This window comes from Rattus norvegicus, chromosome 1 (assembly GCF_021556685.1).
Source record: "Rattus norvegicus strain SHRSP/BbbUtx chromosome 1, alternate assembly SHRSP_T2T, whole genome shotgun sequence".
Lineage (NCBI taxonomy): Eukaryota > Metazoa > Chordata > Mammalia > Rodentia > Muridae > Rattus > Rattus norvegicus.
Window position 1 is genome coordinate 231,549,930 of NC_141534.1, and position 144,179 is coordinate 231,694,108.

The following is a 144,179-nucleotide window of genomic DNA, read 5'->3' on the forward strand; positions in this document are numbered from 1 at the left end:
TTGATCCCCACACAAAGAATCTCCAAACAACCATCAGGTCCTTTGGACTTTCTCACTCACAGGACCCACAGTTTCCTTGGGGTCTGTTTCTTTTTGATGATACAACTTATTTGACTTGCTTTTAAATGAAGCTACTCTCCATTACTTTGTAAATCTGTGTGATTCCTTATTTCCACGTCTTTGACTAAGAGTCCCAGAGCATAAAAACACCTGAGCCTGGTCACTATAACCTGGAACCGATCCTGGAGAGGTGCTTCAGCCTAAAAGGTCCTTTCCCACATTTCAACACATCGCCTGCTGCCTTCTTAACTACGAACTCCGCTGCTGTAGAGTCTCTTCCTTGCTTTCCTTTCTGTCTTTGCCATCTAAGAATGTGCAGCTTTGCATAGTAATTCTGCTCCTAAGGTTTACCTTAATAGAACCATGAACTATTTGGGGCATCAAACTTTTTAAATTGATTTTTAAATCTTACTCTGTGTGTGTGTGTGAGAGAGAGAGAGACAGAGACAGAGACAGAGACAGACAGATAGACAGACAGAGACAGAGGGAAGGAGGGGGAGGGAGGAAAAGGGAGGAGAGAGAGAGAGAGAGAGAGAGAGAGAGAGAGAGAGAGAGAGAGAGAGAACAAGCTCAGGAGTGGAGGTAACAGTTACTCCCAGCCTCTGGGAGTCTGTACCCACCAGGGAATTGACATCAAGTCATCAGGTGCTTGTACCCATCCATCACCAAGCCATCATCCCAGCCTATGCATTGGACTTTTCTTAGCTTGGCAGCATATTTGTGAGATTCCTCTGTATTGTAGCATATGGCTCTATAAGCTGTGCTCATTGCTACATTGAAACCGAACTACAGAATCACAACACAGTTCATTCCTATTTTCCCACCAATGAGCATTTTGCTTATTCTTGAGTCTATTTTGAATGCAGTTATAAGGTTTACTGAACCTGGAAAGAATCTTTATTATTTAAAACAGATTATCTTTATTTTTAGCAGATATGCCAAATCGCTTTCCAAATTGGTTAAGCCAGTTTCCATTCCCACTAGCAGTGTACAGGGGCAGGACAGGGGGTAGGGGGGCAGCACCCTATGCCCTTGGCAACTCTAGCATCTCGGTGCATATTTAATTTCACATTCTCTTCGAAATTTTAATGTTCATTTCTCTGGTGAGTAATAACGGTAAGGTTTTATCACATTTGTCTATTAATTTAACATTTCTTGGCTTTGTTTTCAGTTTGGTGTGTGTGTGTGTGTGTGTGTGTGTGTGTGTGTGTGTGTGTGTGTGTGTTGCTGTGGGGTCTTTTTTTTTTATCTGAATGGGTATTTTGCCTGCATACAAGCGTTTCTGTACACCATGTACAAGCTAGATGCCTTCAGAAGCCAATACTGTGTCCCCTGAAACTGGAATTATAAACAAAAACAGATGTTAACTCGTATGTAGGCACTGGGAATCAAATCTGGGCCCTGTGGAGGAGCAAAAGGAGCTCTTAGCCACTTAGCCAGCACTCCAACATACCCTGTTTGTCTCTCTGTAGCTGGCGCGTCTATTTACCTATTTTCCCTATTGGGTATTACTTTTTTTTAATTGACTTTCATGAGTTCTTCCATATCCTAGGTAAGAGCCATTTGTTGACTGTACAGGTAGCTATGGAGTGTTTACTTCAAACGCCTTCAAATCTGTGGCTTACTGTTTTGCTATTTCATTTTTAATGTTCTTAACTTTATTATAGCCAAATCCAGTCTTTAATTTTAAGAATACTCTTTGTTTGTTTGTTGTTTGTTTGTTTGTTTGTTGTTTGTTGTTTGTTTGTTTGTAGGACAGCATCATGCTTGTAACCTGGTTGGGCCTTGAATTCATGATCTTCCTGCCTCGTCCTTCAAAATGTTGGGATTACTGGTGTGAGCCAACATACCTGGCTAAGATCAGTGCGTCTTGATACTCAGCATACTAAAAATATAACAATAATTGATTTTTATAAAATCAGTTTCTATACAGAAATCATGAACCCTTTTTACATTATTTTCATATAAAGAGTCTATAATCTATTTAGACTTTATATTTTTATTTACAGTATGGATTGAATTATATCATATTCCTTTGTTTTCTTTTGGCAATATTTAAGCTTCTGGTCTGATTCTTTGACCTTCCATTTTTGTAAAATATGTACCTTCCTATCTTGCCCCCTCCTACCTGACTGTAATCTCCCCAGGTCTATCAGCTGGAATGGAAACACCATTGAAGCTGCAAGGCCTCACACTTTGCTCTTAATCACCAATTCCTCCACGTTTAGCAACTGGGTATGATAAAAGTTGATAGTCAACGAACAAAGTTGCATTATTATGACTAATCAAGTTGTTTATGGTAAAATCAAAGTGCTAACAGTTACCGTCTCTTGGAACAATTCTGATCATATGATTCTTGTGTCAAATATAATACATAGACATTGAGGTTAAGTAGAGTCTCCTCTTACAGTTTACAGTTTAATAAAAAAATATGTTTTAAATTATTTTGTGCTGAAAAGATGACATTCTTGTGAGGCATTTTGATTACCCAGGGTTTCTGATCATTTTATTTTAACATTACTAAGATAAGGTTAAAAATAGGCTTTTGAACCATATTCTTGTATCTGACTATCCGATATATGCTTCATATTTTCATTACAATAATTCTTCTGTGAGTCAGCCAAACTCTGCTCTAAACTGAACATATGTCATTCTGGGTCTACACCGTGGTCATCCTGACTCCTCATACCTAGTACTACTTCTTGTCTACCTGAGAAGACCCAGACAGCTGCAAACTTAAGGAACATAGCCCACAAATGTCTGCTTTCATTTGTGGTATCACTGTCAAGTTGGAGAAATTTTCCAAACTATACTTTTCATTGTGGTGATTTTCTAGAAAAATCCCAAAGAATCCGCTGAAGTACTTGTGATCAAGAGTCACTGTGGAGAATGTGAAAGTAGGAGAGGCACTGGCTGGAAGAAAAAGGGATTTGTCAGGAGTGGGAGGGGATGGGACCTGGGGCTAGGGGTAAAATGATCAAAAATTATATATACGTTTATAAAAGTGTCAAAGAATACAAAAAGATAAATTTAAAAGAAGGGGTAAAGGATTCCCAATGGAGAAAACAGGCCAACAGACTCAATGGCTACAAGAACATTGGTTAAAATGGCCAGAGGATGGAGAGCAAAGTGGCATCTAAAGCCACCTGGATACAGACCCTCTTTGTCCCGCTGTGGAGGCCATTACCATCACTACCATCCCAGCACTGATGAGTGACAGTAAGTACAGATTGTGCCAAACCCGGAAGTGCTCCCCAAGGCTCCATTACAGAAACAAAAATGGCTGCCTATACGGCTTATTTTAGTCTCTTATTTCCAACCCCTTGAGGTATGACATGAAGTTCTCAACTTAAATCACACCATTTCTCTCTGGTAACAGAGGTCGCCAGGGTCATACAAACACTCCTGTCCAGCATGACATTCTGAGGTTAGAGAGTTACTGGTTGCCCAAAGACTTCTTTAGGGACAAGATCAGTTCTTCATTACCCAACTCAATGTCTTCTTCCTTTTGGGCCTATTCTTCTATTTTGTTAACACACATCTTCAAGTGTGGGGCATTGATGTAAACCGCCATTTTAAGCCTTTGGTTTTCTGAGGTTTCACAAAGGATCTCTGCTGCTTTATCTTACTGGACTTGGACTCCTAAATTTCCTTTGAATTTGAAGATCTTGGCCTCATTTCAGCTGGACAGATGTTATTCCTTTAACAAGTCTATTTCCATAGTAGTATGGACATTTTCTCTTTCTAGAAGGCTTCAGAACATCTTAGATTGATATGCCAGCTCTAAGCCCAAAGCTCCTCTGAGAGTTTTCAGGGCCCATAGGTGACTTCTGTTCTTGTGCTTCCCAACTCTCATATTCTAGAGGTTTTATCTCTCCTCTTCCTCTGTGCTCTATTGATAAACCAAAAACACGTTTTCTCTCTAGCTCTCTCCTCTTAACCATCTAGAATTCTCTCATCCTTATGAGATCTCTCTCTCCCTCCCTCTCCCTCTCTCTCTCTCTCTCTCTCTCTCTCTCTCTCTCACGTATGTAAATGCATACGTGTGTGCACATGCACACACACACACACACACATACACAGTCTCTTCTGACTCTCACTCACTCTCACTCTAGTACTGAGAGTTTAATCTAAAACAAGCCAAGTAAACACTCTTGTCACTGAGCTACACTCTTGGCCTTTTTACTTTTATTTTCACTATTTTTTTTTCAGACTGGCCTTCTACTTACTCTATAGCCCAGGAACACTTGAATTTGTGATCTCCCTGCCTCAGCTTCGTAAGTAGCTTAGATTACAAGTATATGCTATCAGACTTGGGTAATTTAAGAATTTAAGGCTATTTAAAGAATAGGCATCCATACCCTTACATTTATCTATCAACAGCTCTATCAGTAGCAGGAGAACAGCAATAGTGTTAAGGTGCTTGCTGCCAAGGCTGTCAACCTGAGTTCAATCCCTGAGACACACATGCTGGAAGGAGAGAATGGACCACTGAAATTTGTTTCTGGCCTCCATATATATATATGATGGTACATGCATATGAATGAATGAATGAATGAATGAATGAATGAATGAATGAATGAAGTGAAACCTCTTCCCAGGTACCAGACAGTAGCTCTGGTAAAGAGATGACTTTCACAATAAAGACCTGTTTTTGATGCCTGGTTCTGCCCTTGTCTTCAGACTTTGTGGAGTTGATATAAACTTCTCTGAATCTTAAGTTGCCCAACTCTACACAGAATGATGGTGCATGCATCTCACTGTGCTGCAAGGCTGCCAGGAAGGAGCAGCCATAGAAAACCACAAAATAAACAGAAAACAAAGCTTGTTCTCCAAGAGAGGCTTTATTCAGAAATCAACAGAATTGCTGAGTGGTGGTGGACTCACCTTTAGCCTCTGCGCTCAGGAGGCAGAGGCAGGTGGATCTCTGTGAGTTCAAGATCAGCCTGGTCTACAGAGTGAGTCACAGGATATCCAGATGCACACAGAGAAACCCTGCCTCAAAATGAACAAATGAAAGAAGGAAGGGAGAGAGAGAGAGAGAGACAGAGACAGAGACAGAGAGACAGAGACAGATACAGAGAAACAGAGACAGAGAGAGACAGAGAGAGAGACAGAGAGACAGAGAGAGACAGAGAGACAGAGAGAGAAACAATCTGGAACTGTGGAAATACACCTCTCTGGTTACTTCTCTTTCCCTAAACTAGACCTAAAAAACTATTTAGAAACAAATCTCTAAGTTTCCCATGGTTTCTGCCAAATAAATAAATTAGTAAATACTCATTAAGTGGCAAGGCCATTCAAAACACTTTCGAGATTGTTTAAACTCAAACACACCATTACTTGATAACCAGAAAGATTTTTCTTTTCAAGGAATTCATGTATGTACATCCATTTTCAAGGTAAAATATTGAGTCTCCCAAGTGACATGGACCAGAGGTAAAATAAGAAACAGTACATGAGTTGGAGCTTGGAAAATAAATACGATTTCAGTTGTTTAAGGTAAGTGGAAGGACATTCTGAGAGAAGGGAACTGTTAACCTCAGAAGTTAGAGACGTTTACTAGTAATCCTTTCTCGTAGTGATTGTGAAAGTCTTTGGCAGCTTGAATAACAGGTTCTATGAATGTGGGCGTTATCACAGTATGGAAGCTGTCTTACAACAGGCACTTGACTTTGACCCATGTAGAATGGGGAGTGAGGGGTAAGGGCTTGAAAGTTTCCATTGTTAAAACTGTCATAGTTATTCTCTACCAACTCCTTCTACTCTGGCTTCATCTGATTCCACACCGTTCTGTGGTGGCAATGTTATCATTCTTTGCTGCTAAGATAACCTTTACACTAGATCTGGAGTCTGTGGCTTCTGATCCCAAATCTGGGATTCTTCAAACTGATTTCTAGTGCCACAGGAAAGTGTGTATAAAAGACCATGAAGTAAGTAGACCTCGAATTCAGTGTTGAGGCTCGTAAAGAGAACTTCTGAGACAGAATATAGTTAGGGGGTGGTATTTAGAAAACGATACAACTGAACCTCGCTGATCCCAGCCCACAGCTCCCTGCTCCCAAACCACATGGGAGAGAGAGCTCACCGCCAAGATAGGTGGGAACTCCTGAGACTGCAGGGCAGGAAAGACCACCAGTACTGCCCACCCTTGCCCACATCCCTGGCCCAAGAGGAAACCATATAGGACCTCTGGGAACAGGGACATAGGGGCACTCAACACTGCAATCCAGACACCACCAGATCCGAAGGGACCTGGTCAAACAGCTCCCTGCACTCAAATCCTGTGGGAGGAACAGCTAGACTTTCAAAGGGGCAGACACACTTGGGAAGGCAGAGGAGACTACACTCTGCCCACATTTCTGACTGTAGAGGAAAAAGACTAACGCCATCTGGGCCCCCTGTGCACAAGGTCTCTAGTGAAGGCTGGGCAGGCCCTTCTGGTCGCTGCCTTCACAGAGAGCTGAAACCCAGATCTGAGAAGCGACTCCAGGCCTGAGACCAGAGGTGAGACCAACTTTTCTGCTCCAAGTGACCTGCCTGGTGGACTCAGGGCACATGCCCACAAGAACACCTGAACACAAGTAGACAGGAATGACTACACGCCTGAAAGCAGAACACATTGTTTCCATAACTGACTGAAAGAGAACAGGAAAACAGGTCTACAGCACTCCTGATACAGAAGCCTATATGACGGTCTAACCACTGTCAGAAATAGCAGAACAAGGTAACAACAGAGACAATGTGATAGTGAGAGGCAAGCGCAGGAACCCAAGCAACAGAAACCAAGATTACATGTCATCATCAGAGCCCAATTCTCCCACCAAAGCAAACACTGAATATCCAAACACACCAGAAAAGCAAGTTCTAGATTTAAAATCACATTTGATCATGATGATGGAGGACTTCAAGAAAGACATGAAGAACTCCCTTAGAGAAATGCAGGAAACCACAAATAAACAAACAGAAGCATATAGAGAGGAAATGAAAAATTCCCTGAAAGAATTACAGGAAAACAAAATCAAACAGGTGAAGGAATTAATAATGGAAATAGAAGCAATAAAGGAAGCACAAAAGGAGACAACCCTGGATACAGAAAACCAAAGAAGAGACAAGGAGCCATAGATACAAGCATCACCAAAAGAATGCAAGAGATAGAAGAAAGAATCTCAGGAGCAGAAGATTCCATAGAAATCATCGATACAACTGTCAAAGATAATGTAAAACAGAAAAAGATACTGGCCCAAAACATACAGGAAATCAAGGACACAATGAGAAGATCAAGCCTGAGGATAATAGGTATAGAAGAGAGTGAAGATTCCCAACTCAAAGGACCAGTAAATATCTTTAACAAAATCAGAGAAGAAAACTTCCCTAACCTAAAGAAAGAGATGTCTATAAACATACAAGAAGCCTACAGAACTCCAAATAGATTGGACCAGAAAAGAAACTCCTCCCATCACAAAATAGTCAAAACACCAAATGCACAAAACAAAGAAAGAATGTTAAAAGCAGTAAGGGAAAAAGGTCAAGTAACATATAAAGGCAGACCTATCAGAATTACACCAGACTTCTCAGCAGAGACTATGAAAGCCAGAAGATCCTGGACAGATGTCATACAGACCATAAGAGAACACAAATGCCAGTCCAGGTTACTGTATCTAGCAAAAGTTTCAATTAACATAGATGGAAAAACCAATATATTCCACGACAAAACCAAGTTTACACAATATCAACAACAAAAAAGAGAAGACAAGCACAAACAGAATCTCACATCCAAACACGAATATAACAGGAAGCAACAATCACCATTGCTTAATATCTCTCAACATCAATGGACTCAATTCCCCAATAAAAAGACACAGATTAACTAACTGGATATGCAATGAGGACCCAACATTTTGCTGCCTGCAGGAAACACATCTCAGAGACAAAGACAGACACTACCTCAGAGTAAAAGGCTGGAAAACAACTTTGCAAGCAAATGGTCTGAAGAAGCAAGCTGGAATAGCCATTCTAATATTGAATAAAATCATTTTTCAACAAAAAGTCATTAAAAAAGATAAGGAAGAACACTTCATATTCGTCAAAGGAAATATCCACCAAGATGAACTCTCAATCCTAAATATCTATGCTCCAAATACAAGGGCACCTACATACATAAAAGAAACCTTACTAAAGCTCAAAACACACATTGCACCTCACACAATAATAGTAGGAGATTTCAACACCCCACTCTCATCAATGGTAACAGAAAATAAACAGAGACATAGACAGACTAAGAGAAGTCATGAACCAAATGGATTTAACAGATATTCATAAAACAAAAGGATATACCTTCTTCTCACCGCCTCATGGTACTTTCTCCAAAATTGGCAATATAATCAGTCATAAAATAGGTCTCAATAGACACAGAAAGATAGAAATAATCCCATGAGTCCTATCAGACCACCACGGGCTAAAGCTGATCTTCAATAACAATAGGAAAGAATGCCGACATATACATGGAAGTTGAATAATGCTCTACTCAATGATAACCTGGTCAAGGAAGAAATAAGGAAAGAGATTAAAGACTTCTTAGAATTTAATGAAAATGAAGGTACAACATACCCAAACTTATAGAACACAATGAAAGCTGTGCTAAGAGGAAAACTCATAGCTCTGAGTGCCTGCAGAAAGAAACAGGAGACAGCATATATCAGCAGCTTAACAGCACACCTAAAAGCTCTAGAACAAAAAGAAGCAAACACGGCCAGGGGGAGTAGAAGGCAGGAAATAATCAAGCTCAGAGCTGAAATCAACCAAGTGGAAACAAAAATGACTATACAAAGAATCAACAGAACCAAAAGCTGGTTCTTTCAGAAAATCAACAAGATAGATAAAACCTTAGCCAGACTAACCAAAGGACACAGAGAGTGTGTCCAAATTAACAAAATCAGAAATGAAAAGGGAGACATAACAACAGAGCCAGAGGAAATTCAAAAAATCATCAGATCCTACTACAAAACCCTATATTCAACAAAACTTGAAAATCTGGAGGAAATGGACAATTTCCTAGACAGATACCAGGTACTAAAGTTAAATCAGGAACAAATAAACCATTTAAACAACCCCATAGCTCCTAAAGAAATAGAAGCAGTCATTAAAAGTCTCCCAACCAAAAAGAGCCCAGGTCCAGATGGTTTCAGTGCAGAATTCTATCAGACCTTCATAGAAGACCTCATACCATTAATATCCCAACTATTCCATGAAATTGAAACAGATGGAGTGCTACCGAATTCCTTCTATGAAGCCGCAATTACTCTTATACCTAAACCACACAAAGACCCAACAAAGAAAGAGAACTTCAGACAAATTTCCCTTATGAACATTGACACAAAAATACTCAATAAAATTCTGGCAAACTGAATCCAAGAGCACATCAAAACCATCATCCATCATGATCAAGTAGGCTTCATTCCAGGGATGCAGGGATGGTTTAATATACGTAATCCACTATATAAACAAACTGAAAGAACAAAACCACATGATCATTTCATTAGATGCTGAGAAAGCATTTGACAAACTTCAACACCCCTTCATGATAAAAGTCCTGGAAAGAACAGAAATTCAAAGCCCATACCTAAAGATAGTAAAAGCCATAAACAGCAAACCAGTAGCTAACATTAAACTAAATGGAGAGAAACTTGAAGCAATCCCACTAAAATCAGGGACTAGACAAGGCTACCCACTCTCTCCCTACTTATTCAGTATAGTTCTCGAAGTCCTAGCAAGAGCAATCAAACAACAAAAGGAGATCAAAGGGATACAGATTGTAAAGAAGAAATCAAAATATCACTATTTGCAGATGATATGATTGTATACTTAAGTGATCCCAAAAGTTCCACCAGAGAACTACTAAACCTGATAAACACCTTCAGCAAAGTGGCTGGGTATAAAATTAACTCAAATAAATCAGTAACCTTCCTCTACACAAAAGAGAAACAGGCCAAGAAAGAAATTAGGGAAACAACACCCTTCATAATAGTCCCAAATAATATAAAGTATCTCGGTGTGACTTTAACCAAGCAAGTAAAAGATCTGTACAATAAGAACTTCAAGACTCTGAAGAAAGAAATTGAAGAAGACCTCAGAAGATGGAAAGGTCTCCCATGCTCATGGATTGGCAGGATTAATATAGTAATCTGTATAGTAATCCAGTATAGTATACTGGAGGTCCGCATGTAGAAGAATGTAGATCGATCCATGCTTATCACCCTGTACAAAGCTTAAGTTCAAGTGGATCAAGAACCTCCACATCAAGCCAGATACACTCAAAGTAATAGAAGAAAAATTGGGAAAGAATCTCAAACACATGGGCACTGGAGAAAATTTCCTGAACAAAACACCAATGGCTTATGCTCTAAGATCAAGAATTGACAAATGGGAACTCATAAAACTGCAAAGCTTATGTAAGGCAAAGGACACTGTTGTTAGGACAAAATGGCAACCAACAGATTGGGAAAAGATCTTTACCAATCCTACAACTGACAGAGGGCTTATATCCAAACTATACAAAGAACTCACAAAGTTAGACTGCAGGGAGACAAATAACCCTATTAAAAATGGGGTTCAGAGTTAAGCAAAGAATTCATAGCTGAGGAATGCCGAATGGCTGAGAAACACCTAAAGAAATGTTCAACATCTTTAGTCATAAGGAAAATGCAAATCAAACCACCCTGAGATTTCACCTCACACCAGTGAGAATGGCTAAGATCAAAAACTCAGGTGACAGCAAATGCTAGCGAAGATGTGGAGAAAGAGGAACACTCCTCCATTGTTGGTGGGATTGCAGACTGGTACAACCATTCTGGAAATCAGTCTGGAGGTTCCTCAGAAAATTGGACATTGAACTACCTGAGGACCCCGCCATACCTCTCTTGGGCATATACCCAAAAGATGCTCCAACATATAACAAAGACACATGCTCCACTATGTTCATAGCAGCTTTATTTATAATAGCCCGAAGCTGGAAGGAACCCAGATGCCCTTCAACAGAGGAATGGATACAGAAAATGTGGTCCATCTACACAATGGAATATTACTCAGCTATCAAAAACAACGACTTTATGAAATTCATAGGCAAATGGATGGTACTGGATAATATCATCCTGAGTGAGGTAACCCAATCACAGAAAAACACACATGGTATGCACTCATTGATAAGTGGCTATTAGCCCAAATGCTTGAATTACCCTAGATGCACAGAACACATGAAACTCAAGAAGGATGGCCAAAATGCAGATGCTTCACTCCTTCTTTAAAAGCGGAACAAGAATACCCTTGGGAGGGAATAGGGAGGCAAAGTTTAGGACAAAGGCAGAAGGAATGCCCATTCATAGCCTGCCCCACATGTGGTCCATACATATACAGCCATCAAACTAGATAAGATGGATGAAGCAAAGAAGTACAGCTGACAGGAACCGGACATATATCTCCTGAGAGACACAGCCAGAATACAGCAAATACATAGGCGAATGCCAGCAGCAAACCACTGAACTGAGAATGGGACCCCCGTTGAAGGAATCAGAGAAAGGACTGAAAGAGCTTGAAGGGGCTCGAGACCCCATATGGACAACAATGCCAAGCAACCAGAGCTTCCAGGGACTAAGCCACTACCTAAAGACTATACATGGACTGACCCTGGTTTCTGACCTCATAGGTAGCAATGAATAGCCTAGTAAGAGCACCAGTGGAAGGGGAAGCCCTGGGTCCTGCTAAGACTGAACCCCCAGTGAACGTGATTGTTGTGGGGAGGGCGGCAATGGGGGGAGGATGGGGAGGGGAACACCAATAAAGAAGGGGAGGGGGAGGGGATAGGGGGATGTTAGCCTGGAAACCGGGAAAGGGAATAACAACCGAAATGTAAATAAGAAATACCCAAGTTAATAAAGATGGAGAGAAAAAAAAAAGAAAATGATACAAAAAAATACTTAGACTTGTCTCCTATCCATAAGGTGGGAATAATGGAACTGTACAATCTCACATTTTTTTTGAAGTCTGTCCTGAAGTTCTTAGCATGGAGCCAGGCATCCACCAATTCCAATGTGCCCAATACTGTCATTTCCTTCACCTGGGCAAGGACATGCATTCAGTCTGTCCAAAAAGTCATGAAGACAAATAAAAATAGAAGGCAAGAGCAGCGAGTACCTTAATCCTCACAATTGTGTTGAATTTTATTAATGCTTCCAATAGCTGGCTCATACCACTGCAATAGAATTAAAGTAGGCACTTCTCCCAACACAATGACGTTTTTGTCTAGATGGCAACTGTCAAATCCCCCAAAGACAGGTGAGCCATGCGAAAACTGAGCACAGAGTTCACTCACAACTGCTCGCTCTCTCTCTAACAGCCAAGAGTGGGCAACTGTGAAGAAGCTGAACAATTCTTCATTGTTGAAATCTTAACTGTGAAGAAGCCAAACACTTCTTCATTGTTGAAATCCTAACTGTGAAGAAGCCAAACAATTTTTTATTGCTGAAGTCTTGGGTACTGCTGTTTGTCTAAAAAATTCCCTGTTAATGATGATGATTATACAAATGAAAATGTCTTTAGATATTAAAAGCTTTAATATATAAAACATTTAAGTATGGTAAGAAAGACCTGAATTTGTTTTAAGCTATCTAACAGTACAATGTAAAGCAAGTGGGATAAAAATTTTCTGGCATTAAATTACTCTGAAAGGCTAACATGGTTAAAACGCTAAACAATGCCTCTCTTTCAATGTTACTCTTCTGTTCTGTATTGGATCGGACTGAGCCCTTGGAGACTCCAGATCTTCTCCTTCATTCAGTTCAGATAGTTCCCAGTTATTGAAAAGAGATGATAGAAACGTGAAGAGTGACTTCTGTAAGAAACTCCATGAAATTCTGGAAATTGCTTATTTTCTAATGTTCAGCACAGGGAACCCTGTCTTTACAAGGCATCTTATGTACACACCCAAGCTATTAAAGTCATCAGAGACAAAATGAAAAGAGTACTGGAACAAATGGAGATCTGACCATCCATGTGCTATGCCACCAGTCATTTGCTGAGCATGGAGCAAAGCTATTGACCTGAAAGTGTCTAACCTCATGTAGAATTTACTAATGATCCTCAGAAATTCAGCCCATAAAACCAAGTCAGTGCTTCTAGAGCTTCTACTTGCTCACTTCATTTATTCATCCATCCACCCACCTACCCATCCACTCACCCACCCATCCATCCACCCACCCACCTACTCATCCATCCACCCACCCACCCACCCATCCACCCATCCATCCATCCATCTATCCATCCATCCATCCATCCATCCATCCATCCATCCATCCATCCACCCACCCATCCATATGTTCTCTCCATGGCTATTCACTGACTATTTACAACACGCCAAGGACTGTTCTAACTGTTGTTGTAAAAATATAAAAATAAAAATGTATTGTGGTCTTTTGCCCTACTAGGTCTGCACCGCGGTGCCCCAAGATATCTGCTAGGTATCTTGGCAGAAACACAGCCTAGCCGCACACTTTCCTACACACAAATCCTCACATAAAAGAACACACAACACAATAATCTTAGATCCAATTGGTAAGATATAATTGCCCACTTAAACATACAAAGCCCGGTACTATCTGTCCCTTGAGAACATTAATAACAACCTGTAAATACACAGAGCAGAATCTTAACATCACCTGCCATTGCTTCTCCCCTCTCTCCGTCTTCTCTTCTCTCTCCCCTAGTCTCCTCCTCTTCCTTCAAACTTCTCTCCCACCCATCCTTCCTTCTCCTCCAATGACAGGCCTCCTTCTATCCTGTACCTGCCCCTCACCTGTACTTTACAAATTCAATGGAGAGGTGGTTCTGGTGAAGTCACCTGAGTCCTGAGTACTAGTGACTAGTCACCTGAGTACTGAGTGACTAGGCTACTGTCCTTGGGGCAGTGGAATTAGCATCAAAATACAGTAACTTCAGGGCAAACCACAACACTAACCTTGAGAAATAAGTCAACAAAAATGACTAATTTTCTGCTTTCATGGAGCATACGTGATCACAGCATCTGGTGTGGTTTGGGGGGGAGTAAACAAAGCTATGTATATCTGATAAAATAAATGGATTTTGAAAAGGCAAAATAGTGTAAGAGAATAGGGCAAGACATATAAGTGTGAGGGGGTACTCTGTGTTCATATGCATACAGTCTTGCATGAGGGTCCAGGGAGGGTCTTCTCATATAGGGGATCTTTATAAAGGAATAAACAATCAGGCATGGTTGTGCATGTTTTTAATGGCAGCACTCTAGAGGCAGAGGTAGGTGGTTCTCTGTGAGTTGGAGGCCAGTCTGGTCTACAGAGTGAGTTCCAGGACAGCCAGGGTTAGACAGAGAAACCCTGTCTCAGAAAACCAAAGAGAAAGGTGAGAGAGACAGAGACACACTGAAAAACAGAGACAGAGAAAGAGAAAGAAACAGACAGAAATAAAAGAGACAGAGAGACAAAGAGTAAAGGACCGGTGAAAAATGGTTCCACAAGGGGACCTCTTTCCACCAAGCCTGCCTACCTGAGTTCAATCTCTGGGTAACAGAGACAAGAGGATCATGGACACTTGAGGGCCAGCCAATGTAGCAAATTGGTGAGCTCCAGGTTCAGTGAGAGACTCTGTCTCAAAAATAAGATCGACGGGTCCTAGAGCTGGCTAATAAATTAAGACCATATACTGCTTTTCCAGAGGACCTGAGTTCATTTTACAACACCAAGGTGGTTCATAACCACCTGTGGCTCAAGCTCTAGGCAATCTCCTACCTCTAGATTCCCAGACCACTCACAAGTGCACAAACCCTTACAAGGACACATGCATGTACATAACTTTAAAATACTAAAATTAAATCATCTTTAAAGTAAAGTTAAGTTATAGAAGATACCTAATCTCCAGCCTCCACATGCATCTTAACCCATACCCACATACAAACACCACACACACACACACACACACACACACACACACCACACACCACACACACACACACACACACACACACACACACACACCACACACCCCTTACACACACAAAGATGACAGTGATTATTCAGGATGAGAGTTGTTCCAGCAGAAGAAACAGTAAGTGTAATGTCTGTAAAACAAGAGAGTACACAGGATTTTTGTGGGAAAGAAGCCTGAGTAGCAGGAGCTCATTGAGCAGGGATGGAGTGTGAATTCAAAACATTCTCTAAGAAAGACACAAGTCATGCTTGGCCTTGCTCTCTGGAGTCCAGTAACCGATGATGCAGATTTTTCTATCTTAGTGTGTTCATATTACTGTTAACACAGTCAGTCGAATAAGTTATACAGGAAAGGGGCTCATTTGAGCTCACAATCTGGAATAAAACTGAAGGCGCACATCTGGTGGAACCCCCAGGCAGAATAGGGTATGACCTACAGACAGATAGGGCATGAATAAAAAACCTAGTCAAGCTGGCTTCTAGAACAGACTCTTTCTCAAGATAACCCATTAACCTAAAATAATCCATTAGGTCATTAACCTGCTAATCAGTCCGTTATATTATTCATGAAACTAGAGCTCTAACAACCTCTTAAAGGCCCCACCTGATTCTACCTACTAATATTTCATAGTGGAGAATAAATGTCAACATAGACTACTTTGTTTGTTTGGATCCTGGGAGTTAAAGGCAAGACACACCCAGGCATCAACATGCTTTTTTGTTTTTAAACAAGTCTTACTGTGTAGCCTGAAAAACACAGAGATCTGCCTACAACTGCCTTCCAAGATCAAAGAAATGTGGGATCAAAGGGCTACTGACCCAATAACAAGATGTTTGAAGAATGCAAATTATATTAAAATAATAGCAATCTTAATACATATGTGATGAACAGAATCAGAAATTTCATTACCTCCCCCCCCCCTTCACTTCTCTGTGTAACCACCTGGCTGTCCTGAAACTCTGAGATCTGCCTGCCTCTGCCTCTGCCTCTGCCTCTCTGCCTCTGCCCTCCTCCCTTTAGGCAAGAAAATTGTATCAAAAATTCACCGAAATTACTTTTGTTGGTTTATATTTGTACTTGTTTCAGTTTGGTTGCTTTCTTGAGAAAAGTTCTCATACAGCCCAGGATGGCCCCATCATATAACTGAGGATGACTTTGAATTTCTGATTCTGCTGCCTACAGCTTCCAAGTTTTGGGGTTATGAGAGCATGACACTGTGCCCAGTTTACAACACATTTACTTTTTTAGTGCTTCTATCCAAAAGTTGGAGATGAGAAGCTGATGGTTTATTTGTCTGATATAGTTCAGAACATCCCCATCTCTTATGGAAAGTACCACCTCCCTCTCTTAGTGTCCCCTGTGAAAGAACAAATTGTCCATGGTGTTTACAGAGCTATATCCCCCACCACAGCCTCAGAGTCATTTCTGATGTTCTCTCTGCTTAGATTACACTGTGGCACGTTCCCAGGAAAATGATGCCTAGAGAAGGACAGATGCCATTAATATCTCAGATCCCCTGGCACGTAAAGCAGGGATTATTTTAAATCAAAAATGAGAGGAAATATTGCAGAATCAGTGGCTTTACATTGCACCCGTAGAGAGGTAAGAGGGACAGTAAGAGGGAGAGGGACACACACACACACACACACAGAGAGAGAGAGAGAGAGAGAGAGAGAGAGAGAGAGAGAGAGAGAGAGGGAGAGAGAGGGAGAGAGACATGAGACATGGTCTAACTCTGGCCTTGAGCTCATAATCTTCTTGGTCTAGCCTCCAGAGTGCTGAGTCACCAAACCTGGCATAATCATAATCGTCTGTCTTTTGATGATACGCTGTCTTTGTTGACATATGGTTATTCTCTTTCTCTCCTACACATACACACACACACACACACACACTCACACACACACACACACACACAACATACTTAGTTTGCTTTGAACATTGATAATGAAACAGCTTAGAGTGTTGGCTTCATCTAAAACAACTAAAAACAGCATTTACTAGATATATTCTGGACAGGACATTAGATTTAACTATTTGACATTTAAGACCAAAGGAACCAAGCAACCATGATGGCACACACCCTTCATCCCAGCACTTGGGAGGCAGAGGCAGCTGGGTCTCTGTGAGTTGAGCCCAGCCTGATTTACAGAGTTGAGTTCCAGACTATACAGGACTGCATAGTGACCATTGAGATCCTATCTCAGAAAGAAAAATAAAGAAATAGTATCTTTTGTGGTTTTGGAGTCTGTGATTAAGTCTTGTCTGTTAGTCTTTCTGTCATTGTGACAAAATGCCTGAGACACACAACTTCAAAGGACAAAAGGTTTCATTTGGCTCATGACATCAGAGGTTTCTGTCTACAAACACTTTTTCTTGGTGCCTTGGGCAGTTAAGACACAACACTAGAGCAGAGAGTACATGATGTAGGAAACTGTTCGTGTCATGATGACTGGGAAGTAGAGAAAAGGGGAAAGGCAGAGGAAGGAAGAAGGAGAAAGAATCCAAAGTTCAGTGGCCTCTTCAATGGCACATCCCAGTAAAATAAATTCCTTCCAGGAGAATACCATCACTTAATGGATCTACCACCTAACTACCGCAGAATGGCAAATGAGCCTTTGGTATAAGAACCTTGTGGGATTACCTTAGATCTTCCTGAGAAGTAGAGTGCTCATCACCTACTAGTATAGACTTTTATAAAGTATGGAACAGTTCTTTAAAAAGCAAACAAACTAAAAGCAGATTCTTACCCTGTACCCCTGGCTAGCTTGTACCTCACTATGTAAAATGGCCTTAAAATCAAAGAGATGCCTCTGCCTCTGCCTCTGCCTCTGCCTCTGCCTCTGCCTCTGCCTCTGCCTCTGCCTCTGCCTCTGCCTCTGCCTCTGCCTCTGCCTCTGCCTCTGCCTCTGCCTCTGCCTCTGCCTCTGCCTCTGCCTCTGCCTCTGCCTCTGTGGAATGCTAGGATTAAAGGTTTATACCACCATATCCAGCCCATAGTTGGCAGCTTTATGAATTAGTTTACTCATTGATGCAATAAAATTCCTAACAAAAGACATTTACAGGAAGGAAGGGTTTATTTCAGATCATGATATGAGGGTGCTACCCATCATGGTGGCAGAAGCTTGAGACAGTTGGTCATATTGTATCTGCTCATGGAGGAGAGAGAGGGGCCTATTTAGGCTCGCCTCACTGTCGTTTTTGCTCATGCCTGGGACCCCAGCCTTTGAATGGTACCACTCATATTCCGGGTGAGCCGTCTACATCATTTAAGCCAGGCTAGAAAGTTTCTCACAGCCATGTTCAGGGGCTTGCCTCCCTGGTGACACTAGATTCTGACAAGCTAACAGTTCATATTAAGTATCATCACAACTGGGAACATCAGGACCTTAATGGCCCTGCTCTGCCTCCTCTTAACAGTGAAGGAGGCTTGCACAGTCTCTCCATGGAGAGACTCATTCTTTCAAACAAAAAGAAAGAAAGGAAGAAAGAAAGAAAGGAAGGAAGGAAGAAAGAAAGGAAGGAATGAATAAAAGGAAAAACAAACAACAACAACAACACACACACACACACACACACACACACACAAACAAAAACAGTGACAGATCAAGGCCTCACAATACAGGCCTTTGAGGTGCATTGTGCTGTAGTACTATACTATTGTTTTCCCGCCAAGTTCATAATAGCCTCTGGTAATTTCCACATTATCAAAATGGGATTAGTAATTATGCCTCCATCTTAATACTCCTATGAGAATCTAAATAATACATGTAAACTGCTGACAACGGAGTCTGAAAAATATGTTTACCAAATGTTACCCGTTGGTATTACAGTTCTTAGAATATGATAGGAGAGAAATGATGGACGACTTGCCTAGCTTGGGAATCTTGGAATAGCTTGTTTGTATTGTCTTTACAACTGTTGAAAAGGGGAGAAAAGAAGGAAGAAGAGAAAGGAGAGTAGTGTGGATTTAAATGTATGCTCAATTGTGACCGTGATTTTTTCTTATCTTTCTTGAAATAATATTTTTATTAATTCATTGAGAATTTCATACAATGCATTTATATCATATTTATCTCCCAAACACTCCACATATCCACTTTCTACATTCTCAACTATCTGCCCAACTCTGAGTTTTCTTCTTTCCACTCCTTATCTTCTAACCCCCCAGGTTCCCCACTCTTGCACCATTAAGTAGAGTTTGTGCAACCCAACTACTCTTAGGAGTGTGGCTGACCTACCAGAGGTCACATCAATAAAGAGATCTGACTCTTCTCTTCTCAGCAGCCATCAAATATCAACAGATCCACAGCTAGAGATGGCATTTAGTGCCCACCTCCCGACTCCGTGCTGTGATTTGTCTGGCTTGAGCTTTCGCAGTCTTATGCATGCTGTCAAAATCACTGTAAGTTTATATGTGCAACTTCCCTGTTGTGTCTGGAAAACTTTTTCCTCAAAGTCATCCTTTACCTCTGGCTCTTTTGATCTTCCCTGAGGTGTGTGATATGTACCCTTTAGAGCTGAGCAGTGCCACGTTCTCTGTGGGCTAACCAGTCAGGACTCATCCATTGCAAGAGCAGCTTCTTCTATATGAGAAGATATAGAGTCTATATAGAGACTAGGACCTATCTAGCAGTATGTGTTTGTAAACATTAGGATTAACAGTTCTAGGAATGGCTACCATTTCATGGAGTAGATCTCGGATACAATCAGAAAGCTGTTTACTATCATAACACTCATGCTACTATTACACAGTGGGCACATCGTGTTGGGCTCGTCATCATTGTAGCTTGCAAGCTTCAGAGCGTGAATCTTACCTTCCAGTGCTGTGAAAGTTCGTTAGTCAGGATGAAGCTTCCAAATGAACACCTACCTGATTTCTCCATGTTCTGTGAGTCCAGTATGACACATTTTCAGCAATAGGATCTTACTTTCTAGTTCCCTACTGTTTGAACAGGATTTTACTGTGGAGTCCAGGCTGGCCTTAAACTTACAGTTCTTAAGTAACAAGGATTATCATATTACAACTCTAGGGAGATAGGAAGAATTCTAATGAATGCTGGAAACCTTGCTGAGTTAAAATTCATTCGGGACTGAAATCTTGTTACCTTCACTGGTTTAGGAATTGGGCTTTGACTGTACTAAAAGAACTCAAAGCTTGGAGACCTGCTGACCATGGCTTGATGTCACTCTTAGATACCAACTTTAGATAGCCTAGTTACCTCCCTCCTCCCATTCTGCTCCAAGGAAAGAGAACACCCATTTATAATTGTTCTAAACCTTGTATAGTTGCACCATTACATTGATTTTTCACCTTAAGATTAATTTGTAGTTGGGGTAGTAACATATGCCTTTAATTCCAGCACGTAGGGGGCAGAGACAGGAAGATCTCTATGTGTTTGAAGCCAGCCTGGTCTAGAGAGGGAGTTCCACGCTGGCCAAGGTTGCAAAGAAAGACCCTAAATTACTGTAAATATCTTCTTTTATCTTCTTTTAGATAGTAAATGAACTAAAACATTTAATCATTTAAATAAACAGTTAGTAGCTATGAAATCATGTGGGGTGTGTGTGTGTGTGTGTGTGTGTGTATGTGTGTGTGTGTGTATTATATGTGTGTGTATTATAAATTCATCTGGTTGACTCTCTTTTCTCTTGCTAGAATCCATTATTTCATCAATGTTCTTCTCCTGAAGCCTGATCAGTAACGGAAACTGTATGGATCTTAAGAATCTGAGAAGATCAACGTACAAAATGGAAAGATGTATTTTGGCATATAGTTTCAGGCCATGGATGTGTGGCTCCATTGCTTTGGGGGCTTGCGGTAATGGTGTACATGGTAGTAGGGGAATATATTGTTCACCTCATAATGGACAGAAAACAGACGCAAGGGACAAAGAATCTCCCATTTAAGGGCACACAGCTGTTAACAATCTTCCACCAACTAGTCACCAATCCTGGAACATATGAGCATTTGTGGAGCATTCCACATGAAAACTATGATCTTTGACCTCCAGAAGTTTGAACCAATATGAAGCAGGGGTTTGATTTGGAATTGTACATATAGTAGACAAGCCATCTTCCACTCAGATAGCCTCTCTCATTCTCCTTTAAAGTTACTTGGCCCTCGGGTGTTTTGTTTTAGCAGCACAAAGTATGCTAACATTCTATTTCTCCACTCAGTGATTGCTTCTAAGTTTTGACAATAACGAACAAAGCTACTCTAAACATCTGTGTGCAGGTTTTGTGCTGACACATCTGCATTCCCTTTTGGCAGACAGCAAGGAGTGTGTCTGCTGAATTATAGAAGTATGTATAATTGTGGGGAGGACTGGGCATCAAACTGTCTTCCAAACTCACTTCATTGCACTTTCAAGGAACAAGACTTTGTCACATTCTTACTAGTGTTTCATGTCCGTCATCTTCTGGCCCGTCCAGTGGGTTTTGAGTAGTGTTTGATGGGAATTACTGCTCTGTTTGTTTAGAGACAGGTTTTACCTGACAGCCCAGGTTAGCCTGGAACTTCTGAACCTCCTGTGTCTGTCTCTCAAGTGCTAGACTGGGAGGCGAGCTTGCCACACCATCACGCCATGTTTAAATTTTTATGTTCCTCAGGACTGATTATATTTAACATCTTTTGGCACATTTTTTCCGTCTGAACATCTTCTTTGGTGAAGCTAATTTTTATTTATTTCTCCCTTTCAATTTGATTTTTCACTTTACTTTTACCAACCTCTTCATGGGTATATATATATATATATATATATATATCTGGGTGTAATGACCCTACCTACACACGCACACACTCCTCCACCTGCATGGTTTTTGGCACTGAAAGAATGAAGAATAACAGACACATATACAGAAAAGCTGGACTGGGTGGGCTATGCACTCTGATGGAGACACACCCGCAGCCAAGAAACTCAGCAAGTTTATTATTAAATACACCAGGAAGTAGGGTTAGCTAATCTTGGTACGAGGTTTTATATGGGAATAATCTCAGGCAGTAAGCATTTTGGAGGAGGAAGCTGTGGTCTATACAGGTAACTGTCTACACAGCAGCCAGTGTAAAGCTTTGCCATTTTCCTGATCCTGACCTGGAGAAGGTTTTATGATTCCCATAGGTCGAAGGCATTGCATCCTTGGCATGGCCATCCTCATGTCAATAACACACATTTGCTCAGAATTCATCCAAGGCCCCCAACACACACACTGGATTTTCCTTACATTTTTGTGTGTATGTTGCACATTATGGTAGTTTGAATAGGTATGGTCTCCATAGACTCACATGTTTGAATGCTCGGCCTATAAGAAACAGCACTATTAGGGGGTGTGACCTTGTTGAAGTAGGCGTGGCCTTGTTGGAATGGGTGTGGCCTTGTTGGAGGAAGTATGTCACTGTGGGGTGCAGGCTACTCCCAGTGTTGCGCACAGTCTCCTTCTGCTGCCTATAGATCAAGGTGTAGAACTATCAGTCCCTCCAGCACCAGTCTTTCTACACACTGCCATGCTTCCCGCCATGATAGTAATGGACTAAACCTTTGAATCTGTAAGCCAGCCACAATTAAGTATGTTTCTTTATAAGAGTTGCCTTGGTCATAGGGTCACTTCACAGCAATAAAACCACGACTAACACACATTTAGAGATAGCTGTGCTTTTGTAAATTACAATACAGAAAGAACTTAAATCAGACATGTATCAACAAGTAAAAGTTCAGGAATTTGAAGGCTCTGACTTCTTCTTGCCCACTCAACAGAAGCCCACCTTATCCTGTCTCTCCTCCTTGGCCGGACTTCTACCTGAATCCTTCTCCTTCTTAAAGGTGTCTGCCCATGTTTCTGTAATTCCTTCCTGTTGCTCAGTAGCTAGGGACTTAGGACAGTTATTCACCGAGCAAGCTGTGTATCATCTTAGGTACTGGATCTGAGTCACCAGCCTGGTCTGTGACTACCTTGCTGGCTGACTCCACCCATGACCCCAGGTTGTTTCTGTGAAATTCTTAGCTAAGTGCTAGCATTGGAAACAAACATAACAGTCTACATCTGACTTGTTTGGTCACAGAGATTTCTTAGAGTTCTTAAGACCAAAAAGTCTTGCTTCTTAAAGGGTGACATGGTGGCAAATTACATGTACATATGAAACCATCCATTTCCCTTGAATTCATTTATTTTTAAGCTCTTTGTTGTTGTTTAGTTTTTTACTTTTTTTCTTCTTTTTTTTGTTTTTGAGACAGCATCTGTCTATTTACCTGTGGCTGGAGCTCTCTCTGTGTACCAGGCTAGTCTTGAACTCACAAAGATCCACCCCCCTTTGCCTCCCAAGTGCTTGCATTAAAAGATTTGAATGCAATTTTTGATTTACACACACAATAAAGACTCTTGGTCTTTTAGTCTTAAAAGTTATTTTTATATTGATCATATCTTTTTTATTTTAAGATTTATTTATTTATTATAAATAAGTACACCGTAGTTATCTTCAGACGCATCAGATCTCATTACAGATGGTTGTGGACCACCATGTGGTTGCTGAGTTTTGAACTCAGGATCTCTGGAAGAGCATTCAGTGCTTTTAACCACTGAGCCATCTCTCCACCCCCTGATCATATCTTAAATGTGCCAAAATTTCTCCGACTGGGCAAAAGGTCATCGTGCTACTTATTGTTTTTTAAAAAAATAAATGTTGTAATTATATATGTACAGAAAACTTAGCAATGTACATTTAACCCAGCAGGTTCTTTAGCCTTTGCTTTTTCCAGCTTGGAAATACGAGCCACAAACTTAGGACTCAGGACGTTGCCTCTCCAGTAATGACATATCTCATCATATCTGCCCTTGTAATTAGTCCAAATAGCTTCCACCTGCTTAGCCAGAGTACCCTTGTCTTCCTAGCTCACCTTTGTGAAGCCAACAGTGGTGCACGTCTTCCTGTGGACCAGGCGTCCCAGCCTGACCTTTCCCTTGATAATGCAATCGGGGACCCTCATCTTTCAATACAGGGCAGATAGGAAAACCATCAACTCAGTGGGGTCTATGTTATGGGCGATCACCACCAGCTGCACTTTCTTGTTCTCCACTGAGGTGGTGACTGTGTTGAGCCCTGCTGGGAGGACAGGCGGTCTCTCAGTTGGGACGTCCCCTTTGCTAGCAGCCATCTTCTCAGCACCGGCCAGCAGCCTTTGCTTCTTCTCCTGCTTTGTCTCTGGCCTGTACTTGTGGGCAAGCTTAAGCAACTGAGTCGCTGTTTGCCTGTCCAGGGCCTGGGTGAACTGGTTAATGGCAGGAGGTACTTTGAGCCGCTTATAGAGTATGGATGGCTCTTTGCCACTGCAGCCTGAGGTAGAGGGGCCATTTGATGAAGCGCCCATGAGATCTGTTTTGGGCTGAATGTCTTGCCCAATGATGCAGTTCTTGGACTTTTTTCTCAAACTACTAGCAAAATACTCATAGACATAAAAATGATCACACGGCCTACACAATAATCGATACGTGTCTTATTACCATTTTTTCTTTTGGGAAAAAAATCAGTCCGTCACTGATCCAGCTAAGACAAAATACAATCCATTACTGAGTGTGTGTGTGTGTATATTCACATGTGAAGGTCGTTGTCAGTTCTCTGCTTCTGCCCACAGGGATTAAACTCAGGTCTTCCGGTACTTTAGCTGCTTAACCATGTCTCCAGTATCATAGTCATTAATTATTACAGAAACAAACATTGTATAGAGCCTTTACATTGCATTTTTAACTGATTCGTCCAAAATATAACTTGATAATCCTTTTGGTTGACAATTTCAAAAACGACTTTTAAATACTGAATTGGTTTGGCCTAATCTTTGAAATGTAGGGAGGACTGAAAATCAAGGAACACGATGCAAATATCAAATCAGATCCAAAGGATATCAAAATCCAGCAATGGCCTTGATGACGTGCCTCCCTTCTTGTTCTCCCTTAGGGAGTACAGAGAGACAAAGACGAGCTATCTATGGCAGGATAACAACACCAGAAGCAACCCAGCCATTTTAATTCTACCTTCATCACATGATAACTATTCTTGGTTGTCAACTTGACTGTATGTACAATGAATTATAATCCAGAAATGGAGGGCACACCTATGAGAGATTTTTTTTTTTTTTTTGCTTGATTTGAAGTGGATGAATCTGATTCACTTCCCACCGCTGAGGTAGGAAGACACACATCTTTGATCCAAATCTTGAGGCAGGAAGACACAATGTCTTTAATTCTGATCTTGAGGAGGGAAGACAGACCTTGAATTTGGGCCACACCTCCTGCTGGAATCCTATGTCAGGACATGGAAGAAGAAAGATTTTGTTCTTTTCTTGCTTGTTCTTGCCTTGCAGGCAAATCCATTCCTTCACTGGCATTAGAGCCTACTGGTTTGGGATTCCAGCATCTACTGAAGACCACTTGAGATATCCAGCCTCTTGGACTGAACAACTACTGGATTCTTAGTCTTTCCGTTAATCACCCTCTGTTGTTAGATTAGTTAGACCATAACGTGTAAGTGATTCTAATAAGTCATATATATGTATACATATGTATATATAGTATATTACACATTACACATATAATGTATTATGTAAGTATATAGCATATAATTATATTCTATATAATTAATACATAGGATAAAGTATTATAAATACATAACAATTATATTATATACATATATACATATATGTTATATATGATATATAATTATATACTATATTATATATTATAATAATCAATATGATATAAATAAGTTTTTATATATGTATATATATGTGTGTGTGTGTATGTATACAATATTCATTCTGCAAGTTCTGCTACTATAGAGAACCCTGACTAATATTGCAAAATAATCCCAGGTCTTTATATTATAAACTAGACCAATAACTTACATTCCTACTTTTAAGAGGCGTTTCCACTTTAAGAAGTTTAATTATATTTGGCTTTCTATTATGGTCATTCTCGCTTCTGGCCCATTCTCTAATTTACAACTTAAGTGACCCTAAAATGACGATACTAGCTTATTCTTATACAAACAGTGGCAAGGGACTCAGCCAGGCTCCTCTTGAGGGTGGGGTGTCTGGAACTCGGACTTGAGTTTTTCAGCTCTATATGATTAGTATATGCATCCATACCATATGGTACTTTACTTTCAAAATATTTGCCAACTCATAGCTAAACATTTATATGATATTATCTTTTTTGCCTGCATAAAGTGTAAGATCCATGAAAAGTGGGTAACATGTTTTCCCCACCAATGTGTATTTCAACATCTGTTTCAGCTGGTGCCTATCTGCATGTGGGGGACATAGGTAGGAGGAAACAGCTTGCTCACAATCACATTCAAAAGCCAGAGCATTTCTTAGACTTTCGATGTCTTGACTAGAGCCAAACTGTGGGTTTAGATGCAGAAAAGAATTTTAGGGCCAGCCAAGTTTATGAAGCTGAGTTGGGGGAAAAAACTTAATATAGGTTTGAGCATGAGGGTTAACAGAAAGAAAGAGGTTAAGAAAGACACTAAGAAAATAAATACCTGAGAGCACAGAGTGGGTGTCCCAAAGAAGAGTGTGCCCCCACCCTTGACCCCTCAGGAAGAGTCACAGCTCATTATCCTGGACAACACTCATGATAGGATTGTGATAGGACTTGAAGTTACTATCACGAAAGGGTTGCTAAGATACATGAAGGACATTACTGAGTGATCATCTTTACTGTAAGGAAAAGCTTAGAGTCTTGTTTGAGAGTCCCAAATGTGTAGGAAAGCAATGAGGCCCTACATAAGTCATGTACACTTAAGACGTAATCCTGGTTCACAGTTAATTTTACATATAACATGTACAGAAGGAATATAACCTTGATGTCATCAGCCTTACAGCAAATGTTAGTTGTACTGGACTTCCTATTTCTTGGTTGGTAGAGGCTGCAACTGACTCTGGGATGAGGCAATCCCTTTTTTCCATATCCCCATAATTCCTGCCTGTCTTTCTGTCTTTCCTTTTCTTTCTGCTGTCTTTCCCTTTCTTTTCTTTCTTTCTTCCTTCCTTCCTTCTTTCCTTCCTCCCTCCCTCTCTCTTTCTTTTCTCCTTCCTTCCTTCCTTCCTTCCTTTCTTTCTTTCCTTCTTTCTTTCCTCCTTTCTTTCTTTCTTTCTTTCTTTCTTTCTTTCTTTCTTTCTTTCTTTCTTTCTTTTCTTCCTTTCTTTCTCCTTCCTTTTTTTCTTTCCCCAAGACAGTGTTTCTTTGTGTAGCCCTGGCTGTCCTGGAACTCACTCTGTAGACCAGGCTGGCTTAGAACTCAGAGATCCACTTGCTTCTGCCTCTCCTGTGCTGTGATTAAAGGCCTACACAATCTTGCCTAGATTGACATTGCCATGTCTTTCTTGCCTTAATTTCCCTGTAGTCTCTTAGTGTGCAGAAGTCTGAAAAATCTTTCTTTTATGACTCTCTGCACCGAACAGGGACAAGATTGGATGTTGGAGATTGGTTCTAATGCTTTGATTCAGTGGGAATCTGTGTGTCCAAACACTAAAGGTCCTTGTCCCCAATTGGTTTTTGATTGATCAATAAAGATGCCAGCGGCCAATGGGTGAGAAAAGGAAGGCGGGGCTGGACTCTTAGGTTTGGCAGGCTAGGAAGCAGGGGAAGGAGTTGTAGGATTCCCTTGATGAGGTGGGAGACTGAAGAGATTTAGAGCTGTGGAGGGAAGATCATCAGAAATGTAAGAGAAAAGGGAAAGCAGTCCCCAGAAGGGCTACCTAGAAGCATCATGGGCAGGAAAGATCAATGGGCCTCACAGAAAGTAACAAGGTAGCAAAGTTAAAGATAGACTTAGAAAGTATTGAGCCAGGAGTACTGAAGGGAAAAGTATGCTAGCAGCAGGAGGATTAGAACTGCCCCGCCTTTGAGTAGCCAAGGCATTTCAAAAGTAAGCTGATGTGTGTGTGTGCCTGTGTGTGTTTTTCATTCAAAGATCGAAAGAGTTCCTGGGCAGGGGTGACTAAAAGGGTGCTTCCCACAGGGAGCACAAAGCAACACAGTCAAAGCTCATCTCTACAATTAGCACCCAAAAGGCCCTTATAAAGCACCGGTAACTATACTATAGTTATAATGGCAGCAAGTCATTAAAATTTATGGTGGGGCCTGGTGAGATTGTTCAGTAAGTAAAGGTTCTTGCCTGCTGACCACTGCACGCTGGACAACGTGAGCTCAATCTCCAGAACAAAGGAGAAAACTGATTTCACTCACTGTGTTCAGACCCTCACACAGAGTAGTTAAGAGCTTTCAGGTCTCACTGTGCAGCTGTTTTATGATAACGTTTGAGCATAGGAACGAGGCCCTACAGAGTATACATACTGATGGTTACATAATATTATGTACAATATAAAAGAATGTGGAGTGGATTAAATTTAAGGAAATTAGCATGAAGTTATAATCTCTGAGTGTAGAGTGTATCAGCTCTTCCTAAAAGGAGAACAATAAAATAAACCAGAGCATAAAAGAAATAGAACTCACTTTTGAATTACAGCTGGGGTGGTGTGTCAGTAATATCGTTTGTCCCATCTCCCCCAACTTCCCCCCTTTTTTTTTAACATTAAACTTAGGATGTGTTGGGGGCGGTAGATATGTCAAAGTTCACATAAAGAAGTCAAATCACCACTTTTATGTATTGGGTTCTCTCCTTCCACCATGTTGGTTCATGGGACTGAACTTAGATCGCCTGGCTTGGTAGAAGGCTCCTTTATTATTGAGCTATCTTGCAAGCTCTGAATGCTGCCTTTTAAAGTCTAGTTTAGCTGTTGGCATTCCATTTTGTCTTATTACCAATTATGTCTAAGAAGACAAATAGGAAGTCAAAAGATTTTTTTTTTTTTACTGTGTAGGTTTTAAATAGTAAGACTCTTCTTAGTTTTGATAGAGTCTGAAATAGTTTGTAGATGCAAAGAAATCCTGTAGTAACAACAGTTATCCAATGGGAGAAGAAATTCCTTTTGTATACTTTCAAAGCGTAAGTGGGGTCTCTGATTAGAGATCAGGCCTGGCTATAACTTGATTGGAGCTGCTGCATGCTGGGAGTTTAGAGATGAAATGGTCATAAATCAGTCACCTTGGGTCTGAGTGACAGGATCCTGTTGCTCCACCCTGCCTAAAGGCACTTGGGATTTAAGAGCTGGTCTTCTGTGCTTAGAATTCGAGGGAAGCTGTAGAGAGGCATGTTGATACCCTCCACAGTAGCAGCATCTGTCTATGATCTCGGAGAGGTCAGTGAAGCATTTTAGGGGTGATTCTTAGAGGATTAGGAATCTTTGGTGCCTGCAGTCCCCTCTATCAGTAGTGCCAACTGTTGCTATGGGCTAAGGTCATGCTGACCATGACTTCCCTTGCAAGCATCGTGGACATTTCCTTCTGTGTTGACCCTTTTCTGTGTGGAATGTACACCGGAGTCCAACCTGTGCTTACCTCGCCTCTCTGATAGAGAGCAGAGGTGACCCACTGGAGCTGTGGAACCCATTCAGAGGTGTCCCACAATCCCTTGGGATCTAGCTGACCTGAAGGTAAGGACCAGATTGCTGGTTTTCCTTTTAGCTCCTATATCCTTATTGGCTTGGGCCTCCAAGTACAGTTATCGAACACCCAGAAGGTCAGTTACACCCTTACTGAAGATCAAATAATGACTGAAAATTTTAGTTATTGTATGACACTTAAAACCTTGACAAATTTTCATCTAATCTTTTAGAACTTCATGTATGTATAAAATCTATTTTGATCTGTATCAACCCCCCCCCCCCCAATGTATTCGCTTCAACTTCTGTGGGATTTTCTTTTTTAAAAATAACTCACCGAGTGCAGTTAAGTATTGCTCACATGTGCGGTGGGTGTGAGGTCATCGATGGGAAAAGGGGTAACCTTCAAGGGGCCATAGTCTCTAACAAACAATTACTCCCCTCCCCCATAGCTGCTCCACCCCATCCAGGCTAGAACTGCAATTGTCTTGATCTTGTGCAGGTCCCTGCAGCTGCTGTGATTTCCTGAATGTACCAGCTGGGAGACCACATTCCACAGCGTTCCTCCCTGTCCTTTGGCTCTTGTATTCCTTCCTGGACCTCTTCCTTAAAGTTCCCTCTATCTTTGAGGCCACGTAACTATCTTGATTTGAATTCTTTTTAAAACAGGGACTCACTATGTCACCCTGGCTGACCTGAGACTACTTTGTAGACAAGGTTGGCCTCCTCTTGATAAAGTGCTGGAATTAAAGGTGTGTTCCACCACACCCTTCTAAAATCCACTTTTATTGAGAACACAGGAAGCTGTAACTGAAACACAGGCAGAACGGGGTTTTGTTTTGAGATCCTTTGTTTTGTTAAGACGTGGTAGCAATCCGAGTGTAGCCCTGGATGGTTTGGAACTCCCCATCCGGCTGTTGCCACCTTGGAGATTTCCCTGTTTCTGCCTCCTGAGTGCTTGGATTAAAACTGTAGTCCACCACAGCATCTTTTTAAACAACAAATTGAAATTAACTTGTTAGAGATTCGAGGCCTATTATATTAAGAACCTAAAACTACTTTTGTTTTTAAAAGAGGTGGACTTTTTGAGTTTCTAAGACAAAGTATGCTTCTTTTTTCTCCTTCAGTACCTAATTTCACTAAAGCACAGAGGTCACTAAACCCCAACAAAAATCACCAGGCTAAACCATCCTTAGAATGAAGGCAACTACACTGGCTGTGAGGCTTTATCCCGGCACAAGAATTAAATTTCTTAGGAACTCCTTTATTTAATAATACAGACTTCAGGCCATCCTATAGATCAAAAACTGAGAAAATGATCGAGGGAACTATGTCTAGACGAGGCCTACTTACTAATTACTTATGTTTTTTGCTTTCTTTTCTAGGCAGCTTTGGCTAGCCCGGAACTTGTTCTGTAGACCAGGCTGGCCTTGAACTCAAGAGATCCATCTGCCTCTGCCGCTGCCTCTGCCTCCTTAGTGCTGGGATCAAAGGTGCGCGTGCCACTGTTAGACTTAGAGCATTTGTTTTTTGTTTGTTTTCCCCTAAATATTGACTTGGGGTTATTGGCCCTATTTAGCCTCCCAGTCTCTTTCTCTTAATCTCTGTGATGTTCCATTTCTTAACATACTCCGCTTGTACCCTTATGAAGTAGAAGCAGGCAGGTCTCTGAGTTCAAGGCCAGCATGGTCTAAAGAGCAAGTTCTGATTGAGTCAGGACCACTCAACGAGATTGTCTTAAAAACAGACAAACCTCTCTCTTTAATTGGCTTATCAGAACAGGTGGTTGAACTCCTAGTGGAGACTGCTGGAGCTGAGATTTCTCTTTCTTTCTTGAAACTCAAGTTACACTGCACACAATTTTATCTGACTCTTCATTTATGTGTCAATATTACCATGTGAACACCACAAATGCAAAAATACATGTAGACAATATACTGATTTTAAATTACTCAGTTTGATATTACTTGTCAATTTTAAGTTACAATATTAACAAGTTTTGGTTTTTTAGCATTAAAGCAATCCTTAATCCAAAATGTCTCAATGTAAATCAAATAGAAGACTCTTGCTTTTGCAGGAATGAAGTCTAACCTGATCCATTACTGATCAGGCTTTTGGCAGATGTGTATGTTAGCATCAACAGCCTGACTTTAAAATGACTTTGTTGTTTACGTTGAACAAGATAAAATATAAAACTCAGTTTTCAAATGGAAGAATAAGGAGAGACAGACAATAAGTTATGTTCTTTTTTTAATTCTCTAAAGTTATTTTTATCCTCATAAGTATGGTTTCCATTAGCCTCTAGTGCTCCAGGCAAGAGCATCCTTCATCACGACTACCTCACCCCGACAAATGGACAGGACATTTTTCTCAGTAAACTGCTGTGGAAAATAAGGGGACCCTAAATGAAAAATAGATGACACTGAAAATGGTTGGTAAATTGTAGCAGTTATTTTTATTATTTACTAGTTTACAGAAATAAATCCCAAAGATCCTATGACCAATGACTCGAACTAAGTTTCAAATACATTACTTGGTCATAGCAATGTAATCCCGAAATAGGTTTTAAAAATACATTATGTACCAGGTAACCCACTTGCTGTGCAGAAAGCTGTTAGATTTGGAGCATCAGGGCAGCACCCCTCCCCCACACTACCCCCACAATATCACAAATACAAAATCTAGACATAAGGTTCCTGTGGCCCAGTCAAGGTCAACTCTAAGGTACCTAGGAGAAGGGCCTAGGGTTCTTAAATAAATACCGGAAGTGAAGGAACCTAAGTGCATAATTGCCGCTAAGGTAGCCCTTATGTATTAAGGTCGGCAGAGACATTTTGTGCCCAGAACCCGCGGGGAGGCCAGCAGGGAGCTTCTTCTGTTCGTGCTCTGGGCAGGTACCCAGCACCTTGCCCTTGCCAGGGGTCCGGCTTGTTTGTCCCCAGGCTCCATCACATCAGGATTGTCCCGGTTCTCCAGCTTCACTGGAATAGTAAATTTCCAAGGGTTTCTATAGGTTGGCCTAACAGTTCAGAACGGCGGCGCGGGGCTGGAGCTAGGGCTGGTGGGCGGTCCTAGCTCAGAGCCAGCAGCGCAGCGCGACCTTGGGCGGCGGCAGGCGGAGCTGCGGCGACACCCGGAACCCTGCCAGCCTCCTCCGGGCCGCACCTTCCCGTCCCGCGGGGAGGGGACCCCAGCGGAGCTGGGGACGAAGCGTGAGAACTGGGTTGGCGGGGGAGGCTGAGGGCGGACAATAGGGTTAAAAATAGAAGCGCTGCCTCCTTGGACCCGCCGCAGCAGCTCCACCCAGGCCCCGGCGGGCCGGAGGGTGACTAGGCTACCGTGACCGCTGCCTCCGGGCTCGCCCGGCCCCCAAGCGCGGCCCCGCCCCCAGCTGGTGCCTGCAGGCCAGGGGCGGGGCCTTGCCCCGCGACGTCATCGCGCTGCAGGCGTGCCGACCGGGTTTTCGCTGACGCACAGGCCCCGCCTCCGCCGCCCTTTCCCTCAGATCCCGAACGCTGGTCAGAGCTAGAGCGTCAGTCGTCCGGATCGTGGAGCTGTGTGCATCTCGTCGTCAGTCGTCCGCTCGCCGCCCGAAGTCGCGCAGCTTCCCTGGCGAACGCGGAAGCCCGAAGAGCGCCGTCCTCGGGCCCTGTCGGCGCTCAGGCCCCTTCGCGCGCCTCCTCGCTCGGCCGGGACGTTGCTGTGGAGGCGTGAGGCGCCGGCGGTCGAGCACCTGGAGCGACGGTAGCCCGCGGCCTGCGGTTCTTCTCCTCCCCCGCCGCCCTCCCACCCGAGCTGCGGCGGGGCTCGGCCGCCTCGGTGCTTCTGCACGAACAAAGGAGGCCCCCGCGGCGCCGGCGCAGCTCCATCTGCGGTCCGATCCACCCGGGCCCGCGGCGGCCGCTAGCCAGCCCTTCCCGGAGGCCTCAGCCCGGCCCACCGCCCGGCGTCGCGCGCCAGCTCGCTAGTGCATCCGGGCCCCGCAGGGTAAGTGGCGCGAGCCGGGACGGCGCGGGGGCGGGAGCACGCCCGATCAGCGAGCACAAAGACCGGCCCGACTCGGCCAGCCGGCCGGCCGGGACAATGCCCGGCGTGCTGCGGCGCAAGGCGCGAGTCGGCCGGCTGGCCGGCTGGCCGACCAGACAATGGCTGAGGCGGCTGCTGCCGCGCCCGGCTCCCTGCACAGCCGAGTTGTTCCGGCGAGGGACTGCCGAGTGCATGACTCAGTGGTTTTTGGAGCAGGCCCTACCCGGCTTCCCGGAGCGCGGCCTGCGCTGCGAGGGGGATGGGGGACCTCTGGATCCCGAACTCGGTCGAAATCGCTGGAACCGGGACTTACGGCTCTTCTCCCGGAGGGATATTTAGCTTTTCCAAGGCGGTTAAGCTTCTCCCTCAAAATCCTTTCCGTGGAAGCAAGTCGAGCGCCTCTCCCTTTGTTTCCTACGTGAACATTTGTGAACTTGACATTTTGCTTGCTTTCCATGCACTCGGTGTAGTTGTATTTTGAAAGAAGGTAGAAGTTATCTGTCGATTGAAGCTGCCTAAGAATATTACCTGAGATAATTAGAAGAAAATAATATATAGGTCAAAGCCTCCATTCTTAAAATAGATGTTTAGTAATCAAGGGAATAGTAAGATGAAAATGAATTTTATCTTCTCATTTTTATTTTTTTGAAGTTGAGATTTTCATCCCTCAACTGCTGAAAATCTTTTCACTTTTACCTTTTAAGTTTGTTTTTAAAGTGCCCCGTCCCAAATGAGGGATTTCTTTTAGTTGTCCCAATTTTTTTTTTTTTTTTTTTTTTTGTTACCTGGGACTGCTATTAAGTATGGAAAGGAGCTTTTAAAGAAAAAAAAAAACTATTCGGCAGAGGTGACAGAGACCTGGAGACTAAGGACTTGCCCAAGGTCAGGCTTAGTGGGGCACATTAGAGCTTAGAATTCGGGTCTGACCTCGAGGTTAGGAAGTGATTTTTTTAACCACATTTTTAACCGTCATGTGCATCTGAAACAGCTATGAAATACTTTAAAAGAAAAACTCATTCATTTCAGATTTTGAGTTGGGAAGTTGTCTTTTTTAGTCTAGTAATGTTTGTTTTAAGCTATGAGCTAAGAAAAACCGTGAACTTTACGTAAAGAAAACAAACATTCTAGCTGTGCCTAAAGGGTTTATGGATGGATACTAAGTTTCTAACAACTTGTCCCCGTCCCCCCGACCCCCGAATATAAGGGAAATACAGTATATCTAAACTTAACAAACACCCTATAGTTGTCATGAAATGTAAGGAGTGTTTGTGAGACCCTGTGCTTTCTCCACTGTGCCTACACTCTCCCTCCTTCCACTTTTAATAACCACATTTTACTTTATGATTTATTCCGCTTGGGTATTGTGGATTGAAGGTGAGACTGTTCTCTGATCCTGCATTAGGAAAACCTGGAGGCCTTAATTGCATTTTGTTTTGTTATGTGACATATATGAATGCTGCATGGTTAGTTCTTGGGGTTGTGTAGGAGTTGGCAGGCTCTGAGATATAAATAGAAGCTGATTTCAGAGGCCCCTGTTGACTAGGCTTTATAAGAGAGCCTCCATCCAGCTCAGCTTGTCACATTGCAGCCTTGTGACAGGCTGAAGCGCCCTCCCATGTGATCTAAGCTTCAGAGAAATATTAAAGCAAGCTGTGCACATGTGATGGCATTTAAAATCTGACTTACTAGAAGGAAGAAGTCGATAAAAAAAAGTCTTGATTCTTGGTCTTTCTGTGAACCAGTTAAGGTTTGAGTTGTGTTTTCTTAGGAAGGCTTTGGGTGGGATATTCTTCATTAACATAAGAAAAGTGCTTTCTTATTAACTAAGAGTAGATCTGATCTGTTGACCTTAGAATTTCCCTCATTAGACTTTAAAAGGATGTCAAGTGTCTCTGGAAGTTTGTGTGGTAAATGAGATTAGCATAGTTCTTTAAGCAGGCTGAAAAGGGCCCAACTTTTTGCATAGGGTAAAGGTCAATACATTGCATGGCGAAAATGAAGATATATAAATTTATTATTTCAGTCGTTTTCCTGTGCTTATGTTACACTCAACATTTTAAAACCTCAGCTAAAAGTGTTTACTGCACAAGTAATCTTGAAATATTTACACTGCCCTGCTCTAAAATGAGTCAGCTAAATTCCACTCACTATTTAAAGAGACAGTGTCAACTAAATTACTACTATTGTTCTAAACTGTGGCTTTTAATCACTATGTACTCTTGATTTGCTCAAAATAAGATGCTCTTGTGCTTTTTTTAAAAAAAAAGGGAAGATTGCTGTTCTTCAACTGTTCAAGACCCGGTACTCAAAAGGATTCTGTCCTGGTCACTCACGTTGGTTATTTACTTCTCTTCCTTCATTTTTTGATTTTGGTAAAGAGTTAATAGGTGTATTGTACTGTGTGGTAGTTGGAGAAAAAAATGAGTGACCATAGTTTCTTTTTAACCAAATACCATTAAATTTTTACAAAATTCTTTTCAAAGATAATTTTTCCTAATTTGTATTTGTCTCTTATACAGTGTGACGCTTAGTAAATTTAGCTCATTTTTATGCTAATGTAAACAACTTGGAAAAATCAAGGTATAGTTGCTGTGTTAAGTTTTTTAAAGTTAATAGACAACTAAAAACTTTGGGGGTGACAATTTCACATTTCCGGATACTGAGGTTACAGGTGGCTGTCTCAGTGGAAGTGTTACTTGATGGGGCCCAAGTCCTTCTTTAAGACAGGTTCAGGGTGTGGTTTCTTAAAAGCTGTGGATGGGCCATAAAGCTGGCTCAGCTGTTAAAAAAGGAGTGCCTGATATTGTAAGAGGACCCAGGTTCAGTTCCCAGCACTCACATGGTAGCTCCCAAAGCTGTTAACTGGAGCTCTCTCCAGTTGCAGGGAGTTGAGCACCAGGGATATATGTTCACATACATACATAAAGGCAAATATTTACACCATAAAGTAGTCTTTGCTTAAAAACTGTAGGGCTAAAACAAGGATTCAGCCACACCTTGAACTAAAAAAATACCAAAAAGTGATTAGCTGGATTCTTGTGGGGGTGGGATTTTTTTTCTCCCTGTTTTATGTTTAGCCCATCGAAGTAACCATCATATTTGAATGGTTGACCTGCAATATAAGAGCAGAAAGTAAAAATGATTCAGACAACCTGGATAACTGGCAAGGTGACATTCTTTACTACATTTAACTACGGTTAAAATAGTAACAGATACAATCATACACTTTTGTGTATTTGTATTAGTAGTAGTTTTTCAATGCTGGAACAATTCTTTAACTCGCTGTTTTAAAGTCAGTAAGATATCTGCTTAATTAACACAATTTTGGTTTTTGTTAGTAGCAGATTTGGTGTTTAGGAATAGCAAAGATATAGTAATTGTATTTAAATTTATTTTTGTGACATGCTAATTTCTGAAATTGTTTTTTTGTTTTATAGCACAAAAATATGGCTCAGGAGACTAACCAGACCCCAGGGCCCATGCTGTGTAGTACTGGATGTGGCTTTTATGGGAATCCTAGGACAAATGGAATGTGTTCTGTTTGCTACAAAGAACATCTTCAGAGACAGCAGAATAGTGGCAGAATGAGCCCAATGGGTAAGTTGTTTCCAAGAAAAAAACACTTGAACTGGTGGAGAGAAAATCTAAGAATCAAGAATGTCGAAAAATCAAGGAGAGAATGCCTGACTGACAAGAACTTAACATAAGACAACAGCCCAAGTGCATTGCTACCTCAAGAACAAATGGCTATTCTGCAGACTTCTTATAACATTCTTAGTTTTCTTTTTGGAAGTTTTGTTTTATACATGTGTTTTTTGGGATATGACTCTTTTTTTGTCTGAATGTCAAGTATAGGATTGCAGTGCAGTGAAGGTGCTTAGATCGCTAAATTAAATGCAAGTATTGATACTTACTAAGTCTTTATTAAGTGGGTTTTTGTAGTGCTGATTTGTGTCTTACAGGGTTCTCTTTTTTACATAGGGACAGCTAGTGGTTCCAACAGTCCTACCTCAGACTCTGCGTCTGTACAAAGAGCAGATGCTACTTTAAACAACTGTGAAGGTGCTGCTGGCAGCACATCTGAAAAATCAAGGTAAGAGTGAACATTTCTGAGTTTCCCTAATGGAAAAATCAAGATGTCTTTGCTATACATATAATCAAGGTGCTTGTATCAGGTGGCCTTGGCTTTGCCTACATTGAGCACTGAAGGATTCCATCGTCTATTAACATCTGGCTCTTGGATCGTTGAATAAAGGTGTATATCACTACATACTCCATAAACCCTTCAAGGCCACTGTTAAAAATGTGTTCTTGTTTTCTAAATTGAGGATTAGGGATTGTAAAGAGTAAGACTGCAGTGCCTCACAAGGTGTGTTTCAACACAGCTGCTCCTTTTGTCCTTAAATTCTAGGCACAGTTAAAACACTCTATATATACAATGTGATACTATACAAATAATGCAGCCATGAGTTGATGAGCCATTTATCAAATTACTTTCTTTATTCTTACTCATTTATGTTGAGCAACCAATATCTTTTCCAAATTTAAGTTAATCTGGTGCCATTTGATCATGTTGGAAATAACACAATTTAAAATTGAATTGACAATTTATCTCAAAAAATAGTACCCTTAACATCTTTAAAAATAATTGTTTGCTTGAACTCAAATAGAAATGTGCCTGTGGCTGCCTTGCCTGTAACTCAACAAATGACAGAAATGAGCATTTCAAGAGAGGACAAAATAACCTCCCCGAAAACAGAGGTGTCAGAGCCAGGTATGCTTTTTAAGTTTAATACTAGTTCAGTTCTGAATTTCTGCACTATTGAGAAAGAATTGAGTTGGTGATGGGATTCTCTCCATTGAAGGACCACAGGGAGAGCTAGCTATAAAGTATACGCCAAGTAAATAAATAGCATCAAAAATATAAATTATTTTCACCCTCTTCTGCTCATCCCTTCATTACCCTCACTCTTAAAAACAAATCAAGTATTCTGGAAACTCTGTGGAAAGAACTTACTGACTTTAAATTTCAAGGCCATAGGGAGTTTTATAGTAACTTCAGTCTCAGCCCTGTCGGTGTTGTAAAGAGTAAAGCGAAGGAGCGTGCTGAGTGCTGAGAGTTGTAAGAGTGTGGGGGCCCTCACTACCTGTGTTGTGAGGCTTTAAAGGAGGGGTTTATTGTTTTCATTTCCAGTGGGCAGTAGCTTTGGAGCTATTTTTAGAGCATATCCAGACGGTCCCTATCCCCAATGTTACAAGAAGACTCAATTGTTCTTTGTTCACAAGACTTACTCAAACCAGTTTTGTCTTTTTTTTTTTTTGTTTTTTGTTTTTTGTTTTTGTTTGTTTGTTTTTGGTAGAGAAGAGACAGTGAAGTGGAAAACCCTTGTGGGGGAAATGTTGGGGGATTTTAGTCTGGCTTGGAGACTTATGGATGTGCCAGGGTGTTTTTTTTTGGGGGGGGGGTTGTTTTTTCTTTGTACTATATCGATTTCATAAAGTCAGATTTGGTCATGAAATGGCAGGTGAATCTGTATTTAAAATGAGTTCTACTTTGAAAAAACGGACCAAAATGTTCGGTTTATACACACTAATATTTGGAAATAGATCAGCTAATAATCTAAATTTATATAATAAATTTATTAAATCTGTGATTTTTCTATTTGTTTTTCCTCTTTTTCTATCCTCTTCCCTTGTATGTCTGAACTTACTGTTTTAAGTGTGGGCAGAAAAATGGCTAATGTACAGCTTTCTCAAGTACTCTCATGCTTTAGGAAAAATTATTTTAAGGTTGTCATAGTAGCTTAAGAAAAAATAGGTGGAATATTTTTATTGGCTTCCCACTAGGCTCTTCATCCCACATGTATATTGCTAATGTGTTGAGTTGACATTAAAGCAATCTGCTTCTTGAAACTTGATCATACTACAAGCATTGGAATTAATTATTGGCATGTTGTTTAATTTAGGCAGTGGTTTTAGCATAGTATATGCCTAAATTTTCTGTTCTTAGTATTTGGACTAATCCTAAGGATTTACAGTTAGGTTTAAAATAAGCAGTCACAGTTGAGTTTATAAGCAAATACAGTTAAGCTTAATACAAGGAAAAGTTTGTTTTGGTCTAGTTCGTTTAGAGCTACTAAGGGTGGGGCTTTAATACAGCAGACTACAGTTTTTCATTGTGAGGACAAATCCTATTAGAATTAACAAAAGTTTTGTTTTTAAGTTGCAGGGCAGTGGCTTTTTATGTCTCTTGGTTAGTAAAAAAGTAAGAGGTCTTTAAAAACCTGTTCTGAGGTCAGTTTGGTGGTTACCTGTAATCCCAGCACACTTAAGGATTAGATAGAATGATGGCCTCCAGTTCAAGGACAGCCTGGGCTACAATATAAGACCTTGTGTCAGAACAACAAATCCTATCTCCCTGAAAATTCTTTACTAGTTTAAAATTAATACTTCACAAACATATCCAGTATGTTAGACATTTTTCTTTAAATTTTTAGAAAACAGCTGGCTGCTTATGTGATTTGGGATTTCTTTTTTTTTTCTTTTTTTTTTTTTTTTTTTTTTTTCCGGGGCTGGGGACCGAACCCAGGACCTTGCGCTTCCTAGTCAAGCGCTCTACCACTGAGCCAAATCCCCAACCCCTGATTTGGGATTTCTTAAACTGGTTGTTTACTAGAAATGTATACTAGTATAGTAATTGCCAGGAAATATTCACATTTAAGAGAGGTTGCCTAAACATACGTTCTGTATCTTAGCTGATTCTCTTAAATATTACTCTTTAAGCTTTAAATATCAGCTGGTGATTTCCAGACAGATTTCTAATTTATAACCTTGTCTTTCAGTTGTCACTCAGCCCAGTCCATCAGTTTCTCAGCCCAGTTCTTCTCAAAGTGAAGAAAAAGCTCCTGAGTTGCCCAAACCAAAGAAGAACAGATGTTTTATGTGTAGAAAGAAAGTTGGCCTTACAGGTATTAACACATAATTCATATCTTAAAAGAGTCACTCTAAAAAGAACTATTGATTTTATACATCAAAAAAATAAATATTCTAAGATTTTTCAGAAAGGGTGGGCTAATGGGTTAAGAAGATGGACGTAATTTCCATCCACTTAAGTGTTGGCCTAGTTGTGTAATTATCATTAACCTTGGGCCTTCTGAATTATTTTTCTTATTTGGACTTTTCCTTTTGATTCCTTCCTTTGATACTTAGAGAATAGATAGCTGAGTTAACAGTAGTGAACACCTACTTGGAACCAGGAATTAGATGCTTTAGGTATTTACACAGAATTTTATAGTTGGTCATGAAGTTTTTGACTCGATGTTCCTGTATGGTGGGGTAAGGCTGCATTTTGAATTCAAGTGGTCCTAATTCTAGAACCTACATGAATTCTATCTTATCCTACTGTCAGGAACTGTTTTTCATAAAGCATTGAAAATCAGTTTCTTTTCTATACAGTGACTTGACTGCTTTCCCCTTCCCAGCACCACCACCCCCAATTACTACAAATTGCCAAGTGATTCCTTTTGTCTGTGCAGGGTTTGACTGCCGATGTGGAAATTTGTTTTGTGGACTTCACCGTTACTCTGACAAGCACAACTGTCCTTACGATTACAAAGCAGAAGCTGCAGCAAAAATCAGAAAAGAAAATCCAGTTGTTGTGGCTGAAAAAATCCAGAGAATATAAAATTACTACATGTGAAGAGACTGAAACTTTGTTTTTATTTTAATATATCGTAGGAAAACATTAAAGAGCAGATGCATGGCCATTTTCCTTTGATGTTCTCCAGAGTTTTGCTTTATACTTGTCTGTCATATAATTGATATTTTAGGATGTTTGGGTGTTTGTTACAGGCAGAATTGGATAGATACAGCCCAACAAATGTATATGCCCTCCCCTCAGTAAAATTGGACAAAAATATGCACAGCAAATTGAAATACACATATACTAGGAACAAAATTTAGTTCCATGTGCCAAACTGAATGAAATCTCTGCATGTTTGCAGCATATCTGCCTTTTGGGAATGTAATCAAGGTATAATCTTTGGCTAGTGTTATGTGCCTGTATTTTAAAAAAATGGTACACCAGAAAAGGACTGGCAGTCTACTACCATAGTCAAACTTCACCTTAATTTCGACATGCTTTTGGAAGCAGGAAGAAAGCTACAAAACCAGTATTTGGTGCCATGTGTGAGCCTGGTTAAATTGGTCTTCTAAAAGCTGTCAATTAGGACATTCTGCGAAAGGTAACATCACAACTGGTTCTGAGTAAAACCATCAAGTCAACAGCAGGGTGCCTGAGATAATCTTTGAAGCTTATTGTGCTGGCCTGCACCAGAAGATATCTGCATTCTCATTACTAAAATTGTAGCACAGAACTGCACTAGGATTTGTTTACAAGAAGAAATTAAACTCTACGTTTGGTTTTCACATATAGCAGCTCTGTTAAATAACATGCATCTGAATTTTAAGTTGCAAAGGTATCTGAGCAGTTAGTTTTTCATGTGCATCTTTTGTTGAATGTTTTGGTTCAAGAAAGAATGTTTAAAGCTTTTTAAAGACTTCAGTTCTTAATGTAACTGTACCCTTCTGCATGGAAAATCATAACCAACATGGCTGCAGTAGACTTCTTTAGTGGTATCCAGCACCACTTGCAGAGGGCTGCTTTATCATATTGTATTTGGGTGTAGGACTCTAGTGTTCTTGGGTGTATTGCATGGGCTGCATTATCTACAGCATTGTACAATAACAACTAGAAAAGGCAGTATACTTCACTGATGCTTGTCTGGTAATATCACTTCTGTGTTATAATGGAAGGTTTTTTGTGATGTATGAAACTTGTGTTTTTTATATATAAATGAGTATAGTTAGATTAGTGTTGTGGTAATGCCTGTTTTCATCTGTAAATAGTTAAGTATGTACACAAGGCACTACTTCTGATTTATTGCAGTGTTCAGTCCTAGTTTTTCTTTATTAAAACATTCAGTTTTGCTTCAATTTTATGTACTTTAGTTCTAAGTTAGATTTGCAGATGTGTACAGATAGTTCATATTTATGTATTGCACATAATCATGCTATTCAGCATTGATGCTATATTGTATTATGTAAATAATAAAAGCAGTGTACAGAGGGAAACTTCTTGTTCATTGGGTTTTTAAGCCTTGGACACCTAAACAGAGAAAATAGGAAAGTTTTCATATTCAAATTTATTAGTTAATTTCATATAGCTTTGTACTACAAAGTTATTTTGGCATGGTCATTCTTGAATTCAGTCACGTGAATACCATGAGCTGGTCATGAATCTTTCTCAGGTGTGGCATTATGATAGGCAAATTTCGAAGAGTGAGATGGGCACCATTAATATGAAGCAGTCCTAAAATTTGAGAAAGGAATGAAATTTAAATAATTGTTCATCCCTCTCCCCCTTTTTTTTTTCCTGGTTAAACAACCCTGAATGGAGATGTAGGTGCTTAAACAAAAAACAATTGCTTTATTCCGTATGGGTTTGGATCTAGAGAGGAGAAAATTAATTCAATGCAAGTCTTACACTTAGATAAGAAATAACATTTAAATGCTCCAGACTAAATGAAGTCAAGAATAAAACCATTGCTTATCAGAGATGACTAGAAATAGTGCAACTCCTGCCTATCCACCCTTGAGGATTACTACTTGTAGATGAAGTATAAATGTTTTACAGAAGTCCATGGTTTGAACAGTAGTAGTACCCCTCAGTTTTGGGTATTGCATCCCTTGAGTTGAAAACAAGGCATTTAAAAGGAGAACTTGTTTTTAAAATGACTACTCTTCACAAGTGTCAACAAATGCTTCAGTACTTTGCCATTTTTTTTTGTTTGTTGGACTAAACCAAGTCTCATGCATGTTAAAGGAAGTGCTCTTCTGAAGGCTGTGTGGGAGTCCCTGCTCTCTCAGTTTGTGAAAGCTTCAGTAGCAAGATATTACAATAGTGATAGCATAATCATATTTTGGGACAGAGACTTATGTGGGGGTCTTAACCCTAGTTCATAGTGTAGCCCAAGTTAGCCTGTTACTTGTAATCCTGCCTTAGCTAACTTCCAGGGTGCTGAGATTATAGGAATGAGCTCTTGACTATTCAAATACTCATATACATAGGAACTTTGAAGATTTTGGTTTAGATAATCTGTCAGGAACATCAACCAGGGAGAATGATTTCAGGAAGGAACCAAGGAAGAGTTGAGTTCATAGATGCTTGGACTCGATGTGTGACTCATTCCAGACTGATAAGTGCTGTGCACATTGAAGTTAAGTTACGTTATGTAACTAGGCAAATCTTTGCGTGTAATCTAATGGGCCTCATCTGTTAAGCTTGGACTTCTAACCCAGTGAGTGGTTAGGAGAAGGATGATTTTGTTTTGTAGTGCTAAGGATGAGGTATAGGTTGTCATTGGACAAGTCACTCCTTACCACACTGCCCTGCCTCATTTGTTAGGATGATAATAAATACCTAATTCAGGAATGTCCAGAAAGCACTTAAGGGTTCCTGCCACAATACTTACTATTTAATTTCTCAGGATGAACTTTAGAACTTGAAGGAAACAATGAGTTTGGTTGCAAACCTTAGAGGCTACGATCTATAGTTTTGTTTTTGATTTTGAAACGGTCTTTCTTGCTTTGTAACCCAGGCTGGTCTTGAACTGGTGGTAATCTTGTCAGTCTTGGGACTGCAATGCAAGGATGTGCTACCATGTATGGCAGATGGGTTGATTTTTGAGACTGCCAACTGTAAGTAGCCAGGCTAATCTTCGACGACTCCTGCATCAGCACTCCAAAGTGCTGAGTTACAGATCTGAGCTGTCATGCCTCACTTAAGATCTCCAACTTGCACATAAAGTGATTTGAGGTGTTGTTCTGAGTTAGGTTTTCTTGAAAGATGTCTACATTAAAGTTCCTATTAACCTAAACTGGAAAATGTCTATTAAGATAGCAAAATGCCAAAACTATGTCTGGTTTTGTCTTTATGAATGCTCTTAGGGTTTCAAAATGGCTATATGAATGTATGAAGTTTCAGCTTGTTCCGTACCCACAACATGAAATGTATGCATTTTAGTTCTTGATTTTCTGTAAATACCTGCTTATTCATTTAGTGTTAATGCCATCTGTAGTATCAGGTTGTAGCTCTGGAGAGGGTTGGTTAGCATGGATAACATTGTGTACCTGAGGGCTGGAAAGGTAACTTGGCAACTGAGTGTGCTTGTTGGTGCTCTTCCTTAGGAAGTATTAACACTTCCTAAGGAAGTCTAGCTTCGTGGGCACTGCACATGTTGCTACCAAGCCTATCTAACCTGGGTTTGATCCTGAGGGCCTAGAGAGACTTAACCATTGACTTGTATGCAAGCACTCCCACACAATATAAAAACTAAAACTTGCAGAGTCCTGTTTTATATTCCTCCAGACTACATTTCTGTACAAGTAAAAATGAGTTTCTGTAGAATAAATGTAAATCCATTTTGATCACAACTAAGTGATTCTTTTTTTTTGTTAGTAGAGATGTATTCTTCACAGAAGTTATAGCCATGGCTGTAACTTTCCATGTAAACAAGGCTTTTAATTTTGAGATTGAAGTTGTGAGTGCTGGGATTAAAGGTGTGAGCCACGTGAGATACTTGTTAATACCAAGCTGAAGTAAATTATAGGTTACTTTAAGTAAATTGATACTCTTGAATATTTCTCCTGATTTTTGTTTTCATTTGTCACAGAATTTCCAGATTGTAGCTAGGCATATAGGATTTTGAGCTTCTAATCCCAGCACTCCAGAGTCAGGATTTCAGCAAGTTGAGACCAGCCTGGGTTGTATAACCTAGCCCCTTTAGGATTTGAGGTTATTTGTATCTGGGATGGTGAAATTTTCAAAGTTGAGCCAAGTGTAGGAACTATTAAAAGACTTCACATAAGCAGTCTCCATGTGAGTGACTACGTGTTTCTGTCAGCACTGGCTCAAACACTCATATTTAAATTTCTCAAGTAGCCTGTGTGTAATGCCCATGGCAAACTTAAGTTCACTGGCCTTTATTGCACACTTGTGTTTTCTTGTCCCTCCATCGCTACAGATCGATTCAAACATGCAGGTGATGATAGTGCTTGAGACTTCCTGTTGTGTCACATCTTTCAACTCTTATGAAAGCCCTAGGTTTTGTTTTTATAATTCTGTGTCCACACCTATGAGAAAAGTACTCACCAGAATAGTATTTCTCACCTTGGACTTAGGCATCTATCTAATACAACTACATAGTATGCTAAATGGCTTTGGGGTAATTATTACTGTAAAGCTATTCTGCAGTAAAAACGTATTAAAGGGTGGTTATTCTGCAGATTCATCAGTTGTTAGCTGTTTGTGTCACTCATACAGAGATAAACTAAAATGCATGTTTTTTTAGAGTGCCATTTTTAGTTCTATTTAACATTCAGTCGACATACAGATTAGATTGTGTTGAATATCTAGGGTTACAACAGTTTTAACACTCCTAGATTATATCAGATGAGAAAAAAGGTGTCAGATGATACCTATTTGAAACACGTTCAATGTACACATTGTGTTGTTGGCCTGGCTTTTAAGCATTGGGGTGATATCTTTGAGTCTTTAAATGAGATTAAGGCTTTGTGGTGAATTAAAGAGTAGTGTATTCATTATTACTTAATGAAGAGCTGTAACTAGCAGGCAGTGCACAGTACAACTGGTGTTTCTGCTGTGTAAAACATCAGGACTGGGATTCAATACTAAGAAGATTATACAAGTAAATACTAGACAAAAATTATAAAAGAGGGTTATGCTATTACATTCCTGGAGTGCTAGAACCAGGGTATAAAACAATATTAACAGTAACGTTACCTTTATTTAACCCCCTCGTCAGGCTCTATCTTCCCCTCACATTTTGTTCAAATATTTCCTAAAAGATTTTCTGTGGTTTTAACCAGAATAGTAGTCATTTAAATTTTTACTATTTCAAAGCCATGTTTTTTTTCTTTGTTTTGTTTTGTTTTTTAAATGTGATTCTTTCAACACAATTTATTCAATTTTATTTAACTTCTACCAGGTCTGGATTAGGCTTAGCAAAATGCAGTGTGTTGAAGCGAAAGTTAGAAATGGTGGGAATTCGCTTACCCTAGCTAGGGAACAGGTCAAGTTCAGACTAGAGCACCCAGCACTTGATGCTCTTAAATGCCTTACCTTCTTGGAAGGGATGGTAATGCATGGCCATTCCCACTTGGCCTGGAGATAAAACAGCCTTGAGCTACAGTTACTAAGAGCAGTGGGAGCAAGTTGGTTAGGCTGAGTTCCCACTATCCGACAGGAAACAAAGGCTCTGGTGCATAAGTCTGAGGTAGCCTACATTACATGGCCAGAGTTTTTCTGGCCATCTTCTGGATTAGGGACGATATTTTTAAAAAGATCTCTATTAAAGTATATCAGAAGGGACACTTTATATTTATTATATATTATATATTTATGGTTATTATAGGGCTAATAACCAAAAAAGGAACATTTTTAAATTTACTCAAAATGCTGTTAACTGAGAAGGTTTGTACAATGTTTTAAATTCCTTATACAGGAGCTGCAATAGAAATCTAATGGAAGTATATATGTAATTTTAAACTTCTTGACAACCACATCCTAACAAAATAAAAAGGGTGAAATTAGTTTTTGTGTCTTTTACTTAACCCAGTATATCCAACGCAATATTAGTATCCCAGCATGCGGGAGACCAAAGTAGGCAGACCTCTTGTCTGTTTGAGGCCATCTTGGTCTATATGAGTCCCAGGCCAGGCAGAGCTGCACAGTGAGTTTCTACCTGAAGATAAGTCTGTGACTAGGGAAAGTCACTTCCTCTTTTGTACCTTAGTGCCTTCGTCCATTATATAGATTAAATGATGATGTGGATAATGTTTGAGTAGCAAGCACACTATCAAATGTAGTTAACGTTTTCACCTTCTCTTTCTAAAATTCAAGTGTACTCAGAGGCCAGAAGAGGGTTTTTGGATCCCATGAACCAGAGCCAGGTCTTATGAGTCATCTCATGGGTGCTGGGAGTCAAACTTGGGTCCCTTGGAAGAACTGAGCCATCTCTTCACCATCCCTTTAGCCCCCACCCCACCCCCCCACCTCCCAAATAAAACCCCCAAACCAAAAATATACAGGGTCTTATTGTATAGCCGAGGCTGACTTCAAACTCACTGTCCACCAGCCTCAACCTTGCCAGTGCTGGTATTAAGGCATGCAGTCACCATACCTGACTTTTCACATTACTTTAAACACAGCTAAGAACCTCTGCAAACGGCCTCTTCACGGGTATGATGGGTGAAGTGTAACAATCTTCTACTGAACTAGAATGAAGCGGAGTGAAAATGGAGTTCCACCACTAGGCTTCCTGCTCAGCTTGCTGCTCTCAAGCTGGAGTCTGTAAGTCAGTGAAATTACAACCTACATTTGGTATCTGTTTCTTGTTGCTGAAATTGCATCCTATATTTGGTATATGTTTTGATCAAAAGAAATCTGTGTCTTGAAGACTGTCCTAAAGAATGGCCTTTGGGGGATGAAACTTGAGTACTTTAAGAGGGAATTAGATGTCACACAAGCCAAGGATACCAAGTTCACCTCCTTTTCAGAGACATTAGAAGCCTAGTACCAAGCTGGAGAGAAGGCTCAATGGTTAAGAGCACTGGCTGCTCTTCCAAAGGTCATGAGTTCAATTCCCAGCAACCACATGGTGGCTCACAACCATCTGTAATGGGATCTGGTGTCCTCTTCAGTTGTGTCTGAAGATAACTACAGTGTATATAATAAATAAATTAATCTTAAAAAAGAAAAGAAGCCTAGCACCTTTTCTCTTTGTGTCAGAGGTAACAAGAATGGATGTGTAGATTGACAGAGAACATTCACTGATGAGAAACAAAAATAGCCAGACCTGGTGACACACGTCTTTAATCTCAGCACTCTATCTGGAAGGAGATAGAGACAAATGGGTCTCTGTGAGGTTGAGGGCAGCCTTGTCTACATAGTGAGTTCCAGTCTAGCCAAAGACTATTAATCAGACCCTGTCTCACAAACAACATCAAAAAGTCAGTGTCTTTCTGTTGTTGGGAGATGTTTCCTCTGACTATAACAAAATGCTATTGGAGTATGTCCCGGAACCATGGAAACTAGAGTAGAATAATGCAGTGGGAGCTGGATCTGTGATAATGGGTCAGAAGACCGTCTCCTGGATTTATTACTTCTCATCTTGCAAGTGATCTTAGGATGTGTTTGTTAGCTTACATATAGAAGTACAATACTGACAACAGGACTCCGAGCTGGCATCCATGCTGAGGTGGGACTTTGTAGTGATGCATGTGTTTGCAGGATTACCCACAAACTGTAAATAACCCCACGCCTGTGCTCTGTAAGGAAGCACAGTAAACTCATTGTTCTTACCAAGTTGAACTTTGGTGAAATTATGTTTCAGTTTGCTCGTGATGCCTCTCAGAGTGGTTGGACTTTCATTTGTGTCTCCCCAGAAAAAGGTAATAGCACTTTCCTCTACTCAGTGGCTGTGGTGGCTTGACCGAGAATGGCCCCCATAGGCTCATGTTTGCATGTTTGGTCCCCAGATAGTGGAACTGTTTGGGAAAAATTAAGAAGGGTTGCCTTATTGGAGGAGGTGTGAACTTGTTATGGGGGTGGGGTGTCAATGGGAGTAAACTGTAGCTATCCCAGGCTCTTTCTAACTCCATCTTGCAGATAAGATACAGACACAAAGCTACTGCTCCAGCATGGGCTGTAGCCCCCAATTGAATGCTTTTCTTTATAACTTGCCTTGGTCTTGGCTGTTTCTTCACAGCAGAAGAACAATTACTATGACAGTGACACATACCTGAAATCCAGCACTCAGGAGGTAGAGGCAGGAAGTTTGAACCTTCATGATCTGTATGGCAAGTTCCAAGGGCTACATAGTGAGATCCTGTCTCAAAAAAAGCATTGCTTCCTCCTCTTCCTCCTCCTCCCCCTCCTCCTCCTCCCCCTCCTCCCCCTTCCTCTCCTCCTCCTCTCCCTCTTCCTCCTCCCCCTCCTCCTCCTTCCTCTCCTCCTCCTCTCCCTCTTCCTCCTCCCCCTCCTCCTCCTTCCCCTCCTCCTCCTTCTCCTCCTCCTCTTCCTCCTCCTCCTCCTTCCTCTCCTTCTCCTCCTCATTCTCCTTCCCCTCCTCTTCCTCCTCCTCCTTTTCTTCCTCCTCCTCCTCCTTCCTCTCCTCCTCCTTCTCCTCCTCCTCCTCCTCCTCCTCCTCCTTCCTCTCCTTCTCCTCCTCATTCTCCTTCCCCTCCTCTTCCTCCTCCTCCTTTTCTTCCTCCTCCTCCTCCTCCTTCCTCTCCTCCTCCCTCTCTTCTTCTTCCTCCTCCTCCCCCTTGCCCTTCTCATGATCATTTTGCCTACCCATTTTCCTGATGTCTGTTTCCTATTACTCCTCTCAAACACAAGTCATGGTCTCACTTTGCTTGGCAAGTATTTCTAAGCCAAGAATGTGAGTTTCAAGTATCACCTTACACATTTGTCTTAACCTTTAAAGGTTTTATTGTATTTCTAGCTGAAATTGTATGATGGACAAAATAAACTCACCGTACACTGCTGTTGCCATGGCTGAGGTAGTCAAGAGGTACAGTCCTAATCTAATTGGAACAGAGGTACGTTATCATCATCACCCCTCTTTGGATGGATAATCTCTACTTGAACTTGCATCCCAAACCGCTATTGCAGGAGAGATATCTTAGACTCAGTCTTTGAAGCTTTTCTAATCCTTCTAATCCTTTCTAATCCTTTGATCCAAACACAAACTTGATGAGGACTGTTTAAGTCATGTTGAAGAATGGGAAGGTGGCTTAAATATTTTAATGAACTCATTCTCAAACTGAAATTCACTGATCACTGAAATCAACTGGAGAGTTAAAAATAATCACATATGCATGTGTGACTACTCTTGGGTTTTAATTCATTCCTAGTGTATCAGAAAAAATATATATAATTGAATTTTTTCACTGTTCTATATGATTTTGTCATATGATTTGAAATACGTTTAATGCCTTCAATAAATGAGACTTACACAATAAAAAGAGAGGTCAACTTGGGCACTCCAGAGGCTCACTCAGAGGTTTGTGGTCCTCAGTGGCAGCAGTGTTAAGAAATGCACCAAGAGATGCTTGGATCATGAAGATTCTGACCTCATCATGAATTAAGAAACTGATAGTGGAGGGATTAGGAGGTGGCCGAAATCACAGGAAGTAGGTTCAGGTTAAAAGAAGCAGATCTTGGGCATCATCAAAGGGTATACAACTTTTTTCTGGTCCCCTGATGTCTCTCTTTTTATCACATGAGGTCAGAAGCTTTGCTCGATCATGCTGTCTCTACCACGTTACTCTGCTTTGCCACAGGCCCAGGAACGATGGTGCCAAGTGACCACAGACTGTCAGCCAAAATGAATCTCTCCTCCTTTAAACTTATTTTTTGAGGTATTTTGTTACTATGATAGAAGTTGACAGTGGGTATACATGGTCTCAGGAATACATATAAACTAAAGCACTTCACAAAATGTTGACCTAGGACCAAAGTCATTTTGATCTCAAGTGTAAGTCTTTCTCAATATATAACTCAGACTTTGATCTGGGGGCTCTGAAAAGCAACCACTTAGATCTGTGGATCACGACCCCCAGGGGCCACATATCAGATAACCTAAATATTAGATATTTACATTATAATTCATAATGTATCAAAATTACAGACATGAAGTAGCAATGAAATAATGCTATGGTTGGGAGGTTACCACAACATGGAGAACTGTTAGGGGCACAGCATTAGGAAGGTTGAGAACTTAGATCTGTCATTTCCTGAAGTACAGTGAAATCCAACAAACTCCCAGCTCCATTGAAGTGGGAATTTCTGGTTTCTTTGGAGACTGAGTTGTGTCATGTGATGTTTTTCTGTAAACTTTCCTATAAGAGGTTGTTTTTGCTGAAACAGACATGTGGTCTTTTTCTGGAAGCTGTAGTAGATTAATTTGCCCTACTTGCCCCCTACAGTGGCAGTGTGAGTTCCTTGCTACTGCCCCAATGTTGTGGATTCTCGAATGAAAGACACACACACACACACACACACACACACACAGCCTTATATTTAATATGCCTTAAGCAGCTCAATAGTGGGGCCACTGCCAAACTTCCATGTAGCTGCTACACTCTCCCCTCTGATATTCCTGAATTATTACTTATTAAAACCTATATCACCTTGGCCGCCCCAGCCTGCAGCCCTCTTGAACCACAATCCCTGACTCTTATATGTTGACTTTTTCTCTGTCCTGAACTTCTCAGGCCTGATCTTTCTGCTTCCCCTTCTTCTTCTCAGGTCCCCTTGCCCATGAATCCTAAAGTCCTGCACAGAAGTGGCAAGAAGCTGCCAGAACACCACAAGCCGCATCTTTGGTTCGTTTCTCTCTACTAAGCACAACAAATGACGATCAGCAAAGAGTGACGTGGGGAACCAATGCCCCACAGCCTTGCCAACTCTCTGATGGGTCGTATGTACACACTTTCCAAACATCACATGTTCTCGCAAGCATCAGCTCTAGCAAAACATCACATGTCCTTTTCACAGGCAGCTTCTGTTGTGGATTTGGTTTAACGCCTGTGTTATATTATTTGGGTTCCCAAACTGTGAACTCAGACCAATTCGCAGAGCCTTGTGGTTTCTTCTGGATAGAACTGCCATCGCTGAGTTTTGAGTGGTGTTTGTGAGTAGATCCACTTGCTGCCACTTGCCGATTCATCTGAACTGGACTGCTGAGATCCTGACAACCCAGATTGGATTCACTCCAAAGAACTATTTCTACGCAGGTCCTCCTATGCCCTGTTAACCTTTCTTTTCCACTACCTCGGGTGGATGGTAAGCGAGAGGGGAGGTAAAAACATTTAAGTACACTCATTAAAGTAAGTATGAAAAATAGACCCCAAGGAGTAACCACTCATTTTACCCACGCGTTCCCTGGTGTCCTCTCATTTACCACCCTTAAAGGAAAGCGACATAAAGCTTTTAGTCACCACCTCAACACCAGCACACACACACCTACAGGAAAGGGGCTAAGGAGAGACATTGGGAATAGAGATTCACTGTTTTAGAAGCTGAGAGGGAATCTAGAGCAAGGAGGTCAGACAGTCTCAGCATCCTACTTCTGGATCTCCCTGGCTCAACTGCACATTCCTATTCAAAGCCATTTTAGATCAGCAAGTACCTGTTTAATTGACTATACATATGTAGGATGATGTCATTATGCAGGCGAAGGCAGGTACAAAATAGAACGAGGCCTGTCATTGGACGAGAAGGAAGGATGGGCAGGAGAAAAGTTTTAGGGAAGGGAGGAGACTGGAGAGAGGGGATAACCAGTGGAGAGAACATGGAGGCGGATGTTAAGATTCCTCTCTGCACATTTATAGGTTGTTATAAATATTCTTAAGGGATGGATGTGTACAGGGCTTTGTATGTCTAGATGAGCGAATTATATATTATCAATTGGATCAGAGGTTATTTCGTTGTGTGTTCTTTCATGTGGTGACTTAAGTTTAAGAGAGTGTGGTGGCTAGACACTTTAGCCCGCCACGAAATTGGGATGTGTATGTCTGGCATGGTGGCAACCTACCTTGGGAAGTAGACAGGTAGAGAGACTGTTACCAGGCTCAGAAAGAAGCCATCCGCAGTGTGATATGGGATAGAGCAAAGCAGGTGAGACGCTTTGCTGACTGAGATGAAGATATCTACCAGATATCTTAGGGCACTATGGTGTCGGATCTAATGCAGGGTAAAAGACAGCATTTTTTTTTTATAATTTTACAGCAACATACATACATAATCAAAAGATACAGGACCAGCAAGAAAGCACAACTGGTAAAGATACTTGCCACCACGAATGCCTATCTGAGTTTAATCTCTGGAGCCCACCTGGTATAACAGAATTGTGTAGGGAAGTATGAGAAAAAAAATGATCTGAGGGGTTGGGGATTTAGCTCAGTGGTAGAGCGCTTGCCTAGCAAGCGCAAGGCCCTGGGTTCGGTCCTCAGCTCCGAAAGGAAAAAAAAAAATGATCTGAGGTTATTTTACAGAAATATGCTACGAACACCTTTCATGTTACTCTCTGCTTTTTTAAAAATATTTATTTATTTTATTTATATGGATGTGTGTGTGTGTGTGTGTGTGTGTGTGTGTGTGTGTGTGTGTGTGCGCGCTGCATGAGTTTATGTGCACCGAAAATATGCAGAAACCTAGGGAGACCAGAAGAAGGTGCTAGATCCCTGGGAACTGGGATGTTAGAGGCAGTTGTGACCTGCCATGTGGATGATGTAACAGAGCTCAAGCCTTACAGGAGCAGCTTTGAGCCATGTCTCTGCTAAAGGCTCTACTTTATTACTTTAGAGGGGGAAAGCAACTATGTGCTCCAAATTTGTGAAACAACCTAATAAAATTAATATATAATATCTGCTTAGCTATTGGTTATTTTATTCATAGAATGTTATCAATACATAGGAGATAAAAAACCTAGAGGACTTCAACACTTCATGCAATAGTTTTTTTTCCAAAAGGAAAAGTTCTGATGCCCAAGTATGGTTTCAAGAGCAATAGGCACATGTCTACTCCAGTTCAGAATGAAGTGGGATTGGTTATGACTCATTATTTAACAAACAGCAGATCCAGTAGGACAACTGTAGGGGGACATTTGTGGACTGTGCAGTTGTGGGCACTCTAAGCAAAACAAGAGAAACACGAAGGAGAAGCATTGCTGGCACAAGCAGCAGACTGCGCAGACCACAGAGGAGTCCGGCTTTCAGGAAGACCCTTCGTTTGACATGAATTTTGAAAATGACACAGAATGAAGAGATTAGTGTATCCAGATCAATACAGCCATAAATTCAAGCCAGACAGGTCAGATACACTAGGAAAATGCTTGTTTTATATACCTTTACCTCTGAAAAATGCTTCAATGAATTTCTGAAAAGAAAAAATTTTCATGTTTTAAAAATACATGTATGATATATGCATGCATGTATGTATGTGTGTATACATGTATGTATGTATGTATGTATGCATGTATGTATGTATTTATATTACTATGAGTCAAACTGTGTCCTTACTGGGCACAATATATTTTTTAGCTGACATAAAGTATAATATATATATATATATATATATATATATATATATATATGACCTAATGCGAATTTAATTATCAGGTTAATTAGCACAGCTCTTACCTCAGATGTATTTCTTTATGTTAGGGACATTCTCCTTTCTCAATGACTTTGAAATATGCACTTAACGATTATCAGCCCTGGTTCTTCTTCCTACCTGAGTGCACCCCTGTGTCCACTGACTGTGCTCTTTACATCCCTTTCCAGGCTGGAGACCTGCAGCAAAGCTCTGTGTGCTTTCCAAACCCCAAGGTGAGAAAAGTCGCATTTGCCAAGTGTAGTAATGGGGTTGCCAGGGTAAAGGTCAGACACTAGCTGGGGCAACAATTATCAAACTTCTTAGCAAAAATAAAAATCAAATAGAAATGGAAAAAAATGCTGAACAACCCGGTGCTGATTACAGCTCATTCTTATCCAGGACCCTACTCTCTCAGAACCTTTATTTTTAATATAATAATATTCATTTTTGCTATGAAGTCAACTTAATTTCTTTTTAAAATAGTATGTAGTTCAGATTTCTTTTTTTCTATTTAAATGGATCGATGAGATATTTAAATTTTACTTCTAGTAATACTGTGTTAGAGGTGTGCAGGAATTAGAAAATTTCAGGAATTAACTGGAAGTAGAGATTTCTAATTAGAAATAAGTAATTCTTTTGGCCTGTTTTGAGGGAGAGAGTTATCCTTTTGAAGGCTTATGCACCATGTGTGGAATCATCTAGAAATTCTGGAAGATTCTTATTAGAAAGAAACATTTCAGTCGGTAACCAAGATACACTTTGGCTAGAAATCTAAAATTTGTATCTGATCTTTAGACATTTTAGCTCTCTTTCTTATAAATTATTTAATATGCTTTTTTGAGAAGAGAGAATCCTTATTTTTATTCTTTGTGATGTCTAGAAAATAAATACTTCTGTGGCAGTTCGATTAATGCATTCTATAATAAACATATATCAAGGTATTACATTGTATCTCATAAACATGTATTGCTATTTCCTAATAAAAATAACATCTTCAAAATGCATTTTTAATTAGTTCCCTGGAAGAAACTGTAGGCTGCTCTGCGGTCTACCTGAAAGCAGTTCTGTGACTCAGACCTGGTTTTTCTGCTTCTTGAGTCTGAATATTCCTCACATAGGAAGTGACGGCCGTGATTTAGACAGTGCTGTGGTTCTGTGGCTCTATGGTTCCAGAACTCTCTTCAGTTTGACATAATCCAACTCAAGGGCTGTGCTCACTAAGCCGTCTAATGGGCATCTCCTCTTGTGGCATTGGGGCACTTACTGTCTGTCCTCTGTGATGTCACCATGGGCTGTCTTCCTGGTCGTAGGTGACTTTGTTTAGATTTTCCTGCACCATCCACTAACACGTGTTTCATTTCACCTCAAATTTCAGCACGGCTGAGTTCTGGTTTGAAAATCCATGTATCTGTTTTAAGCATGGCTGCACCCTTGTTTCTAGAAAGAGCACACAAACTCTCTGGCAGATGGGGAGGAAGAGAAAGTTGAACACACATCAGGGAAGTTGAACACACATAGCTCATCACTCTCCTCAAGTTGTCTATGATTTTAAAAATAGATATAGAAATCTACACAGCTCCCAGTCTAGGCTGAAATCCTGTGACCTGTTAAGGCTAAAAACATACTCCTCAAGTGAACGTCCGCTAAGTGATGATATTGGAGTTAGAGCAATCATATTTTATGTTAGGCTTTGAGTCTGTTTGTCCATTAAAGCCACAGGTCATCACACAGATGGTCTTTCTCCTTACAGCTGATTCCCCCGAGTGAAGAGCCTTTTACAACTGTCATTCTCAATATCACCACCTTGTCTACTGTGGCACTTCATGTTTTAAATTCCCCAAAAGGCCCATGTGCTTGAGACTTGATCCTGGACATGTAAAGCCATTAGGGGACCTTTGGGTAAGTAGAACAAAATTGGCATACGCTGGGATATGGTGACCCTGGATTTCTCTTCTTTATCACATCTTGGCCACTGTGAAGGATGCACACCACCAGGACATGCTACCTCACCATTAGCCCCACAACCACGAGCTAATTAACAATGGACTGACACTTCCAATTGTGTCTTTTCACCGGGAAATTGAAACAAACATCTATTCACCCCAGATACTGCACCAATGACAGAACTGCAGTCCCACTGAAGTCCAACTTTGAAAACCTAGGAATTTATTTATATTTACCTATAGAGTATGGGTAAGTTAGGTGTCTACAAAATAGATGTCACCCTCATGGCTGTGTCATGGACTCCCCTCTCAACCCTCCATTCTCCATATATTCTAGCACCTCCCAACCTCATTTGCAGGAAGGAATAATGGCTGGGTTTCCGGATGAGGGTCCTTTGACTTCCTGTCTGCCATTCTATAAGGAAATGTCCACAGCTCCATTGTCATAATCATAGACATAGCTACCTCTGGACTGGTCCACTCGATTACTTGCCAGAGCTACCAAGCCATGGTAACTCAACTCTAAGATGGCAATGGGGTAAGCTTGTTATACCTAGAAGAAAAGAAACTAAAATCAACTTCTCTCCTTTGAGGTTGATTATCTTACGTATAGTAACAGGAAGCTGACCTACTTTCTCCTTGTCTAAAGGGGTCAGCTTGCCTTCCCTGGGTAGATGCTAAATGCTGTTCCTCAAGTTCCTGATTCCACTTTTCTTTCTCCCCAGCAGTGTCTTTTGGGGCTTTCAGATTAATCAGCTTCCATTTCAGAACCCGCTACTCCTCTGTTCCCTTCCCGTCGAGTCATAGGACAAACTCCATGATAGTGTGTTCCTTTCCCAAACATCTCCAGCCTGTGATGTCTTCCCTTCAGCTGCCAGCGAGAGTCCTGTTAACCAGCCAATCTTGAAATTCCTCTGAAGACAGATAAGAAACACATTTGCTCTTGAAACAGCTCCCCGGCACATTTAAATGTACCCATTCTGTTGCTTTCTGTTTGCTCAGAGCCTTGGCTATAGGATGGAGACCGAGTTTCAGTGACAGATGGTGGAGGATAATCTTTCATTTTGTCATAAAGGTAACCCTCTGAGGAGCCTGGAAAAGACTTTCCACTTGGAAAATCTGGCTGAATAAGGCATGTTTGTAACCAGATGGAAAGGGGGGAAAGGCTCTTTTTCTATTTTTCAAGCTAGAGGGCTTGCATGCCTTTACTTTTAGGCGAACCTCACTATGACAATCTGTCCTCTGCACTCAGATTTATTTGTGACACCATCAGTGCCTGTGCATGTTAATTAATGACGATTGCACTGTGCTTGAACCCCAGCAATAAATAAGAAAATGAGGCTATTAAAGATAATCCAATAAACAAACCCATGAAAAGCTGTCTTCTAGTGTCATCCATTGCTATTTTTAAAGAAGGCCCATGACTAAATGAAATACAATGCTGAAATTAATCTTTTTTGAGGTTGATAAATGGAGACTATAAATGTGACTTTAAACATGCCTTTTAAATTTTATGTTGGCTAAGAAATCATAGGTTTATGTGTGGATGAAGTATACATTTTATTTTTCTAACAAGTTCAGCCAAAGTGGGGTATGATTTAATGAGTGGGAGAGCCTTATACTAGGTACTGCAATAAAGAAATTGCATCGGTGAAAACAAAGAAATTCCAACTCTAATCAATAAATGACAGGCTATAAGACAAATTATCAATGAGCTGAATTCAGAATGTTACTAATGATATTACTAGTGATAAGACTGGTATGGTGGACACACATGCCTGTAATTCCACAACTCAGGAAGCTGAGGCAGGAGAATCACTAAAATCAGCAATCAATAAATGGAGCATCATGAAACTGAAAAGTTTCTATAAGGTAAAGGATACCACCATTAACACACAGTGACAGCCCACAGAGTAGGAAAAGATTTTTACTACCACACATCTAATAGAGAGCTAATATCCAAAAATACACAAGGAAGTAAAAAAAAAAACCCTAAGTACCAAGGAAACAATTAAAACTCAATTAAAAATGAGGTACAAATCTAAACAGAATTTTCCAGAGATGAAACAAAGACATATGCAATATCCTTAGTCATCTAGGAGATGCAAATCAAAAGTACTTTGATATTTCCTCTTATACCAGTCAGAATAACTGGACCAATAACACAAATGGTAGTTCTTGTTGATGAGAATGTGAAGTAAGGGAAACGCTCATTCACTGCTGGTGGGACTGTAAACTTGTGCAACCACTGTGGAAAATGGTGTGGCAGTTCCTCAGGAAGATAGGAATTGATCTACCTCAAATCCAGCTCTACCCTTCTTGGGCATATACCCAAAGGACTCTACATCCTATTACACAGACACTTGCTTATCCATGTTCATTCCTGCTCTCCTCATAATAGCCAGAAATTGAAAACAGATGCCAACACATGGATGAATAAAGAAAATGTGGTCTATTTACACAACGGAATATTGGTCAGCCATTAAAAAATAAATTATGAAATTCACAGGTAAATATATAGAACTAGAAAAAAATCATATTTGGGTGAGCTAACCACAAAAGACAAAAATCATACATATTTACTAAAATGTGGATATTAGCTGTTAAATCTTCAATAAACAGGATATAAGCCATATAACCATAGAGGTTAGTTATAGTCTAGGGATGAGGGAAGGATCTCCCTAGAAAGAAAAAACAGAGTAGATAATTATGACTGGATGGGGAAATGGAATGGGGATATCAAATGGGAAGGAGGAAAAAGCAGGGGGGTGGGGAAGGGGTGAAGAAAAGGACAGCTAAAACTAAGTCATTTGAGGGGTGACATGGAAACCAGATATAATAGAAGCTTCTTAACAAATGTACATAATATAAAAGAAATCTAAATGAAATCACCAAATAATGGTAGAGACAAAGTCTCAACTTGATATCTCTTGGCACCTACTGAACTCTCCAGTGCCAGGAATGGGTCATCTAATCAAGTTGGCTAAAGAGGCCCCAAACAACCCAGGCTTCTGTGGAAGCTACTGGGTTCTCTCCACAAATCAATGGCAGTGCCCTATTATTGAAGACAACACCTACATAAGTTATTCAGCAAGGAGAAGTTGAGCTGGTGTCAATGTAGAGCCTTCACCCCCACTGACTAGTGTTCATGGTACTGTAAGGTACGCTGCATGCTACCAGCCTCGAAAGAGAAACACCAACACAGCTACAAACCCTTCAGTCTACAATGGTGAGCTGCCTGCAATGGGCACTGGTACTCCAGTGGCACAAACATCATGGAAGAAACCACTAGCTCTCTGACTGAATTTAAGGACCCCTTCATGAGATAGAATCCATGTTCAACACTGCTCAGGTGGAAGAACCTGAGAGTAGAAAGGCCATGAGTCTAGGGGAGAACCAAACACTGGTGTTCTGTCAAAGGCGCAGAGCAATACAACTCTTAGTAACATGTTCCTGTACTCATAGATCAGTGTCTTGCTCAGCCGTTATCAGAGACACTGCCTCCTGCAGTAGATGGGAGCAAACACAGGGACAACGTGTAGAGAGAACGACTTTGGAACATTCAGTCGTAAATGAGATGTCTCCACCAAAACCCTTCCCTCTGGGCTCACACGCCAAAGAGGCGGAGAGGATGGAAGACCCCAAGGAAAGAAGGCCTTGTAGACACGTCAGGAATGAAGCACACATGAACTCACAGAGACCGTGGGAGCATGCGCAGAGACTGCATGGGCATGTATCAGATGGGGTCCTAAAGCCAAAGGAAAAGTGGACATGGGTCATCATCCCTAACATAGAATTAATTTCCAATTGATCACTACTTGTAATCACTCCAATGGAGTCTCACTGGGATTGCAAGCCACACTTTGGGGCAGTCTCCACTAATGCCCAGCAGTTGATGGCCAACTAAAATTAAATTTAATGGTATTTCTTAAGGCTTTCTTCCTTCTTCCCTTCCTTCTTTTCTGTTGTTTTTGCTGTTTTTAACCTTACAGGTCTTTTGCTTATATAGTATGGTTTCCCGTATTGTGTTCTTATGAGCTTTCTGTGTGTGTACATGTGCACATTTCTGTGTCTCTATGTATTTCTTGTGCTCTTTTCTTGGCTCCTTTCCCTCCGTTTGTGTTGTCCTGTTATGGTTTGCTATTTTTTATTTTATCTAATATTATTTTATCATCATTTTTAGATGCTTGTTTGTTTTCTAATGAAGGAGATTGGAAGGGTGTGGATTTTTGTGGGTGGGGAGGTGGGAAGTATCTGGGGGAGCTGGGAAAGGGCAAATTGTAATCAAAATATATTGTATTTTCAATGAAAATAAGTACAAACTACTGGATTTTCTGCCTCCCGAATCTCCCTTCTACTCTGTAGAGGGTATTTCTCTCCATGTGCTGCTAAGTGGGTTTGTGTTGCCTCATCCCTAATACAAGCCTTTCTTAACCTGTTGAGTCAGTGTGTATATGTTATATACATTTGAATATATATGTATGTATTAGAACGACTTACAGGCTGCAGTCTAGAAAATTCAACAATGGCTGGCTGTGAGCAGGAAGTCCAAGAATCTAGGATCTGCTCAGTACCACAAGACAGGATGCCTTAGTCGGTCTTCAATATGTGCTAGAAGAGTAGGTTCCGGTGCCTGTGAAGGAATGGATTTATTAACAAGATGAGGGCAAGCAGACAGAGAGCAAAGGCTTCTTTCTTCAATACCCTCATGTAGATGTCTAGCAGAAGATATGGCCCATACTAAATGTATGACTGACTGCCTCAAAATGGAAATTAAAATCTGTGTCTTCCAGTCTTAAGATTTAGATCAAAGGTGTCTTCCTGCTGTAAGATTCAGATCAAAAGTGTGCCTGCCTATCTTAAAGGTCCAGACTAAAAGTGGATTGACAAACTTCAAACCAAGCAGAAAATCTCTCACAAGCGTGCCCTCTATTTCTGGATTGTAGTTCATTCCAGATATAGTCAAGTTGACAATCAAGATTAGCCATCATAGAGAATGAGGGTTTTGTTTCCTTTTTACCTCTGGGAAAAATGAAGAGATGCATCAAAGGATAAATATTGACATGTAAGAACTGAGACTGCCCCTCAAATCCCTCAGATCTTGTTGATGAATTTTCAGAGAAAATTATATATGATCTATAACACTGGTCATCTTTCAGATGTGTAGCAGAACTAAGCAGACTAAGCTATGAGAAATCTCCTGAGGAACAGAACCAATAGAATGTAATTATACTGGGATTTGTTGGATTGGCTCGCACAATGGCTTTCTTCAAGCTAGACAGCCAAGAAAACCAGCAGCTGTTTAGTTCAACAAGCTGGTACCTTCAGAAAAAATACATCCAATGACATAGCCATCTGAAAGGTCTCTGAAAAGCTGTCGGTACAAGTTTGCATTCAAACTCTGAAGAATCTTTTCTGATGTCTGAAACCTCCTGTTCCAAAAGAATCAGCATGTATGTGCCTGTGAATTTCCCACTCTGGCCACTTTTTGTTCCCTCTGAGATCCCAAATTATTGAATGTTTCCCATATTCAGGATGGGGCTTCCCCGCAGTTCACTGACTCTCAGGCCAATCATTTCTAGAAACATTCTCCCAGACACAGCCAAAAGTAGGTCTTACCAATTTTCTACATGACTTTCAGTCTAGTCAAGTCACCAAGGTTAACAATGACAAGGAAGAAACAGGTAGATGATGATAACCATGTGGGTACCAGTGATAGTAAATGTTAGTGGGAGAGGCTAAGGTCTGTAGTTATACCTTAACCTTAAAAACATAACCTGGGACTAGAATGTTGGCTTGGCAGTTGTGATGGTTTGCATATGCTTGGCCCAGGGAGTGGCACAATTAGAAGGAGTGGCCTTGTTGGAGGAAATGTGTCACTGTGGGGGTGGACTTGGAGACCTAGCTGCCTGAGGATGCTCAGTCTGTTCCTGGCTTCCTTCAGGTGAAGATGTAGAACTCTCAGCTCCTCCTGCACCATGCCTGCCTGGGTTCTGCCATGCTCCTGCCTTGATGATAATGGACTGAACCTCTGAACCTGTAAGCCAGCCCCAATGAAATGTGGTCCCTTATAAAACTTACATTGGTCATGGTGTCTGTTCACAGCAATAAGACACTAACTAAGACAGCAGTTAAGAGTACTTGTTGCTCGTTCAAATGACCTGAATTGAGTTCTGAGCATCCTTATGGTGGCTCACAACCATCCTTAAATCCATTTCCAGGGGATGCAATGCCCTCTTCTGATATCTATTGGCATCAGTGGTTCATGTAGTTCTCACACATACACAGAGGCAAAACACCCACACATACAATTTTCTTTTTAGATATTTTGAAAAAGAATACATAGACCTGGAACTTCTGAGGAATCTCTGCCTAGCTGCTTGATTTATGGTTCTATGTTGAGTTTATCATTATAGCTGTACAATTAATTAACTGTCCCCCCAGCTTCAAATAATGAAAAAGAGAAGTGTTACCAGAAGTATAGAATACATAATACTATATTCAATAGCCATATATACAAAATTATATACATACATTCTGTATCAAGGGATAGGAAATACTTTTAAATACTTAATAAAATACCAGTGCTAAGGACATGTTGACTATTTTATCCAAAACTGTGATTCTATAACTGCTACTTTCTTTCTTTTCAGTAGATAATTCTTTTAGCTATAATTATTAATGCATATTAATATGCCCATGTTAATAGATTTCACTGTGACCTTTCCACACATTCATCTATCAGGCTGCTTTCTCCTAATGATATCATACATTCTGGTTTCTCAGACTTGGCATGTGGGGGCCATGGGACCTGGAGAATAGAATCGTAGAGAGCATTTGTATTCTTGCTAGTGTGTCATCTTTGAAGCAAAGGACTGACTTCAGAAACAAAGAGGTCACACTAGAATCAGCAGAATAATAATGCCTTCATATCCTCTGGAATTTATTGAGATAATGAATGCTTCTGGAAGACAGTAGGAGTGGAGACAAGAGGGCGATGAAATGACACTGACCACATCTTCTTGGGCTGCGGTTATCAAACAGCCTGGGCCAGAACACAGAGGGGAAAAAATAATCTTAATTTCATTTACGTAAAATTCCTCTTCTCTGAAGCTATTTTCTATTTTGTAAATTAGTTTTAATGGTGGGTTTGCTCATGAGAGAGCTTTGGGCTTTATTATTATTTTTTTTGTATGTGTATATTTTGCTTGTGTGGACGTAGGTGTACCGTGTATGTGCCTGGTACCCTAGAGGACCAGAAGATGGTGGATCTCCTGGAACTGGAGTAATAAATGGTTGTGAGTCACCTGTGGGTGCCGGGAACTGAGCTGAGCCACTCTGCAAGAGTGGCAGTTGCTCTTAATTATTGAGCCACCTCTCCAGGCCCAGACATTCTTATTTTTATTTGTGTTCTTCTTTGAGCCTCTGTATAGTTTCTCAAAATGAAATGACAGTGTCAGTCACATCTAGTAAAAAAGGAAGCTGCCATTAACAAGGAAGGAGAGGCTAGGCTGATGGAAGGGGAGGTGGTGTGTTAAAGTTGTAAGTCCGGGCTTTAAGGCAGGTTTCAGGAGCTAAGGCTCTGGCAAGCCTTGCTTCCCTGGGTCAGTGTCTTTATATCGATGTATCTTGAGAACTCCTAATCTTAAAATCCAGAATCCAAAATGCTTCACCCTCTGGTACAATGACAGAAGTTTAAAAAAAAAAAGATCATACCCTAGACCTCATGTGAATAATACAGTCAGGATGCAGGAATGATGAACACGTAGTGTAAACTCCTGAGCTTGGGATGTAGTTCAGTGGTTAAAGCTCTTGCCTAACTTGCTTGAAGTTCTTCTTTTAGCTCTCAGTACTACAAAAAACCAGAATGGATCAAATTATGGTAAAACCTTGTGTTTTACTATAGAACCATGAACGCATGGTTTTACCAAAGAACACACGAAATGAACTTGATATTTAAATGTGTTCCATACCTAAGGTATCTTCCTATGTTTATGAAATTCCATAGTCCAAAATAATCTGAAGTCATACAGGCCATTCCTCTGAAGCATGTTGGATAGGAAGTATCCAGACTGCATTATCTACAAAGCACATGTATTATTAGTCTCACTTTGCAAAAGCAGAAACTAAGTCTCAATGAGGCTGAGGTGGATTTGCCCAAGTAATCCAATCCCAGGATATTCAAACCTTGAGCTAAGTACTCTCACACTTGTAATTTCCCCAGGGGAACACCAACTGTGAAGCCAGTACTTGGTCCACAGAAACTTCTTCTATGGGAGAGTCTCAATGTCCACTGGATATTTTGTTCTCCATGAATTCCCAGCAGTGGGCTGGAACTTCCAAGGCTAGCATCTTCCTGAGCTGCCTGACATTGTTTCAACTCACTGTTTTCCTACCTGGAAAGTAAAGGCTATGGGTGGTCAGTGCTGCCTGGGGACTTTTAGGAAGCTTGCATCCCTTCAAGCTAATGCGCTTTTCACCTCTTGTAAAACCAAAGAGGGATGGAGGACGGAAGTGTTGAGTAACAACAATAAAAGGGAAGGATTGAAAGCAAGATTCCATGGCTGAAACCCAAGCAGCAGACTCTCCTATCCTTGTTTAACTGAGAATGGGAAGCTGTAATAGGACCAATTCCTTTCAGGGAATTCAGCCCTCTGAAAAAAAAGATTTCAGAAGCCAAAATCTCCTCAGGTTTGTGACCTATGAGGGGGCAGATGAGTAGGAGCCTAGCAGGAATGTGAAGACTAAGAGGAGACAGGTTAGAAGGCTTGGGATCTGTGCTAGTTCTGTCAGTTGTCAGCCAGGGAGTCATCACATGAATTTCCTAAGACTGCTACAAAGGCTTAGTGGATAGAGTATGAACCCTGTACAAAATGAATGCTAACTGAAATTTAGATGCCACTATACTAACTCAACTGGAGGAGAAGGATGTTGGGTAGGGCATGGGCTTCCCAGAATTGCTGATACAAGTTAGCACAAACTGAGTGTTTCGAAGCAATAGGAGTTTAACTTCAGTTCTGTAGGCCAAGATGTTGGCAGTGTCATACTCTGAAGGCTTTGTGGGAGAATTCTTTCTTGCCTGTGAGCTTCTAATATCCATCCCATTCATTGTGGCTGTAGCATTCCAACCTCTGCCTCTTTTTTTTCATTTAACCTTTCCTATGTCTCCTCTTCTATACTGTAGAAAGACATTGTCATTGTATTTAGGGAGCATCTGGGTAATCTTGAGTGATGTCATCTCAAAGTCCTTAATTACACCTGGAAAGAATATTTTTGTTTTGTTCTTTCAAATAAGACCACATCACAAGATCTGGCTATCAGAATAAGGATATATTCTCTTTGTCTCTCTGTCCATTTGCTTACTGTATATTTGTCACAACAGACATGTGACAGTCACAGGACCACTGGTGGGAGTTGCTCCTCTCTTTCCAGGACGTGGGTTCCAAAGACTGAACTCAGGTCATCAGGTTTGACATTGACAGAAAAGCACCTTTACCCACTAAGCCATCTCTCTGGCCCCATGGGCATAATTTAGAGGCTACTGTTCAACCTACTTGACAGGTATTAAAAATGCCTTCTTACAGGGCAGATGCAGTATATGCCTTTAATCCCAGCTCTTGGGAGGCAGAGGCAGGAGAATTTCTGTGAATTAAAGGCCATCTTATCTACCAAGTGAGTTCCAAGACAGCCAGGGCTGTTACACAGAAAAAGCCTATCTCATTGAATATCGATAATAATAATAATAATAATAACAACAACAACAACAATAATAATAATAACTTATTTTAAATGCCTTCTCTTTTAACTATGTTTATATTTTTGTCTTGGTATCTAAACTCTGGCTCAGGAGACATTTATTAAAGCGGTGTGTTAGACTTGGTGCCACAAATCTGAAACAATGAGGGGCATCAGAAAAGTAGATAAGGGCTTAGAGGGTAAGAAGCCACTTGGAACTTGAAGTCGTACCAGACACCCATAGCAGGAGCTTCAGGAGTAAATGTAGAAATATGGGAGAGCACATGGTCCATACGTCAAATTGTTGTTGTTTTTAGACTGGGTGTCTAGTTCACTTGTCCTAGTATATATTCCAACATTAAGACTGTTATGTATAGTTTTTAATGGTTGAAGGAAAAATGTTGAAAGAAAACTTTGACTTCTAAAGATCATGTAAGGGTTGGAGAGATTTCTTGTTAAAGGTTAGGCTCACAACCAAAAATATGAATCATATAAAATTCAGATTTTAGGGTTCATCACAGAGAGTTAAGAATGCATAGCCACATACACTGTTTGAAGACTGTTTATGTTCGTACCAATACAGCATAGCCGAGTTCTTTGAATATGGCTGGAAAGCTTAGTTATTTACAGAAAGCTTGCTGATTCCTAATGTAGAAGAAGCCTGCCAGAAACCATTGGAAGGGGTTGTGCTGCTCCAATTTGCCCACTGGACCCTTGGTAACAGTCCATGCTCTTGGCTTTACCTCTGCTCATCTGCGCTTTCCCTTTCTGAATCTCTCTCTTTAAGCTCTGATGGAGTCATAACCAGTAAGTGTTCCTTAACTTGTGTTACTTGGTCATTTTGGAGAACCCAAAACAAAGAATTGCTCAGGTTTGAAAATTAAGCCTTTCTTCAACATGTGAGTCATAAGATAAGCAGCTAGTCCTTGCACATATCAGAAGCAAACTTCTGTTGGTTTCATAATTACTGCTTCAATTGGTTAGGTTAAGAGGGAGCCATTTGCTGCTCAACTGCTCCTTGGGTTAAATGGCAGTCACTAGAAATGAGCTGTGCACTCCCTTCTGTTAATAAGGGAGCTTGGGGTAGCTGTTGTCACCATGGAGACTATTCCACAAAGGTGAAAATGGCTTCCTGATGGATGGGAGCTGAGATTAGAAAGGCTGGAAGCAGAGTTCTCAAATATTAGTACAGGGAAAAACCGCTAGGGGAGACTTCTAAACTACAGATGATCTGACCTCCCACCCAGCCGCTCTGTGGGACGTGGATGGAAGTATTTCAAAGGAACTAAACTATGATTTATATTCAGGCATATGTAATTTGTTAAATAAGCCAATGAAAAACTATAGTTCATTGTAAGTCTAGGCTCACCACACACACACACACACACACACACACACACACACACACACACACACACTTCAATCTAGTAACTGCTTTTTTAACTCCCTTGGATTATTATAAAGGTTGGCAAATTATAGCCTGAAGGTGACCTGTTGCTTGTGTAGGGGATAGAAATTTATTGGATATAGCGATATTTTTTCATTCATGGCTGCTTTGTGCTGTAGTGTCAGAGCTGAAGAGGTTTACAACAGAGGTGTTCTGGTCATAGGGCTCTGAAATGTTTACTATCTAGCTTTATGCAGAAATATTTTGCTAAGTTGTGACTTAGAGTCTAGAAACATCTTTCTTGGTGCCATCCCCACAAAGAGCGTCCTGGATCCTTTTCCCACTTTGCTTCAAGAGAGAATAATTGTCATCTGCATCAGCAACTAAGGACGGGCACATGGAGGTTTCTGTGACCCTTCTGTCCAGAGAGAACATGATCAAATGCTCTTCTCCTTTATGATTTATATCCTCTCTTCTCATTCCGCCTTAGGAGATGGATTGCAGAAATAAAGGGACGCTAGAGCGAAAAGAGAAAAGTGTTTTGCTTGCAGTGAAGCTCAAAGACAGAAGTCAGAAAGAGACCATTCAGCCTTACACCTCATGCCAGGTATTGGCGGTTCTGCTGGGAACAAGAAATCCACCTGCCACCAGACAGCCATGGTGTATTGTTTACAAGCTTCGTCCTACTGACAGTAATACTAAAATACTGTGACAGTCCTTTCTCATACAAAGAGAATTCTCTCCTCTAGCACTGTCTTATTCTTCTGGAGAGTGTTTCTTTTTCTGTGATATGGGCTAAATTGTGCTCCCCCCAATTTGTATGTTAAATTCCCCAAATCCAGCACTTTGAATGTCAAGGGGAGTCCTCAATCTCATAGCAAAAATAGCTTCCTTGCCCTTTACAGACAGCAGGAGCATGGCTCATGGACTTTCACATGATTTCTGATGACAGCATGGACCATGGACATCCACATGGTCTCTGGCAGAATCACCATTGAGAAAAAGTGACATAGAAGGCTTCTGTGACAACCCCTACCCCTACCCCCTATCTCCCCAAAAGTAACAGCCTAGACAGAAGCCATTGAAGAGAACTCTTAAAAATTGTGATAGCTGAAGTATAGCTCTCCACAATTGATGCCTTCTGACAGGAGTCTCAGTTTTCTTTAAGGGACTGGCCACCAAGAGTTCAACAATGCTCCAGTGAGTATATGGGCAGCACAAATTGGACTTCCTCCTCCTCCTCCTCCTCCACCTCTTCCTCCTCCTCCTCTTCCTCCTTTTCCTCTTCCTCCTCCTCCTTCTTCTCCTTCTCCACCTCCTCTTCCTTCTTCTTCTTCTTCTCCTTTCTTCCTTCCTTTTCTTCTTCCTTTTTTGTTTTCTTTTTTACCTTCTTCTCCTACTCCTCCTCCTTCATTTTTTGTTTTGTTTTTTTTTTTGTTTGTTTTTTGTTTTGTCTATTTTTGACAGGCAGAGGTCATAAGGTTGGAGGAGACAGACTTGGAAGGACTGGGAAGCTAGTGTGATCAGAGTCCATGATGTAAAATTCCCAAATAATCAGCAAAACATCTTATGCTGAAAAATATCACTGTCTTCGTAGACAGAGGTCCTGATTAAGGTACCTAAGTCAAAATAAGCTTATCAAGCCCTAATTCAGTATGACTGCTGCCCTTATAAACCATAAGACATAGTTATATACAGAAAAACCACTGTGTGAAGGCACAGACAAAAGGTGGCTACCTGCAAATCGGGGATAAGGACTACCAGAATAACTAGTCCATGATTCCAGATGTCCAGACATCTATAATAGTAAGTAAGCAAACCTCTGTTTGGGGCACTAGTCTATGCAACATTACTGTGGCAGCCTTAGTTATTACTATATCGTGATATATCAATGCTGTATATGGCACTCATACTATAGTCTAGCTCTTGGGTATGAAGACTCCACGTAGATAGAGCCTTTAAATAAGAGTGGACAAAAAGCATGTTGTCTCTGTGCCAGGTTAATCATCCCCGCTCTCATCATACATTTCACTTTGGCTCTGACAATACTATCTTCATAGAGCTGATTGATATATATCAGACTGTACTATATATGTGTGTATATATAATACATATATATGTAATATATATCATCATCCAAATAGACATATACATATATTTAGAGTCCCAAATAATCAGCAAAACATGTTTAAAATATCACATATATATCTATATCTACATAGATATAGATATATATGAAACTTGCACATTTGTTCTTGTCTTCATCATGTGGGTCTCACGAAGTCAGGCTCTTAGGTTTGCTGGCAAACACCTTCACCCACTGAGCCATCTCACTGGCCCTCTACATACTTTCCTAGCCCTACTGGTGCAACCACTGCACCTCTAGTTTGTCATTTTGCCAGTTTTACTACCTATTTCCCCTCTTGGCTGAGTGAGTGCCCTTTTGTAACTAAATGCAATTGAGAGTTCGGACATACCAGGAGATCAAAGAGTCAAGAGAGGTTTAGGGCCTACAATGAGAGAGATCTAGATCAAGTAAAATGTTATAAATAAATAAATAAATAAATAAATAAATAAATAAACAAACAAACAAACAAACAAATACATAAGAGCCCTAGAATTATTACAAATAGGTATTTCCCAAGCAAGGGAAACAAGGGGCTTTCTTATTGAAGAAGCTCACACTTACTATGACAGACTCATCATCATGTGCAGGTGCAGGCACATTCTTGAGTGTGGGCAACTTGATCTTGTGCCCCTTCGCACATCTCCTGCTTCTTTGTTATGACTTTGGGGTTTTTAATTGTTGTTGTTGGTTGCTTTTTTTTTTTTTGCTTGTTGTTGTTTTGTTGTTTTTGTTTGGTTTGTTTGTTTGAGTTTGGTTTTGATTTTTCAAGACTTGTAGCCCTGGCTGTCCTGGAATTAGCTCTATAGATCAGAGATGTGCCTGCCTCCCACTTCCAGATGCTGGGATTAAAGGTGTGCCACACCTGACTGGCCTGTTTGGTTTTTTTTAAAGGCAGTTTGAAATGTCTCTGAGTGGAGATTTAGCATTGTAAAAAGCAAAGTTCATTTCTAGGTCACTTTATAGGGTGGGGCCAAGGAGACTCAGAAAGTTTAGAGGGCATATAGTTCCATTCCAGGTCACCTTGTATGTTTGTCTCACAGACCTTTTATTGTTAAATAAAAGGCAACTTTAGAGACCAGCTTATCGTCACTTGGGGCTGGCTGCAGCTTTTTCCTTGTTGTCTCTGAAAGCCTCACCTAGTGACAGATTATTTTCTCTAGTCTCAAATGGTGATATGGGACAAAATAGCTCACTCATGACTATAGTTAAGGGTGTTGGTATCAGAGTCAAATTTCTCAACAGCCAGGTGAGGTCCCTTTGCAGGATCTATACAGAGCAAAGAGAAGCTCTTTAAGCACTGGTCTTAGGTTGCTTTTGTATGACTCAGTGCTTGCCCCAGGAAGCACAAGGCAGTAATGACTACAGGTGGTACCTCTGGTGTTAGGCTCTTTGTGGTAACCACATACTGACACCCATAGTTCTACAACTGTAATAGCTGTGGGTAAACCTAGGAAGTCCTGATTATTTAGTCCACAGCAGCAGTTGGCTGTTACTTCTAGTAGAAATGCATACTAGCATTCCTCCATCCTAGAGAGAACTATACGGTCACAGCTCCCAGGCCTGGAAATTAGTGAGACTCTTGGCTTCCTGAAGGCCTAAGAATTGTCAGGAGCTCTTCAAATGACCAGGGCATGTGCTTTCTTTTCTCTGGCTCCTTACAACCTTCTCTTCTTCAGCATCAACATTCTGATATCTCTACTTTTTGTGTGTCTTTTGTTTGGGTATTGGCCATTTACCTGTAACGGAGCAAAGATGTTGGAGGATGGGCAATTTGACATCATCATCATCATCATCATCATCATCATTATTATTAACAGCATTCATTTTACATCCTGCTCACTGCCCCACTCCCAGTCACCCCCTCCCACAATGCTTCTCTCCCCATCCCGGTTGCTGTAAAATTATAAAAAATGGCTAGATCTGGCACTGCAGTGTCCCAAGATATCTGGTAGATATCTTAATCTCAGTCAGCAAAGCCTCTCACCCGCTTTGCTCTATCCCATATCACACTGCCGATGGCCTCTCTTGAGCCTGGCAACAATCTCTTTACTCATCCAGTTCCCAAGGCAGGTTGCCACCATGCCAGAAATATACATCTCAATTCTGTGGCAGCTTAGTGTCCCAGCTGCTACACACTCTCAAACTTAATTCGCCACAAGAAAGAACACACAACACAATAACTTCTGATCCAATTGATAAGATATAATTGCCCACCTAAACATACAAAGCCCTATACATATCCATCCCTTAATAACGTGCATAACAATGTGTGTAAAGGTACAGAGTGGAATCTCGGTGGCTTTGTCTCTTCCATTCCAGTTTCCTTCTCTTCCCTCAAACTTTTTTCCTACCCATCCTTCCTTCTTGTCCAATCACAGGCCTCGTTCTGTCGTGTACCTGCCTTCAGGTATGTATGACATCATCCTGTATATCCCCTCTCCTCCTCTCCTCTGAGCATGTGGGGTCCAAGTTAATACTCTTGATTCACCCTCTATAAGGAGCACGGAATATATGGAAAACAACAGAATACGCTGGTGTCGGTTGATTGCTTCTACCATCTCTAAAGAAAGTAGCGAGGGAAAGAATAAACTCAAACATGAAATTTCCCAGTTCCAGATGCACACAAACATTCTCAGGATCTCTACCTGTGCCCTGGAAGAGAAAAACCTTCCCTGTACCAGCCTCTAAGGGAGATATGACTAAACGTTTACTGACAACAGATCAGGAATCAAGGAGGATAAAGTAGTAATATCGTTGATGACCAACTTGGTGAACCAATGAGTTTTATCAGGGTTATTTATATAACATAAGGGGTTTCACAGAAATGTAAATGACTCAGACAGCTCCATTACCCCAAGTACACCCCAGCATGGTGGAAAGCTCATGAAAGTTGGAAACCTGAAAGTGCTCTGTACAACCTACAGGCAGCCCAACAGGTTAGAGACTGTCCACTCATTCCAGGTAGCTCAAGTGGTCTGAGCTTCTTTCATGGAATTTAGAATCTCTACTTTTTCCAAGCAGTTTGACTAGTCTGAGTCCTTCCTGCTTGTATATGCTTATATATGATAAAAGAGCCTAGTGAATCTGGTCTGTTTCAAGGACTTCCTGAACTCACTGAGTTGTTTATTTCCTGGGTAAATATCTGGTGTCTTAACAAGTTTACCTCTTAGAACATGCTGTTGTGTTTACCTTGCCTTTTAAGATCTTGTGTCTTAATGAGCTTCCCTCCAAAGCGAAAGGTTTTAATTTTGGAGGAAATTGCTCTACAACACAGCTGAAGGGACAATCTTACCAAAAAAGCTGAACCCAAGTCCTTCTCATACAATTGGTTGATTTACAATGAAGGTTAGAGTCCTGGCTTCAAAAGTTATCTGTAGTTATAGAGAGGGCAAGAATTTGAAAGGAATTGGGGTTCTGTAAGTTGGGATGGAGAAAAGAGAGGGCATGGATTTTAAAGGAGCAGGATTCTGTAGCTTGGGATGGAGATGTATCAAAGGTGACTGGGGCTATTGAACCCTTAAATTCTCATAGGTTTATCCTCTCCCTACAAACACATAGGAAACAAGGTCTCCACCATTAGCAGAGGATACATCCACATCCCCAACCTCAGCACTATTGCCTTCTCTACCCTTTCCTGGAAGAATTAATCCTATAGTATCTGTAGAACTACTATTGCTCTTCCCTGAAAAAGATGACACTTGTTGCCCAATGATTTTTGCCACTGTATCTATGATCAGATGAGAGGATCAATAGGCTCCTAGAGATAAGGTATGCAGGAAGTACACTAAACACATAAAGAATTTACTTTAATTTGTCTTAGTTAGGGTTTCCATTGCTGTGAAGAGACACCATGACCAAAGCAACTCTCTTTTTATTTAATTTAATTTAATTTTTATTGGATGTTTTATTTATTAACATTTCAAATGTTTTCCCCTTTCCTGGTTTCCACTTTGGAAACCCCCTATCCCATCCTCCTTCCCCCTGCTTCTATGAGTGTACTCCCTCACCCACCCACCCACCCACTCCTGCCTCCCGGCCCTGGCATTTCCCTACACTGGGGCATTGAGCCTTCCCAGGACCAAGGGCCTCTCCTCCCATTGATGTCCAATAAGGTATCCTCTGCTACATTACAGCTGGAGCCATAGGTCCCTCCATGGATACTCGTTGTGCTGACGGGAGCCTGATATAGCTATCTCCTGAGAGGCTTAGCCAGAGTCTGACACATACAGAGGCAGATGCTCACAGCCAACCATTGGATGGAGCATGTGGTCCCCAGTCAGAGAAAGAACTGAAGGAACTTAAAGGGTTTTCAATCCATAGGAAAAACAATATCAACGAACCAGACCCCTCAAACTCAAAGTTCCAGGGACCAAAGAAACTCTTATAAAGGGCAACATTTAATTGGGGCTGGCTTACAGGTTCAGTAGTCCATTATCATGAAGGTGGGAAGCATGGCAGCTTACAGGCAGCAATGGTGATAGAGGAGTTAAGAGGCCTATATCTTGGTCCAACTGTATCCAGTAGAAGACTGCTTCCAGGCAGCCAGGAGGAAGCTCTCTCAAAGCCCATCCCAAGAGTAACACACTTCCTCCAAGAAGGCCACACCTCCTAATAACAGCACTCCCTGGGCCAAGCATATTCAAACCACTACAGAATTTAATGAGTTTTTCTAGTCCATAAAAGTAGAAGTCCAGGTTGGGTGTTTGGGGATGGATTTTAAGAGGGTGATATTGCTGAAGGGTAGCAAGCATGGCTCTGGCAAGCCTTACCCTTTCTTTCCATTCCCTCTATCCTGCTAAAAACTATTAGATCAAACTCCTAAAGCTAGCCACCAAGGTCTAGTCTCCTTTTTGGCTGTTTCCTCCTCTGAAGGGTGACTACCAAGGTTCAGCATCAAAGTATTAAAGTCCAACAATCCAAAGCCCCCTTTGACATAAATAGCATGCCCAATCAAAAGATATCACCTCATCCTAGCCCATTCTAACATAGCTCTTCCCCTTTTCTTTTCTTAAAAAGCATGCCTATGTGGTCATTGATTCTGTTCTTCTGCCTGAGTCAGAAAGCAACCATTATCTTTTCTTCCCCACTTAATAAAGGATCTTTCTGTAAAAGAGAGGTCTATGGGTCCAAAAGGGAATCCCTTCTCTGTACAGATCTCATTCAGAGATAATAGTGGGAGACTTATAAAAATAAATAAGTCTGAGTTTATCAAGGTGGACGCACTGAGAAGAAATTCCAACTTTAATGTTGAAGCTTGTGCAGTTTTCTTTTTAAATAAAAAGGTATACATAGTTTATTTAATTGGTTGCCTGAAGTTGGGGACAAAAGATGTCTATTAATGAACTAGAGATGTCTGAGATGCCTTGGTTTAATGTTTGGAGGAATTCAAAAGTGCAGGAAGATTAGAATGTTGTCATGAACTGGCCCTGTAAACCTAATCCTCCACAATGACTAATATCAGGAAAAAGGGGATTTATAGGGGAAACACCAGCATACTCAAAAAGCCCTGTCATTGCCCTGGTCTGTGTGCCAGTCACTACAGTTGGAGATGTGACTGCTCCACTGGATAAGTTAAATGCAGGGGGTCTAGTAGGAAAAGAGAGTAACAAGAATCAAGTGGCAGAACTGCGAAACCAACATCAAGGTGAGTGTGCTTACTATATTGGGTACCATGGACAAAGCAATGTTTATAATGGTCTGACTCATATAGACCATTGGCTATTTAATCATGATAGTCCCAGGAATGAAACATACAGAATTCTTGATTGTTCTTGATTGATCTATATAAGTAGTAAAATTTCAGAGCAAATGACTAAAAAGCTACTTTAAGTCAGCAAGAGAGACTCATGACCCATTAATCAGTTTTCAGATGAGGCAGTGTGTAGTTCCAGACCTTCTTGAAAGAAGGTTCTGTTGAAAAAGGAACTTACTGCAATACAAAAAAGTTATACAATTAATCATTCTCCCATCTTTTGCTATGAGATTTATGGCCTTTTTTTTTTTTTTTTTTTGTTCTTTTTTTCGGAGCTGGGGACCGAACCCAGGGCCTTGTGCTTCCTAGGTAAGCGCTCTACCACTGAGCTAAATCCCCAGCCCAGAGATTTATGGCCTTTTGTTAGGTTAATTATGCACTGGTATAAAATAATTCTACCTTTGGGGGCCTACAAAACACTGTCTTTGAATTGATATTTATTCCAAGAGACCTGTCGAAATGGAGTTTATCTAAAGTCTAGCTCATAGTGGGCCCAGAGTGGTCCCAGACTAATCCTATGGTTATTTCCCCAGAATTTACACTTAATATAGATATACTTAGAAATTGGCAGAATCCCTACATTGGTTTCTTGAACTGAAGAATGAGGACTATATGGATGGAAAGACCAAATAGAAGCCATTAGGGCTGTCTCTACTGGGAAAGGAGTGAATCGTAAGCAATATCTCATCCCTAAAGGGCTTACAGCAATTACCACCACCATCTTGAAAGATGCATAGGTGCTGGTTTCTATCATATTTCCTTTTAACCCTTTCTCCTTTTTGGCCTGTTTGGAAGATGAACAGATCATGGATAATAAAAGTTGATTATCATAAACTTAGTCAAGAAGTGGCCCCAATTGCAGCTACTGTACTAGATGTGGCTTCTTAGTTGGACAGTTTAACATATTTCCTAGTATCTGGTATGTAGATATTTACTTTGAAGACATAGTTTTCGTACTTGTCCAAAAAAGACCATTGGAGATCATCTGGCAAACCAATAGTACATTTTTACTATTTTATGCCATGGTTATATTGCTTCAACAATCCTGCATCATAACTTAGTTCTCTGGGATCTTGACCATCTACCTCTTCCACAAGGTATCACACTGGTCCGTTGTATTGATTATATTATGCTGTTTGGACCAAAGGAGTTGAAGGGAGCAACCACTCTGAACTTGTTAGTAGAACATACATACATCATAGAATGGGAAAAAACAACAACCATGAAAGTGGCTTTTTCTGAAAAAAATATTTCTTGCCTTCAGAAATATTGCCTGATCTTGTAACTGAGTTAATAAAGTGCTTGGAAGCCATTTAAAACTATAGACTCAATTGGTTTCACTATTGTGTATTCAGCCTGTTTAACTTGCTTTTAAGAGATCAACATAACCAACCTTACTAAGACTTGGACTTCTCATATAATCAACTTTTATAATATAAGCATAACTTTGATCTTAAATCATTTACTCTTTTATGTCTCTGACCCAAAATAATGTATTATCTGTATATGCATGTGTGTGAGTGTGTGTGTGTGTGTGTGTATGTGTGTGTGTGTGCGCACACTCATGAGTGCATGTTCATATGCACGTGCATGAAGGCATGTATCCTTTTATCAACAGACTAATATTTGCTCAAAGCAGCCAATAGGTGAAAATCAACCTTATTGAAAAGAAATCTGCCATAAATGGTGAAAGCAACAAGTATAGGTTAATAACATCTGTTTATGGTTTTGAGTATTATTGTGGGTCAGTAGGTACACTGGCTAATTTTATGTCTACTCACCTCAAGCCTGAGTTATTTTGGAAGAGAGAACATCAATTAAGAAAATGCCTTCATCAGATTGGCCTGTGGGCAAATTTGTAATGCATTTTATTAATTCCTACTCATGTGAGAGGACCCAGCCCATTGTGAATAGTGTCACCTTTGGGCTTGTGGTCCTGAGTACTATAAAAAGGCAAGCCAGTAAGCAGCATCTCTCCATGGAATAGGCATCAACTCCTGCCTCTAGGTGCCTACTTTGAGTTTTTGCCCTAACTTCTCTTGACGATAGACTACAAAGATTAAGTAAAATTAAATAAACCCTTTCCTACCCAAGTTGCCTTGGTCATGGTGGTTTTATCATAGCAATAGAAACCCTAACTAGGACAGTAGACTTCATAAAGTAAATCCTTCCTTTGTTAATTCTGGTAAAAAAAAACATTTGAATAGGAAAAGAAAGTCCTCATTCCTTTCCTGTACTATGTTTTCTGTGCTGTTCAACAAGTATAGAGCAAAACACTTTGTTAGATAGAGAGAAAAGTCATAGATGGGACAGACAGAAAGGAAAGTGTAGAATTCCAATTTTTACTCACTCTTGGTCAAAAATACACCAAGAGAAAGAATATTTTCATTCTTTATGTGATATCTATCTATCTATCTATCTATCTATCTATCTATCTATCTATATCTCAAGGGCCATCTTGCTTTTCTAGGATCCCAATAAAGTAGGACACTCAGAAACATTTCTTCTAAAGTGATAGTCCTAAGTACCTGATTCCTTTCTCCACCAAGAAAGAAGAAAAGAAGAAGAGGAAGAGGAAGGAGGAGGAGAGAGGAGGAGAAGGAAGGAGGAAGGAGGAGAAAAAAGAGGAGGAGGGAAAAGGAGGAAGAAGGAGGAGGGAGGAGGGAGGAGGGGGAGGAGGAGGGAGGAGGAGGAAGAGGATGAGGAGGAGGAGGAGGAGGAGGAGGAGGAGGAGGAGGAGGAGGAGGAGGAGGAGGAGGAGGAGGGAGAAGGAGGCCTAATGGCTAATTTGGATTTTGGAAGCAGTATGTAATCACTAGTTTGTGGCACTATTTCCCATATGCCAAGTACCTTAGAAAGCTGCTAGTTTTGAGTGGCGTCAGAAACAGAAGGAAGAAAGCTGTTCAACAGGTCCCGGCTGCTGTGCATTTGGTTCCTATCATTCAGTAGACACCACGGTGCTTGAGGTATTAGTGGCAAATAGAGTTGCTGTTTGGAGACTTTGGCAGGCCACAGGGCAGGTAATAGTAGAGACCATTGGAATTTTGGAGTCAACCATCATCTTCAGACATCTGTTTTCCCTGTAAGATACATGATCTGCTATCATGTCTTAGTAGAAACTGAACATTTGACAATGGGTATCAGATAAACATCCCACCTGAAGTTCCCATTATGAGCTGGCTATTATCTGACGTATCAAACCATGAATTGGCAGGTGCATTGGCAATGTATATAGGAAGGTGTTATCAAGTAGAAATACTACATGATTGGGCCCAAAGAGGTCCTAATAACATGAGTAAGTTATGTGAAGAAGTTACCTAAGTCCTTTGGATTAGTCAATATCCTATTCTTTTGCAATGAGACACCACAACCACAGTAAATCTTTTTTTATGAAATTATTTTACTTATTTATATTCCAAATGTTGCCCTTTGCTTCTGAGAGGGTGCTCCCCACCCACCACAACAACTCTTATAAAAGAAAACGTTTAACTGGGGCTCACTTACAGTGCAGAGGCTTAGTCCACAGTCATCATGGTGTGAACCATGGCATCAGGCAGGCACACATTGTGCTGGCCAGGAGCTAAGGGTTCTATATATGGATCTATAGACAGTAGGCAGAGAGAAGACACTGGGCCTATCTTGAGTATTTGAAACCCAAAGCCCACTTCGATTGGCATACTTTCTCCAACAAGGTTTCACTTATTTCATTCAGGTCACACTTAATCCCTGCCAAGTAGGGCCATTCCCTAATGACCAAGTATTTAAATATTTGAGCCTATGAGGGCCATTTCTATATAAACCACCACACCTATGCACCTATGCATACTCTACACTGCTTTCTGTTCCTAAGAATATAGATTTGGTCTCATGGGGTATGCTGTATGATTGCTTGATTCAGGAAGAGAAGACTGAGACCCAATTTATAAATGGTTCTGCACACTGTGCAGACACTACACAGAAGTGGACAGCTCCAGCAATCTATGTCCTTTTGGAACAAAGTTGAAGCTTCAGCAGTGGTGAAGGCAAATTTTCACTATGCTCAGTGAATTGTAGAGAAATTGTAATCCAGCAACATGACTGTTCTGGCAAGGGAATCACATCCAAGGACCTAGGTCTGTGTGATCAGGCTGGAATGCAGACATGTCACAGACCTTTAATCCCTGTGGCTGGAATACAAACACGCTCTTAGCATATACTTTTAACCCCAAACATTATAGGTAAGATTAGTTTGTAGAAGGAAGCAACCATGTTTGAAAGTGATGTCTAATTAAGGGACAGACAAAGTGAAAGATTTAACAGAATGGGTCAGAGATAGGATACACCCAACACTCACGAGAACAGACAGAATAGAGAGGTTACTTAACAGCAATACAAAGAGAGTTGAGTTCAGGCAATGCAATGTTGAGTTTGTTTGTGAGTTCTTGTAGTGTGTGAGTGAAGGTTAGTTTGGCAGTTGTAGTCAGAGAATAAGAAGGAGCCAGAAGATTAAAACAAATTGCCAGAACTAGTTTGAAACCAGGTAGAGCAATTCAGTGAGAAGCTGAGAGAAGCCAGTTTGAATCAATCAGCTTGGAAAGCAGTTTGGGACAAAACAGCTGAGTTGAACCAGCCAGCCAAAGTTCAGAAGAAACTAAGGTTGAAAACATTCTAGGTCTAGGTTAACATACAGAGGCTGGAAACTGAAGATTTCAAGGTCTGGACTTGCAGAAGATTAGATTGTACAGAGACTAGAAGCTTCCAGGCTTAGGTCTAGGGATAGATAGTACAGAGATAGAACTGCTCTGGGCTTAGTCCAAGCCATATATTTGTAAAGCTTAGGTATGGTTCTTTTCTCATTACTTCATCTGATGAAATAAAATTCACATTTATAGGAAGAATGTCAGATAGTACGCAAGATTGCATTTTGCTTGGACAGAAAATAGTCAGATGAGAACTTATATACTGTTATGGTCAGCTGATTGTCAGCTTAAGAGGCTCTAGAATTGCCTAGGAGACAAGCTTCTGGGTATACCAACTCAGGTATCTAGGTTGGGCTATCCCAGTCATGCCCATCAGTGATTATCTTGATTCACTAAATTGCAGTAGGAATAGATACCTAACGGTGGGTGGTACTGTTCCCTGGGTTTGAATCCTGAACTTCATTAAAAGAAGAAGGTAATCTGAGCCTAACAATGTATCCCTACCTTCTTCCTGACTGAAGTTACAATGTGACCAGCTACTTCAAGCTCCTGTCAACTTGACTTTCCCACCATGACAGACTGTATCCTCAAACTGTGAGCCAAAATAAACCCTCCCTTCTTTAATTTCACTTTTATTGTTTTTTTTAATCACGGTAACAGGAAAATAACTAATGTAGATACTTATTCATGGGCTGTAGTCAATGGTTAGGTTGGATGGTCAGGGACTTCTCTGAAGCATGACTGGAATATTGGTGAGAAAGATATTTGAGGAAGAATTATGTGAATAAGTAATCTCCAAGTGGGTAAGGGATATAAAGATATTTGTTTATTTGTAAATGGTCATCAAAATGTGACCTCAGCAAAGGAAAACTTAATAACTAAGTAGATGCTATGACCCATTCTATATACAGCAGTCAACTTTTTTTTTAATGTACATAACTGCATTGTCCTTGACACACCAGAAGAGGGCATCAGATCCAATTACAGATAATTGTGAGCTACCATGTGGTTGCTGGGAATTGAACTCATGACCTTTGGAAGAGCAGTCAGTGCTCTTAACCACTGAGCCATCTCTCCAGCCCAGCAGTCAACTTCTATTCTTGGCCATTTTTTTTTTCACTGATCAGTGGACCCATGAATAAAGTACCATAAATGCCGAGATCACTGGCTCAATAATATGGACTTTCATTCTCCACACTAACCAGGATATGGCTACTGCTGAGTACTAAATATGATGGCAGCAGAGACAAAGATTAAGTCTCTTCTACGGCACCTTTATCAGGTATGGCCAGTCTGCAACCTGATGGCAGGTGGACTAAACTGGACTCCTTCACTGTAGAAAAGGCCATGCTTTATCCTTATTGGGATAGATTTTTGTTCTGTGTGTGGATGTGCCTTTCTTACATAAGGTGCTTCTGCCAAAACTACCCTCCATGTTCTTACAGAATGTCTGCCACCATATTCCATACAACACTATGTCTAGACAGAAAACTCACCTCCCAATCAAAGATCTGTAGTAATAGGTTCATGCTCATGGGATTCACTGGTCTACTCTCCACCATCGTGAAGTAGCTAGTTTGGCAGAGTTGTAAAATGGCCTTTTAAATAGATAGCTACAGTTCAAACTTGGCGATAGTAATCTGAGGGCTGTGCAGGACTCCCCAGAAGGCTTCACAGATATTGAATCACCATACAATATATGGTAGTGTTTCTTCTGTAGCCAGGAGTCACTGGTCCAGGAATCAAAGGGTAGAAATGGGAGTGATACCACTCACCATCAGTTTTAGTGACACTCTAAGAGATTTTCCTTCCTGTTTCCATAACTTTATGCTCTGCCGGCCTAGAAGTCTTCATTCTAGAGTGGGGTGTGCTTCTGCCAGGAGGCACAACAAACGCTCCTCCGAACTGAACACTAAGACTCTGACTTATACAGCCTTCAGCTTAAGAGGTCCATCCCCCCAGCCCCCATCATGGGAAAATGAAAAAAGAAGGCCAACAAAATGGTACGGAGGTAAATGTGTCTGCTAATAAACTTAACAACTTGAGTTTGATACTCAGAACCAACATGATGAAAGGAGACCTTGAAGGAGACTTCAAGTTGTTTTATGGCCATAAGTTGTCCTATAGACTCAACATATGTACCATAGCAGCTGTGAACACACACACACACACACACACACACACACACACACACACACACACACACAGAATAAACAAATTCAAAGGAGAAGATTGGAATAATAGAAAAAGACTCATCAGATCATATTGTTAAGTGAAGTTATAGAATGAAAATTAAATATGTCCAGATAATCATAACTAATTTTAAATACCAAAAAAAAACCTACCCTAAAAACAATGCACAAAAATAGACCGAGTGAAATTGAGTGGTTGTAAAGTGGTGATGAGCTCTTTTATAAATTGCTGTTGTTTTGCTCTGAGATTCAGGACTTACTCTTTTATTAATCATTAATTATTCATACCTTCTTTAAACACATGCCTCTCCATCATTGAACATTAGTGGCAAATTTTGCACTGGGACAATAACTAGGTTATAAAAGTCCAATCTGAGGCAGCTGCTGCTATGGAGAGTCAAGGAGGGATCATCCACCCACTCGGTCTCCATGAGCTCCCGTAGGGCAGTGAAGTAAGCTACAGCAATGGCACAGGGGACACTGCGTTCATCCTGTTATCCTCGTGGTTAAGATCACTGTGAGGACAGAGTTGTCAAATACTCATATCAAGGGTTAAACAAAACATTAGTTCAAAAGGGGGCAGCAGAGAAAGCTAGAAAGAAAACTCAACTTGCTGGGTCTTATAATCTACAAGATTTCGTCCATTTTAACTCGTTCGGGCCAGAATACACTAAATATAAGGGCAGGTTTTAGAATAGAATTCTGCTCCTCTTCTCTCCTCTTCCCAAAATAACGTCTCTTATAAATCCCTCGGATACAAAACAGACCATAACAACTGCTCTGTAAAAATAGGGGTCAGACCATGTGTTCTGCTCCACCTCATCCATGCACATCTGAGGCTTCTCGCGGAATAATCTGGAAAGTGCTATTCAAACAAACTAAGCTGGCTGAGGGGCTGTCTGGAACGGAGCACTGTCACCAAGGCCCCATTGTGGTTTGAAAGGACAGCCAGGGAAAGTGGCCCATTAGGAGCAGCTGTGTCTACATTCCCGGCAACTTGCATGAAGCATCTGCGCCTGTCTCTAGCCATCTCCCGAGGAGCCCTGACCTTCTTTGAGCTGGAATTGTACAGAGGGATTGTGGTCCAACCTTGGGTCCAGTGAGTCCTGACGACCCGTTGTTTACCATTCATCAGTAGGTGGCCTTTTCAGCTCCCTTTGATTTCTGTGGCTCAGGAGCAGTGGGTTTAGACCTGAGATGAATAAGCAGCGTCTCACTTGGCGTTGGCCTGGTTCCTAGTAGCCAGGGCCAGGCAAGGTTTAAGAAGGATTAGGCTTAGATTAGAAAAGGGGTGGGGGTTAAAGCTAAACCTTACAACCCCATATTGTGGTCTCATAAATGCCTCGGCTTCATAAGAGGACGGAAGGTCGACAGCCTTAGCCCTGCTGCTCCAGAAGTAAAAGCTAGGAGCCAGCTGTTCTGAAGGCCAGGGCATGTTGCTTCTGCATGGGGTTCTCTTGTCGGAGTTCTGGATCCTTGGGAATTTGATGGAGGCTCTAGATATTTTTTCTTCCTATTGAATTGTCACACGTGAGAACACACACACACACACACACACACACACACACACACACACACTATTCTTATTCTCGTATGTTCTGAACCACTCAGTCTGGGGATAGTCAGAGGATCTGCAGGGCGCAGCACAGGGAGGGGCACATTTGTCCCTCATGGAGCTGGGATAGGTGTTCTGCCAGAGGCCCCAGCAAGTAGCCAGACTCTTCAGTGACCCCTGTCATGTTGAATGGACCTTGTCACCAGGCCAGGTTTCCTTGGCAGTCTGGTTACTCGCTGGGGGCCCTGGCAGGTGTTCTTGTTTATTACACAAAGTCTTGCTCCATTCCCTGGCGACAGCTTGCAAACCAAAACTATTTCATCTCCCAGGGCAAACAGGTGAGAGGAGAGAGGGAACAAAACAAAAAAAAAAAAAAAAAAACAAAACAAGGCAGACAGCTTATAAAAGCATCGCTTTCTAGGTTCCCTGAAAAACTGTCCCCTGCGCTGGCTATTACTGGAATAACTGCATGTTTGCCCAAAAGTGAAAGAATTTATGTGAGCACCCTCTCCATCTCCCCTCCCCAATCCCTCGACCCCCTCTCTCTCCAGGGGTTGCCCTGAAAAACTTAGAAGAAGCTTACACTTTCCACACCCAAGTAATTAGTCTCATCCTGAGGGGCTTATTTTGGGAAGGACCTACAGTGTCTAGTATAAACAGGGTGGGGGAGGTGCTCTAAGGAAGGCCGTTACAGCTGTGACCTTTACAGCTGCTGTCCACCTCTAACCTTTACCACACAAAATCCTGGCTCAGAACCCTTGCAATCAGACTGTTGGACCCTGAAGAGCCCCATCTGTCAATCACTTTTTGGGCAGCAGCAAACAAGATGTGTTACCCCTCCTAATTCCAGTCTTCTCTCAGGTTAAAAATGCTACTTGTTTCCTGGCCTGGTACTGAGAACACAGGGCAAGCTGTACCGTATTTCAAACTCCATGTGAACTTTCACTAACTGTTGACTGCTAATATTATAAGTAATTCCTTATCCTTTGGACCACTGCCCATGCTGCTATGGTCTGAGCATGTGTGTCTCCTCAGAATACACTACTCTATTAGGTGCTGGGAGGTGATGAGCACACAATAGTGGAGCCCTCGTGAATGGGGTCAGTGCCCTTACAGAAGAGTCCTAGCAGGGGCTGAAGAGATGGCCCAGTAGTTCAGAAGGATTGTTCCTCTTCCAAAGGACCTAGGCTCAGTTCTGAGGACCCATGAAGGTCCAGCTCAAGGGGGATCTTACACATTTTCATTGCCTGATTGCCTGCTTGGACAACTATCCACCCAAGATCACACACATACACGCACACACACACACCCTGAATAAATAATAAATCTTTAAAATAATAATAATAAAAAAGCCCTCAGAATCCTCAGAGAGTTGTCTTGTCTGTATCCACAGCATGAACAGCATAACAAGAGAGCCCATATATAAATCCACACACAGGTCCTCACCAGACACAGAGTGTGACGACCACTTGACCTTGAACTTCCCAACCTCCAGAGTCTTACAAAATAAGTAGCTATTTTATAAATATGCTGTTAGAGCAGAACAAATAGGTTAAGTGCTTGAAACACACATACAGGCTCACTACCATTTACACAAGGACACACCACTTGCTAACTCTGAGCATGACAATTAAATATCTGTTATCATTTAAGCATCTGGATGAACACTCTAATTCTTAGTGCTATTCTTAGCAGGAAGGCTGGAGAACATGGGGTGTACTACACAGTCTACTGTGGAGTAAATACATTTACAAATATATAAACTCCTCTCCCTTTTATTATCACTGTTCTGTCCATTGGAAAAGGCAGTAGAGGTTTCTGTAAAGATTGATTACAGATGCAAGATGTCCCGTGTCATTTTCCCAGTGGGCACCACAACTGTCATTACCACACTCCAAATGTTAACAGAGGCTCAGAGTGGTTAGGTAAATGGCCCAGGTCCATTGGGCTCCTGAATATGAGAGCTAATTATAAATCTAGAGCTTCTTGCTTTATGTTGGGATCATCTCTCTGAGTTCTTCTGAGTAGGTGTCTCTTCTTTCCATTCCCTAAAATGATATGTTTCAGTCAAGAGTCCATCTTTGCTTGTTTAGATAGGCCTCACAGCCACCCCACCCCAAGCACAAGTCTCAGATGGTTTAACATTGTACAGAGCCAACACAGATTTATTTAAAGCTGGCTTCACATTGCTTCTTAACTGCTGAATCATTTATACAGTAAACACCCATGCCAAAGAAAAGCTTGTCGGTACACTCATCCTCCAGTGGATCTCAGTGAAGAGAGTGAGGTAACAAGACTCGCTTCAAGGTCCACAGTGTTGTGCATGAAGAAGAACTTCAAACCAAGCATAGATTCAGCGTGGGACTTTGATAAGCACTTGTGTTGTGGTCTCTAGTTAACCCTTCATCTCTGTTGGCCCCAAGCAGTTTGGGGTCAGAGAAATTTCTTTATCTAAGGTTTGTATTTTTCTCTAATCCCCAAAGTGAGAGTTTAGAAAATAAAAGAGTTGAAGAAGCCAATAGAAATATGGTCACAATTCTTAGTGCTTGATCTGAGCTCAAGTTCAAAACTCATCTGTGTTGGAACAGCTCTGGTACGACTACTCTGTGAGGAATTAGAAAGAAAGTCCCGATTCTGGAGCAGCATAAAGATACTCTACCATAAGTCATTCTAATGAAGTCAAGGTAGGGAGACATAAATGCTCTCTAATGAACAGCGAAGCCTGTGGCATTAATAAATACTCTATATTACATGGCCAGTAGGACTCCTACTGGGGTGGCTTCAATAAAAATTGTTCCTTATAGGTTTATGTATTTGGATGCTTACTCCTAGTTGGTGCAGCTGCTTAGAGAGGGTGTGGAGACTTTAGGAAGGTGCAACCTTACTGGAAGATGATTGTTACTTGTTACCGTAAGGGGTGGGTAGGCTTTGAAGGTTTATAGCCCCACTCCCTGTTTGCGCTCTGCTTTCTATGTATGATGAAAGGAGATCAGCCCCTTTGTTCTGCCTCCATGCCATGCTGTTCTCACTGTGACAGACTTTAGCCCTGGAGAACCATAAATTAAAATAAACTTTTCTTCTTTTAAATTGTTTTTGGTAAGAATGTTTTATTATAGCAACAGAAAAGTGTGTGTGTGTGTGTGTGTGTGTGTGTGTGTGTGTGTGTGTGTGTGTGTTGAAACAGAATTTCACTATGTAGACCAAGTAGCATCAAGTCTGTGACAATCCCATCCCTACCCCTGAGATAATAGATGGATGGGTGCCACTGATCCAATAGGTGTGGAATCTTGAGATTTTATAATTGTAAAGGAAAAAGGGAAAGACTTCATTAGTAATGTGATTTCTCATTCACCATTTCTCCTTGTTTTCCTTCTATTTATATAAATTAAGATATGTAACTAAGAAAATTGTTTTAAAAATCAAGATTTTATGACTACCTTTGTATAGTTGCAGTAAAGAACACCTGAATCTTAGGCAACTGTGGTCCAAGGAATTCCCTGTGGGTTTTTTTCTACCTAAAGTGGCCATCAGGTATTTTAAATCTGTTTTAGAGGCTTTTCATATACTAGCTGCCTATGAACTCATAATAGAAAAATTTATTTAATTTTCCCTGATTTTATATTACTACCTTGATCTGTTATTGTGTAATGATATCAGTGTCCAGTGGTGTGTGTGTGTGTGTGTGTGTGTGCGCGCGCACACGCGCACACATGTGCACACACATACACACACATTTTTGTTTTAAAGAGGGGTAAATTGGGGTCTTATTTTCTTCTTTCTATTCTATTCTTTGGAAAATATATTTAAGTTCTTTGAAGATTTCATATATGCCTACAATGTATTTTCATCATATTCTCATTATGCCTTGCCCCTCTACTTATTTTCAGAGTCAGATCAGAGGGGAGTAGATTTCATTTTAAACAGCATCACATCCTATGTCATCTGGGGCTCTAAGTCCTGTGAAGCAATTAGTGATTTTGAATTTACAATCCACACTCTGAGAAGCCTTAATTGCTTGGGTAATTACTTATTTATGTAATATTTATTTAGTTGCTTATCACTCCACTTCATCTGAGAGCCTCTATGAGATTCATAAATATTAACTTATTGTAATTATGTTTCATTGCAAGAAAAGTGTATGATAAAGTTATCAGTCATTCCAAATCACTATTGTCTGATTCGAGGCTGTGGCTTATCTAGGTTGTTTAGTGAAGTCATAGTTGTTTGGTGCCATGGATTTACCCTTATGTATTAAAAGAATTCTGGATGACATTTCATCATTGCCAAATGGTACCCAGAAGACCCGAGACAAGTTTATTCTCATCTTCTTAAATACTTTCAGTATTTTTCTTTGAAGATATTAGAAATATTCTCTTTCAACTTTTTTTTTTTTTTGGTTCTTTTTTTCGGAGCTGGGGACTGAACCCAGGGCCTTGCGCTTCCTAGGCAAGCGCTCTACCACTGAACTAAATCCCCAACCCCTTCAACTTTTTTTTGAGATAGAGTCTTTATGAGTGAACAGCCAACCTGAACTGGAACTTGTAATCTTCTGCCTCAGTTTCTCCAGTGCCACCTTGCCTAGACATTAGAGATATCTTGAACAAAACACCCAGAGGCTCACTCTTGAGGTCCTCAATGTTAGTGATCCTTAAACTTTTCCATTGGAGACTACTTTTCATCTGAGAAAAATGTGCTAGATATACAAATCAAAGATTTGCTGCCAATAAATCATAAAGATTTTTATTTTCAGACAATTCTTTGGTATACACATATCTTCAGTACTTATTAAAGGTAAACTCAAATTTTTACACTGACAAGATGGTTTACTTGTTTATCATTACACAAAGAATTAAACAGGATATTTAATTCTGCAGGATGTAGAACATTTTAATGTTTTTCCACAGTGTTGGCTATTTTGATTTTATAGCTGAGAATTCCACTTTATATATGAGGAAATGGCAGGAATGTGTTTAGGACAATCTCAGATATTATTGGGAATTTTGTACTAAGCCAAAGTCTAAATTTATTTGATAAGTGTGTGTGTGTGTGTGTGTGTGTGTGTGTGTGTGTAACTCAAGTCAGCTACTCAAAAAAAAAAAACCACAATTTTTTAAGCCAGGCATTCAAACATAATACAAACCAAAGTTATACTCATTTAATACTACCTGCTGAGTAATGATGCTAGGAAAATATTAGTTTTGTTTCCTGTAATTAACCTATTGTACTTCTATGGGATAGAACTCTTGGTGTGTGCAGAAAAAGCACTGCAATTCATAGCATATGACAGTGCCGAGTATGAACTGCTGTTTCTAGAAGCATCTTTGGCTTTGCATGGTGTTGTTCTTAAAAAACAAAACCCCATATGTTCAGTTTTACCAATGAAGACTCAGGAGCCAGGTGTTGGAGTGAAGCACCCAGCTGAGCTTCCTACTCCATTGACATCCCATAGAGCAAAAGCCCTCTTGTCCTTCATGCCGTCATAAATATCCTTCAACTCAGTGTTTCTCCTTCCACTTCCTTATGTCCACTCCCTGTCAACTGGTTGCTTACTCTGCCTCCTGACCTACCGTTGACTTTATTTCATCCTGTTTACAGAAAGCTATTGGATTAAAGGTGTGTGCTGGGTTAAGTCACACCCCAACATGAATCAGATTTATCCAGTTCACAATCTTGTGGTTCACAATGTGGTCAAATATCCTGCAATAGCTTGACAGAACTGCATGTGCAGTACACAGTGCCCAGTTTGCATGTGCAGATGTGAGGCTGTAGTAGTCGATCCCATAGTCCTATGTGGGCAAGCACTTCCTCTGCCTGTTGGATTTTGAACTAATTTTTAGAGACCTTTTGCTGTTGCCAAACATTTTCATGATCTACACATAGAGTTATGTGACCCTACATCAGGGTCGTAACACATCCTTTGAGAGACTTGACTTTAAATAAGCTATGTCTCACTTTCTAGAGTGTCCTTCAGGAACCAATTTACCAAGCTAACAAACAAGGAAATTCCCATTAACTATAAACACAGAAATTTAATAAGAAAGTTAAGCATTTTTTTTTATCATGTTTAGGTTCTGCTCATTGTCTTTTCCATGAAGCCCTTTGTTTATTGTGGAATTTTTCTTCCAACCTTCTGATCTCTTGCCTGTATTTATTTCATGTTACATCTCCACCAGCACTCTTTTGTAGTGCGCACAACACCATATTATGGGCTGTGATTATAATCTCCAGCTGTGCATTTTGACATTCTACTTTTTTTTTCAACATTTGCATGCAAGGCTTTCTAATCTCAAAGCTCCCTTTGAAATTGTCTGTGCCATATATTGTTAATCTTGAGCAATGATGCCACTCAAGATTGAATGACCCTTCAATCTCATAGGGGTAATATACCAGATATTATACATAGCCAACATTTATATTATGATTCATAAGAACAGCAAATTTATGAATTATTACAGTTATGAAGTAGCAATGAGATAATTTTATGGTTTGGGGTCATCACAGCATGAGGAACTTTATTAAAGGGTGACAGCATTAGGATGGTGGAGAACCACTGCTCTAATGTCTCTAAGTCCATAAAAGGGTCTTTAGCACTCTACAGTGAAAGAGGGTGTTTATTTTTCCAAAAGAATAGAGACAGAAGGCCCTCCCTTACTGCTTTGAGCTATGCACTTTTACTCTTAGTATGTCAATTTAATAAATCTGTACCTGCACATATCATATGTCTATCGTTTTAGTCATTTATGATTTAGATATTGATAACCATGTTGCTTCAGTTATCACTATGAAGGATCCTAAGAGCTTTCGCCAGCCTTTCACCTACCACCTCAGGCCAAGTACCACTGGGCCAGAGAGTTTTCCCAACAATGGAAGCCAGGAGCAGAAAATCCCAGGCCTTGGGAAAAGCACCCCAAATGATGAAGGTGTTAGCCCTGAGGGAAGATAGAGACTAGGGAGGACAGGGTTCAGACACCCTCCCCAAGCCCAGGGTAACCTTGAAAGTGGAAGGGAAACCCATCCAATTCTTGATAAATACTGGGGGCTAACACTTAGTCCTCCTGCAAGCTGAGTCTCTAGCAAAAAAAAAAGTGGGTCCAAGAGGCCACTGGGACTAAACAATATTCATGGACTACACGAAGAATTGTAGACCAGGGCGTGGGCAGGGTATCCCACTCGTTCATGGCAATCTCTGACCGGCCCTATCCCTTGTTCAGGAGAGATTTGCTCTCCAAAATGGGTGTTCAAATCCACTTACTTCCTGAGGGCCCTCAAAAAGGGGACTGCTAAAGAATCTGTCCAGGTCCTTACTATTAGACTGGAGGACAAATACAAATTGTTTGAGACCAATATCCAAAAGACAGAGGATATTGCTTGGTGGCTGGAAAGGTTTCCTCTTCCTTGGGCTAAAATGGCTGGGCTGGGTCATGTGTATCTGCAGGCTGTGTATGTGGAACTTAAGACCCAGGCTGATCCTGCCTTGGCATGCCAGTACCCAATGTCAGGGAAGCCGTGAGAAGGAATTAAGCCACACATCTCCCAACTCCTCCAGCTTTGGGTGTTGCTTAGTACTGTTTGGCATGGAACACACCACTTTTGCCATTTAAGAAGCCCCACACTAATGATTACTGCCAAGTCCAGGACTTAGGAGAAATAAACCATGGTAGAGTGACTGACATCTACCCTACTGTGCCTAACCTCGGCACTCTGAGTTCTTCATCACCTTCCAGAACCTGTTACATGGTTTTAAACTTGAAAGATGCTTTCTTTGGCCTGACCTTTGCACCCCAAAGTCAAGAGTACTTCCCCTTTGAATGGGAAGACCCAGAGGATGGAACCACCAGTCAGCTGACATGGACTAGATTCTCCACTGGTTGGGTTCAATCAGGTCACCTTGTTGCCAGAGATATTAGGGACTAATTGGAAGCTCCATTGTGCGTACTGTCCTCAGAACTCAGGGCAGGTAGAGAGAATAAACAGAAACCTAAACTAGATGTTAATTAAATTGACCTTGGAGACTGGTGCTGACTGGGTAGTGCTCCTATTGGCTCTATTCTGAGCCCAGAATACTCCTACCATTTTAACCTGACCCCTTTTGAGTTCCTTTTTGGCAGCCCAACTCCCTTGGTATCTACTGGACCCTCCCTGGAGGTATCTTAGCTCATTGATAGGAACCTCATCTTCCTCATCTTTAGGCTCCATGCCTTTCAGTCAATCCAACATGAGATTTGGCCCAAACTGTCTGCCTTATATGCTTCAGGAATGCCCGAGACCCCTCAACATTCCCAGACTGGTAACTGGGTTTACATCCAGAGTCATCAGGCACAGTCACTGGAACCCTGGTGGAAGGGACCCTTCCTGGTACTGTTAACCACTCGTAAAGTCCTTAAGGTGGACAGTATTGCAGCCCTGGTGCATGTGTCTCATGTGAAACCTGCAAGACGCCCCAGTCCCCAGGGACTCCTGATGCCCCCATGTACCAATCTGTCAAACCTGGACTGTGATTTCCACTGGAACTGGAGATGAGGTCACCTCCCCGACAGCCTCCAAACCCCTCAACACCTGGTGACCCAACCTCACTTTTGACCTATGCTAGGTGGCAGCAGGACTTGACTTATGGGACATCCCCACCCATGATGGGCATCCTGGCAGTAGTAAACTGCCCATATGGGAAAAAGAGAGCTCTGGGCTGGGGGAGGAAGGGGTGATAGGATGTGCATTCCCTGCGTAGAGGTATCACCTGCAGGAGATCCCCACTTATGTTTATCCTCAATGGAAGAAACCAGGCAGAAGTGCACTGATGTGGGGTCCAGACCAGTTTTTTTGTGCCTCCTGGGGATGTGAGACTACAGTAGACACCTACTGGAACCCGTCCTCCTCTCGGAACTTGATCACAGTAAAAAAATAAAAATCGCTATCAGGGAGACCGAGGGAGTATATTGGGATACCTTCTGTGCAAACGCCACCTATAACACAATAATAATCAGATTCACTCCGAGAGGCAAAGAACCAATGAGATGGATAAAGAAAAAGTCTTGTGGACTTGGGTTGTACAAGTTGTAGTATGATGGCCAAGGTGAGAGAAGGTCTAGCCAAACAGAAGAGAGAGAACAGTCAGGGCTGGTTCGAAGCTTGGTTTAACTTGTCCCCTTGGCTAACCACTGTCATATCTACCTTGTTAAGACCCCTAATTGTTCTGCTATTGTTGACCGTTGAACCCTGCATATTGAACAAGCTTATAGGCTTCATAAAAGAGAGAATAGGTGAAGTACAGCTGGTGGTCCTACACCAACAATATGAGACCCTGAGGACAGGACCTAAAGAATATGAGTTAATCACCAGAGACTCTGAGTGTAGCTCCAAGATTGGAGCTTGTACAAGGAAAAAGGAGGGGGTGAAGGACTCTAGGGGCTTTCACCAGCCTTACACCCACTGCCTCAGGTCAAGATTAGGCCAAGTACCAACTTCCTGCCTCAGGTCAAAGCTAGGCCAAGTTCCATTCTCCACCCACGGTTCTCAGGGACTTTCTTGTCCCAGATAGAGTTTGAATACACATTATATGCTTGCTAACCAATAGATTCAAAGGTCAATATGCTTAGCCTTGCTGATGTAACCTGTACCCCTAAAATTTATAAAAACTGCTTGTTATAGCCATTCCAGGTCGCTTTCTAGTCAGTCCCCATGAGGGGCTGATTGAGGGTTGGCCCCGATACGTCAGAAAAATAAATCTCTTGTGTTTGCATCAAACTCTGTTCTTGTGTCTTACTTTGGGGAGGGGGTGTCTCCTGGTAGTTAACACTCACTTCAAGCCTTACAACTATACAAAGGATGTGCTCTCACAAGAACATACTTAGATGGTTTTTGAATGCTTCCAATTTAACATAATATTATAAGAAGTAATTACATTATAAAATTACAATTCCCCCAAAGCCTTTGGGTCCAGGTGGCAATTATTTGTCTTACGTTGACCTTAGGCTCTGCAATTTTCATTAGGATTAATTATATTAATTGTTTTTTAGCTTATGCCATTTTTCTGGCATATCTTCTTAGGAACCAATGGAATTCCCTCTGGAAGCAACATTAGACTGGTATTTTAAAACTCAGTAATAGTCTTGAGAAGTCCTCAGTGAAAGTGACCCTTTTCTTTCTGTAGTTCCTTTTTTTCTTCCATTCTAGTCCACACTCTAAGAAGTATACAGAAATCCTGGACACAAGCCCTGTGGCTGGCAAGTTAGTTGTTTTATTATCATCTTTATAGCTTTTATCTTTATCTGCTTTGAGACCCATCCAGCCTCTCCAAGAGGAAGGGAAAGGCTTTAGATGTAGATGCCCTTATCTTTATTCATGGTGTCTGTGCACACTCACCTCCATTTCAACACTCACAAAAGGGAGAAAACAATCGTTATCTGATGTTAATTAATGGAATTGCAGTGAGATGAAATCAGATAAGGAGTTTGAGTAATGCACCTTTCATCTGGGAGACACTGTGTGGACAGAAGGTTATTCGCTAACCTCTCAACTGCTTTACGGTCCCTATTAAATCACTTCTCTCATCATGTTCTAGCAACTTTACAAAGAACAGCAAGCTTTTCTTCACTTAACAATGATCTCACCTTCAAAGAGAAAATTGCCTTCTTCTCTGTACTGTCACAATTATTCCCTATTCATCTCTCTTTGTGCAGCCAAAGAAGAAAGTGGTAATGAAAACAAATGAAGAGAATCCAGCAGGTTGCCTTTACTTGGGAACAATAACAATAAGATTTCAAATATGAATATTGATATAAGTGAATAGGAAGATCATACTAACAAATGACCCAGAAAAACCAAGAAGTTGTGTGAAGGTAGCAACTTAAATACATATGTGCTTCTGCATACAATCATACTACCTGAGAATAGCAATACTTTTACTTCTTCCTTTCCAATTTGTGTCCCCTTGAACTCCTTTTGCTGTCTTACTACTATATTGAATAGATATAAAGTGGGCAGCCTTGTCTTATCCCTGATTTTAGTGGAATTGCTTTACGTTTTTCTATATTTAGTTTGATGATGGCTATTGGCTTGCTGTGTATTGCTTTTATTGTGTTTAGGTGTGCACCTTGTATCCCTGATCACTCTAAGACTTTTAACATGAGGGGATGTTGGATTTTGTCAAAGGCTTTTTCAGCATCTAATGAGATGATTATGAGGATTTCCTTCAGTATGTTTATATGGTAGATTACATTAGTGGATTTTCATATATTGAACTAAGCCTGCATCCCTGGAATGAAGCCTACTTGACCCACAGTCAAACAATAGATGAAGCTTCAGAAGTCTTGTGAAAGAGTGGGAGGAAGAATTGAGGGACCAAGAAGGGTCAAGGACACCACAAGAAGACCTATAGAGTCAACTTATCTGGGCCATAGAGTCTCATAGAGACTGAAACATCAACCAAAGAGCATACATAGACTTGACTTAGGCCTAAAAATGTGTAGCAGATGTGCAGCTAATTCTTCATGTGGGTCCCCTAACAATTGGAGCGGGGACTGTCTCTGACTCTTTTGCCTGCCTTTGGTTCCCTTTCTTCTATCTGGGATGCCTTGTCTGGCTTCAGTAGGAGAGGATATGACACATCTTGCTGTGATTGATGTGTCAGGGTGACCATGGGGATGCCTTCCCTTCTCTGAGGAGAAGGTGAGGGGGAAATGAGGACAGGGGAGTAAGGGCTGGGACTGGGAGAAGAGGTGAGGGGGGCTATGATCAGGGTGCAAAGTGAATAAATAAATTTATAAAAAAATATTGTAATACGGAGCCATGAAAGAAGGAGGAGGAGGAAGAGAAGGAGGAGGAGGAAGAGGAGGGAGAGGAGGAGAAAGAGAAGGGAGAAGAAGAGGAGGAAGAAAAGGAGGAAGAAGGAGTTCATAGAGTTTAGAGCTGGAGAACGGAAGGCCTAATTCAAATATTATTGGGATGTTGGCTGGCAGGTAGCCAGATTATCTTAGGGGGTTAAGATAGTTCATTTGATTGCCCAGATATTGAGGTTAAGCTTAGAAATATAGCTTGACTTCTCTGTCCTTATTGAGAAGTAGCTAGGATAAAGAAATATAGCTGTTATATTAATTTACTAGATATATATTAAAAACATTTACATGCTAGAGAACAGGAAGCACACACACATGATATAATATCACAGATGCCATTGTAAGACCCTTAAGTATGAAATTTCAATTACTTCTTACCATAACAGAAATACAATTACTTTTATATAGTGATATTGTATGCGGTGACCTTGGCAAACTCACATGAGTTTAAGTAGCTCTTTTGCAGATAATTCAGTCTTTTTCTTAATAGTATACTTTTTCTGGTTTAAAATTTTCACTTTTTATTTGAAAATAATTCCAAACATAGCCATAGCAGGGAAGTGTGAAGTCCTGTCCTAAGCCCTCCCTCCCTGGCCCTACCTGATCTCACCAGCCAGACTGTACTACTTTCAGGACAAATGAGGGTCACACATCTTATTTACTTTTTAATTATCTCAGTTTCTTCATTCTGAAACTATTAACAATTATTTTTATTATCTACATTTTGTTTATTTGCATATATCTATGTGTGCATGAGTGCACATATGAAGAACAGAGGGTCATTTTCATGTTGTGGTGATGGAGCTTAGGTTGCCAGCTTTAGCTCCAAGGACTCAACCTGTAAAGCCATCTTGCCTCCTCTCTGAAACCATCCTGAAGTCTTTGATGGCCACATCTTAGTAATCTTGACTACTCTTCAATTTGCATTCAGGACAGATTTTTTTTTTTTTTTTCAGAAATGCTACCAATGTGTGGCTGTGGTCATCACTGGTGACAGTAATGACAGAAGATGGAGCTGAAAGACCCTGGAGCTCATAGCACTCCCTCTGTGGTAGCAAAGTTGACCTCTGGCTGAGTTGGACTGAGCAGGATTGTGGGCCAACATGTACATTCCTGGCAGGCAAGGCTGTGTCCAGGGCTTCCTCTGGATAGAACTTGGCTTTGGAAGAGAGCTTTTGGGGCTGCTTCTAGAAACTTGGCAGGAATTTGACATTGGGCCAGGACAGGGAAGTAAGTAAGCTCAGAGAGGAATCTGATTTGGGTGTAGAGAGAAGTAGTCTTTAGGCAATAATACGACTTTGGGCTAGGACAGGGAAGTAGTCTCAGATATCTCGGTCACCCTGATAAGTCCCTAGGAACAGTGATCAAGGGATTTTGTTTATTGCCTTGTTTATTCCTTAACCTAAAACTGACTTTATTATTTGCATGTAATTAAAGTGGTATAAAAGCAGATTGGAGAAAACTAAACCTGTCTCAGCCTCAGAACTGGCTGTAATCATGTTAAAAAAAAATGTGCAGTTTGGGTAAGATGTTCTGATACACTGGCAAAATGGAAGATGTTTGTGTACTAATGTTCAGCAATAGCTTAGAGGGAATGACAGGGCAAGAACCCCATTGTCTAAGTATATCCAGAAGTTGTGATTAATGTGGTCAAAGCCATGGGTGGAAAACTAAAACAGGAGTTGACACTAATTACACAAAGACCCTTCCTATGTGGTGTTTCATTTCTCAGGGGTGCCCTGAAAGTAGGCTCACCGTCAGTATTTATATTTGTGGAGCTGAGATTCAGGCTCAGTCAGATGACTTACTCTCGAACAACTCACACAGGGAGCTGGTAAGGGAAGTAGCCAGAATCAGTTCTATGTTCATCCCAGTAAGTTGTTAAGGGTGTCAATTGTAGTTGTTTTGTTGAAAATAGCTTTGATTAGTGTCACTTTAGAGGACAGATTTACTTATTTATCTATTTATCACGAGTAGTCTCATCTGCTTAATTTAGGGAAATCCTTAGAAACTTTAATCCCAGACTTGATCTATCAGGTCCTTCCAGCTTTTAAACGTGTTCTCTGTCAACAGATTTGGCAAAATACAGTCATACAAATGGATAAATGATGTAGATATATTCTAAGACACATGTCATTACTTTGTTACATAAAGATAGCTGTGATACCAGTAGGTAACATAGTCTTACTGAAGCCTCACCATATATATGATCCTTCAGCAGCAGAAAATTGTTATATAGTACATGACTGCATATATTCAGAAGAGAACTTAGACAAGTACATCCAGAACAATACCAAGTAGTACATGAACCCCAATCTCTGTTGGGTTTTCTTTCACGGTGACACAACCTCTATTTCTTCAGACTAAATAAGATTTAGTACAAAGCAAATGAGGCACAACAGGTTTGAGTACTTTGTTTGTGGTGGTTTGAATATGCTTGGCCCAGGGAATGGCACTATCAGGAGGTGTGGTCTTGTTGGAGTAGGTGTGACACTTCTTGGAGGAAGTGTGCCACTGTGGAGGAGGGAATAAGACCCTCCTTCCAACTATGTAGCAACCAGTTTTCTCCTAGCAGTCTTCAGATGAAGATGTAGAACTCTCAGCATCTACTGCACCATGCCTGCCTGGACTATGCCATGCTCTAGCCTTGATGATCAAGGACTGAACTTCTGAACCTGTAAGCCAGACCCACTTATATGTCCTTGTAAGAGTTGCCTTGGTCATGGTGTCTGTTCACAGCAGTAAAACCCTAAGACAATGTTCAAAATTCACACAAATATTTGCTAATAATCTTGCAGGAAGTAAAACAAAACAAAAGCAAAAACCGAAACAATAGGTCAATACACACAAAACTGCTCACATGGTGAACTAGATAAGTTCTAAGTATAGCTCAATGCACTTTTACATGTACACACGTGTAATCACTATCATTAAGACCCAGAAGATGTCTGGAGACTGCAGGGAATTTTTCCATTCTAAACTAACAGGAAGATAGCTTTTGTCTGTGAATTTAATCAAGAAATCATTGTGCACAATGATTTCTAAATTTCTTAAGAGTCCAGAGTGGAGACTCTAAGGGGTGGGTCAAGCACACACGACTATCACCTTTCCCATTATTGCTCTGCCACAGTTCTCCCTTCTGTGGCCCTTGTAGCTGCTGTCTCTCTAAGGAGTTCTGGTCACAGTGTTTTGAGTCAGACTATCCCCATATCAGGACTTCTCTCCCCTGTCACAATGACAGGCTTCAGTGTGTTGCCTTAAGCAGATTTGGCTGAAACTTAAGACAGAACTAGGCCCACCCTTTGGACTGGTGATGGGTGTTGAATGCTGGAAGACAGGAGACTTAGTGAAAACATCTTGCTACAGTGAGCAACAGTCATCTGAGAGGGAGCTAGGATCAGGGAGAAGGGAGTCAACAGACCCAGAGAAGGAAAGCTGATCTGGTGACTAAGCTCCCGTGTCCACCCACACCTGAAACAGGATCTTCCTCCCAGCTCTTATTCTACACTGCTCAATAGAGTCTCTTAAGTAAACTTGTTTCTATCACTAGCAGTCCTGATGACCCGACTACCAAGTATCTGAAAGAGCATTCCTATTCCCTATGATAACATGAGATGCTTCCTTTATCTCCTCTCCCCCTCCTCCTCTCTCCTCCTCTCTTCTTCCTCCCCTTTCTACTTCTCCTCCTTTTTCTCCTCCCCTCCTCCTTCTTTCTTCTTCCTCCTCCTTTTCTCCTCTTCTTCATCTCCTTTCCCTTCTCCCCCTCTTTATCTTCCTCCTCTTGCTCCTCCTTTCCTCCTCCTCTTAAAAGAGTAGGCAAGCTGAGTGTAGTGGCAGACACCTTTAATCCCAGCACTGAAGGAGCAGGTGGATCTTTGAGTTCTAAGGCAGTTTGGTCAGTTACAGGCAAGCACGGACCGCATAGTGAGATCTTGTCTCAAAAGAGAGTTGGGAGGGCCGATAGGAGGAGGAGGAAGAGAAGGAGAAGGAGGAAGAGAACGAAGAGGAAGAGAATGAGGAGGAAGGGGAGGAGAGGGCAGCAGCAAGAGCTGTAATTGAATTACTGAAGAACAGAATTGAGAAGTTTTCTAAGACAAGAATGAAAAATAGTGTATTGGTATGTTTGGCTTTGGATGTAAAAAAAAATTTTGCCTCCATATAACACTATAGTCATCTATGTGTGGAGGCAGGGAGAGAGAAAAAAAAAGGTGAGAGGAAGAGACCAGAGACACAAAGAGAGACTGAGGGAGGGAGAGAGGGAGGACAAGAGAGAGTATATATGAGTGTGGGTGGAGGAAGAGAGAGGGGTTAGGGAGGAGGGGGGAAGGAGTACTAAGCTCTACAGTGCACCGGCAAGGTACAGTAAGCAGAGTAGAAAGAGGTGACACCCCTCACCTCAAATTCAACACATTTAGCGGACAGGAGTGTGACTGGGTGCTGAGTTCCACAAACTCACCTTAGTTTCCCTACAAAGCTGTAAGGAAACAGATTGGTAGAGCAAAACAGGCTGGTGTCCAGTTTAGCCAAACTCCTAGTTTTTCTTTTTTCTGTCTCATTGTTATAGTTTTATAGAGAACACGAAAACTAAGTTCAGAAACATGCACGTTAACAGTGAAATTTGAGCTCAGAATTACATGGGCCCGGGAATCCTGACAAATTTTTCAAACTTTGTTTCAGGAGGTTGGGTCCAGAATTGGCCAGGGCTATGCAACACATAGATTGTTGAGCAATGCCAGTGACTCTATCAGCCATGAGGTGAGGATTTAAGCATCTCTAGAACCAGGGCAGTATATTTACATTATCTCTAAGTCTGTTTGTTTGACAATAACATTATTTTCTAGTAGATCTACTCATTCAGTTCTAACAAGTACTTAAAGAAGTTAGGCAGAGTGACACATGCCTGGAATCCCAGTTACTGAGGCATCTGAGGCAGGAGAATGGTTGCTTGAGGTCTGCCTGGCCTACATAGAAAGTTCAAAGGTGGCCCGGGAAATGTAGAAAGACTCTGGCTACAACATTTGGGAGGTAATAAGGCTACATGTGCTCAAGATACATTGTTTACATGTAGCAAACCATCCAAGAATAGATTAAAGATATTCTATTTAGAGATATAAACTTTTTTTTTGAGAATATTTTTTGGAATGTCTTTATTTCACCTTCATTTCCAAAGGACACATTTATTGCTGATTTAAAACATTCTTGATAGTTCTTTTTTCTTTTTTTTTTTTTCATTAGATATATTTCTTTACTTACATTTCAAATGGTATTCCCTTTCCCGGTTTCCTGTCCATAAGCCCCCATCCTCACCCCCTCTCCCATATGGGTGTTCCCCCCATCCATCTCCCTTACCGCCCCCCCCCCCCATGACATTCCCCTGCACTGGGGGTCCATCCTTGGCAGGACCAAGGGCTTCCCCCTCCACTGGTGCCCCGACAAGGCTATTCTCTGCTACATATGCAGTTGGAACCCTGGGTCAGTCCATGTATAGTCTTTGGTTAGTGGTTTAGTCCCTGGAAGCTCTGGTTGGTTGGCATTGTTGTTCTTTTTTTTTTTTTCCTTTTTTTTTTTTTCTGGAGCTGGGGACCGAACCCAGGACCTTGCGCTTGCAAGGCAAGCGCTCTACCACTGAGTTAAATCCCCAACCCCGGCATTGTTGTTCTTATGGGGTTGCAAGCTCCTTCAGCTCAATCCTTCCTCTAATTCCCCCAAAAGGGGGGTCCTGTTCTCAGCTCAGTGGTTTGCTGCTAGCATTGACCTCTGTATTGGACATGCTGTGGATGTGTCTCTCAGGAGAGATCTATCTGGTCCCTTTCAGCATGGATTTTTTAACTTCATCAATCTTATCTAGTTTTGGTGGCTATATATATATATGGACCACATGTGTGGCAGTCTCTAAATGGCTGTTCCTTCAGTCACTGCTCTAAACTTTGCTTCCATATCCCCTCTTATGGATATTTTCCCCCTTTTAAGAAACATCCACATTTTGGTCATCCTTCTTCTTGAGCTTCCTGTGGTCTGTGGATTGCATCTTGGGTAATTCGAGCTTTTGGGCTAATATCCACTTATCAATGAGTGCATACAAATTGTGTTTTTCTGTGATTGGGATACCTCAAGATATAAACATTTAAAAGGTGCATGGTGGCACAAAGCCCGTGTGTAGTTCCTGTAAGGCCTTGTGTTTAATTCTCAATACAAATAAAGAAACAAACAAAATACCCAGAGCCCCAAAACATCCTGCAAGATCTGGTGCATGGTGGTACACTATCATCCCAGAATGAAGGGGACACAGAAGGATCTTGTCCTCAAGGTCAGCCTGGACTACATAAAATCAGAACTAGTAACACCTTTTCTCAAAAGAACAATATATATTTTAAAAAGTATGGATATAAAGAATAATTAAAAAATCATAAGACACTTTTTTCAAAAATGTCTTGAATAAGGAATTTCAAAATCAACAAAAGCTTCCACTTTTCTGATTTGCAAAGTCATTTCCCTGGTGTCTGAAGGGACACCACACACAGGCACTTGACAGTGATGAGTGTAGAAACCAAATGCACGCACCTGATAGTGTTGAACACAGCACCTGTGTATAATGCTAGGCCTCTCCTACCTTAAATTGGTTACCATTTGAGGTTGCCTATTAGTCCCAAATGTACACTGATCACCAAATGTAAAAACTGTGTGCATTCTCTGTATGAAGTTGTTCTACCTCAACTTGGAGATTTCCACATTCAGTTACTACTTCTGAAGTCCTATTGCATTTGTCTATGAGACATGGACTATGAAATAGGTAGTCTCTATGAAAGAAATATGCTCATGCGTGCGTGCACGTGTACACTCACACATACACGCACACATACACATGGCACTTTATAATCAACACACTCTCCTTTGGCTAATTCCAACTGCAAGAAAGCAACAGTACATAGAACCTACAGAAAATGAGAAACCGGATATCACAATTCATGTTTGCTGGAAAACAGACTCTGAGATGGAAATCAGTATTCAAATCATGCATTTGGGAGTGTTCTCAGGATGAGAATATGTATAAGTCGAGGGAAGAAAGTAAACCAACCAAAAAAGCCATATGCAAACCAGGCATGCCAAGGCTCCACAGGAAGGAAGGAAGAGAGGAGGCAGGAATGGGAAGCAGGAGTAGGCCAACTCTGAAGACTGTCAGTTATCCTTCTCAGAAAGAGATGGAGTAAGAAGTCTCACTATCAAAGGAATTTCTGAGTGGAATGAGCCTCGTCCACAGCAGCTGATCCAAGTTCAGGTTTCAGAATCAGTTAATCTGCTGATAGCCTGACCATACTGATTTCCCATTATTCTTGGGGGTGAGATACGTTTGAGGTAAGTCTTCTTTTGAACAGGAATGTTCTCTGGGTGTTGTCCATTTATTAACTAATCTGTAAAAGTTTCCACAAAGGGATCATCATGTCAGCCAGACAATAACCACTCTTCCCTTGTTAGGATTAATAATGGGAGTCATGACTTAGTATTTTGGATCTGTAGTCACACAGAACAGTCAAATTTCATCTGAATGGCCTGAGTGCTTTGCGTGTTTCCTTACTGATATATTGTCATGCCCCAAAGTTGAAGAGCTTTGGCTTCTGAAGGCTGCTGGCCCCAGCACAATCCCTGTCAGTGGCCACTAGAACTCTTGTAAACCAAGAGAACAATGTTGTCAAGTGTTTGGAATTACTCAAAGAAAATAGTAACATTAACTTCCAAGAACCTCAGAAATCCAAAGGTAGATTTCACTTGTGCTGACTTTTTTTTTTTCTTCCCTATTACGGGAAGAAAAACCAAAACAAAGTCTTCCTTTCATCTCTTTCAGTAGGATTTCTTCAGTTTCTCACTGAAATAACTGTGGAATCCACATAGTTTGCAAACGTGCTTCCTGTCAGGTTGACAAGAAAGGCCTCTGTGAACTATTGCTAAATGATCCAATGAAGGAAATGGTCCCCATCACATAATAAAGACCGGATTCTCGGAACTTCGAACGTTGTGTTGCAGAAGCAAGTGACAATAATTCAGGGATTAATCGGATTCCTAATCACCTAAGAATTATCAACATCAGATAGACTCAATTAGAAATTTTCTCCTCTTTAGAAAAAGATGCCTTGCCATATTTGTCTCCTTACCTCTGTAGAGTTGGTAGGGAGTTTGAAGACAGCACTATGCAGATTTAATCACAGCCTGCCCCCTTGATTATAGCCTGCATTTGGCTTGTTTGTCACATAAGGAGAAGAAACTTCAACTCTGAGGCATGAAAGGACTGGACGTGCCAGAGAATTATGTATTCTGTTATTTTTGCTTTAAGTTTACAGCTGAGGTTCATGCTTAATGCTGAAAACCTCTAATCAGCACAAGATTGTTCATATTCAAAGCTGTGTTTATAATAGCAGAAAGCAGGATACAGGCGCCTTCCATCAGTGAATTGAATAGAAACATACATTGTAATCGAAAGCCCCCTTAGATGTCCTCAGATGACGGACTTGACGAGTTTGTTGCAAAGAAAATGAAAAAGTGTTTATGAAAAGGACTCAGCCCCAGCACTGAGGAAAACAAATGAGGCAGAGGTCAGAGTTCGGTAGTTCAGCACTTGCTTTGCACGAACAAAGCACTGAATTCAATCTCTGAGATGGCTGAGCGACTTAATAAAATATAATAAAGTAACAGGGTGTGATGGTTTGTATCTGCTCAGCCCAGGGAGTGGCACTATTAGGAGGTGTGGCCTTGTTGGAGTAGGTGTGTCACTGTGGACTTGGGCTTAAGACCCTCATCCTAGCTGCCTGGAAGTCAGTATTCTGCTAGCAGCCTTCCGATGAAGATGTAGAACTCTCGGCATCTCCTGCACCATGCCTGCCTGGATGCTGCCATGTTCCTGCCTTGATGATAATGGACTGAACCTCTGAACCTGTAAGCCAGCCCCAATTAAATATTGTCCTTATAAGAGATGCCTTGGTCATGGTGCTTATTCAAGCAGTAAAACCCTAACTAAGACACGGGAGTTTGAGAGACGGGTCAGTGGTTAAGAGTACATACATACTGTTTTTGCATGGGACTTGAGTTCAGTTCCCAGCATCCATGGGAGGTGGCTCACAGATGCCTGTAGCTTTAGCTCCAGAGGAGATCTAACATTCTTTTCTGACTTCTATGGGCAACACATTTATATGCACTCCCCTCATGTACACACAATTAAAAACCAAACCATAAATCTTAAAAAATAAAATAATATAAATGAAAATTTTCCATCAAGGCTGACAGTGTTCTACAAAAGAGCCACAGAATATCTAACAAAAACGTCGGATATGAGAAAATATCTTCTTGTATCAGTGTTGTCCAAGAGGCTCAAAAAAACATTATGGGTTCTAGCTATTGTTCTTGATTGTCTTGGAAGTTAAGTCCTTTTTGCTAAAGATGCCTTGCATTTCAGTTATAAGACCCAGGGTATCTGGGCTGGATCTGACCTGAAATCCTCCTGCTTAAGGACTACCTGTCATGACACCAGAAGGTGCCATGCGATCTTTGAAAGGTGGGAAGTCGCCAGTAATTCCACCCAGCAATGGTGCCTCTGAACCAGAACAATGACCAGCGTGTTATGATAACTATAAAGGAGCAAGAGTGGCACAGATATCTTGGGAGTAACCAGCAGTTCTCTGATTGGACAAAGGTCTGCTCAACAAAAGAGAAATCATATGTGATATTGGAAACCAACTATCAGGGCCAGCGAAATCGTGAATTTCAGAGAAGAACTTACAACTGCTACTTTACTAAACCAGCACAGTCCCGAACAGCATTCTAAACATTTATTCTTGCAACCACAGACAAGTGGTCCTCACATCTCATCAAGGAAACTTCCCCAGGTTGGAGAGATGGCTTAGTGGTTAAGAGCATTGACTGCTCTTCCAGAGGTCCTGAGTTCAAATCCCAGCAACCACATGGTGGCTCACAGCCATCTGTAATGAGCTCTGATGCCCTCTTCTGGTGTGTCCGAAAATAAATAATAAATCTTTTAAAAAAAGTGGTGGGGGACTTTCCTTGACAATAGACAGAGACCATTCGGAAAATGAACCATTGGAAGTATAGTCCCAACGGATGCATTTACAGCCCAACTCCTGCAGTGAAAAACAGGGAACATCACAGGGGAAGGGCAGAAAGATTATGAGAGCCAGAGGATCAGGGAGTTTTCCTGTGTCTCCTAGAAATGTAAGAGAAGCACATCCGCGATGTTCCACCAACATGCCTACCTAAACATGACCTGAAGACCAATAGACATGCTAAGGAAGGAGAAAAGCTCATGAAGACTAGGTTTTCCTAAGATTGCCTAGACAGAGTGATAGACAACTAAGAAATGCTAAGAGTTGGGGAAATAGTCTTAGATAAAAGCACACCAACTGGCAGCCCTGAAATCATATACATAGAAGTAATATTATGCCAACTGAGTAGGTTATAGTTATATATTTAGGAATGTATATACATGTATACACACATATAAGATTATATACATATAGCACATATATTAAAGAAAAAGTGGCCATAAATTTGTAGGGACCAGTATTACCTGGAAGAGGTTGGAAAGAGAAGAGGGAAGGAGGAAATTATGTAATTATATTATAATTTCAAAAAGTTAAATATATATATAACATCATATATAATGAAATATACGTATATAAAATATATAATACAATTGTAAAATAATAAAATAAAATTACTCATTTACTGAAAACCTCTTTGTCTACAAAGAACCACGAGGGGAGATATCAACAAAGTAATTTTGTAGAACTTAAATTCTTCCAACTAATTAATAATAGTTAATAAAAAATATCATACCAACTATAACATTTTATATTAAAAAATACTAGCTATATACCAATTATAATATTACATATTATTTAATAACATAATTATTATATTTTACATTATAAACCTGTATAATATTAAGTTTTAATTTGTAACAATTATTTTATGTGTATGAGTGTTTTTTGCCTGCATGCATATCTATATACCACTTGCATGCAGTGCCCCGGAGAAGCCAGAAGCAGGTGCCAGATTCCGTGGAACTGAAGTTACAGATAGCTCTGAGCCTCAATATAACAGAATAGAACCTGTATAGTCCTCTAGGGTAGCAGTCAGTATTCTTTTTTTTTTTTTGTTTGTTTGTTTGGTTTTTTTTTTATTTTTTTTTTTATTAACTTGAGTATTTCTTATATACATTTCGAGTGTTATTCCCTTTCCCGGTTTCCGGGCAAACATCCCCCTCCCACCTCCCCTTCCTTATGGGTGTTCCCTTCCCAACCCTCCCCCCATTGCCGCCCTCCCCCCATAGACTAGTTCACTGGGGGTTCAGTCTTAGCAGGACCCAGGGCTTCCCCTTCCACTGGTGCTCTTACTAGGATATTCATTGCTACCTATGGGGTCAGAGTCCAGGGTCAGTCCATGTATAGTCTTTAGGTAGTGGCTTAGTCCCTGGAAGCTCTGGTTGCTTGGCATTGTTGTACTTTTGGGGTCTCGAGCCCCTTCAAGCTCTTCCAGTTCTTTCTCTGATTCCTTCAATAGGGGACCTATTCTCAGTTCAGTGGTTTGCTGCTGGCATTCGCCTCTATATTTGCTGTATTCTGGCTGTGTCTCTCAGGAGCGATCTACATCCGGCTCCTGTCGGTCTGCACTTCTTTGCTTCATCCATCTTGTCTAATTGGGTGGCTGTATATGTATGGGCCACATGTGGGGCAGGCTCTGAATGGGTGTTCCTTCAGTCTCTGTTTTAATCTTTGCCTCTCCCTTCCCTGCCAAGGGTATTCTTTTTCCTCATTTAAAGAAGGAGTGAAGCATTCACATTTTGATCATCCGTCTTGAGTTTCGTTTGTTCTAGGCATCTAGGGTAATTCAAGCATTTGGGCTAATAGCCACTTATCAATGAGTGCATACCATGTATGTCTTTCTGTGATTGGGTTAGCTCACTCAGGATGATATTTTCCAGTTCCAACCATTTGCCTACGAATTTCATAAACTCGTTGTTTTTGATAGCTGAGTAATATTCCATTGTGTAGATGTACCACATTTTCTGTATCCATTCCTCTGTTGAAGGGCATCTGGGTTCTTTCCATTTTCTGGCTATTATAAATAAGGCTGCGATGAACAAAGTGGAGCACGTGTCTTTTTTATATGTTGAGGCATCTTTTGGGTATATGCCCAAGAGAGGTATAGCTGGATCCTCAGGCAGTTCAATGTCCAATTTTCTGAGGAACCTCCAGACTGATTTCCAGAATGGTTTTACCAGTCTGCAATCCCACCAACAATGGAGGAGTGTTCCTCTTTCTCCACATCCTCGCCAGCATCTGCTGTCACCTGAGTTTTTGATCTTAGCCAATCGCACTGGTGTGAGGTGAAATCTCAGGGTTGTTTTGATTTGCATTTCCCTTATGACTAAAGATGTTGAACATTTCTTTAGGTGTTTCTCAGCCATTCGGCATTCCTCAGCTGTGAATTCTTTGTTTAGCTCTGAACCCCATTTTTTAATAGGGTTATTTGTTTCCCTGCGGTCTAACTTCTTGAGTTCTTTGTATATTTTGGATATAAGGCCTCTATCTGTTGTAGGATTGGTAAAGATCTTTTCCCAATCTCTTGGTTGCCGTTTTGTCCTAACCACAGTGTCCTTTGCCTTACAGAAGCTTTGGAGTTTTATGAGATCCCATTTGTCGATTCTTCATCTTAGAGCATAAGCCATTGGTGTTTTGTTCAGGAAATTTTTTCCAGTGCCCATGTGTTCCAGATGCTTCCCTAGTTTTTCTTCTATTAGTTTGAGTGTGTCTGGTTTGATGTGGAGGTCCTTGATCCACTTGGACTTAAGCTTTGTACAGGGTGATAGGCATGGATCGATCTGCATTCTTCTACATGTTGCCCTCCAGTTGAACCAGCACCATTTGCTGAAAATGCTATCTTTTTTCCATTGGATGGTTTTGGCTCCTTTGTCAAAAATCAAGTGACCATAGGTGTGTGGGTTCATTTCTGGGTCTTCAATTCTATTCCATTGGTCTATCTGTCTGTCTCTGTACCAATACCATGCAGTTTTTATCACTATTGCTCTGTAATACTGCTTGAGTTCAGGGATAGTGATTCCCCCTGAAGTCCTTTTATTGTTGAGGATAGCTTTAGCTATCCTGGGTTTTTTGTTATTCCAGATGAATTTGCAAATTGTTCTATCTAACTCTTTGAAGAATTGGATTGGTATTTTGATGGGGATTGCATTGAATCTGTAGATTGCTTTTGGTAAAATGGCCATTTTTACTATATTAATCCTGCCAATCCATGAGCATGGGAGATCTTTCCATCTTCTGAGGTCTTCTTCAATTTCTTTCCTCAGTGTCTTGAAGTTCCTATTGTACAGATCTTTTACTTGCTTGGTTAAAGTCACACCGAGGTACTTTATATTATTTGGGTCTATTATGAAGGGTGTCGTTTCCCTAATTTCTTTCTCGGCTTGTTTCTCTTTTGTATAGAGGAAGGCAACTGATTTATTTGAGTTAATTTTATACCCAGCCAATTTGCTGAAGTTGTTTATCAGCTTTAGTAGTTCTCTGGTGGAACTTTTAGGATCACTTAAATATAATATCATGTCATCTGCAAATAGTGATATTTTGACCTCTTCTTTTCCAATCTGTATCCCTTTGATCTCCTTTTGTTGTCTGATTGCTCTGGCTAGAACTTCAAGAACTATATTGAATAAGTAGGGAGAGAGTGGGCAGCCTTGTCTAGTCCCTGATTTTAGTGGGATTGCTTCAAGTTTCTCTCCATTTAGTTTAATGTTAGCAACTGGTTTGCTGTATATGGCTTTTACTATGTTTAGGTATGGGCCTTGAATTCCTATTCTTTCCAGGACTTTTATCATGAAGGGGTGTTGAATTTTGTCAAATGCTTTCTCAGCATCTAATGAAATGATCATGTGGTTCTGTTCTTTGAGTTTGTTTATATGATGGATCACGTTGATGGTTTTCCGTATATTAAACCATCCCTGCATGCCTGGGATGAAGCCTACTTGATCATGGTGGATGATTGTTTTGATGTGCTCTTGAATTCGGTTTGCCAGAATTTTATTGAGTATTTTTGCGTCGATATTCATAAGGGAAATTGGTCTGAAGTTCTCTTTCTTTGTTGTGTCTTTGTGTGGTTTAGGTATAAGAGTAATTGTGGCTTCGTAGAAGGAATTCGGTAGTGCTCCATCTGTTTCAATTTTGTGGAATAGTTTGGATAATATTGGTATGAGGTCTTCTATGAAGGTTTGATAGAATTCTGCACTAAACCCGTCTGGACCTGGGCTCTTTTTGGTTGGGAGACCTTTAATGACTGCTTCTATTTCCTTAGGAGTTATGGGGTTGTTTAACTGGTTTATCTGTTCCTGATTTAACTTTGATACCTGGTACCTGTCTAGGAAATTGTCCATTTCCTGAAGATTTTCAAATTTTGTTGAATATAGGTTTCTATAGTAAGATCTGATGATTTTTTGAATTTCCTCTGAATCTGTAGTTATGTCTCCCTTTTCATTTCTGATTTTGTTAATTTGGACACACTCTCTGTGTCCTGTCGTTAGTCTGGCTAAGGGTTTATCTATCTTGTTGATTTTCTCAAAGAACCAACTTTTGGTTCTGTTGATTCTTTCTATGGCCCTTTTTGTTTCTACTTGGTTGATTTCAGCTCTGAGTTTGATTATTACCTGCCTTCTACTCCTCCTGGGTGTATTTGCTTCTTTTTGTTCTAGAGCTTTTAGGTGTGCTGTCAAGCTGCTGACATATGCTCTTTCCTGTTTCTTTCTGCAGGCACTCAGCGCTATGAGTTTTCCTCTTAGCACAGCTTTCATTGTGTCCCATAAGTTTGGGTATGTTGTATCTTCATTTTCATTAAATTCTAAAAAGTTTTTAATTTCTTTCTTTATTTCTTCCTTGACCAGGTTATCATTGAGTAGAGCATTGTTCAATTTCCACGTATATGTGGGCATTCTTCCCTTATTGTTATTGAAGACCAGTTTTAGGCCATGGTGGTCCGATAGCACGCATGGGATTATTTCTATCTTTCTGTACCTGTTGAGGCCCGTTTTTTGACCAATTATATGGTCAATTTTGGAGAAAGTACCATGAGGAGCTGAGAAGAAGGTATATCCTTTTGCTTTAGGATAGAATGTTCTATAAATATCCGTTAAGTCCATTTGGCTCATGACTTCTCTTAGTCTGTCGACATCACTGTTTAATTTCTGTTTCCATGATCTGTCCATTGATGAGAGTGGGATGTTGAAATCTCCCACTATTATTGTGTGAGGTGCAATGTGTGTTTTGAGCTTTAGTAAGGTTTCTTTTACGTATGTAGGTGCCCTTGTATTTGGGGCATAGATATTTAGGATTGAGAGTTCATCTTGGTTGATTTTTCCTTTGATGAATATGAAGTGTCCTTCCTTATCTTTTTTGATGACTTTTAGTTGGAAATTGATTTTATTTGATATTAGAATGGCTACTCCAGCTTGCTTCTTCTGACCATTTGCTTGGAAAGTTGTTTTCCAGCCTTTCACTCTGAGGTAGTGTCTGTCTTTGTCTCTGAGGTGTGTTTCCTGTAGGCAGCAGAATGCAGGGTCCTCGTTGCGTATCCAGTTTGTTAATCTATGTCTTTTTATTGGGGAGTTGAGGCCATTGATATTGAGAGATATTAAGGAATAGTGATTATTGCTTCCCGTTATATTCATATTTGGATGTGAGGTTATGTTTGTGTGCTTTCATTCTCTTTGTTTTGTTGCCAAGACGATTAGTTTCTTGCTTCTTCTAGGGTATAGCTTGCCTCCTTATGTTGGGCTTTACCATTTATTATCCTTTGTAGTGCTGGATTTGTAGAAAGATATTGTGTAAATTTGGTTTTGTCATGGAATATCTTGGTTTCTCCATCAATGTTAATTGAGAGTTTTGCAGGATACAGTAACCTGGGCTGGCATTTGTGGTCTCTTAGGGTCTGTATAATATCAGTCCAGGATCTTCTGGCCTTCATAGTTTCTGGCGAGAAGTCTGGTGTGATTCTGATAGGTCTCCCTTTATATGTTACTTGACCTTTTTCCCTTACTGCTTTTAATATTCTTTCTTTATTTTGTGCGTTTGGTGTTTTGACAATTATGTGTCTGGAGGTGTTTCTTTTCTGGTCCAATCTATTTGGAGTTCTGTAGGCTTCTTGTATGTCTATGGGTATCTCTTTTTTTAGGTTAGGGAAGTTTTCTTCTATGATTTTGTTGAAGATATTTACTGGTCCTTTGAGCTGGGAGTCTTCACTCTCTTCTATACCTATTATCCGTAGGTTTGTTCTTCTCATTGAGTCCTGGATTTCCTGTATGTTTTGGACCAGTAGCTTTTTCCGCTTTACATTATCTTTGACAGTTGAGTCAATGATTTCTATGGAATCTTCTGCTCCTGAGATTCTCTCTTCCATCTCTTGTATTCTGTTGGTGAAGCTTGTATCTACAGCTCCTTGTCTCTTCTTTTGGTTTTCTATATCCAGGGTTGTTTCCATGTGTTCTTTCTTGATTGCTTCTATTTCCATTTTTAATTCCTTCAACTGTTTGATTGTGTTTTCCTGGAATTCTTTCAGGGATTTTTGCGATTCCTCTCTGTAGGCTTTTACTTGTTTATTAATGTTTTCCTGTGCTTCCCTAAGTGTGTTCATGTCTTTCTTGAAGTCCTCCAGCATCATGATCAAATATGATTTTGAAACTAGATCTTGCTTTTCTGGTGTGTTTGGATATTCCATGTTTGTTTTGGTGGGAGAATTGGGCTCCGATGATGGCATGTAGTCTTGGTTTCTGTTGCTTGGGTTCCTGCGCTTGCCTCTCGCCATCAGATTATCTCTAGTGTTACTTTGTTCTGCTATTTCTGACAGTGGCTAGACTGTCTTATAAGCCTGTGTGTCAGGAGTGCTGTAGACCTGTTTTCCTCTCTTTCAGTCAGTTATGGGGACAGAGTGTTCTGCTTTCGGGTGTGTAGTTTTTCCTCTCTACAGGTCTTCAGCTGTTCCTGTGGGCCTGTGTCTTGAGTTCACCAGGCAGCTTTCTTGCAGCAGAAAATTTGGTCTTACCTGTGGTCCCGAGGCTCAGGTTCGCTCGTGGGGTGCTGCCCAGGGGCTCTCTGCAGCGGCAGCAACCAGGAAGACCTGTGCCGCCGTTTCCGGGAGCTTCAGTGCACCAGGGTTCCAGATGGTCTTTGGCTTTTTCCTCTGGCGTCCGAGATGTGTGTGCAGGGAGCAGTCTCTTCTGGTTTCCCAGGCTTGTCTGCCTCTCTGAAGGTTTAGCTCTCCCTCCCACGGGATTTGGGTGCAGAGAACTGTTTATCCGGTCTGTTTCTTTCAGGTTCCGGCGGTGTCTCTGGCAGGGGTCCTGCCGCTCCTGGGCCCTCCCCCACGGGAGCCCAGAGGCCTTATACAGTTTCCTCTTGGGCCAGGGATGTGGGCAGGGGTGAGCAGTGTTGGTGGTCTCTTCTGCTCTGCAGCCTCAGGAGTGCCCACCTGACCAGGCGGTTGTGTCTCTCTCTCACCGGGTCTGGGAGCAGAGAGCTGCTGCGGGCCGGGATCTGCGGGTGCAGTCAGTATTCTTAAACACTGAGCGATCTCTTCAGCCCCCAAAATTGTACAACCTTTGTAGTTATGCTAAGCCACAGAAGAGTGGAAGAATGTTTCCCTTTATCTTATAGTACTTTACCAAAACCAAAATCACTCAGTAATATTTTTATATGTACTATAGCAAAGAAGCCTTGCTTTTAAAGGAATATCTGAGATGGTTAATTGGAATAAAAAGTAAACAAGGAAAGCATTGAAATACATTGATAAGTCTAGGCCATTGAAAGGCAAAACGTATTTTTATTCTCGTTACAAGATTGAATTCATTTGTATGTTTGTTTGTTCATTCACTTAGTACAAAAAGTACACCATGAAAGAATATCTCTATCAACTTGATAAGACCCTGTGGTACACAATGGTCAGGACCAGGTCTTTGAGCTTCCAGGGATGGAGAACTCTGTCTCCTCTCACTGTCTCACACCTTTGTTGTTTACTCCATATGCACATGCCCTGGAGGTGGGCAGTCCAGAACTATTTCTTTCCTTAGCTCCACTAAACATCACTTTCATATCATTTTATGACATAGGACAGCAATTCTTTAGGAATATTTAAACATATTTTTTAGGAAATCACCTAGTTGTGCTGTTCTTGGGAGACTATGGGACCTTCAGCAGGTGTAGTTTAGTTGGAGGAGACAGGTCACTGTAGTGACCTTAAAGGACACACCTCATCCCCAAACTCTTCCTTGAGCTTTCTTCCTGGTTGTCATGAGATGACAGCCTCTGCCACACAGCCCCACTGTCATCATCCATTGCCTCATATCAGCCACCCAAACTTGGAGATAAATATCACTACTGGATCAGGCCCAACCTGAACAGCCTCAGTATAACCTAAGGTTTGCCAACACTGTATCTCTCAATCCTGAGACACTAGGAGTTGGAACATTAACAAATGACTTGGGGGAGAATAGGTATGAATCCATGACAGTAAACCAGGTTCCACTTCCTTGCACACATCTGTTCCATCTAGAACTGAAGCTCGAAGAGAAGCATCTTCCAAGTCCTCAGGGATTTCCCATTTTCCCATTTTCCCTGCCAGGAAGCCATTTTGGGATTCTTCCTTAGTCCCACCGACACCAGGGCCACTTGTAAGTATGCAGAGGTTGGCATCCAGGATGCCATGTCAGCTACTGGGGACACTTAGACAGGGCGTCACACTTTGTAGCTTGGAGCGAAGCCCAGTCAAGCTCATTTGGTTACAGTTAGTCACCACGCCTCCAGTCAGGTTATGTGGACTTCTGTTTCCCAGAGGCCTTCATGGGCACAGCCACTTAGTCAGCTGTTGGCAGAATTTGGTGTAGAGCAAGATGCCACACTATTCTGTCCCTCCCTTGTCTTACTTACCGTTCTTGTAGATGTGCTTAAACACTTGACAACAGCCACATAAGGAATGAAGCACTTATTTGGGTTCAGAGTTCAAGGGTGTGGCCGATCCCAGTGAGGAAGACACGGTAGCAGCTGTCGGAGGTAGCTGGCCACATCGCAGCCAGTCAGGAAGGTGTCAGCCCATTTCCTTCCTTCCTCCCTTCCTCCCTTCCTTCCTTCCTTCCTTCCTTCCTTCCTTCCTTCCTTCAGGACCCTCCCACCTTCAGGGCCAGCCTCCCCAGTGTAAACCTTGCAGCCAGTCAGGAAGGTGTCAGCCCATTTCCTCCCTTCCTTTCTTCCTTCAATTCAGGACCCTCCCACCTTCAGGGCCAGCCTCTCCAGTATAAACCTCTCTGCAAACACCCTAGCAGACACACTCAGAAGCAGGATTCCACGGTGATTCTTTTTTTTTGTTGTTGTTGTTTTTTTTGTTTTATTTATTTATTTATTTATTTTTTTATTAACTTGAGTATTTCTTATATACATTTCAAGTGTTATTCCCTTTCCCGGTTTCCGGACAAACATCACCCTCCCCCCTCCCCTTCCTTATGGGTGTTCCCCTCCCAAACCTCCCCCCATTGCCACCCTCCCCCCATAGTCTAGTTCACTGGGGGTTCAGTCTTAGCAGGACCCAGGGCTTCCCCTTCCACTGGTGCACTTACTAGGATATTCATTGCTACCTATGGGGTCAGAGTCCAGGGTCAGTCCATGTATAGTCTTTAGGTAGTGGCTTAGTCCCTGGAAGCTCTGGTTGCTTGACATTGTTGTACTTTTGGGGTCTCGAGCACCTTCAAGACCTTCCAGTTCTTTCTATGATTCCTTCAACGGGGGACCTATTCTCAGTTCAGTGGTTTGCTGCTGGCATTCGCCTCTGTATTTGCTGTATTCTGGCTGTGTCTCTCAGGAGCGATCTACATCCGGCTCCTGTCGGTCTGCACTTCTTTGCTTCATCCATCTTGTCTAATTGGGTGGCTGTATATGTATGGGCCACATGTGGGGCAGGCTCTGAATGGGTGTTCCTTCAGTCTCTGTTTTAATCTTTGCCTCTCCCTTCCCTGCCAAGGGTATTCTTTTTCCTCATTTAAAGAAGGAGTGAAGCATTCACATTCTGATCATCCGTCTTGAGTTTCCTTTGTTCTAGGGATCTAGGGTAATTCAAGCATTTGGGCTAATAGACACTTATCAATGAGTGCATACCATGTATGTCTTTCTGTGATTGGGTTAGCTCACTCAGGATGATGTTTTCCAACCATTTGCCTACGAATTTCATAAACTCGTTGTTTTTGATAGCTGAGTAATATTCCATTGTGTAGATGTACCACATTTTCTGTATCCATTCCTCTGTTGAAGGGCATCTGGGTTCTTTCCAGTTTCTGGCTATGATAAATAAGGCTGCGATGAACATAGTGGAGGACGTGTCTCTTTTATATGTTGAGGCATCTTTTGGGTATATGCCCAAGAGAGGTATGGCTGGATCCTCAGGCAGTTCAATGTCCAATTTTCTGAGGAACCTCCAGACTGATTTCCAGAATGGTTTTACCAGTCTGCAATCCCACCAACAATGGAGGAGTGTTCCTCTTTCTCCACATCCTCGCCAGCATCTGCTGTCACCTGAGTTTTTGATCTTAGCCATTCTCACTGGTGTGAGGTGAAATCTCAGGGTTGTTTTGATTTGCATTTCCCTTATGACTAAAGATGTTGAACATTTCTTTAGGTGTTTCTCAGCCATTCGGCATTCCTCAGCTGTGAATTCTTTGTTTAGCTCTGAACCCCATTTTTAATAGGGTTATTTGTTTCCCTGCGGTCTAACTTCTTGAGTTCTTTGTATATTTTGGATATAAGGCCTCTATCTGTTATAGGATTGGTAAAGATCTTTTCCCAATCTGTTGGTTGCCGTTTTGTCCTAACCACAGTGTCCTTTGCCTTACAGAAGCTTTGCAGTTTTATGAGATCCCATTTGTCGATTCTTGATCTTAGAGCATAAGCCATTGGTGTTTTGTTCAGGAAATTTTTTCCAGTGCCCATGTGTTCCAGATGCTTCCCTAGTTTTTCTTCTATTAGTTTGAGTGTGTCTGGTTTGATGTGGAGGTCCTTGATCCACTTGGACTTAAGCTTTGTACAGGGTGATAAGCATGGATCTATCTGCATTCTTCTACATGTTGCCCTCCAGTTGAACCAGCACCATTTGCTGAAAATGCTATCTTTTTTCCATTGGATGGTTTTGGCTCCTTTGTCAAAAATCAAGTGACCATAGGTGTGTGGGTTCATTTCTGGGTCTTCAATTCTATTCCATTGGTCTATCTGTCTGTCTCTGTACCAATACCATGTAGTTTTTATCACTATTGCTCTGTAATACTGCTTGAGTTCAGGGATAGTGATTCCCCCTGAAGTCCTTTTATTGTTGAGGATAGCTTTAGCTATCCTGGGTTTTTTGTTATTCCAGATGAATTTGCAAATTGTTCTGTCTAAGTCTTTGAAGAATTGGATTGGTATTTTGATGGGGATTGCATTGAATCTGTAGATTGCTTTTGGTAAAATGGCCATTTTTACTATATTAATCTGGCCAATCCATGAGCATGGGAGATCTTTCCATCTTCTGAGGTCTTCTTCAATTTCTTTCCTCAGTGTCTTGAAGTTCTTATTGTACAGATCTTTTACTTGCTTGGTTAAAGTCACACCGAGGTACTTTATATTATTTGGGTCTATTATGAAGGGTGTCGTTTCCCTAATTTCTTTCTCGGCTTGTTTCTCTTTTGTATAGAGGAAGGCAACTGATTTATTTGAGTTAATTTTATACCCAGCCACTTTGCTGAAGTTGTTTATCAGCTTTAGTAGTTCTCTGGTGGAACTTTTGGGATCACTTAAATATACTATCCTGTCATCTGCAAATAGTGATATTTTGACCTCTTCTTTTCCGATCTGTATCCCCTTGATCTCCTTTTGTTGTCTGATTGCTCTGGCTAGAACTTCAAGAACTATATTGAATAAGTAGGGAGAGAGTGGGCAGCCTTGTCTAGTCCCTGATTTTAGTGGGATTGCTTCAAGTTTCTCTCCATTTAGTTTAATGTTAGCAACTGGTTTGCTGTATATGGCTTTTACTATGTTTAGGTATGGGCCTTGAATTCCTATTCTTTCCAGGACTTTTATCATGAAGGGGTGTTGAATTTTGTCAAATGCTTTCTCAGCATCTAATGAAATGATCATGTGGTTCTGTTCTTTGAGTTTGTTTATATGATGGATCACGTTGATGGTTTTCCGTATATTAAACCATCCCTGCATGCCTGGGATGAAGCCTACTTGATCATGGTGGATGATTGTTTTGATGTGCTCTTGAATTCGGTTTGCCAGAATTTTATTGAGTATTTTTGCATCGATATTCGTAAGGGAAATTGGTCTGAAGTTCTCTTTCTTTGTTGGGTCTTTGTGTGGTTTAGGTATAAGAGTAATTGTGGCTTCATAGAAGGAATTCGGTAGTGCTCCATCTGTTTCAATTTTGTGGAATAGTTTGGATAATATTGGTATGAGGTCTTCTATGAAGGTTTGATAGAATTCTGCACTAAACCCGTCTGGACCTGGGCTCTTTTTGGTTGGGAGACCTTTAATGACTGCTTCTATTTCCTTAGGAGTTATGGGGTTGTTTAACTGGTTTATCTGTTCCTGATTTAACTTCGATACCTGGTATCTGTCTAGGAAATTGTCCATTTCCTGAAGATTTTCAAGTTTTGTTGAATATAGGTTTTTATAGTAAGATCTGATGATTTTTTGAATTTCCTCTGAATCTGTAGTTATGTCTCCCTTTTCATTTCTGATTTTGTTAATTTGGACACACTCTCTGTGTCCTGTCATTAGTCTGGCTAAGGGTTTATCTATCTTGTTGATTTTCTCAAAGAACCAACTTTTGGTTCTGTTGATTCTTTCTATGGTCCTTTTTGTTTCAACTTGGTTGATTTCAGCTCTGAGTTTGATTATTTCCTGCCTTCTACTCCTCCTGGGTGTATTTGCTTCTTTTTGTTCTAGAGCTTTTAGGTGTGCTGTCAAGCTTTTGACATATGCTCTTTCCTCTTTCTTTCTGCAGGCACTCAGCGCTATGAGTTTTCTTCTTAGCACAGCTTTCATTGTGTCCCATAAGTTTGGGTATGTTGTATCTTCATTTTCATTAAATTCTAAAAAGTTTTTAATTTCTTTCTTTATTTCTTCCTTGACCAGGTTATCATTGAATAGAGCATTGTTCAATTTCCACGTATATGTGGGCATTCTTCCCTTATTGTTATTGAAGACCAGTTTTAGGCCGTGGTGGTCCGATAGCACGCATGGGATTATTTCTATCTTTCTGTACCTGTTGAGGCCCGTTTTTTGACCAATTATATGGTCAATTTTGGAGAAAGTACCATGAGGAGCTGAGAAGAAGGTATATCCTTTTGCTTTAGGATAGAATGTTCTATAAATATCCGTTAAGTCCATTTGGCTCATGACTTCTCTTAGTCTGTCTACATCTCTGTTTAATTTCTGTTTCCATGATCTGTCCATTGATGAGAGTGGGGTGTTGAAATCTCCCACCCTTATTGTGTGAGGTGCAATGTGTGTTTTGAGCTTTAGTAAGGTTTCTTTTACATATGTAGGTGCCCTTGAATTTGGGGCATAGATATTTAGGATTGAGAGTTCATCTTGATGGATTTTTCCTTTGATGAATATTCCGCGGTGATTCTAAACCAGTCAAGCTGACAGGGATGATCAAAACCCTCAGGTCACCCTTGTTCCTTGCACCCTGCCCTTCCTCAGTCCAGGTTCAGCTGAAAATGTCACCAAGTAATGGCAATGCTCTGACCAAGGTCACTCACATGTCCCAACAAATCCAAATACCAATTCCACTCCAGAGGATTCATTCCCTCACCATCTACCTCCTGATGTGTTCATTGGGCAACCTGAAAGGGACAATATCACTAGTTTCCGAAACTTTTCTTTAGCACTTTGTGTCCTGTATGTTAAGAAACCAGACTCTAAAGTCAAATTGCCCGAGGGCAAATCCTGTTCTGTGACCTTAGAGTAAATATTCTTAGTCTCAGTTTAACTGTATTATGAAACACGTACAATGACATTTTTCCCTTGTAGGGGTGAATGAGTTAAATCAATACACACACAAGAATTTATCATTTTGTCTAACATTCTCGTGAATTCTAGCTTAGTTTTTGTTTTCTTCAGTACTTTCTTAATTCTCAAATAGTTCCACAAGGGACATCCTTTCTGTTCTGAATACCGAGGGTAGAGAAATGGTTAAGTCTGTAGCTCAGGATCACCCCATCATCAGGCCTCCCTGAAGAGATTATGACCAGTCTGATCCCACACACTGCGTTCCTAACCACTGTGCTCAGTGTATGATACTTATTAGTCACGACCAATTAGTCAGTAAATTTTATATAGATGCCGTATGTATTTCAGTAGGCGGAGTGTGAGCAAAAAAGTGTAAGAAGTGATGTTTTCCTTCAAGACTTTAGAGATGGGGTCCCAGTATACTTACTGCTCAGGCCAGCCTCAGACCCCTGCATCCTGGTCCCCCATCAGCCTCCTGAACAGCCAGGACATCTCATCTAGCTTTTAGAGATTTGTAACTACGTTGGGGAAACTAGATGTACATATATGAATAGGGAAGTAAAATAACAAGTCACCAAATGTAAATAAACCATAGAATGAAATTCATTGCAAGTTCCAAAGACTAAGGGGGACAGCTAATGATAAACCAGAGTAGTCAAGGAAGGAAGGTGTCACGGAGGTGGGCACCATGTTGGCAATGGTGAAGCTGTTCAGGTTTGAGTAGAAAATGTCCTCATAGGCTCATGCGTTAAAGCATATTTCCCAGGTGATGTTGCTTTTTGGGGAGGTAAAACTCTATCGTGGAAGAAAGTAGGTCACTGGTGGACGGTCCTGTGAATTATCTTATCCCTGGCTCCTTCCTGCTTCCCTCTTTTCACTTCCTGTTCACCATGAGTCGGCAGTTACATCCTCCATAGTCTCTACTAGTGTAATGTGACTCAAGCACATGAGACCAAGAGACCTTGGACTGAATTTTGAAATCCTGAGTCAATATGAATAGTTCTTCCTTTAAGGTGTTCTCGAAAACCTTTGGTCATAATTGCACCAAAGGACCTAAACATGGGAGATTTGTAAATGTTCCACGGTTGAAAAATTAGGCATATATTGAAGGGATGTCAGAAGTCTGGGAGGAACAAGAAAACTGCCAAATTAGAAGAAGTAGCAAGATGGTTTATATTAGGAATTTAAAATGACCCCGAGTACATGTATTGGCAAATACATTTAAAGCAAAACTGCTTTTGCAAAGTTCCGTGACGCCTCTAACTTCAGGGCACATTTGAAAGCAGTAAGATTTTAATGGCGTGGAGCCCTGGCTGAGCCAGGCCACATCAGCTGCCCCGAAGGCTGACAGGAATCTTGACATACAGGCCAAAATTCTGTTCTAAACAAGCTTAAAGAATAAGTCCCTGGGGAGAATAAAAATGTCCTACTGTTTCTCAATGTGTTTTGCATAATTATAACCTGAAAGTGTCTAGAAATGACAGGCTGCATATTACTAAAACAACCAAAGGCGGGGTTGCAATTAATTTTACATTAACCCAATGACTAAGCAAGTCCAAAGGTTTCAAGAGGAGCCAAGGGAAAGAAAGCCAGCCATCATGGCTGAAAGTAAGGCGAGACTGATCAGTTCTTGACCTTAAATGCTCTACCAAAATTTTCGAAACAATAACAAGCAACTTTATTAGGTGACTTATGGAAGCTGGGAATTGGGTTTCCCAAATGTGTCTTTTAGAACAGGCTACCTGAGTCAATGAGGAAACACTTTTATGGCAGTTCATGTAGGATCCCAGCACGACAGCTCCTACTTCCCAAGGTTATCTGACAAACATTCTTGGTGTTCTTTGTGTCCTACCGGGACATAGTAGGAGGGAAGAGCCTGACCTAGGACTAATAACTCAAAGCTTCTGATTTGGGTCCCAAGACACACACTTCTTCCTGGAACCAGACATTCACAGCCATTCCTTTTGACTTCGGCATCTGGGATTAGGGGATCTCCATCTCGTCTTCAAATATTCTGAAGTGATCTATAGGGTTTCTTTAGCCTTTGACTCCATATCTGACATTTGGAGACGATGACAGCATTGGTGTGGAGCCTCTAGCCTTAGGGTAGCTAAAGATCTGCTGTCTGTGCAGTGTGGCCAGAGTTCAGGGCGGCAGGCTCAAGCATCCTGATCGCTCACAGTCACATAAAGCACTTCAAGACTCATTCAGGACAAAATGCTAGTGGACGGACATCTCCCCTGTGCCACTGCATTCCAACATGAAATGGAGTTTGCAACTCTGGGGTGCAAGAAGAAGGTGTCAGGGTATACGGCTTATCAGTTTGCATTATGTACCAATGATCAATGCTGAGACGGTACTTAGAAGTATTCGGGGATTATAACTACTTGATATGAAGTACGTGAGATCCTTACCTTTTATCTTCTTTTCCAGGGACTATGTTTACCTGGGACTAGTATTTGTAGTGAATCTAGATACAGAGTTTGACCAAAAGCAAAAAGGACAGGGAAGCAGAAATGTTCAGTTCCCCTTCTCATATGTTCTTGATTGTCGGCCTAGTCTTTAACAGCTGAACCAACCTTCCAGCCCAGTTCGCCTTCTCTTAATCCAGGAACATGGATGGAACATTCTGTGCTCTCTATACAGATGGCTTCTGTTCTTTCTCCTCTTTTGTTTATCTTCTTTGTCATAGTGTCATTTCTCCCCTGCATGGACTGCAAGACCCACCATTGTCCACCTTGAGATTGCCCCAGTGGTCATCAGCAGGTGCCAGAAGATGTCACATTCACTGAGGCTTACAAACACATGCCCTCCGTCCCAAAGGCACAGCTCTTCTCGCACCAAGATGGGCTCGTGTACAGTGTCTCACATTCTAAAGCAGCTCTGTGTTCTCCTTCTCCTTATTCCCAATGCTGGCATTTCAAGCCTTCTGCATTAATTTACTTGTGTGACACTGGTATTGTCATAGATGATCGGTGCTTTTCTTTGCTTTCAAACCTTTATCTGCTACCTTTTTCTGTATTAACATCTCTGACTTTAAATAGACACTAAGCCAGAATCAGTATTAAAAGTTCTTATATCTGAACATAGCTTACATTTGGAATATCTAAAAGAAACTCCCATTATGTCTCTTTTAAAGTTACATTTATTATTCTTAATATTGATTTTATCATAGTTATATATATATATATATGTGAGTGTGAATGTTGAATGTGCTTGTGTGTGTGCGTGTGCGTGTGTGTGTGTGTGTGTGTGTGTGTGTGTGTGTGTGTGTACAGATGTCCATGGAATTTGGGAGAGGGAGTGTTTGAATCCTTTCGAGCTGGTGTTACAGATATTTGTGAGCTGCAGATAGAGTGGCCGAGCACTCAACAGTCATCTATCTTCAGCACTTTAACCAGTTATAAGTCTTGGTATTAACCAAGGGTAAGGATGGCACAGATCTGTTGTTAATAGGGTAATGTTTAGAGTTCAGTTTGACAGCATTTCTATTTAATAAAATTACATTTGTAGTTTTCCTCCTAGGGGAGAGGAATGCTGAATTCTTGGATTGTGAGCTTTTGGCCAGATTTACAGTAGTGGGCAGAAATTCTCCTCCTGTGGAACAGGCCTCAGATCTAAGCAGAAAGTGGTTGGTTGTCCCCATACCTTCATGCCACCGTGCACTTTGTGGGCGTATCTTGCTCGGTAGGCTGGTATTGTGGTACTCAGGGTCCAATGCTGGGTGTTACTATTGATGGCTTTTCTCCTCTGTGAAACCCACATAGCACTTTCTAGCACTATGACAGTTCTCCAGAAGGAAAGAAGTTTCCCGATTGATTTCAGTTTGATTTTTATGTCCTGAAACCAAAGTGTTTTGTGTCTTCAGCATAGGATCTTATCTTTAAGTTATGGTGGCTACATTAGTCAGAAGTCTTTAGGGTAACAGAATTTATGGAATAAGTTATATATCTTCCTTGTCCCATATATCTTCCTCATCCTTATATAGGCTTCTAGTGAAGGTATGGCCCAGATTAAAGGTTTGTCTTCCTGACTCAAGATCCAGATTAAAGGCTCTGTGTGAAATTCCTAGGACACTTTTCAAGGTCCTTTGTTCTCAAGTCTCAACCAGGTGAAGACAGAAGAATTTTCAAGAAAAAAAGGAAAAAAAATACTCTAGGAAGCTGTTGAGGAAACACTCTGACAAAAAATTAGGTGGACATATTCGGGACTACTCCCAACAGCATTTTTATATCATATTAAGTGGGAAATCAAGATTTGCAGTAGCCATAGGTGCACACACGAAGGGAGACTCTGGCAGGGAAGAGATTTTTGCCTCTTTTGTTCACAGGAGGCACTGGGCAGACGCTCACTGTAGATCTGCTGAATATAATGAGTTAATGTGTTTACAGAGACTACTACTATGGTTTGCTAGCGAGTTTTGACAGAAATTGCACTCATAAGTTCGCTAAAACTCTTTATTCCAGAGAAAGAAAAGTCTTTCATTAGTTTAAAGCCTGGCCCTCAGAGCTGGAGAGATGGTGCAGTGGTTAAGAACATTGACTGCTCTTCCTAGAGGTCCTGAGTTCAAATCCCAGCAACCGCATGGTGACTCAGAACCATCTGTAATGGGATCCGATGCCCTCTTCTGGTGTGACTGAAGACAGCTATGTGCTTATTTATTTATATAATAAATAAATAAATCTTAAAAAAATATAAAGTTCGGCCTCAATGATGAATAGCATTTATTTACTTAGCTTTGTTCTTTAAGATACAGTCTCATTATAAAACTCAAACTGACCTCAAATCTGTGATTCTTCTGGGCCAGTTTCTTAATACTTGAGTGTTCAGTTGATAAGTGCTTTTTATTTTTAGGTTTTTATTTAAGTGTGGGTGTGTGTCTGGGTGTCTGGGTGTCTCTCTTTGTGTGTGTACAGGTATGGAGAAGGTTAAAAACAACTTTTGGGAATCAGATTTCTCCATCCTCCACAGTTTCTTACAGTGCAATTCCAACAGATTTGTACAGCAAATGCTTTCACATTCTAGACCAATACGTGATTTTATAGGAGACATAAGTGCAATGGACCTGCCTTGAGAAACACGAGATGTTGCAGCTCACACGGCGGCTTCTGAGCGTGTGGTCTCTGGATTGGTTCCTTTTCTTTGTGACCAAGAACCTAACAAAAGCAACTCAAGGAAGAGATTTGGTTTAGCTGACAGTTTCAGATGTGCCATGAGAGAGCCAAGCACTGCATCTCATAGTGGCTGGGAAAGGAAAGGAAAACTAAAAAGAAGTCCAGGCTAGTCCCTCAGGACACACCCACAACTAGCTACTTCCTTCAAGATGGCCCCACCTCCTCCCTTTCATCACTTCCTAGTAATGACATCATGTTCTGATTTCATCAAGGATCAGAGTCCTCATAATCTAATTGTCACTGAAAATGAGTCACAGACTCTCCCAGTGTTTCACTAAACCCCAAAAGAAATCTCTTCCTTGAGTTGCTTCTGTTAGGTTCTTGGTCACAGTGAAAAGGAACTAATACAGAGGCCACACGGTCTGAAGCCACAGTGTGAGCTGCAGCTTCTCACGTCTTGTTTGAGGCAGGCCAGTTTCACTTTTAGATATTAATTAATCCAATCAGCTTGACAGTCAAAAGCAACCATCATAATCCCCTACCTACAGGCAGGAAGACAACTGCAGGATGAACTATTTCTTATTTTATTATTTCAGGATATTTTTTAAATTTTATGTGTATGCATATATGTGTGAGTACAGTGAGCGCGCGCGCGTGTGTGTGTGTGTGTGTGTGTGTGTGTGTGTGTGTGTGTGTTGTGCGTCCTTGGTGCCCTTGGAGGCCAGAAATGGGGCCTCAGGTCCACAGAAAGTTGGTAGTCATGATGTGGGCATAGGGACCAAGCCCAGGTCCTGTGTAAGAAGAGTACGTGCTCTCAGCCACAGAGATCCCTTTCCAACTCCAACTTAATTCTCTAAAAGGTCAATTGATACACAACATCATCTTTGATTAGAGGACAGGTGCCATCAAGTGGGCAAGTGACACTACCGTGTGCTTAAGGAAACTGAGTCCTGCTGATAGAAAGGGACTGAAGACCAGTAATAAGGGAAAAGAGGAAAATCAAAGGTGGACTCTCGAGTCCTTGTCTGATCCATGAACTCCAAGGTGAGCATCTGCAGCTGTCACCAAGCCATTGTTCACACGTTTATCCACTGAAGATCTTTAAATGTGCAGACGAAAGCAGGAACAAACAACAAAACCCCAATGATTCGAACTAAGTCAAAGAAACCTTTAGTTAGTGTAATGTTTCAAAAAAGAAAGATGCTGGGTTTTGCTTAGGTTTTCTGAGTAACTTCGTCATCTTCACCTGATTGTTCATGCTTGACTAAAACCCTATAAATGGCTCAGGACAGTTTACTGCCCTCTAGTGGTTGATCATTCTCACTCTGTTGAGAAGTGTACCTTGGATGATTTATAATTCATGAATAAACCTCATTTTCTGCCCTTCCTATTTCCTACATCCCAAGAGCATTATGGTAAATATATTAAAAACTAAAGTCTATGACTGAGAATGTTAAGTCTTATGAAGTAAAACAATTTAAAAGAGTGACCTCTGCTGGCACAGCAGCATCATGACAACAGTGGGGACCGCATTCAAAAGAAATGTGCAGCCTTTAATAAAGGTCCACTGGAACCCACTTGCAAACCCACTTTATTACTTTCTGTTCCTGGAATTACAGGTCTTACTACCTATTTAAACTTACCTCAATCACATACTTACTCTCGCAAATTATTTATAAGGGCACTATAAAAGCAAGTAAAAATTTTGCCTCTTAAACGTTTGAAATAAAAGCTTATACAAAGAAAAGATATATTATATTATATATTATACTATATACTATATACTATATATTATATATTATATTATCATATATCATATATGTTATATTATGTATTATACATTATATATCATACACTATATACTGTGTTATATATTATATTATACATAGATACACATACATATATTGTATATGAACTCTCCCATATACTATCTATATCTATAATTGGGAAACTCCTATTCATCTCTCAGTTCAATACACCTTTAAGCTTAGTTATACGCTCTTCAAGAGAATTGCTCTCTCTTTTGGGCTTCGGAAAGTAGACTTTCAGACACAAGATCAGTGCTGAGAACTGAACCCAGGTCCTCTGCAGGAGCAGCAAGAGATTTTAACCTACTGAGCCTCCTCTCCGTCCCCCACCTTCTTTCCTAATGGGTGGTTTCTATCCCTATGTTTTACAGTTTTTACTTGTTTTAGGGGGAAAATCAAGAACCAGTATGTTTTGTGAGTTTATGCATATTGCAAAGTATGTCTGTGTGAAAACATTTCAAAGGTTGTACCACTGCCTTCTCTAGTTAAACTTTTCTTTTCTTACTCATAATGTAATTTTTGGGCAACAAGCTCCCTTAGGATTTGAGATAGATTGACAAGATTTGCATAAGAGTGAGCCAGCTTCTTATGAAAGTCACTTTGAAGAAAATTTCCTACAAATCCTAATATTCTTTCCAGTCCTGCTTCACGGCCTTCACATCATTGACGGTTGCTTTTCCTCTGTGTCTCTTATTTTCTTATATTTGTTTTACTTGATTTCTCTAAGGTCTACACTATACAGCCTCTGCCTTTCATTTTATTTAATTAAATTCCATCTATTTTTTAAAGGATTTCACAGAGACACAGTACATCCAACTGTACACACTCACATTCTCCTCAGGAGCCCAGGGAGTTGTCGTTCTGAGCCTCACACCCTCTTTTTAAATTTCGATCTTCCACTGCGTCCGATTAGGTGTGCATGCCTTCGCCTCTGCTCGTTCAAATCCTACTGCCTTTCTGTCTTTCTGTGGAATACAGGACACTCTATTTGTATTAATTCTAACATATTTCAGCTCACTTTTCATCTCCTTTTACATTTTCTCACATTTGTTTTTTTAGTTCCTGGCCCTGAGGTTTAAAGGTAACCTGCAGATCTCTGCAAACCTAAGCGTCCACGGTGATTGACTGATGCCACATCTACTGGTAAGAGCTGCTGGAAGGCTTGAGAACGTTCGATGTCCTTCTGAACTCCTGTTTGAAATTGACTCTGGTGCATGTCTTTCACCTTTGCGTCAGTGGTTATGTGCTTAACAACTTCAGTTCTAGAGAATGCAATGCCTTCTTTAGACCTCTGAGGGCACTGGATTCACACTGTACCCAGGCAAAAACATCATACACACAAAAGACAAATAAATCTTTAAGCGAAATACATGGGATAACTGCTTAAACAACATTAAGCACACAGCTCTAGTGTAGTTGAGAGGTAGGCTATGGGTCAATGCCCTAATGTTTACTGCCATTATAAGAAACAATATCGACAATCTTCTAAAATTTATATCTCTGTACCCATGCTTATGAGCAGTATTAAACGGCATGTTTTGAACTGTAACATATCAGTGTTTTGATGGAAAGATAGTAAAATACTTTATGCTAAGTCTACACCTCCTGGGAGAATTATTAACTGTGTATTATCCATGCTAATTCAGGCTAGTGTTTACAGGGATTTTCACAGTGCATTCCATGAATCTTAGGATGATAGAAACATAGTCTTCAGGATTGACTTACTGAAGAGCCATGAGTATGCCCCGTTAATTACTGCACAAGGATTTGAAGTATATCATCTTCTGCCAACACTGAGTCATGGATCTTGTCTGGTATACAGATATAATTTCTTCCATTTAATTACTCTAACTATGTTCAGAGGTAAGTTTGAATATCTCTTCAATGTTATCCTATAAAAATCTTTTTTATCTTTTTTATTTCTAGTTTGTACTTATTTGCTTATAATTTTGTTGTATATTTTTGCGAGAGTTCGTGGATAAATTCTAGATGTTAACATAATAACTTTTAGATGTTTGGAAAATTTTATTTTAATATGTGTTATCTACTTTTACCTTTTTTATTAAATAGAATTGCTACTTTTAAGAAAAGGAGAAAGCAGACTTCTTGTGATCATGATGTGCTGAACTCCTTCATCTATCTTTTGCCCGTAAATAATCTCAGAGAAATTGAGTGAGTTGTGACACAACTTGTAAAACATTCTCTTAAGATATGAACTTCATATGACATTATAAAGACTTGTGATTTGCTATGGCTGGGTCCATCTTGAAGAACATTCATTGGACATGTCGCCCCCCCCCCCCCCACACATACACACACACACAATGTGTGTGTGTGTATGTGTGTGTGTGTGTGTGTGTGTGTGTGTGTGTGTGTGTGTAAAATAACAGAACCTTTTAAATAATACAATGTGCAACCTCTCTCATGTGGAAATCACAAAGGTAAGAACCTCAGCCCTGGGCTTTGATTCCACTCAGTGTTTCTTTCCATTTCAGTTTAGCCTTTTCCTTTCCACAGGGTAGAAATAAGAAGGCAACCCTGTAATAACACGGACAGTCACACTTTTCAGTGAATCTGTCGTCCTTAAGTCCCCTAAAATTTTGTGCAAGATTTGTATCTACATAGTTTAGAGCCTTTCTCTATGAAGAAGTCCTTTGCTTCTAAAGACTCATTCATTTATTTGTATACATATTTTTTCAATAAACATATACTAAGAATACATGTACAATCTTTAACAAAAAGTAAAAAATGATTATACATGGTGATTCTTTCCATGAATGCTGGTTAGTTTAACATTTGAAAATCAATCATATAACACATTGATAAAATGAGAAGAAAGGACATGATCATGCATACAGAAATGCATACAGAAAGGCAGATGGGTGTGGCAGTATACACCCATAATCTCAACACTTGGGAAGTGGAGGCAAGAGGATCAGACATTCAAGGATAGCCTCAACTACACAGTAAGTTTGAGGCTAGCCTGGGCTATATGATTATCTCTTAGGGTAAACAAGCAAAACAAAACATTTTTTAAAAGAAGAAAGGAAAAAGCATCGTGGAAATTCAATACCATCTCACGATAAAAATACTCAACCACCTAGAAATAGAGGGGACCTTTTAAAGCCTGATATAAAACACCTACAGTCAACTTACAAACCAGTCCTACTCAGTAGGGAGAGACGAGACGCTTCCTCCTCAGAACATAAGACAAGTACACCTACCACTTCTATTTAACTCTATACTTGAACATTTTTCTAGTCAGAGAATTATATGAAAAGTGGAAACAAAGACACATCTAGATTGGAAAGGCAGAAGTTAAATTACTTCTTGTCACAGATAACATGATTCTGTATAATATAAAGTTGTAAGAAAGATATCATCTCAAACTGCTCACTTCAGATATATCCCAAACTGCTAAAAACTAACCAATTGTGTTATGGTTTGTATATGCTTGGCTCGGGGAGTAGCACCATTTGGAGGTGTGGCTTTGTTGGAGTCGTTGTGTCACTGTGGTAGTGGGCTTTAAGACCCTAGTCCTAGCTTCCTAGAGGTCAGTATTCTTAGCAGCCTTCAGAAGAGGACGTAGAACTCTCAGCTCTTCCTGTACCTTGCCTGCCTCGATGCTACTATGTCCCCACTTTGATGATACTGAACTGAACCTCTAAACCTGTAAGCCAGCCCCATTTATGTGTTGTCCTTTATAAGATTTGCCTTGCTTTTGGCCACGGCAGCCATCTTCCAGTAACTCACCAAAACGACGAACACAAAAGGAAAGAGGAGAGGCACTAGGCCACAGACATGCGAATCTACAAGAAGGGTGATATTGTAGACATCAAGGGAATGGGCACTGTTCAGAAAGGAACGCCCGATAAGTGTTACCACGGCAAAACCGGAGGAGTCTACAAAGTCACGGAGCATGCTGTGGGCATCATTGTAAACAAGCAAGTTAAGGGCAAGATTCTGGCCAAGAAGATCAATGTGTGGATTGAGCACATCAAGCACTCAAAGAGCAGAGACAGCTTCCTGAAGCGTGTGAAGGAGAACGATCAGAAGAACGAGGAAGCCAAAGAGAAGGGCACCTGGGTTTAGCTGAAGGGTCAGCCTGAGCCACCCAGAGAAGCCTACTTTGTGAGGACTAACAGAAAGGAGCCTGAGCTGCTGGAGCCCATTCCACACGAAATCATGGCCTAATGTACACAAAGGAAATAAAGGACCTGGACTGGAAAAAAAAAAAAAAACCAACTTGCCTTAGTCACGATGTCTGTTCACAGCAGTAAAACCCTAAGACAAACAAGTTCAGCATGTTCTCGATTACAAAATCAATATGCAAAATCCAACCACATTAAAATTTAAAGAATCATTTTATTTGCCAAAGCACCAAGTGATTAAAAATACATATAAATAAAGTCAACTCATTGCTGGAGTTGTTGGGAAGAGGCGGAAAAGAAATAAATAAATGTGAGTGCATCTCATATTCAAATACCAGAAGGCCTAGTGTTAAGATGGCAGTGGTTTCCAACTGATTATGGACTACAGGAAATGGCTATCACGCTTTCCCATGATTTTTGGTCATATGAAAATTCAAGGCATCAAAAATGCTCAAAATAATCTGGAAAAAGAATAAATTCCGAAAACTCAGATACCATGGTTTCTAAACTTACTGTAACTCAAAAGACTGTGTGGCCCTGACACGAAGGCAGACAAAACGATCAATAAAATAGGATGGACTCTAACATTTAAGACTCATTGATTCTCAACAGGGGTGCTGTACAGTTCAATAGATCAAGGAAAATCTCATAGGAAAACGGCTAACACACATGCAGAGGACGTAGTTGAACTTACCTTATGCACAATACAAAAATTTACAAAAAATGGACTGTATACTAAAATGAAAGTGCTAAAAATAGAAATCTTTCCCCAAAAAGAAAACATGGACGTACATAATAGTGACTTTAAATATAATAGCAAAAGTACAAATGATAAAAGAAAAAGAAATGATCCTATTTCAACAAAATAAAAACTTTGGGGTTGAGGGGTTGTTTCACGAGCCTGAAGGCATTCATTTCATCCCCAGTACCCATGTGAAAAAAATTGTGTGCTTGTAATTCCAGCTCTCAGGAGGTAGAGACAAGAGGACTCCTGAGGCTTGCTGGCCATCCAGTACAGCTGATCAGTGATCTCAGCATTCATTGATAGATTCTGTCTCAAAACAAAAGGTGGGCTGCACCTGAGAAAGGTACCTGATCCTAATCTCTGACTTCCTCACATAACCACACGTGTGAACATGTTCACACAGACACACAGATATAAAACCTTTTGTGCTTCAGAGAATACTATCAGAAATAGGAAGGCAAAGTACTGAGTGAGAGATATTTGCAAGTTACATGTCCACTAAAGACCTGGATCTAACATCCATTAAACCACTTAAAATTCAACCATGAAAGCGATCAATTATTTGTTACTGTTCAGAGGCAGGCTCAAGTCCAGCATGACCTCAAACTCAAAACTGTCCTCCTGCCCTGCTTCCTGAAGTACTGGAATCATGGGTATAAGCCCAGAGTGAACTTAGAAAATTAATTTTTATTTAGACAAAGGACTTGAACAGAAATTTGTCCAAAAAGAAAATATGCAAATAGTCAATAAACAAATGAAAGGTGATCTCTACTATTTTGTCATAGACTGCCACGGAAATAAAAGTCAAACACAAAATGATGCCAGGTACAGCCGTAGAGTGACTGTAATCAAGGGAAAAACCAAGGAGTTCTTAGTGAGGGTATTGAGAGTTTAGGGTTCTCATGCAGTGTCTGTTGAGAGTGTGAGTACCTGGGAAAACAGTCTTGAAGTTTGGGGGTTGAAGGATTTGTTTATGACTCCTTCTATAAACCAGGCTGTCCTTGAACTCACAGAGATCTGCCTGCTCTTCTTCTAAAGAGGTGCTAGGATTAAAGGTATATACCACCACCACCACCCAGCTAGGTACTTAAAAAAAAAAGGTCTTGTTTTAGGGATCTGATAAATAGCTCATCAGTTAAGAGCAATGGCTGTTTTTGGAGATGACCTGGGCTAAGTTACCTGTGCCTACACAGCAACTCACAACTGCCTGTAACAACAGTTCCAGGAAATCTGATGCCTTCTTCTGACCTCAATAGATGCCACATGCATATACATACATGCAGAGAAAACATTCACACATTACAAAAAAAAGATGTTCTTAAACATCCACCAGATTTATTGCTAGTTTCAAATAAATTAATAATTGAATATTTTGTTTTCATCTCTAATATGGTAACTATTTAGATATCATCTACATAAACTACAACCCTCGGCCCTCAATAATTTTTAAGGGTGATAAGAGGTCCAGTGTTTAAAAGTTTAAAGACTTGTTGCACTTGTACTTTGCCATGTGCTGGAACCAATGTAGAAAGCTTTAATACTGTTCCAGTACTCCATGACACAGACGTTACATAGTTTGCCTGCTTTACAACTGGGAGTATAAGGATTAATTTTTAAAGCTTTCAGGGAAGTCTAATGAACAGCCAAGCCTGAGGACCACTGCTTTTATTGGCTTACTTAACTCTTTTTTTTTTTTTTTTTATTAACTTGAGTATTTCTTATATACATTTCGAGTGTTATTCCCTTTCCCGGTTTCCGGGCAAACATCCCCCTCCCCCCTCCCCTTCCTTATGGGTGTTCCCCTCCCAACCCTCCCCCCATTGCCGCCCTCCCCCCCACAGTCTAGTTCACTGGGGGTTCAGTCTTAGCAGGACCCATGGCTTCCCCTTCCACTGGTGCTCTTACTAGGATATTCATTGCTACCTATGAGGTCAGAGTCCAAGGTCAGTCCATGTATAGTCTTTAGGTAGTGGCTTAGTCCCTGGAAGCTCTGGTTGCTTGGTATTGTTGTCCATATGGGGTCTCGAGCCCCTTCAAGCTCTTCCAGTTCTTTCTCTGATTACTTCAACGGGGGTCCTATTCTCAGTTCAGTGGTTTGCTGTTGGCATTCGCCTCTGTATTTGCTGTATTCTGGCTGTGTCTCTCAGGAGCGATCTACATCCGGCTCCTGTCGGTCTGCACTTCTTGCTTCATCCATCTTGTCTAATTGGGTGGCTGTATATGTATGGGCCACATGTGGGGCAGGCTCTGAAGGTGTTCCTTCAGTCTCTGGTTTTTTGTTTTTTTTTTTTTTTTTTTTATTAACTTGAGTATTTCTTATATACATTTCAAGTGTTATTCCCTTTCCCGGTTTCCGGGCAAATCCCCCTCCCCCCTCCCCTTCCTTAGGGGTGTTCCCCTCCCAACAGTCTCTGTTTTAATCTTTGCCTCTCTATTCCCTGTCAAGGGTATTCTTGTTCCCCTTTTAAAGAAGGAGTGAAGCATTCACATTTTGATCATCCATCTTGAGTTTCATTTGTTCTAGGCATCTAGGGTAATTCAAGCATTTGGGCTAATAGCCACTTATCAATGAGTGCATACCATGTGTGTCTTTCTGTGACTGGGTTAGCTCACTCAGGATGATATTTTCCAGTTCCAACCATTTGCCTACGAATTTCATAAAGTCATTGTTTTTGATAGCTGAGTAATATTCCATTGTGTAGATGTACCACATTTTCTGTATCCATTCCTTTGTTGAAGGGCATCTGGGTTCTTTCCAGCTTCTGGCTATTATAAATAAGGCTGCGATGAACATAGTGGAGCACATGCCTTTTTTATATGTTGGGGCATCTTTGGGTATATGCCCAAGAGAGGTATAGCTGGATCCTCAGGCAGTTCAATGTCCAATTTTTTGAGGAACCTCCAGACTGATTTCCAGAATGGTTGTATCAGTCTGCAACCCCACCAACAATGGAGGAGTGTTCCTCTTTCTCCACATCCTCTCCAGCATCTGCTGTCACCTGAGTTTTTGATCTTACCCATTCTCACTGGTGTGAGGTGAAATCTCAGGGCTGTTTTGATTTGCATTTCCCTTATGACTAAAGATGTTGAACATTTCTTTAGGTGTTTCTCAGCCATTCAGCATTCCTCAGCTGTGAATTCTTTGTTTAGCTCTGAGCCCCATTTTTTAATAGGGTTATTTGTCTCCCTGCGGTCTAACTTCTTGAGTTCTTTGTATATTTTGGATATAAGGCCTCTATCTGTTGAAGGATTGGTAAAGGTCTTTTCCCAATCTCTTGGTTGCCGTTTTGTCCTAACCACAGTGTCCTTTGCCTTACAGAAGCTTTGCAGTTTTATGAGATCCCATTTGTCGATTCTTGATCTTAGAGCATAAGTCATTGGTGTTTTGTTCAGGAAATTTTCTCCAGTGCCCACGTGTTCCAGATGCTTCCCTAGATTTTCTTCTATTAGTTTGAGTGTATCTGGTTTGATGCGGAGGTCCTTGATCCACTTGGACTTAAGCTTTCTACAGGGTGATAAGGATGGATCTATCTGCATTCTTCTACATGTTGCCCTCCAGTTGAACCAGCACCATTTGCTGAAAATGCTAACTTTTTTCCATTGGATGGTTTTGGCTCCTTTGTCAAAAATCAAGTGACCATAGGTGTGTGGGTTCATTTCTGGGTCTTCAATTCTAATCCATTGGTCTATCTGTCTGTCTCTGTACCAATACCATGCAGTTTTTATCACTACTGCTCTGTAATACTGCTTGAGTTCAGGGATAGTGATTCCCCCTGACGTCTTTTTATTGATGAGGATAGTTTTAGCTATCCTGGGTTTTTTGTTATTCCAGATGAATTCGCAAATTGTTCTGTCTAACTCTTTGAAGAATTGGATTGGTATTTTGATGGGGATTGCATTGAATCTGTAGATCGCTTTTGGTAAAATGGCCATTTTTACTATATTAATCCTGCCAATCCATGAGCATGGGCGATCTTTCCATCTTCTGAGGTCATCTTCAATTTCTTTCTTCAGTGTCTTGAAGTTCTTATTGTACAAATCTTTTACTTGCTTGGTTAAAGTCACACCAAGGTACTTTATATTGTTTGGGTCTATTATGAAGGGTGTCGTTTCCCTAATTTCTTTCTCAGCTTGTTTCTCTTTTGTGTAGAGGAAGGCAACTGATTTATTTGAGTTAATTTTATACCCAGCCACTTTGCTGAAGTTGTTTATCAGCTTTAGTTGTTCTCTGGTGGAACTTTTGGGATCACTTAAATATACTATCATATCATCTGCAAATAGTGATATTTTGGCTTCTTCTTTTCCGATCTGTATCCCCTTGACCTCCTTTTGTTGTCTGATTGCTCTGGCTAGAACTTCAAGAACTATACTGAATAAGTAGGGAGAGAGTGGGCAGCCTTGTCTAGTCCCTGATTTTAGTGGGATTGCTTCAAGTTTCTCTCCATTTAGTTTAATGTTAGCAACTGGTTTGCTGTATATGGCTTTTACTATGTTTAGGTATGGGCCTTGAATTCCTATTCTTTCCAGGACTTTTATCATGAAGGGGTGTTGAATTTTGTCAAATGCTTTCTCAGCATCTAATGAAATGATCATGTGGTTCTGTTCTTTCAGTTTGTTTATATAATGGATCACGTTGATGGTTTTCCGTATATTAAACCATCCCTGCATGCCTGGGATGAAGCCTACTTGATCATGGTGGATGATTGTTTTGATGTGCTCTTGGATTCGGTTTGCCAGAATTTTATTGAGTATTTTTGCATCGATATTCATAAGGGAAATTGGTCTGAAGTTCTCTTTCTTGGTTGGGTCTTTGTGTGGTTTAGGTATAAGAATAATTGTGGCTTCATAGAAGGAATTCGGTAGTGCTCCATCTGTTTCAATTTTGTGGAATAGTTTGGATAATATTGGTATGAGGTCTTCTATGAAGGTCTGATAGAATTCTGCACTAAACCCGTCTGGACCTGGGCTCTTTTTGGTTCGGAGACCTTTAATGACTGCTTCTATTTCCTTAGGAGTTATGGGGTTGTTTAACTGGTTTATCTGTTCCTGGTTTAACTTCGGTACCTGGTATCTGTCTAGGAAATTGTCCATTTCCTGCAGATTTTCAAGTTTTGTTGAATATAGGCTTTTATAGTAAGATCTGATGATTTTTTGAATTTCCTCTGAATCTGTAGTTATGTCTCCCTTTTCATTTCTGATTTTGTTAATTTGGACACACTCTCTGTGTCCTCTCGTTAGTCTGGCTAAGGGTTTATCTATCTTGTTGATTTTCTCAAAGAACCAACTTTTGGTTCTGTTGATTCTTTCTATGGTTCTTTTTGTTTCTACTTGGTTGAGTTTGATTATTTCCTGCCTTCTACTCCTCCTGGGTGTATTTGCTTCTTTTTGTTCTAGAGCTTTTAGGTGTGCTGTCAAGATGCTGACATATGCTCTTTCCTGTTTCTTTCTGCAGGCACTCAGCGCTATGAGTTTTCCTCTTAGCACAGCTTTCATTGTGTCCCATAAGTTTGGGTATGTTGTACCTTCATTTTCATTAAATTCTAAAAAGTCTTTAATTTCTTTCTTTATTTCTTCCTTGACGAAGTTATCATTGAGTAGAGCATTGTTCAATTTCCACGTATATGTGGGCATTCTTCCCTTATTGTTATTGAAGACCAGTTTTAGGCCGTGGTGGTCCGATAGCACGCATGGGATTATTTCTATCTTTCTGTACCTGTTGAGGCCCATTTTTTGACCAATTATATGGTCAGTTTTGGAGAAAGTACCATGAGGAGCTGAGAAGAAGGTATATCCTTTTGCTTTAGGATAGAATGTTCTATAAATATCTGTTAAGTCCATTTGGCTCATGACTTCTCTTAGTCTGTCTACGTCTCTGTTTAATTTCTGTTTCCATGATCTGTCCATTGATGAGAGTGGGGTGTTGAAATCTCCTACTATTATTGCGTGAGGTGCAATGTGCGTTTTGAGCTTTAGTAAGGTTTCTTTTTCGTATGTAGGGGCCCTTGTATTTGGGGCATAGATATTTAGGATTGAGAGTTCATCTTGGTGGATTTTTCCTTTGATGAATATGAAGTGTCCTTCCTTATCTTTTTTGATGACTTTTAGTTGAAAATTGATTTTATTTGATATTAGAATGGCTACTCCAGCTTGCTTCTTCCGACCATTTGCTTGGAAAGTTGTTTTCCAGCCTTTCACTCTGAGGTAGTGTCTGTCTTTGTCTCTGAGGTGTGTTTCCTGTAGGCAGCAGAATGCAGGGTCCTCGTTGCGTATCCAGTTTGTTAATGTATGTCTTTTTATTGGGGAGTTTATTGGGGAGTTTTATTGGGATGTTGAGAGATATTAAGGAATAGTGATTATTGCTTCCTCTTATATTCATATTTGGATGTGAGGTTATGTTTGTGTGCTTTTCTTCTCTTTGTTTTGTTGCCAAGACGATTAGTTTCTTGCTTCTTCTAGGGTATAGCTTGCCTCCTTATGTTGGGCTTTATCATTTATTATCCTTTGTAGTGCTGGATTTGTAGAAAGATATTGTGTAAATTTGGTTTTGTCATGAAATATCTTGGTTTCAAAAATCCCTGAAAGAATTCCAGGAAAACACAATCAAACCGTTGAAGGAATTAAAAATGGAAATAGAAGCAATCAAGAAAGAACACATGGAAACAACCCTGGATATAGAAAACCAAAAGAAGAGACAAGGAGTTGTAGATACAAGCTTCACCAACAGAATACAAGAGATGGAAGAGAGAATCTCAGGAGCAGAAGATTCCATAGAAATCATTGACTCAACTGTCAAAGATAATGTAAAGCGGAAAAAGCTACTGGTCCAAAACATACAGGAAATCCAGGACTCAATGAGAAGATCAAACCTAAGGATAATAGGTATAGAAGAGAGTGAAGACTCCCAGCTCAAAGGACCAGTAAATATCTTCAACAAAATCATAGAAGAAAACTTCCCTAACCTAAAAAAAGAGATACCCATAGGCATACAAGAAGCCTACAGAACTCCAAATAGATTGGACCAGAAAAGAAACACCTCCCGTTACATAATAGTCAAAACACCAAGCGCACAAAATAAAGAAAGAATATTAAAAGCAGTAAGGGGAAAAGGTCAAGTAACATATAAAGGCAGACCTATCAGAATCACACCAGACTTTTCGCCAGAAACTATGAAGGCCAGAAGATCCTGGACTGATGTTATACAGACCCTAAGAGAACACAAATGCCAGCCCAGGTTACTGTATCCTGCAAAACTCTCAATTACCTTTCTCTTTAATGTGCTATCTAAATGAACAATGGCCATGGTCAATTTTATCAGTCAACCTTTTGTTGATGTGAACAAATGTCATGATCGATAACTTTTTACAGAAGGAGGAGTTTATTTTAGCTTACAGTCCCAGAGAGAGATCCCGGTAAGGGAAGAAGAGGCACGGCAGCAGGTGGCCAGTGTGAGCAGCTGAGAAATCGCATCTCAGCCACACACAGGAAGTAGAGAAAGCCAGCAGGAAGCGGATTGAGGCTGTAAACTCTCGATGATTGAATTCAATGGCAATACTTCCTCCAGCAAACCAGTTCCTCTCAGCAGTTTTGTAACCTCCCCCAAATCATACCACCAACTGAGGATCAAGTGTTCAAATACATAAGCCAATAGGGGACACTTTTTATTTAAACCACCATACCAAGAATAGAGAATGCAGGGCTGGAGAGATGGCTCAGCGGTTAAGAGCACCTGACTGCTCTTCCAGAGGTCCTGAGTTCAATTCCCAGCAACCACATGGTGGCTCACAACCATCTGTAAAGAGATCCGATGCCCTCTTCTGGTGTATCTGAAGACAGCTACAGTGTACTTATATATAATAAATGAATAAATAAATCTTTAAAAAAAAAGAATAGAGAATGCAAAAATAGTCCTTTAACAGCAAGTGTGCAGAGAGGAATAATGAACAAACAGGAGAGTCAACAATATATTCTCTAGTGTATAACTGGATGAGAGGGATATTTCACAGCTTTAACAGTTATATGAAGAAATTTTCTGTTGCCCATATTGTTGGGTTTATTCAAATACCACTGTGTACATTAAAATACCATGGCGATTAGGATTTAAGCAGTTCTCAGGACATAACGTAAAAAGAATCTGAAGCCCAGGGATTGGCCCAAAGAAATCAGTAAGATAGTATTGTGTCTCCAAAGGAGCCAGGTTAGGTCAAAGAAATGTGAATATGTCAGTTCCTTTTGTTATTGATGCTACAAAATATCTGACAAACTACTGAATGGGAGAGAAGACATTTAGGCTCACAGTTTAGGAAGGTTGAGCAGCATACAGCACTCCATGTCTTAGGGATAAGCCAGTTCAGGGACTATGTTATAAAGACTCAAGTATCCCAGTGAAGGGGCTCACACTTCCAGCCACATAAGTGAGAAAGGAAAGTCTTGTTCCAGCCAAGCTTATCTTGGCTTACACCTACCCTTTGATATTGCAACAAGTTGTTGCCTACAAGGTTCATGCTTGAGAACTGGATAGATAGATAGATAGATAGATAGATAGATAGATAGATAGATACATAGATACGTAGATACATAGGTAAATACATAGATACATGGATAGATTCAAGGATACATAAATAACTACATAGATAGATAAATAGAAATATGCATTTATATACATATATAAATATGTGTATATATCTATGTATGCATATGTATATATGGCCATATATGTGCATGTTCATATATGTGTCTATCCATATTTGCAAATAAGTATATATGCATATATGTAAATATAACAAAATATATGATTGTATACATAATCTCCATGAGAGTGAATACTGCTCTTACAGAGGAACTAAGTTCAGTTCCCAACACCCTATTTTAGCAGCCGCAGCCACCTGTAACTCCAGTTCCAGAGAAATAGGCACTAGACTCATACATGTACAAACCCATACATGCGTGCACACATATACACATAATTTAAAATTAAATAAAAAACCACACATGAAAAACATCTTGTGTTCACTTTGTTTACAACTCTTTGTGTGGTTGTATTCAAAGCTATTTTAGGGTGTTAGTAGCCACTGGGCAGCAGAAAGTCATAGTCCTACCTAGATGATTACAGCCTCAGCCCACACCCAAACCCTTTGAAAGACTTTGAGTTAAAATGCCTAGCCTGTCGGCCCAAGACCTTGGTCCACTGGAGCTTCTGGCTCCTAACAGAACAGAGATTACATTACTTACTGCAACAATACAGACTATTCTTAATAGATTTCTTCTTCTTTTCTCTGTTGGGTATCTCGATTCCCTTACTTTTGCTTCCTGGTATCACCTCTCAAGTAAAGATTCTACAGCTACGTTTTTTTCTCAGGCTGCCATTCTAAGGGAGAATCTGAACAAACAAACATCTCGATGAACTTGGTTTGTTTTGCACATTCATGTGGTATTAATAAAAACAGTTTAGCTGAGTTTGCTATGGAGCATACCTATAATCCCAGCACTTGAGAGGCAGAGGCAGGGGCAGGGGCAGGGGCAGGGGCAGGGGCAGGGGCAGGGGCAGGGGCAGGGGCAGGGGCAGGGGCAGGCAGGGGCAGGAGGCAGAAGGCAGGAGGCAGAAGGCAGGAGGCAGGTACAGGGGGCAGGGTACAGGGGGCAGGAGGCAGAGGCAAGAGGCAGGAGGCAGGAGGCAGGAGGCAGGAGGCAGGAGGCAGGTACAGGAGGCAGAGGGCAGGGAGCAGGGGGCAGGGAGCAGGAGGCAGGAGGCGGGTACAGGGGGCAGAGGGCAGGGAGCAGGGAGCAGGGGGCAGAGGCAAGAGGCAGGAGGCAGGTACAGGGGGCAGAGGGCAGGGGGCAGGGTGCAGGGGGCAGGAGGCAGAAGGCAGAGGCACCTTAGTTGTGTTTGAAGCTAGCCTAGTGTACACAGTAAGTTCCAGGATAGCCAGAGCTACATAGTGAGACCCTGTCTCAAAAAACAAACAAACAGGAAAAAAAACCCAAATAACAAACAAAAACAAAATAGAAAACACACACACACACACACACACACACACACACACACACACAAACTAAAAACAAAAAACCCTCCAAAATAGTAGTAGTAGTAGTAGTAGTAGTAGTAGTAGTAGTAGTAGTAGTAGTAGTAGTAGTAGTAATAGTAACAAAGCAATTAAGCAAAGTAAACTAGGTAACATTTTTGCCCTATAGGGGTTTATGGTTGCTATTGTTTTTATGTTTCCAGAATTCCAACAGAATAGAGTTATGGATTCTTCAAGGCTTCCCCAAAACCGTGGACGTTACTTAACAAGCTTTGTATTTGCCCTCCCGGGTGTTGGTCAGCAATTTTCAAACATGTGCCTTTCCCACTCTCACAGCATTACAGACCATTTGAGATAACCATTGCTCAGGCCTTTGAGGGAAGCTTTTCTGACAGCCTGGTCTTGGCCAGCATAACTACCCTAGTCTGTTTGCAGGAGAGCCAGAAAGAACCAGTATTTGTTCTGTTCTGTTCTGTTCTGTTTGGTTTTGTTTGTTTAAAAAAAAACATAGGTTCTATAGACATACTCTAGAGATGTCTTGATTCCTTTCTGGGGCCACGGTCACCTCTTCCTTTAGCCGTGTCATGCATATTCTCTTGCTGTCCACGGAAACCTGGGAAGCCTGCAGAACATGAAAGTTTTGGTAGGAACCCCCAACAAAGCGTTGTCACAATGCTTACGATATTGTCACAGTGTCACGTTTTCTCTGAGCCAGGCTGTGATGAATGAAGGCATGCTTGTATTGCCTAACAGGCATTTTCCAAAGGTTCGTCAGTGACATGAAATTAGACAGCTGTTGTGTAAAATGTATTTTTCCCACAGAAGCAGCTATTTCTAGGGTAATGAACTCCTAGCACTAATATCCCATGTTCCCAAATATCTCCTGGCTTCAGAAATTAAGACAGTTTGTCAGACTAGATCAGTTCTTTTTTTTTTTTTTTTTATTAACTTGAGTATTTCTTATATACATTTCAAGTGTTATTCCCTTTCCCGGTTTCCGGGCAAACATCCCCCTCCCCCCTCCCCTTCCTTATGGGTGTCCCCCACCCAACCCTCCCCCCATTGCCGCCCTCCCCCCATAGTCTAGTTCACTGGGGGTTCAGTCTTAGCAGGACCCAGGGCTTCCCCTTCCACTGGTGCTCTTACTAGGATATTCATTGCTACCTATGGGGTCAGAGTCCAGGGTCAGTCCATGTATAGTATTTAGGTAGTGGCTTAGTCCCTGGAAGCTCTGGTTGCTTGACATTGTTGTACTTTTGGGGTCTCGAGCCCCTTCAAGCTCTTCCAGTTCTTTCTCTGATTCCTTCAACGGGGGACCTATTCTCAGTTCAGTGGTTTGCTGCTGGCATTCGCCTCTGTATTTGCTGTATTCTGGCTGTGTCTCTCAGGAGCGATCTACATCCGGCTCCTGTCGGTCTGCACTTCTTTGCTTCATCCATCTTGTCCAATTGGGTGGCTGTATATGTATGGGCCACCTGTGGGGCAGGCTCTGAATGGGTGTTCCTTCAGTCTCTGTTTTAATCTTTGCCTCTCCCTTCCCTGCCAAGGGTATTCTTTTTCCTCATTTAAAGAAGGAGTGAAGCATTCACATTTTGATCATCCGTCTTGAGTTTCGTTTGTTCTAGGGATCTAGGGTAATTCAAGCATTTGGGCTAATAGCCACTTATCAATGAGTGCATACCATGTATGTCTTTCTGTGATTGGGTTAGCTCACTCAGGATGATATTTTCCAGTTCCAACCATTTGCCTACGAATTTCATAAACTCGTTGTTTTTGATAGCTGAGTAATATTCCATTGTGTAGATGTACCACATTTTCTGTATCCATTCCTCTGTTGAAGGGCATCTGGGTTCTTTCCATTTTCTGGCTATTATAAATAAGGCTGCGATGAACATAGTGGAGGACGTGTCTCTTTTATATGTTGAGGCATCTTTTGGGTATATGCCCAGGAGAGGTATAGCTGGATCCTCAGGCAGTTCAATGTCCAATTTTCTGAGGAACCTCCAGACTGATTTCCAGAATGGTTTTACCAGTCTGCAATCCCACCAACAATGGAGGAGTGTTCCTCTTTCTCCACATCCTCGCCAGCATCTGCTGTCACCTGAGTTTTTGATCTTAGCCATTCTCACTGGTGTGAGGTGAAATCTCAGGTTTGTTTTGATTTGCATTTCCCTTATGACTAAAGATGTTGAACATTTCTTTAGGTGT

The 144,179-nt window shown here is 40.9% G+C and overlaps 1 protein-coding gene, 2 long non-coding RNA genes and 1 pseudogene across 3 annotated transcripts; 2 read left to right on the plus strand and 2 right to left on the minus strand.

Annotated features, from left to right (window-relative positions):
* Positions 1-23,774: 23,774 nt before the first annotated feature.
* On the minus strand, positions 23,775-24,740 carry LOC148007878 (large ribosomal subunit protein eL8 pseudogene; annotated as a pseudogene).
* Positions 24,741-33,102: 8,362 nt separating this feature from the next.
* On the plus strand, positions 33,103-47,266 carry Zfand5 (zinc finger AN1-type containing 5). Its single transcript, NM_001401398.2, is given in 6 exon segments — positions 33,103-33,557; positions 37,034-37,193; positions 37,578-37,689; positions 38,267-38,370; positions 40,439-40,564; positions 41,132-47,266. Coding segments are annotated over 5 exon segments (642 nt in total). The 5' UTR covers positions 33,103-33,557; positions 37,034-37,042; the 3' UTR covers positions 41,281-47,266.
* A 7,714-nt stretch (positions 47,267-54,980) lies between these two features.
* Positions 54,981-58,160, plus strand: LOC102551544 (uncharacterized). Its single transcript, XR_015653066.1, has 2 exons — positions 54,981-55,073; positions 56,591-58,160. It is a non-coding gene; the product is annotated as an uncharacterized LOC102551544 (long non-coding RNA).
* On the minus strand, positions 56,980-115,271 carry LOC103691306 (uncharacterized). The gene is made up of 4 exons (XR_015653065.1): positions 115,026-115,271; positions 78,636-78,865; positions 61,284-61,416; positions 56,980-57,697 (listed from the first exon to the last, which is right to left on the minus strand). It is a non-coding gene; the product is annotated as an uncharacterized LOC103691306 (long non-coding RNA).
* Between the last annotated feature and the right edge of the window lie 28,908 nt (positions 115,272-144,179).